Source organism: Trichosurus vulpecula, chromosome 3 (assembly GCF_011100635.1).
Source record: "Trichosurus vulpecula isolate mTriVul1 chromosome 3, mTriVul1.pri, whole genome shotgun sequence".
NCBI classification, from domain to species: Eukaryota; Metazoa; Chordata; class Mammalia; order Diprotodontia; family Phalangeridae; genus Trichosurus; species Trichosurus vulpecula.
Window position 1 is genome coordinate 283044053 of NC_050575.1, and position 144179 is coordinate 283188231.

The 144179-nt window shown below is 36.8% G+C and overlaps 3 protein-coding genes and 1 pseudogene across 6 annotated transcripts; 3 read left to right on the forward strand and 1 right to left on the reverse strand.

The window, feature by feature from the left end:
- The first annotated feature begins 11042 nt into the window (after window positions 1-11042).
- Window positions 11043-28434, forward strand: LOC118841118 (GDNF-inducible zinc finger protein 1-like). Its single transcript, XM_036748525.1, has 6 exons — window positions 11043-12328; window positions 20110-21024; window positions 22398-22492; window positions 24351-24518; window positions 25546-25703; window positions 27728-28434. The coding sequence occupies exons 1-6, from the start codon at window positions 11043-11045 to the stop codon at window positions 27968-27970; spliced, it is 2865 nt and encodes a 954-aa protein (XP_036604420.1). The 3' UTR covers window positions 27971-28434.
- Window positions 28435-30734: 2300 nt separating this feature from the next.
- On the forward strand, window positions 30735-51179 carry GZF1 (GDNF inducible zinc finger protein 1). 3 transcript variants are annotated; one of them, XM_036750907.1, is made up of 6 exons: window positions 30735-31044; window positions 32917-34283; window positions 36126-36220; window positions 41040-41207; window positions 46262-46419; window positions 49023-51179. In XM_036750907.1, exons 2-6 carry the CDS (start codon window positions 32935-32937, stop codon window positions 49371-49373), a joined length of 2121 nt encoding a protein of 706 aa, XP_036606802.1. In that variant the 5' UTR covers window positions 30735-31044; window positions 32917-32934; the 3' UTR covers window positions 49374-51179. The 3 variants fall into 3 exon arrangements, with proteins under 3 accessions (XP_036606802.1, XP_036606804.1, XP_036606803.1); XM_036750909.1 differs by having other exon boundaries at window positions 30763-30875; XM_036750908.1 differs by lacking the exon at window positions 30735-31044 and adding an exon at window positions 31385-31435.
- Window positions 51180-56077: 4898 nt separating this feature from the next.
- On the reverse strand, window positions 56078-107575 carry NAPB (NSF attachment protein beta). 2 transcript variants are annotated; one of them, XM_036750522.1, is made up of 11 exons: window positions 107326-107575; window positions 81346-81425; window positions 76961-77077; window positions 74863-74909; window positions 74625-74702; window positions 71552-71607; window positions 71285-71369; window positions 70735-70839; window positions 69557-69625; window positions 68593-68643; window positions 56078-61638 (listed from the first exon to the last, which is right to left on the reverse strand). In XM_036750522.1, the coding sequence occupies exons 1-11, from the start codon at window positions 107421-107423 to the stop codon at window positions 61528-61530; spliced, it is 897 nt and encodes a 298-aa protein (XP_036606417.1). In that variant the 5' UTR covers window positions 107424-107575; the 3' UTR covers window positions 56078-61527. The 2 variants fall into 2 exon arrangements, with proteins under 2 accessions (XP_036606417.1, XP_036606419.1); XM_036750524.1 differs by lacking the exons at window positions 74863-74909; window positions 81346-81425; window positions 107326-107575 and having other exon boundaries at window positions 60653-61638; window positions 76961-77070.
- Window positions 107576-121578: 14003 nt separating this feature from the next.
- On the forward strand, window positions 121579-121918 carry LOC118842488 (annotated as a pseudogene).
- Window positions 121919-144179: the final 22261 nt, after the last annotated feature.

The window sequence follows — 144179 nt, forward strand, 5'->3', positions numbered from 1 at the left end:
TGTTTCCTCTCTGAGTCAGTGAAGGGATTATTTCCCATTTCAAAGGGATCACCTGGTGTGGCTGCATCATTTATATTTAGTCTATCACTTCAATATTAGTACTTTTTTAAGTGTAAGTAGGTTCTGGATTTTTTTTTTCTCCCTTCTGTAATATATTTGCTGGCCCTAGCAAATCAGTCAGAGTATGCTGGGCATACTTAGTTCTTAATCCTAAATTCTGGATTATTTTCTGGTGACTACATGTCTAAATTACACGCAGGACATACGGCAGTACATGCTATGATAATGCATACACAGCACCTGCAAGTAAATATGCACAAAACGGAATGCAATAATAACAATCAATCTACACAATAACAACATGTATCAATAGTAATATCTGTGCAAAAAGATAAGTGTTTCTAAGGTAAAATAAATATACTATAAATACCGCATGTATCAATGAACATGTGTAATTGCACAAAAGGCACACTTTTCATAGGTATTCGTATTGTTTGACTACATGTGTAAGCACTTCACTGTTTTGCCCTATAATATCACAGATTAGTCTGACAGGTCAAATAGTTCTTGGTCTCCTGTGACCTGCTGATCTTTCTGTCCCTATTCTGGTAGTTGATGAAAATACTTACCAGAAATTTATAGTTGTGTATCCCTAAACCTGAATCTGTGGAGATTCCAGGATAGCTGGTCTCCACAGCTTATGTTCTAATCAGGAAAGATGCTACCTCTGGGGTTACCGCCTCCCCCCATTTTGACTGAAGATCGATTACAGTACTCCAAGTCTTCTTCACTTAAAATGTCTGCTTCTGAGCCGTTTTCTGGCTCACACAGTCTTTGAAAAACTGGAGATGGAGTAGTTTTCTGTTAATTCTGTGTCACAAGAACACCGGATTTCTTAATAAAACTCTTTTCTTGTTGAGGGTCTAGACAGTGAACTCAGATATCGTGCTGCCGTTTATTTCGGTCAGTACTATCGTGAGCTGAAGTTGGACTTAAGTGATGAGCTTTCTCAGATTCTGTCTAGGCTGAGAATAAGACTGGGTGTGAAGGTCTTCAGTCTTCCCATTCTCAGGGTCTCAGAAACACAAGCCAAGAAGAAGACATAATTCTTAACCAAACGTCATAGATATGGTGCAAATTCTGTGGTGTCATTCCTGATGTTCACTAGGTATGCCTCAGGTTGGCTCTACCAAGATTCTTGTTCTGGTGTTGGTGTTCTGAATGTGTTGTATAATTGAATTGTATAATTAAAATGCTAAGGGTGTGGGGCCTCTTGAAGGGTGGTAAGGTAAACTTTTAGATGTCTAGGCAGATAGGTGGGCATAGCACAATAATGGTTAGAATGCTAGGCTTTGAGTGATTTCAAATCCTGCCTCAGGACTCTTTCTTAGCCTCAGTTTTCTCATCTATGAAATGGGGAATATAACAGCACCTACTTCAAAAGGTTGTTGTGAGGATCAAATCTAGTGATATAATGAATTTAAAGTGATTTCTTTGCAAACCATAAAACATTATATACACATTAGCTGTTATATACATTAGTTATTATTATTGATAATAAAATCTATACAGAACACATATGCAATTTGTAATCACTGAGATCCAGTCTAACTGTACAGATGGGTACTAGAGTCAGAATTTTAGCATATAAAACTCCTAGATGGAGCAGCTAGGTGGTGCAGTGAGTAGAGCACTGGCTCTGGAGTCTGGAGGACCTGAGTTCAAATGCGGCCTCAGACACTTGACACATGCACTAGCTGTGTGACCTTGGGCAAGTCACTTAACCCCAATTGCCCTGCCCCCCCAAAACCCAAAACCTCCTGGAAATAATAGCACATGCAGCTTGAAGGAGATAAAGGATAAAGGAGATAAAAGTATGTCCCTCAGTAGAATGACTCTGCTCAAACAACTTCTCTCAAACTTTTTGGTCTCAGGAGCCTTTTAAACTCTTCAAACTTATTGAAGAATGCCCACAATGATTTTGTGGGTCATATCTATTGATACTTGCCATATTAGAAATTAAAATGCGCTAGTATTATTATTAAATAATTTTGACCTTGTAGACTCCCTGAAAGTTTCTCAGTGATCTCCAGGAGTCCCTGGACCACGTTTTGTAGACTGAGGTGCTAAATGGCAGGAAAGCTAAGTATATTTTGTTTAGCCCTGTAACTGTTAAGATTCTGTTGAAATCTTTGAGTTTTCAAGTTAAGGGCGTCACTTGGCAGGTACATTGGAGTGTATGGCTGTTCAGAGAAGACCAGCACCTCTGGTGTGAGGGCTGTTGAGCCCTTTTCACTTTTGGTGTCCACCCAACTCTTGGCACCCAACTCTTACTTGTGACTAAGAAGCTGTAGCATGCCCAGCAGCCACACCCTGGTAAACCGTTTACACAGACAAGCTAAACCAGGGTAAGGGTAACCGATGGTCCTCAGACCTGTCAGTGAGCTAGGGAGGTGTCCACTCCCAAGTGTGTGGAGACTTCCCCTGGCAGAATGTGTGGATGAGAACAATTTGTTCCAGTGGTCATGAAGGCAGCTGAAGCAAGCACTGTGGAGGGCTTAGAGCTTGGTTAGACATCGAAGATGCCATGGTCATCCATAGTATCCCTGAGCCATTTGCAGTCATCTTGACTTTCATATTGCCATTGGACTTTAATGACTGTGAAAGCCCAAGTGAGGCCTACGACTCTGGGCAACTCTGCTTCACTTAAATACAGTTTCTGCTCAAGTCCAAAGACATCACCCATACCATTTTACCATTTTTACCTAGATTATGGATTGATTCTTTGCTGCTTGTGCTAATTTTGGTCTGACAGTTAACTCCAAGAAAACAGAGGTTCTCCATCAGCCAGTACCACACGATCCATAGAACCATCAGTAACAGCCATTGGAGAAATTTTGAATGCTGTGGATAAGTTCACTTACCTTGCCAGTATACTTTTCAGGGGTGTACACGTAGATGATGAGTTTGATGCACACACAGCCACTGCTAGTTCAGTGTTTGGGAGGCTCTGAAATAAAGTGTGGAAGAGAAGAGGTATTATTAGGCTGCCTATCAGACTAAAGTTCTACAGAGACATTGTGCCAACCGCATTGTTGTATGCCTGTAAAACCTGGACAGTACACCAGCAACATTCCACGAAACCGAATCACTTCCATTTGAATTGTCTTAGGAAGATTCTGAAGATCACCTGGCAAGATAAGTTACAAGCTGAACTGCCAAGCATTCAAATTCTATGCAGAAAGCATAACTCCATTGGGCTGGATGTATTGTTCAAACGTTAAACATACAGTTGTCTAAAAGACTGTTTTATAGACATCTCACACAAGGTAAGCACTCACATGCAGGTCAGAAGAAGCTATCAAGGGACACTCTCAAGATCTCTCTGAATAAGTTTGGAATTGATTGTGAGATATGGGAAACACTGGCACAGGACCACCCAACATGGTATGCTTTCATCAAAGAAAGCACTGTGCTCTCTGAGCAAAGCAGAATTGAAGTACTCAAAGGAAACATGAAACATGCAAATTTAGAGACATCACTCAAATGTTCATATGAACTATTTGTGCTTGACCTGTGGTAGAGCCTTCCAAGCTTGTATTGGTCTGATCAGGCACAGTTGGACATACCATACCTTGACTCTGACACAGTGATATTGTTTTGGTCTTCTTTGAATATGAAAGACAACAACCATTGTTGAAGAGGGAATTATTTTCAGCTATGTGTTGAGATAGACTAGATGGTCAATGAGGTTCTTTTCAGTCACATTTCTTGATCTCTGTGCTGTTGTGGTTCAATAATGTCAAATTCATATAGAAAGTAAGGATCCCTATGGGCTGCATATTGACTTAGAAAACCACATACTAACATCTGTGTTCTAGTGTATTTTTATTTATTTTGTTAAATATTTCCCAATTACATTTTAATCTGGTTCTGCATGTTTGATACCTCAGCTATGGTTGTCACTTGGCAACATACCTGCCAAGTGACAAATGGTTTATTTTATCAATAAAACATGGGCTTAAAGAAAGGTAAATAGATCATAAGATAACTCTGTACTTATTATTATTAATATTACTGGCAATTTATCTGATTTATTCTCTTGACTACATCTAATGAAGCACGTGTATATAATTTGCTTAATTCACTTTGTCATATAGATCTGTTTTTAATGATACAGTAAATATACCTAGTAGCTGCTATTTAGAAGGAAAATTTTTGCCTGAAAAGATCTCTACTATATCTCTTGTAGATATCTACTAAAGCCTTTTACATTTTCCTAAAGAATGCTATGGTCACATTAGTCTGTATCAAGCAAATCTCAAGTAAAAACCAAATTGGCTGTCCATGGAAGAAAATAAAAGCACATTTATGTAACAGGTTGTATAATAGGTATACATACCCATATCAACCATGTGGCTAGCAGCTACTATGGCTGTGTAGAACCAACAACAACCAGCACACAGAAGGCCACTAACACAGGTTCTTTTGATCTGTTTTACTAAGGAAAGTAACTTCAAGGGGTTAACAATCCCATTTTAATCCAACATACAAATATCATTCACTTAGTTCAGGAGGAAAAGCCAGCAACCTGAACTTCAGAGCAAATACAAATTACACACATGCAGAACATAAACAGACCAAATCACAATTCATAGTTACAAGGAAAGCATCAACATCTGGTTTACAAGTTGCGGGTCTCTTAAAAATGGCTTGCCAGAGTCCCATGCCACTCTTCCAGTGATTGAGAGCCCCAAGGAAGAACACCAACCTCTTGAGTTTATCTATTTGGTTCAGGGTCAAAGGGCATCACAACATGCGACTCATCCACATGACCTAAAAGCATCACAAACATTCGACTCAAACCCATGTGGCCTAAAAGCCTCTGGTGTCAAAAACAAGTGACCCAAACCCATGCAAACCAGGCTTTCCCTTCAGGCAAGGAGGTCATCAAAGACTCCTGATCCAGTCAAAGAAACAAAGGCCAGACTCTTCAAGGGCACTTCATTAAATAACTGCTAAAAGAGAACACAGTAAAAGAAAGTCCCACCTTAATTACTGATACAATACTTTTCTTCCCAATTTCCCTATTTCTATTGAGGTCATCATTATCCTTCTAGTCATCCAGGTTTGCAACCTCAGAGTTACCCTTGACTCTTCCCTCTCCTTCATCCTCATAGCCAATCAGTTTCTAAGTGTTGTCTATTTCACCTTCAAACATTTCTCACATCCATCCTATTCTCTCTGTATACATAGTTATCACCCTAGGATATTTCTTTATCACCTCTTGTCTAAATCGCTGCAATAGCCTTCCATTTAATTTCTCTGCTTTGAGTTTCTCTTGTTTCTATGCAGATACAAAATATCAACTTGAACAAAATACGGAGTTGATGGTTCTATTTTTGTTTCCAGGATAAAATTAAAAATCCTCAATCTGGTATTTAAAAACCCCAGACCTTTCCAGTCACAATGGGAGTAAAATAAGACAAACAAAAAATCTAAGGTTGGTTTTGTTTTGTTTTATTGGTTGTGAGAGGAAAGAAAAGGAGGAAAATAGGAATACACTATTACCTCAATCAGTTTTAAAATCCTCTATTTGGCAGAATGTCTTGTATATATGTCCCCTTCTCTGTTCTGACATCACAACCATTCTGGTGCAGGCCCTTATCACCTCACACCAGGTCTGATGCTTTTTCATTGATTTTCCTGCCTCAAGTTTTTCTCCACTCTAGTCCATTCTCCACTTATCTGTCAAAGTGATTTCCTAAAATAAAGTGATTTTCCCAAAAATAAGAGCAAAATAAGAACAAGGCAATTCTAGTTTTTCTCAGTTCTGTTGTTTGTTTATGATGCCATCCACCATGAGCAAGTGTCCTTTACCTTTTTTTGATCCCTTCTTTTTCTCTGTATCACTAAAAAAAAAAAATCTGAACTCACCTTTTTTTTTGTTATTGTTTTTAGCTTTCTTTGTCAACCATAGCTCATTCTGAAGTGTAGGGCTCTTGATAGCATTCTCCCAGGACTTTGCTATACTTTTGTATCCATAGCATATTATTTGCCTTTCTATCTGTTTGCTATATGTGATTTTTAAAAACACAAGTTACTCAGCGAGTTCACTGTATTGGTCTCTTTATATAACTACTTTTCTTTCTTATTAGAATTTTCTGTTTGTGTTCTCCGAATTTCATTTATAAGAATTTCTTTTCCCTCTTGGGCTGACTTCCTCTGTAGAATTTTAGGCCATGAAATCCTACCTATCCTTTTTCTAAATTGTCAGAAACTGGTTCTCTACCAAACTAGAGTGTATATCAGACTCTACCTGGCTTTCTCCTACACAAATTATAAGATGGAGTGAACACTATCTCCCTAAGGTTTCTCTTATTTAGTCTTAATTACTGGGAAAATCAGATCTAGAATAGAAGTTCCACCTTTGGAAGATGAAATTATCATTAAGGCAAGTCAAGAATTCCATAAGCATTTTAATTCAACAAGCGTTAATAAAGCATCACTTAAATACCAGGAAATAGAAAGACAAAAATGAAACAATCCCTTCCTTCAAGAAGCTTACCCTTTGTGGGGTAGGGGAGAGCAATACACCTAACTAAATAAATTAACTCCTCTTTTTACTCCTCAGACTCTCAGTCTGCTCATCCTTCAAGCAATTAAACTACTAAATTCATCTGCTCACTTAAGATTGTCGCTCACTATTCACTCTTCATTTCAAGCAATCAGTTTGGAATTTCATGACATGATGGGGTTTGGTGAATCTTTGCTTGTTAAAGAACAACTTTATATGCATTTTCTAATTAGGTTTTCTACCTTAACTCTGTTAAGTTAGGAGCTCAGCAATACAGTTATTGTTATGCACATTTTTCAGGATGAGGAAAGTGAAGTTTGCAGAGATTAAATGATTTGCCCAAGGTCACATAATTAGTAAGTGACAGAAATAGGGCTTAAACCCAGGTCATTTTATTCCATATCCAGCACTCTTACTCAGGGTTATGTTCGGGTTAATATAACCATTGTGATCAGCAAATGGGTCCTAACAGCAGTAATTAGATGGTTTATAGATAATTCAGTCACAAAGGACAATCCCTTGATATTTATTCTAGATTCTAGCTAGAAATCAACCTTACGTAATAAATGTAATTGTTTGGCGTTTCCTCTGCCTGCCATAATATTACCTTTTTGGTAGAGATGTACAGAAAGCAACAGCCTCCCTTTTTAGTATAGGATCTTTTAAGATGAGCATGGAAAAATTGTTAGCCTTTCATTTTTGACAGGCCTTTGACTTCTTTCAAGTTGGCTTGTGTTTCTTTCATGTTTCTCTAAGAATTCTTTTTGCTAAGAGTATCACTTAAAAGCATAGCACGAGACTAAGAATATTACAAAGTGGCAGAGTAGAGGGCTGAGCCTGGATTTGGAAGACTGATCTTCCTGAGTTCAAATCCAGCCTCAAACACTTACTTGCCATTCTGAGACTGGGCAAGTCACTTAACCCTATTTGCCTCAAATAAGTTTCCTTATCTATAAAAAAAAATTAGCTGGAGAAGGAAATGGCAAACTACTTTAGTATCTTTGCCAAGAAAACCCTAGATGGGGTTACAAAGAATCAGACACAACTGAAATGACTGAAGAACATTACTAACTCAGACCTCTGTCATCCTTGCTATTTCTAAAATACCATAATACCTTTAATCTTCTTTTTCAATTTTCATCTAATAACTTCTGTATTTCTGATTGTAGTTAGCAATTCTGGGCCTATGGTTGGATTACTCAATTTTTGTTTCTTTTTTTCCCCCGTGTTTGTTTTTATTTTTAAACTTTGTTGATGATCCAAAGCTACAACCTAAACTTGGATTTTGATTACATATATATGTATAGATATGGATATATCTCTTCTATGCTACCCAACATAGAATTATATATCTAGAACTGGAACGAATGTTAGAAACTGTCAAGTCCAATTCTCACATATTATTGAGGAAACTAAAGTTCAAAGAGAAGATAAGTAATTTTTCCAGGGTCACACTACTGGTAATTGAGGCAAGATTCAAACTTGGGTCTTCCTAACTCCAAGTCCAGTGTTTTTTCCACTATATCACCTAATAGCCTTAATCTATCATGGAAGCCTCATTGGATTTCAGAAGAAGCTAAAGGTTAAAAAAAAGTAAAATTGCTTTCCAATCTATTTGATATAATGTTTGAATTTATTTCAGGTACAGTTAGCTTTGGACCAGTTACTAACATTAGTAACTCCTATGAGCTATTTTTAGCAACAATTTGTATGACAGAATGCTTTTATGTACTCCACTGAGCTAATATTAAGAACAGATAGAAGAATTTGTTGGCATGCCATAGTAAGAGATGGGGGTCACTTGTTTTTAGTGAAAATGTTTACCTTGGGAAGTAAAGAAGCTTTCTAAATGGAGGCTAAAATATAGATTCTCTACATTCACTTTTGGGTGCCTGGTTTTTGTTTTTCAGCAACACTTGTATGCATGGATCATAATGGATGCATTGGGCAGCACTTCTGAGTGTGAAAATACATAGAAAAATCAATTAAAAGAACATTATTTATGTGATAGTTTAGAAAAACAGATCTGTTATTAGAAAAGTTAGTTGTATGTGATTAAGCAGCTTATGACAATCCTGACTTTTTATAAAAGGATTATAAGACTTATTCTTAGCAAACACTGTTAAAGTATTTAATTATAATATGCTCTTTAAAATTAATTATACTATATTTAGGTATTTATTATGGTTTGATCATGGCTCTGGGTTCTCAAAAGGCAGTAACAGCAGAGCTTGAGGACTGATAGATACCACCAACCTGGAAGAGCTGAGTACTGGCCTGGTTGCAAACTATGCCAGTCATTGGCAGACCAGCCCAACTTTATTCAAACAGGTTCATTATCAAGTTGGGTAGAGAGTAATTAATTTTTTGGCCATGGCAACTTATGAAGATTGTATACTGAGTTGTATATTGCATTTAAGATATGTTAGTAGAGGGAGAAGATATATTGATGAAATCATAATTCCTTGAAGTGCTGAAATGATGTAATTGTATATAGGGCATTTCATTGAATAAGCTTTTAAAATAATGTTGCTGAGGGCAGCTAGGTGGTGCAGTGAGTAGAGCATTGGCCCTGGAGTCAGGAGGACCTGAGTTCAAATCCAGCCTCAGACACTTGACACGTACTAGCTGTGTGACCTTGGGCAAGTCACTTAATCCCAATTGCCCTGCCAAAAAGCCAAAAAAAATAAATAAAATAATGTTGCTTAGAAATTATGTGAATTAAAGGTGCAAAATTAATTTCTCTCTTTCCCTGGTTGGAAGTTGGAATGTTTTCTGCTAGTGTTTCTAAGTCCATTCTAGGATCACACAATTGAAAAACTGGAAATATGTACTTTTTATTATATACATGATGAATCTGAAAACAATTTGTATCATTATTATTGACTTATAAAACTTTTTTATCTTTATGCCTGATGATTGACAAATTTGCTAACTAAGGATATTATAATTCAAGAGTGTTGCTCAGCTTGATTGGGTACAATGGCACATGCTTATTCTACCCACTCTGGGAGAAAATATGCCCAGCAGTTGAAGCATCTCAGAGGATTCTAGAAGAGGCCGAAAGTAGGTAAACAAATTTTGGAAGAATCCAGACTGGGATATTTCAGGTCTACAGGGAAAGAGTCAGTTGATATTTTCCAATGTAAATCCATCCTATTGATATTGATATTCTTATCGATCATTCTGGAGAATTGCCAGGTTGTTTTTACTCAATAACCTAGAGGGAAAGAGGAAATAAGAGTATAAGAAAGGCAGACAACAAAATGTTGTTGTTTGCATAATAAAATAGCTTTTTCTTTTTTCAATATCTTTCACCTTTAGGTAAATAGTATAGGCTAGTTTAGAACTCTATCCCAAAGTGATCATGTTGCTTTCTCTTGTTTATCTGCTACTTTGGTTTGAAACAGATAGAATTATTTCCAAATTAACAAATTCAAGAGATGCTATGTGGTATATCAGTGAAAGAGCTAGCTTCTGAGTTAGGAAAACCTAGTGTGGAAATTGGAAGCGTTATATTGTTTGATGTTATAGTTATCATGATAGGACTCCAATATGAAGTCCCTCAGGCTAAGTGGTGCTAATGTTCATAGAAGCATAGAAGCAAAGACAGACAATTTGTACTTTTCCATTGTTAACTCTGTGTCAGGAAGATAAAGCACATGAGTTTTGGTTGGATGGTACTCTTAACCAGCTGCAGCAGTCTGAGCTAGTGCTCTCTTTGGCTTTGGAAGTCTTAGATGGTTAAATTAGATCCTCTCCTGTTTGTAGTCATATAAAGATACTGCATACTTGAGCTTCACTGAAGCCTGATATCAACAAAAAGTGGCCCCAAGAACTTCTTTACCACATCAGGGTCTGATGTGGAATACCTTCTCCCACATCTAGCACTGATTACCTATTTTCAACCAAGACTATTCTTAGGGTTTGTAATTTTGTCACATGAATCCCAGCATGAATGCCCTTTTCGCTGTCCAGCTGACTGAGTTTCTTGCATTCCTGGGGATGAACTTGTCTTTATATTGCTGTATAGTGTGAATATGCTTTTGTTTGCTTACTTGCTGTGTCACACAATAATAAAGCACTTGATTGTATTAGCTTGCTAAGTGCCAATTTTCTAGAAATTTCTGAACTTAGATTTTTGCTTTAGCCCTAGTGGCTAGGCCAAATAAAGCACCTAGGGTTCAAGGCCTGCCTCTGACCCATACTGACTTGAGATTCTGGACAGGTCCTACAGCTAACTGCTCAGTGCCCCCAAGTAACTACTTATTAACTTTGTATGGAAGACTTTAACTATAAGCTTCTAGTAAGATACTAAAGGCTTAGTGCTTATGAATATGCTTAACAATGGAAAAGTAAATCGTCTCAATTTCATGGGTCATCTAGACAGCCCCTAAAAAAGGATAGTAAACCAAATATTACTGTGGTAAATAGCTTCTAATTGTTTTCTCTTTTCCTTAACAGAATGGAGAAAAAGAAAATCTTGGTGAGATCCAAAGTGGCCGCTTCAAACCTTCTGAGTGCCTTGCATTCTCTCTATCAGTTTGGTCATTTCTGTGATGTAACTGTCCATACGGTACATCTTGGAATTCAGGAAGAGTTTTTGGTACACAAAGCAGTCTTGGCTGCTTCAAGCAACTACTTCAAAGGCCTTTTTCTAAGTGATGAGATGTCAGACATTAAGAGGTGTACTGTTGTTTTAGATGACATTTACACAGAGGAATTCACATCCTTTCTGGAATTCATTTATACTGCAAAAATTGAGATTGAACCGGAGAAATTGCATCGAATGAGAGAGGTTGCAGAGAGGCTTGAATGTAAGGACCTGCTTGACATTTGTGAGGAAATGAAGACAGGAAATAAAATGGATGGCTTGGATTTAAGTCTCCATTTGAAAACTCAGGTACGTGAAAATGGTGGGGCTTCATGGGTCTGTGATCAACATGCTCATCAGACCAAACTGAATGATTCTCCACCAATTGTAGTGACTCCTGTGAAGAGAAAACTCTGGGATATGCAGAAACACAGAACATTGTTAACAGGCAGTTCAGATCAAGCTTGTATGGTTGTAACTGATGTGAAAACGGGAATAGCCAAGATAGTGAAACCAAACAGAATAAAGCCCACCGAGAACTACACCACAGAGGTAATCAATTCAGAAGGGAAAAAAAGGCACCCTTCTTTGTGTGGATTGAAGGCCAAAGAAACCTGTCTAGTCATCAGGAGTGTATTATCTGAGCAAGATGAGGATGAGAATTCTCATATTTCCCAGCCTCTGAGCTCAAATGAATGCAGCAACACGCTGGAGGATTTGCCTCAGGTGTCTATGGAAGCCTATGAGTGTGAAAAATGTGAACAATCTTTCCCTTTCATCAAATCATATCAGTCACACATGGAGACTGAACATGGGATTAATGTTGTCATCAAGTACAGCTGTAATGTGTGTGACCAGCTCTTTTCCAATCGCCAGAACCTGAGGCAACACCGCCTCACAGTTCATAATGACGAGCGGCGCTTCCCTTGCACATTTTGTGACAAGAAGTTTAAACGTCAAAAGGATATAAAGTGTCATGTACGAAGAGTGCACGAAAAGAAAAGGAATCCTCAGGCTTGTCCCTACTGTGACAAGGTCATCAGCTCCAAGTGTGGGCTGACTGTTCACATTAGAACCCACACAGGAGAGAAACCTTATAAATGTGGCTATTGCCCTGCAAGTTTTGCCCAGAGGTCTGCTTACAATACTCATGTAAGGTACATTTTGTGTATGTATGTCTGGACACAAGTGCTGACAAGTGCACCCAAAATTATTTAGTGATCTCTGTTTTCAATTTATTGCATTATTTGGCTTGATCATGAGAGATTCGGGGTGGGAAAGATAATGAAAGATTTCAATGTCAGACATACTTTTTTTAAGAGTTAAGGGAAAAGCTTATATCTGTCCTTGGTATATATTCATTGTGATCTTAGGAAAATCTTTAAGTAAAGTAAGAGGTATGTTTAAACATAATATATCAAAATTAATAAATTTTATCTTGGGCCCTGCACATTGAAATATGTGAAATAATTTTATTAATTTATTAATAATTAATTGATTTAATTTATTAATAATATATTTATTAATTAATTATATGAAATATTTGATAGAGAATTCTCCAAGTAGTATAATTGTTATCCAGTATTGTTCATTTTTAAATATGGAGTCAGAATTCACAGAACCACAGAAAGGACTTCAGAGGCCATCTAGTTCCACCCAATAACAGAAGAATACTTTCTATAACGTATTCCATAATTGGTCATCTGACCTTCTTCTTGAACTAAAATAATGGGCAATCCACTACTTTTTGGATAACTTTTATTGTTAGAAAGACTAAATTTGCCTCTTTGTAACTGCTACCCATTGTTTCAAGTTCTTCAGGGCTTAAGTAAAACAATTCTAATCTCGTTTCCACCTGACAGCACTTCAGGAACTTGAATATTATGACCATGTCCTTGCTAAGCCATGATTTCAGGCCATACATCTTCAGTTCCTTCAGATCATCTTCAGATCTCCTGAACTCTAAGCCCTTTTCCTCTCTTACCTGACCTTGTATGTTTTAAAGCTTATTCGACATCTATTATAAAATGTGACACTCAGAGTTGAACATAGTACTGGAGATATAATCTAACCAGAGCAAAGTTCTGTGAACATATCACCACTAGACTTGGACACTAGGCCTTTCTTAAATGTAGGTTGCCATACATGCCACACTCTCAATTCATATTGAGTTTTAATCCATAAAATCCCTCAGATCTTTTTGAACAAACTATCTAAACACACCTCTCTAATTTTTTGAATCCAAGTGTTAGACTTTATGAGGATAGAAGAATGGCTTGGCATAGTCCATGAGGTCATGAAGAGTTGGATATGATTGAATGACTGAACAACAACTAGAAGTTAGATTTTACCCATATTCATCTTATCAGATTTGACCCAACGTTCTTTAGCCTTTTTCAAATATTTTTGAATCCTGATTTATCTAGCGTATTGGCTTTCCTTAATGGCTTTTTGTCATCTATAGATCTGAAAGACATGTTATCTGTGCCAGTTGGTTCTGAATCCATCTAACTGTATTATTAGTTATGACATAGCTGTCAAAAAAGGTAATGTGATGTTAAGTTGCACTAAAATATCTTTCAGTTAGGTGGCGCAGTGGATGAAATGCTGAGCCTAAAGTAAGGAAGACCTGAGTTCGAATTTTTCACTTTCTAGTTGTATGACCCTGCACAAGCCCTTAACCTCATTTGTGTCATCTGCAAAATGGAGATGATAATAACAGCACTTGCCTCCCAGGGTTTCTGTGAGGATCAAATGAGAAAATAATTGTAAAGTGTTTAGCATAGTGCCTGGCACATGGTAGGTATTATATAAATGCCAGCTACTACTATTATTTTAAAATTCACCTATTTTATTTTACTTAATAACAATGTGAGATTTGAATTATATAATTTAAATTATTATTTATATATGGCATTATTTAATGATATGATAGAATGTGATAAAAAGATCAGAGGTCAGAGGACATCTGGAGTACTATGTTAAGTTCAGAGGACTAAATTTTAAGAAGGACGTTAGTGAGCTAGGGATTATCCAGAAAGGGTGGCCAGGATGACCAAGAGCCTTGGAGTCTCAACGTCAGCTGATGGACGGGGATATCATATAAGGGAGCTCTTGGATACCAGTTAGACCACATCATCGCTGGGGTTCCTTCCAGTTCTAAGATTCTGTAATTGCTCATAAAACTTTTTACATAGCACAATAATACTGTGAGGAAGGTAGTATTATTCCCGTTTCACAAGTGAGGAAACAGGCTCAGAAAGGTTAAGTGCCTTGTCCAAGGTCACATGGCTTGTAAATATCAGTGCTGCAACTCAGAATCCTGTCATACAGCATGTTTCCACAATGCTATCTTTGTAATCTAACCATTCTATTAATGGATTTTGCTTTACTTTTTTATTTAATTTCTCATAAGAGTATTTTAACCCTTCCCTTATCTGAGTTGAATTAAGGGAAGGTGGGTTCAATGAACATCTGGCCAGAGAGTCTGGGAATTTTCATTCAGATTTAGGCTTCTAACCCCTAGAGAGAAAAACCCTGTACTCTTTAGAGTAATTATCTTCTTCATATGGGGTAATGATCACCATATTTGTAAATATATTTCAATTCAATAGATGATACCCTTAGCTTTTGGTACTTCAAAACTGTGTTGAGAGGAAGAATTTTGTTTTCCCTTGGGTACACATTACATCCTTCTTAGTTTCTGCCCTGATACCGCGTACTGAAGCAGTAGGGCTCAAGATTCCTCAAGATCCAAGTAGAGGGATGGGAAAAGGGTGGTAGTTCCTGGAGGAAGGTATATCATGGTTTAGGAGGGTCAGAGGTGTAGGATGAATTATGAGATAGACCAGGGAAACCACAGAGAATAAAAACTTTAAGGCTTAAAAAAATGATTTCCTTTTCTTTATCCCTTGTCATTTTCCCTTTTCTGGACACTTTAAGGGGGCTGCTATTGAACTGTCTGGTCATTGCTTCTCATTTTGATCTTGTCTTTTACATTCTAAGACACAGTGTTCAAATATGGTGATAATAAATAAATACTGAAACTGATAGATAACTAAACATCTTTGTTAAACAGAATGAATACTAATTGGCCCAGGACTTATAAACACATCTATCATTCAGGATTTTTTGTTTAGTAGAGTTTGTGATATGTACATCAATAAAATAACTACCTGCAATTGGTATCATAGAACTATAGTGATACTTGTTTTTAAAAATAGCATTCTACCTCCATATTTCCAACTGACACAATAGCAATGCTGGAAGGTAGGTGCTATCAATATCCACATTTTACAGGTGAGGAAAAAACAGAGATTTTAAGTAACTTGCCTAAGATCATACAGCTGGTAAGTGAGGCAAATACTAGTCTTTCTGACTCTAGATCCAACACTCGATCCACTGCACCACCTAGCTGCAAATGTGTAATAAATATAAAGACAAAATTCAAATAGTCCCTGACCTATAAGAGCTTACATTCTTCCAGAGAAATACAATATGTATATAAGGAATTAAATACAAAATATATGAGTAGTAGAGGGAGAGTTAGGCAATAACAGGCATAGGAAGAAGAAAAGCAAAGTCTTAGAGTAGGAGGTGGCACCAGAACTCTGCTTTGAAGGAAGCTAGGGATTTTAAGGATTGAAGATGAGGAGGAAGTGCATTCCAGACTTGGGCAAGCATTTTTGCAGAAGTATGGAGTTAGGAAACAGAAATGTTGTCTAGAAGGAACAACTCATAGGCCAATTTGAAATGAAAAGTTACATGAAATAAGCTTAGAAAGAATGGGAATCAGATTGTGGAAGGCTTTAAATGCCAGACTTGAGAAGTTTATATTTTATCCTAGAGTCAATTGGGACCTATGGAAGATTTTTTTTAGTAAAGAAGGTAACACTTTTATATCTCTTTTTTGGGGAATCTCAATTTGACAGCTACATGGAAGATTAAGGTAAAGTAGATTAAACAAAAAAATTAATTTCAGATTGCATTGTTTGTAATGGTAACAGTTTCTGGAATATAAATCTGAAGACATTTGAGTAGGTACCTCCAGTAGCTCTGATAAAAAAGTCTTCCTCCCACAAGGGCTTTCCAAATAAGCCATCTTATCGAATGGCTTGAAGGACTGCCGTTGTGTCAGTTAATTTCTCTTCTGTAGTTCAATGTATGCTTGCTTAAGAGTTGGGAAATTGAGGAATGACCTTGAACTATTTATTTACATGCCTTCTAAACTGGATCTCTCCCTATTTACTGACTTTACCCAACAGTTAACATAGCCCCACATTTTTTTTATTCTTCTCATCCCTTCTCCATCCCTAGTTGTCTGCTTCCTCAATTCCTACCAACCTTAATACTTCTTCACCAATATCTCACTCCAGATCAGTACCCCACCTGTGTTCTGGAATTCCTGGTCCCTAATTAACAAACTTCCTTTCATCTTAAACTTCTTCCTTTCTAACTCCCTCCATCTTCTGGAACTTACTGAGACTTGGCTCACTCCTGAAGACACTGCATCTCGCCACCCTTGCCAGTACTGGTGACGCTTTGTCTCATATCTCCCAACTCACTGGTTGCACTGGTGGAGTGGGAAATACCTGTTACTTCCAAATGCTGCCTCTAGACTTCTCTCTCTACTAACATCACTCAGCAACCTTTTCTCTTCTGAAGTTCTTTATCAAAATGTGTAACTAATTCAATCTCCTCCTTCTCCCTTCCCCAACCCACCCCCTGTTCTCTCTTCCTTCCTTAATGAGTTTATAAGTATCTGTCTCCACTCCATCTCCTGCTCTCATACCAAGGGACTTAAGCATACTGGTGCTCCCTTAAGACACCGACTTTCCATTCCCACAATCAATTCAATTTCTAATCATTACCTCAGATAATCATACTCTTGATCTCACCATCACCTATTCATAAGTGTTAGACTTACACATTCATGAACTCTGAAATTCCTTTATCTGATCATAATCTTTTATCATTCCATCTTTTCCTATACCTTACAAACCCTATCTCCATTCTTCATCCTCATGATCTCCATTCTCTGCAGCCTTCACTTCTTTCCCAGGCTATCACTTCTGCTTTGGCTACACTTTTCCTCCCTTTCCTATCTCACTCCTCTGTGAAACAGTTCAACTCCATACTATTATATACTCTCAACTGTCTAGCCCATTTGTCCAACTGCTAATCAAACACAGCCAAATCCCAGCCCTGGACTACTCTCACCATCCACCTCCTTTGCTCTATTTATGTGCTGCTGAATGGAAATAGAAAAAAATCACAAAACTGTGCTGATTGTGTCCATTAAAATTTTCTCAATCTAATTTCAATTAGCCCTTACTGAAGCAAGGCAATCATTCTGTTCCTCCCTTGATGATTACCTTTCTTTCTCTACAGTAGCTGTTCTCTTATCTCTTCTCAGGCCCCCCACTAGGCCCTCCTCTCATATCCTCTCAGCTGAGGAACTCACCTCATTCTTCACTAAAAAATTTGAGGCCCCTGAGGAAGAGTTCCCTTTTCTTCCTCCTTCATCTCCTATCATTCTGACATCTTCCTCCCCCTCCTCCTCCTCTCCTATTTTCCCTCTCCCTTCTCCCCTTCTCCTACTCCCCCTCCCCCTCCTCCCCTTCCTCCTCCTTTTCTTTACTACATTCTTTAAGAAAGCCATCTAAACTTGTTGCTCCACTTCCTCTCCTCTCTCTTTTCTAATTTCTCTGCTCTCCAGCTTCCAACATCATCATGTAATGAAAACTGTTGTCTCCAAAGTTACCAATGCTCTCTTAATTACTAAATCTAAAGACCTTTTCTCAATGCTCATCCCTTTTGACCTCTCTGTGATCTCTGACACTGTTGATCACCTCTACTCCTGTAGACTCATTATTCTCTAGGTTTTCATGACACTGCTCTCTCCTGGTTCTCCTCTCACCTCAGTCTCCTTTGCTGGATTTCATCCATGTCATGTCCCCCAACCATGGGTGGCTCCCAAACCTCTGATCTGTCCTTTTCTTTTTCAATGATACTATTTAATTTGATGGCTTCATCAGCTCTCATGGGTTCAGTTTCATCTTTATGCTGATGCTATCCACATTTCCACCCCAGTTTCTCTCCAGAGCTCCAATCCCAATTGGAGCTGTTCTATAGGCATATTAATTTTAACATGACTAAAACAGAACAGATTATCACTCCAAACATCCCTCTTCCTGACTCTCTCCCAAGGGGAAAAAATCTAGCAAGACCTATTAGTACATTGAAAATATCGGACATTATAGAAAATGTTCCACACCTGTGGTTACCTCATCTCTGCAAAGATTTATAGGGGGAAGGCATCATTTCATAACTCACCTCTGGGGCCAAACTCATTCTTTATACTTCCACAATATTATGTTTGGATTGCCTTGTGCTTGTTCTTTCCATTTGTGTTGTTTCAATCATTGTATACAGTCTTCCCTCAACGTTAAGGTTTCACCTTCGTGGTTTTGGTTATTCGTGGGTTGGCTACCTATAATTAAATGGTAATTTTTGGAGATTTGTGGAAAATCATAGACGACATGAGTATGTGAAGAAAACTAAAAAAAATTTAGGAAGTCATAAATTCATAAATACTCTGTATTAATGTTTGACATTTATTCCCACATGTAAACATACGTAAGTTTATTATAAACAGTTAAATTTTATTAAACATTTCAGTGCACTAAAGAATTATGGGACTATACACTTTCTTTGGGAATGCCTCCTCTCTGTCTCTACCATCTAGACTCAGTCGCTTTGGTTTTGTCCTGCAGTGATTGTTGTATCTTGTTCTTTTTATAGAAGGAAATTTGTGAAGCACTTGCTTCAGCTCCACTAGAACTCTGCATAGTGGGTGATATACTAAGCTGTCTTGAGACAATAGAAACTGCAATTTTTTAGTGGCTGCATTGTATTGTTTTACTTGATTTTGTGTTAAATAACTATGATAAGAATTATGAAAGGTAAAGGTTTGGGGTGGGACCTAAAGTTATTTGTGTTTTTTCACATTCACGGGAGTTCTGTGCCCCTAACCCCTGCAAATGTCGAAGGAAAACTCTATATTGTTTTCGTGTCTCTATATTGTTTTCGTGTCTCTTGCTTACTTTATTTTGCATCATAATATAAATTTTTGCATAAATCTCTTTGTTCATCATGTTAATTATTTCTTACAATACAATAATTTCCCATTACATTAATATACCACAATTTATTTCACCATTCCCCAGTTGATGGGCATGTACTTTGTTCCTTGTTCTGTGTGTTACAAAAAGTACTGTTATAAATACTTTGGTATGCAGCCCTATTTTTGTCAGTGACCTCCTTGGAGTATATGCTTAGCAGAGAAATCACTAGGTCAAAGGGTATAGATATTTTAGCCACTTAATTTGCATAATTCCTCATTGCTTTCCAGAATTATTGTATCAGTTGGCAACTCCATAAAGATGAGTCTTTCTGATTATAAGCCCTAAGTTCTATCCACTGTGCCGCCTAGCAAGATCATTAGGATTTGAACCCAGCTTGTCTGATCCTAAACCCAGCACTCTTTCTGCTGTATAGTTATCCAGGATCACACAGCTAATTAATAGCAGAGGCAGTATTTTAAAATCCGTGTCACCAGACTTCCAGTCCATACTTTCCACTAAACCACACTATTTTCTGAATCCAACAGATTTCTGTAGAGTAATTATTGTCATACTTGCTCAATGATCCCTGCTAGTTCTCTGAAGAGAACTGGTTTTCATACTACTCCATTATTATGGAGAAATGGAAGACCCTTAAGGCATGAGATACTCTCTTTAAGTTAGGGGGAAATGATATTAGCTTTGTAGGGGTCTATGCAAGGTTAGAATCAAAAAAGCTTTGAACAGTCTCTTTGACTTCACAGGATGTTCACTTAAATATAAGTTCTTACCTAAATTGCATTTTTCCCCCACAGAAAAATACATGAATCAAAACAAGATAGAAAAACTATGCCAGTATACTGGATGGTTGTTCCACCTACTAGCAGATCAGAGACAGCAGACTATGAAATAGATTTCACTAAAGAAACATGGGAACAGTCCTCAGATAACAGTTTACCGATGGGAACCAGTAGCAAAGACATCCTCAGCTATGAAGAAGATGCTGGCAACTCATCTAATGCAGTTGATTATAGTAATGAAGCAGAAGAAAAGGAAAATGAAAAAAATGATGACAAAGAAACTGAAGTGAGTAGAGCAGGAGATGAGGATGAAAAATCAAGTGTTAAAGGAGAAGAGGAAGGACATTATGATGCTGGTTTTTCTGAAGTAGAAATGAATGATAGCAAAGATAACGAAGTCTGCACAGATGATGACTTTTCAAATGAAAAAGATGCAGAAGACAATGAATCTGATGAAGAGTTTAAGATAAATAAAGTAAATAATATGACAGTAATGAAGAAATCAACTTATGTTATAACTTGTGATAAGTGTGATCAACAGTTTGTATCCCGGAAAAAATATGTAGATCACTGCAAAGATGTACATCAGTCCCTTCCTGGGAAGGTCTATCGGTGTGATATCTGTAACAAGTCCTTTGCTAGTTATAACAGCTGTAAAGAACATCGAGCTTGTGTGCATACAGAAGAGAGGCAGTTTGCCTGCACTCTCTGTAATGCTACTTTCAAACGAAAGCGAGATGTAAGAACTCATTACATGCGGAAGCATGAAGGAAGAGTAAAACGACCACTTTGTTCTGTGTGTGGAAAAATTTTGAGTTCTAGAACAGCACTGGTATTCCATATGAGAACCCATACAGGGGAGAAACCTTATGAATGTGGTGTCTGCCATGCTAAATTTGCTCAACCATCCCAACTTAAAATTCACACAAGGTTAGCTTTCACCAGCTCCTCTTGACTCTCTTTAGTCACATATTCCTGCCCCCATTTTTTCATGACTATCTTTCTTGAGTTAACTTTTATTATCAGTATAATGTTCCTATTAGTGCTGATGAATTAAAAATAATTCACTTTTAATTGTTTGCCAAATGTAACCTTAAAATTCTCTACTTTGTTAAGATGGGAAATTAATAAATGAACTGTTTTTAGCCCCAGAGTTAGAATTGAATCATCTAAAGCTTGTAATTTTAAATTGTTATTATAATCTTCTTAAGTATTCCATTTTATGATATAATCCTGAAAAGTTATGTTTAAAGGGATAACTTTAGGGATGTTTTCCATCCAATATCTGTTTGACTGCCTATGAACTTCAAGGGAACATTCTATGAAATGCAAAGATAGGAAACAATCAGTGTTAAGGTTGAATTAAATGTGGTGTAGCAGATTTAATTTGCTTCTTGGTTCTCGATTAAAATTTGACACTCATATTATCTGTCACTAGTTTTTAATTTCCAGTCATTTGAAAAGAAAGAGGTATGATTGTATGAAGAGAATTTTAAAAATAATTTGATTTTCTAATATAGACATGTTGGGGTTATGGTTATATTTCCTTTAACCCTTGCCCATATCTAAACATCTTCATTTGATTTGTCCTTGATTTTCTCAGTCTGCAAAATCAAATGTAGGACCCCCAAACCCTAAATTACTGGGGATAATGGAGGTGAACTTAATCATAGGATTTAGATCTGTAAGGAATCTTAGATGTCATCTAGTTTATCCCTTTCATTGTACACATGAGGAACTGAGGCCCAGAGAGATGAAGTACCTTGTCTAAGCAGGGACAAGTGATGATCAGCAGAACCAAGATTTCAACAAAGGTTCTCTAGTTTCAATTTAGTGCACTGGCAATTATATCATGCTACTTCCCCCAAGAATTGGGTTTAACAGCTGAAATTTGATATATACATTGTTACATAAATGTGATGGCCTGTGGATTGTTTTTCTTTTATTTGCTTTTACCTTTTATTAATATTTTCAGCTTTTACATCAGCATCATATCCAAATATGTAAATTCCTTCTTCTACGCAGGAAGCCATCATTTGTAAAGCTGAATTAACAAAAAAAAAGAAAAAAAAACAAATTAACAAAACTAATCATTATATTATCAACAAAATTTGACATGTGACATTCCACACAATAGTCATTTATAAATATCTACAAAGAAGGAAGGGTGGATAGAGATTATTTTTATAACTCCCTTATAAACTATTTCCACAAATAAAATAAGTTCAAGATCAAATAATCTATAGGTCATTTTTATACCACTATTGAATCTGCATGCTTTTTTCTTTTCTTCCTGGATATAGGTCTCATACTGGAGAAAAACCATATATTTGTGAGGACTGTGGAGCTAGCTTTGCAGATAAAGGAAAACTAAATGGCCACAAGAGGACTCACACGGGTTTGTATTTAACACTATAGGCTTGTAATATCTTCATGTATAGAATAAACCCTTATTTGATATTCAAAATTAACTCTCTATAAATTCAAGTGACTAGATTATAAATGATTTTTCCTTTATACAAATACAGATCGACATAGCAGAGTTTACCAAAAACAAGATGTTATTTACAACAAAAAATTCTGTCTTCTGAGGAGTTGAAAATACTTCATCAAAATTTATATACGATTTGGGGCTGGAAGCTAGATCATCAGGATTTTTTGACCCTACGTTCTAGAACTGAAACAAACAGTACTGAGTGCTTCCATATGCAAGAGATAGTACTGGGCACTCTGGAGAATAGAAAGAAGTGAAAGACATTATCGCAGTATACCTATGGCAACATAAGCTACTTGAAGGCAGGGACTGTCTCACTTTTGTATTTGTATACTTAGCACCTAAGCCTGATACATAATAGGATTTATTAAATGCTTCTTGGTTGATTAATTCAGGAATTTTATACCGAAATTGGTAGAATGTGGTAATTCTCTTAGGCTCTACATCCTTAGAGTTTTTAGATGGAGTTGAGAAGTGTAAAAAATTTAGAAAACTGAATAGAATCCATTCTAGATTAATCAAATATAAACCTTTTTTAAATAAAACACTTTGTAAAAGGCACACAAATATTTCAGTTATGCAAAGAAAAAGAAAAACAAAACTTTAGATGCAGGAAATCTTATTTTATAATATAAAGCAAGATTTTAGTCAGACCCTATCTGGATGAATCAAGTTCCATCTTGCCTTCAAAAAATTTCAAAACTCCTATAGTGACCTTAAAATTCTTCCAGAAACACAGACCTGTCTTCTTTATACCAATATTTTATTAGTGTTGTATAGCAGCAAGCCATGAAACAGTTCGATGACTTCACAACGAATATCACACAGAGGGCAACAGAGAGAAGGGCATGTTGGCTGTGAGCAGGGTACAACGTATAACACACGAACCCTAAAGAAAAACGAAGTAAAGAGTTTTATCGGAAAAATATCTGATGGAAAAAGAAGATAAATTAGTCATTACTAACAAGGATAATGGATGACATGTGAATAGCCTGAGTGCTCCACTGAGATCCTTTGTAGTATAGCCTTCCAGCACATTGGTGAATTCTCGTGGCGAATTTTTCAGGGGACACAGTTGAAAAATGGTAACATCTGTGATTTATCTACCTTTCTAGTTTCAGATATTGACTTTAGAACTTTTAAGCTGTTAACATGTGTCTCAATAATCCCTTCTTTAAGAAGAGGCCAAAAAATGTGCCATTTATCTCCCTTACACATTCACTGCAGTAAATACTTTATAATCACAAATAATGGCCTTGAGAAAGTGCTTTACCTAATAAAGGGTTAGTGGTTTATAATGGAAACAAGTCAAAAATTTTTATTGTGAATGAAAAGGTTGAGATTATGCCAAGAAGTGACCAGAATTCAATTTCAGTTTCTCAGAAAGTGGGTAGAAATCAATGTTTGCAGATGGCAAAATGACCAGTCAGCTAGCACTTATTAAATACTTGTTACGTGCCAGGAACTGTGCTAAGTATCTCCGTCTGAAAAAAATGACTTAGGAATGCATAAATAAAAGTCATTAGTTATCCTCATGACTGAATAAAGAATGATATAGAAAAACATGGACAAAATTGTAGTGTGGAAATTTAACAGTGAAGGAGACAGTGTTAACTTACAATTTAAATGCAAGAGAAATGTATATGAGATGTGAAGACTAAAGATATTCACAGCTCCAGCTCTCAAGTTATGATGAAAGCTGCAATGACAAAATTTGACATCAAGACATTCGCAAATCCTTGACTTTATCTTATGTTTTTAGGAGAACGGCTATTTAAGTGTGATGTCTGTGGAAAACATTTTGCCACCAATGAATACTTAAAATGCCACAAACGATGTCATATGGGAGCTAAGCCTTATAAATGCGATGTGTGTGGAAAAACATTTGGATTGAGAGCCTCATTAGCTCAACATAGCAATGTTCACGCAGGTAAAGATATCCTTAAAGAATTGAGCAAATAAGGCATTTCCTCTGGAAATCAACAGATTGATATTGATGAAAGTTTTGATATTCACTATAGCATTAACATATTTCTTATACAGGGTGTCCTAAGAGTTTTGTATAGTTTTAATTTTCAGTAATTTAAAACTGCACTAAGATACTTTTTTTAAAAAAAATAATAACTTAAATCTGCACTTAACTCTTGGAACATCTTGTTTATCTTCTGTAATAATCGCACACATTTTTACACATTTACGTATAATGTAAAGCGCTTCCAAATTCTTTTGTTTGAACTACTAGATTATAATCTACATTAGGGTAGGGACTGAGTCTCTAATCTTTTAAATACTTTTAAAATACTCCCACTACTTAGCCTGATACTTTCTACAAAGTTTGTACTTTTAAAAATTTGCTATATTGAATCATCATACTAGCTAGTACAACTATTATTATCCTCATCTTACAGGCTAGGAAACAGAAGCTTTGAAAGGTTCAGTGAGCTGCCCTAGTTCACAGTAGGACTCACAACCTAAACTTTCTCTCAACTCCCATGATCTTTCTACCACTATACTATAGTGTCTTGATATCTTTTGCTTCTATGTCATAGTCATTTCCCTGTCTACCCTTCCCCTTTCCTGAGGCTTCTCATGACCAGGAAAAACAGTTAAGCAAAGACAACAAATACAGAATTCCACAATGGGCACAACCTGTAGTCCCCCACCTCTCTAATGAAAACAGGGGTATGTTTCATTATCTGTTACAGGGACCATTCTGCATCAATTCTTAAGAGATTTCTCAGGTTTCAATTTCTCATATTTGTCATTTCTTACTGTGTTAACACTGATATATCAGTTTGGTTAGCCATTAGCCAAATGATGGGAACCTGTTTTGTTTTCAGTTGTTTTTCGTTTGTTTGTTTTGGCAATACTTAATTGTTTCTTTCATCTTCTAAAAATCTTGTTTTTAAAATTTTGTGTTACGTAATAACTCCACTGATTTTGACACTGGTTTCCAGAGACTCGTCCGTATTTCTGTGAGCAATGTGGGAAAACGTTCACTCAGCAAGGAGCCCTCAGACGCCATCAGCGCATTCACACAGGAGAAAAACCATACAAGTGTCGGGCTTGTGAGAGAACCTTCACAGACATGTCAACGCTGAGGAGGCATGTGTCGGTAGGTTGATTCTCTGTAGTTTGAATGCATATTCGTTCGCTTGAAATTAATATGAGCAACTGTAAAGAATTTTGTTTACCCAAATTCACAAATTTATTTTTCTTTTGCCCCAAATATTTTTGGCCCTTGTTCCTTTCTAAATATGAAGACAATAGTATTAGAGTAATATATTCTCTGGATTGTTTCTCCAGTTGTGGTCAATAGAGTTGTACTCCCTTGCCAGCATCCTTATGATGAACAGCATACATTTGTGAGATGGCTGGCTGAAAGGTAGCCCTTGTCAATGAAATAGAACAAAGTTACTGCTCCACTTGACAATCATACCTCATTAGCACACACTGAATAAGTAACAGTGGTAACTTGTCTCAGATTCTGGAAAAAACAGTAAATTCTTATCATATTTTTAGCTGGGTTTTTAGATAATAACTTTGTAAAAATCATTTTTTTCTGTCTTCTGGTAGTACTGGTTAAAGTAGAAGATGGCATAAATCAAGTATACTGTGCTAGAGGAGGGAAGTCAATAGACTTAGCTTACTTATCCAGCCTGTCAGATGATGTTGCCAGTTGCATAACTGTTCACTTTGGGTTTCCCTGTTTGCAAAATCAAGGTATTTGAAGAAAATGAAATCCTGTCCCCTGCATACCACACAGAGATATTTTGAGGAGAAAATAGAGGATATATGTGCAAACATTTTGGAAATAAAGGCTAATAATTGTAGCCAGCATTTACCTAGTATTTTATATACATTATCTCCGTGAACTTGACAATAACTATGTGAGGTAGATATTACAGGTATCATCCCGGTTTTATAGATAAAGAACTTGATGCTTAGAAAGAGGCTCAGTAATTTGCCCATGGTTATACAGCAAGTAAGCATGAGAAATATGTGATTAAAATCCAGGCCTTCCTGACTCCATGCTGATCACCTATCCATTGTTTCATGCTGCCCCTACATAAATTATTATTTTCCTACTTTACAGTCAATTATTTTTGATGTTTCATATGTTTTTATTAAATAGTAGGTACATTTTGCTATACCGACTAGTATTTCATTGACTTGCACTTCGGTGGTTCTTCCCTGACAAGGTTGAACATAAAAGGAATAAATATTTCTATTAGTCCAAAGCTAATTCTGTATTGCTGATTTTATAGAATGTAAAATTCTATAGATGGGTGCTAAATATTATATGCACAGGTATGTCCTAAGTCAGGGGTGGGGAACCTGCGGCCTCGAGGCCACATGTGGCTGTCTAGGTCCCCTTTGAATCCAAACTTATTCTGTGAAGTTTGGATTCAGTCAAAGGGCCACACTTGAGGACCTAGAGAGCCACATGTGGCCTCGAGGCTGCAGGTTCCCCACCCCTGTCTTAAGTTTTTTGTTTAAAAGCTATGAGCTATATCATGAAGAATACCACTTACCAAGTATTTTTGGATAAGTATTATTGCCAAATGGGCTAATGCCATTGTTTATAGAAGGCATTTGGCAATGTCATAACTTTGCTTATTATGATATGACCATAGAGACACTCGTTAAAGTATAAAAAAGAAGACAGATAATATAGTTCAATTCCATCATTTGATAGATGATGAAATTGTAGCCAATAAGAGTTAAATGATTTACCAAAATCATGGGGTTAATGTCAAAGATAGGACAAGGCCTCCTTACTTTTAGTCCAGTACATTGTAATAAAACCTAATTTAAATGACTTTTTAAAATATTCTAACTAAATTAACCAAATCATGAAGCTTTACTCAAACTATATTTAACACTTTTCAAAACTTAACATCGGAAGCAACTGAAATGGGCATCAGCTCAAGGGAGTCAGCAGTAGTAAACAGTGAAATCAGCCTTCTGTTTCATAGCATGGGCAGAATTTCAGTCAACATTTTGATGATACTAATAAGTTGCTGCTAATTAGAAATGTCCATTATCATGATTTAGCATACTTGTGATTTCTACACACTGGCTTTTCTCAAGAGCATTTTTAACAAGTATTCTTCTTTTTCCTCCCATTTCTATTAGATCCATGATCGAAATGCACATTGGAGAAGTTTCCTGATAGATCTTACTACTAAAAAAGACCACAACTGGTCAAAAATTGAGACCTTATCAGATGTGTGTATGGGTGAGGAGCCAACACCTGAAATTTGGTCAGTTGACCAAGGTAGACTGTATAAACCAGACAATGCAGTTATGAAAACTGCTAATGTCATAGCCACCAGTGTTACTACTAGTACCAATAACCATTCCTTGGTATATATGTAACAATAAGACCTGTATTGATAAAGCTACAATCACATAACAAAACATGATCAGGAATTTTAAAATCCTAATTCAACTGTAGATGTTTCATTTTGATGCCATAGTAAGTCATTTGGGTTTTTTTTAGAAGTGCTGTAAGACTCCCATCAGTAAAAACAAGTTTGTTTTAATAGCTGTTAGTTCTTGGAACTTTTATTCACATATTATAAATGTATTATACCACTAATGATCCTTTTATATTAAATTCCTCATGCCATTTGTATAAACTATTGCATTTATGTTTATATTTATATTAAGCTAATTCTAGGGGAAGCAATATGGTATTAGTTACTTAGTGACTAATTTATTCGTTTATACTTATAGAATGGTTTTTAGCAGCTTTCTGAGTATAAAAACATGAAATCAGTCATACAGTGATAGGATTTAGAGGTTTTTAGAAATGAATAAAAATGGAAAGTGAAATTTTACCTTTTGCTTGACTGATATTGATGTGGTTGTTTCACATTTTGTAAACACCTTACTTGAAACTTTAAAATAAGCAGTGTGGTTTAATTATGATGTATAGTAACAGACTAGCTCTTACAATGCAAACCAATATAATATAATAGCAAATTATTCATGGATTTATAGTTTTGTATAAATTTACCAGCAGTTAAGGAAATCACAAAGAACCGCAAATGAAAATACAATTTTAGTGTCATGTTTGTATTTTACCACTTCTTTAACATAACCTAGATGATATAGCATTAAGGTTCATCTGATTTCAACAGGAAAACTTCGGCTCAGAGCCTTGCCAAAGGTTGCAGAAATTTGAAACACATATGTAATCTACAAACATTGTGTTCTCAGTATTTGTCTATCATATTTGAAAGGAAGACTGTTAATGGTTCAGTAATTTTTGTGAAGTTATTGTGTTCTGATTGACTACCTGTTCTAGAGCTTTTAGAATGACCTTTCTTTTCTTTAATGAATAAGATGTTTTTCTTTAAAGCTACAAGCAAGTAGCATTCTTTGCATATAGTATGCCTTTAGGACAGCATGACAGCAGCAAATGCCTTCATTTTTTAGCTAGGTCATAAACATTTCTTGAAGATTTACTGCTAACTGCACTACCACTAGAGCCAAAGGATCAGACAAATGACAGTTACTGCTTGTGTCCAGAGCAAAGACTTTAAGCAAAATGAGTTTCATCCTTTTATACAGGTAAGACTAATTCACTGCTTAACTTTAAACAATAACTTTTCCAAGCTGTGAACAGAGTTAGCTATGGGAACCAGTGTTTAAAACAAATAAAACATCTAGGTAAGATGCAAAGCCATTGACAAAGTTTGTTGTTGAGTCATTTCAGTCCTGTGGACTCTTCATGACCCCATTTGGGGTTTTCTTGGCAAAGACACTGGAGTGGTTTGCCATTTCCTTCTCCAGCTCATTTTACAGATGAGGAAACTGAGGCATACAGGGTTAAATGATTTGCCCAGGGTCACACAGCTATTAAGTGTCTGAGGCCAGGTTTGAATTCAGGAAGATGAGTCTTCCTGACTCTATGCCTGTTTCTCTATCTACTGTGCCACTGAGCTGCTCCTATTGACAAAGACATAGGGCTAATTTATACAATTTTTTAGATTTAAAAAAATACCTGAATCATCACCACTTTAAATGCACATCTTATTGGCACTGAAATAACAAGGCATGTGATTAAATGGAAGCAGTATGGATTATGGTGCCTATCTCAAACTTGGATGGATCCATGATCTCAATTCATTGCTAGAGGTCAGGGCACTGTGTCATTTTTTCTTTTGTGTCCCAAGAATCTAGCACAGTGCCTTGCACACGCACTTGATGAATTGTCAGTGTTCTCTCCTTACTTCACTCTTGGGTTCTACTCTCATGGTCCTAGAGGCGTTTTAAAGAGACCTTTTTAAAAGGCCCCTTAAGCCTTTTAGCATTTTCTATTTACACTCGAGCTGTCCGTAATTTTGACTTATCTTTAAGGATTTTGGGTTGCCTTTGAATGAATGAATCTAAGATTCCCTCCGATTAGCGAACAGTCTTCACATGCGGAGAGGAACCTTTAAATGTCTAAGGCTAGATTTGAACGTAGGTCTTCCAAGCCAGCCAGCGCTCTCTCCACTTTCCAAGATGCCCCACACTTACACTGTGTGGGTGCTGACTAAATGTTGCATTAGGACAGGTATTAGTTGTAGGACATTCAGGAAGGTTTTCAATTTAGTCTGTAATCTACTCTGGAGACTGAGCACCCGTTTGCGTGTTTTGCGTCTCGGCAGGGGCAGGATTTGGTGGCTTGGAGATTCTGGGTGCAGTGAGCGGAGCTGACATTATCTTGAAAGCCCAGACTTCAGTTTAGGCCTAGGTTGTCACTCTGTGACTGGCGGCCCTGCCGGGCGTTGCAGGAATGAGGCTTAAAGTAGTGACACTTAGTAAGACCCTGGGTTTGCGCTCGGGAGAGCTGCCCGCAGCTGAGACGCGGTGCTGCGCCCGCCCCAGGATCGAGGTTTCGGTCCCGGCTGATGGGAGCTGTGTGGGAAGGGAAGCCCCTTGTACCTCATCAGTTAAAGGCGCCCTGCACCTGCCTCCGGGGCTGGCGGGAGGGAAGCGGTAATGGGGAGGGCCCACTGCGGAGCAGCAGCTGCTTGCACTTCACCCCAGGAGCCACCCGAGGCAGCAAGAGATCGGAAGCTATCGGCTCTGAAAGGCACCCATGACGTAATCATGAAGCGCACGTCCGCCACGTGACCTCAGCGTAGTTGTGCCATATGACCCAAGATGGCGTTCCCGAAGTCTCTCTGGTAGTTGCTGTGGGCGGGTGCCGTAGGAAAGGAACTGTAAAAGCGCGCCCCCCAACCCCCTCCTCCCAAAGGGGAGCGGGGAGAGGCAGGGGCAACGGCCGGTGAGGGAGAGGCGCGTGCTGTGGAGCGGGGGGAGGGAGCGCCCCTGCAGCCAATGAGCTGCGAGCAGAAGAGAGCCGAGCTGCCCCGGCGGCCGCCTCCTCCTTCCCCTTTGCCTTCTCCCCATATCCCTCCTCCCCGGACCTCGTCCAGGCGGATGTTCGGCGCCGGGTGAGTGTCCCGGACCTTCGAGTGGTGTCCCGGCCGGTTCCGAGCCCCTCGGTCCCCGCAGCTGCGGCTGCCCACTGGTCCTCCTTGGCCCTACTGTGTCGTGGGGGCGCCCCCGCGGGCCTAGGTGAAGGGGCACAGGGCTCGGGGGAGCCGACGAGGGACGCCGCCGGGCGGGGGCGGGAGGGGCCCTGGTAAGGACGCGTGGCCCGCAGTGTGGAGAAATTCCCGGGGTTGGGGCAGTGCCCTCCCTTCGCCCTGCTCCGCGGCTACCCCGCTCCCGGCCGGTCTGGGCTGGGCAGCCCCTGGGACCCATCCTCGGGCTTCATGCGGTCCGGGATCTGAGTCCGACGCCCGGCCCTCTTCTGTAGTGCAGGTGCAAACCTGTCTCTAGGTAAGGGAGCGGAACCAGGCCATCTGCACTCTTGCAACTTTATGAAAGCAGGGGCCCTTTTCCCCTGGGCCCCTAAGCCAAGGTGACAGGGCAGATCTCGAAGCCAGGAGGCAAGGTACATATGGGATGGATTTAGTATTCTTTTCGAAGTTCTTCTAATGACCCTGTGAAAAACCCTGAAGTCAGATGGCCCAGCCAAGCCAACTATGAGAATTCCATGCCATTTGTTGCGTTTCTCTTAGGTCCACCAGGTTTTCGTATTTAACATCAACAAATAACATTTATTTGAGTACCTACTATGTGCAAAATGATATGAAGACGGGTAAGATGAGGTCCCTGCCCTCAAGGAGCTTACAGTCCTATTGGGGAGATAGAACACGTAAATACATGTGTGTATGGATATAAATATACATAACAATAAAGTATCTTAAGCTAAGTGACTGGAGTGAGGGAATATTCCCTAAGGAGCAATCTGGGGATACATCCTTGAAGGTGTGAGATTTGAACTGGAGTTGAAATAATAGTTAACAGAGAACTGGGAAGGAATTAGGGGAGCATTCTAAGAAAGAGCAGAGAGGAATATTGTAGCCTGTTAGGGGAAATAGGCCGCCTTGGGTGGAGCAGAGTTTCTATTAGGGAAGTAATAGAAGATGAAGAAGGTAAATGTTGACATCCTATTTGTGAATTACTGAATTATGGATGACCATGAATGCCAGGTTAAGGATTTTAATTTTATTCACTAGTGTTAGGAAACCTGTGAAAGTTGTTTTAGGAAGGTTAATCCAACATTGTTTGAAAAAAGATTTGGGAGACTGTTGCAGTAGTCCAGGGTCAAGGATGAGGGCATGGAATAAAGTTGTAGGTAACTAGGAAAATGATTTTTTTTTAATAACCTGAAGGTAGAGATTAGTTTGGGGAGATGGAATATTATTTTCTTCATGGCATTTGAGTAAAAATGCTTAGCAAGCAGACAGAAATACATAACTGGAATTCAGGTTTGGTATCAGTGGTAGAGATGTAGCTAAAACATTTATTATCAAGTAGGGGGTTCCGATCCTTCTAGAAGTTCGCCTTATAATAGGGAAAGACAACACATAAACAAATGATAGAAAGCAGAGGGACAGATGCAGGAGTTATGGCATGCTCCAGAGATGGCCAGGGGAGTGAAGACCTGTATCAAGATGAAGCAGAAGCCCACCTCTCAGAGCCCAGCATAGTTCTAGGGGTGGGGATGAAGTTTTCACTGGGATTGAAGCCCATAGGAGTCATCCACACTTAGTTGATAATTGAAATCCTTAAGATGAACTTTCAGAGAGAATAGAAGTAAAGGGGACTAGTGATTAGGCTTTGAGTTATGCCTACACTTAAGGGTGCTGGGGGAGGAAGGACCCTTGAACCTTGTATATCCTCTATAAAATTAAAATGTTTTTAATATTTTAATGTCAATGATTGATCTGTATTTTAATTTTTTCTTTTCAAAGCTGTTTTCAGAAAGAAAGATGGAAAGTGGTGCAGTTCTGCTACAGTCCAAATCATCACCAATTAATCTTTTGAATGAAATGCATCAGTTACGTCTTCTTGGTCACTTGTGTGATGTGACTGTGAGTGTGGAATATCAAGGTGTACGAGAAGAATTTGTGGCTCATAAAGCTGTACTGGCAGCCACAAGCAAGTTTTTTAAGGAGATGTTCCTTAATGAGACAACTATGGATGGAACTAGGACAAATGTATATTTAAATGAAGTACAGGTTGTTGATTTTGCTTCTTTTCTTGAGTTTGTCTATACTGCAAAAGTCCAGGTGGAAGAAGACCGTGTGCAGAGAATGTTGGAAATGGCTGAAAAACTGAAGTGTTTAGACTTATCTGAAACTTGTTTTCAGTTAAAGAAACAGATGTTAGAATCAGTACTTTTAGAGCTTCAGAACTTTTCAGAGTCTCAGGAGCCAGGAGAGAATAATAACTCTCAGACAAATGATGTTCTACTTGATTCTAAGTCAAGTATCATGGTAGAAGTCCCTAATGCTGATAGCCTTTCAGATTCTTCAGATTACCCTGGAGAAAGAAATAGCAATGGTTTAATACCGCAGACACCACTAAGAAAGTCAAAGGACAAAGTAGATAAGAAAAAAGAAGTTATGAAACCTCCCTATCCTAAAATTAGAAGAGCTAGTGGAAGGTTGGCTGGTAGGAAGGTATTTGTTGAAATCCCTAAGAAAAAGTACACAAGGAGACTCAGAGAACAGCAAAAGCATGCTGCAAATGATATTGGGGAGAACAAATCTCCAGAAGACCAAAGCATACTTGATTTGGAGATGGTGACAGAGCCAGTGACAAAAAATGTGGAGCCAAAGAATGAGGAATGTGATGCCAGCTTTGAGTTAGAGGAAGCTTTGAAAAAAGCTGAGGAGGAAGATGACAAGAAAAAGAGCAACTTTAAGTGCACCACCTGTGAAAAAGAGTTTCTCTATGAGAAGAGTTTCCTGAAACATATCAAACATAATCATGGCATTGCTGCTGAAATAATTTATCGCTGTGATACCTGCAGCCAAACATTTGCAAACCGATGTAATTTGAAGAGCCATCAGCGCCACGTTCATAGCAGTGAGCGCCATTTCCCCTGTGAACTCTGCGGAAAAAAATTCAAAAGGAAGAAAGATGTTAAAAGACATATTCTTCAGGTTCACGAAGGTGGTGGAGAGCGCCATCAGTGCCAGCAGTGTGGCAAAGGGTTGAGCTCCAAAACAGCTCTGAGGCTTCATGAACGAACTCATACAGGGGACAAACCATATGGGTGCACAGAGTGTGAAGCTAAGTTTTCTCAGCCTTCTGCACTGAAAACACACATGAGGTATGAATAGTCTTCACTGTATTTCTGGAAAATGTTGGGGGAGGGGCGGACTCAGACATTTGTGACATCAGAAGGAAGCATCCTTATAAAGTGCAGTATTTTTTATTTCCAGACAGTGTTTTTATGCTTGAAGAAAGCAAGACTGAACTATGACTTAGGCCAGATTTTTTTTTTTTTGCCTATTTGAATTAAAGTCCTTTAAAGGCTGAAAGAATGGTTAATTTCTGTTTTTTGGATTTGAGAATCTATGGGAGGTTTGCCTTTTCTTTGCCTAGGAACTGCAGGAAGTAGCGTCATTTCCACAAGCTTAATGTAAAGCAGAATTTCTTAATCTAGGATCCATGAATTTTTTAATATTTTGATAAAACTTTCAATATAATTGGTTTCCTTAGTAATCTTGTACATTTTATCTTATGCATTAAAAAATATTCTGAGAAAGGGATCCATTGAGTTAACCAAACTGCCAAAATGGTTCATGACACAAATAAGGTTAAGAACTCCTGATATAACTGGTTAAATGTATACTATCTTCTCCCATCTGACCTGGAAAACTTAACGGTGTTGAGAGAGAGAGAGAGACTACAGGATATAGGAGAGGGCATGTATAGTTCTCAGAGCACTTGAACGTAACCCTACACTGCATAACTAGAAGATCCATAGTGTCTTAAATGGCCGTTCTCCTGATACGTGTTCTAAGGTGGGGTTGGAGTTTATTCTTGTTCTAATAATTATTCTGGAATCAAGTGTTAGAGACTGCATTAGGGCTCCTCAGCCACTAGGAGGCCCCAGTCAGGGTCCCTGAAAATGTGAGTATACCTTTGAATTTTAGTTCAAAGTGCCTGGCACTTAGAAAGCAATTAATAAAGACTTGTTGCTTGCTTAATTATGCAATCTCTAGAACTGGGAGGGAGAATGGGATAGATTTTTATTTTTTTGTTATCATCTAGTTGACCTTGGCTTAAAGGATTTTAATAAATTTCCATAATAGCCTCTTTAAGCATTTTTTTTAAAATGATCTGGATTTTTTTCTAATTCCTCATATCCAAAGGTAAGTCAGTGACAAACAAAACCCTTGTAATTACCCTGTATCCATGAATCTACCTCTGAGGCAGAAAGAATTGACTTTTAAAGTCCCTAGGATGGGAAATACTATCATCTTAGCCTTTTGAGGTGGGGAGGGTGGGCAGGAGGGAGAAGTTTGGTAGTCAGAATTTTGTAATGCATACATATTTGCTTTCTAATATTAGATGTATATATATCCTTTTAAGGTAATTTTCCCATTTTTGTTTGGTGCTATAACCCACAAAAACGAGCTACTATCATAAATTTCTTAAATGGTGGAAAATATGTGACAGTTTATCCAAAAATGGTTCCTTAGAAAATGAATGCTATCCTGATTTTTTTTTTGAGAATTAGAAATCTTGTGGTGATTAAAAAATGGTTCCTTATGAATTTATGGTTGATTATACTACATGGGGATTTTTAAGGAGTAACTTGAGATAGTGGTGATTGTTTTCCAGTTTATGAAAGTCTATTAGAACTTTGCTTAACTAGAAAATATGTGAAGATGTGGTCTCTTTACAGATGTCTTTTAAGATAAGTCAACAGATACAAATGAAAATTCATAATCATAAAATTATCAGATAATCATTGTAGTATGAGATTTTGTTTTGTGAAGATGATAGCTCCATTAATTGAACCTTTCTTTAGTCCGCTAAAGATGGCTTTAATCAAGATTAATTTATTTTAAGGAGATTAGAATGGGTGGCGCTTTAGCTGGAGAGAGGCATGAACTTTGAAGTAAAAAGCATTCTGAACTGTACTGGAATATTGTAATTTCAGAATTCATACTGGTGAAAAACCTTTTGTCTGTGATGAATGTGGTGCAAGATTCACTCAAAACCACATGCTGATATATCATAAGAGGTGTCATACAGGTAAGTGTTTGTGCTGTTGTCATATGTGTTAAGAGAAAAAGTCACAGAATCACTGAATGCTAGGACTGAAAAGGAATTTAGAAATGTGTAGCACATCCCTTAGGTTTACAGATAGCCAAACAGGGTCAAAAGAATTAAATGAATTGCCTAAAATTATAAAGATTAGAACCAAGATTCAAACCCAGGTCTTCTGATTTCAAGTATTCTTTCTGTTATACTAACAGCTGCCCCCACTTATTTAGGAGTTTACATCTTGCTGATTTAACACTATAGTTCCAAGTAATTCAGAACCTTTTCCAGGCAATTTGAAGTATACAAAATAGAGAATTTAAGAAACTAAAAAAATTACCCCAGTGATGGTCTGTGAAATTGTTCATTTCTTTGCTTGTAAAATTATCTCTATAATTATAGTCTTATATAAATCCAAGTAAAAATGAAATTAGAAGAAAGATAGCTGAGATGTCTATTGACATAATATTCAAAATTTGTAAAAACAAAGTAACTTGATTTTTCTATATGGTAATTTCACAGCAAGGTTCCCTAAAGTGTCAAAAGTTCAGTTAGACACAGCTTAGAGGTAGGGATTCAGGGCATGAAGAAAAGGTAGGTGGATAGCATTGTTTTGTCAGAGAGACTTAAATGCCAAGTGTACATGTTCAGATTTAATTTCTATTTTAATGACAATAATAACTTTAAAAAAACAGGTCTGCTTTGATAGACATTAATTTGGTATTGTTTTGGAATTTCATTTGCTTTATGATATCTCATCCTTTACTTGACTATAAAAACAATTTTAGTTGAAGGATAAACTCCTTGTTCTAAGTATTTTTTTTAATGTATAGTTCACTTTACTATGGAATTATATAATAAATTCAGCATGTTTGCTTATGCTTTCTTCTAGCCTTCTTCTGTTCCCAATAAATTCCCAAATATTTTAGGTATTCTGAAGTTATTTGTGATGAAATTTTTCTATCTTTTCCAGCTAGGTTTTGTTGGTAATATACAGAAAAGCAGATGCTTATGTTTTCTGTCCCTCTTTTTTTTTTTTTTTGAGGAATATGTGGAGGCAGTCCTATCTTTAGCTCTTCACTCCCTCTTGTCCCATCCCTATCCCCCAAATTGAGGAATAAAAGAAAAATTCCTTCTTTCTTCCTTCCTCCCCATCTCCACTTTTTCCTTCCTTCCTTCCTCCTTTCTTGTCTTTTAAAATTTATTACACTGTTGTTAACATAAAAACCAATATAAATATCTTAAACAAAAATAACTAACATACATAATTATATAGCAATAAATATAATAACAGCTAGCATTTGTATAGTGCATTGAGGTTTGCAAAGTGCTTTACGATTATTATGTCATTTGATCGTCACAGTAACCCTCTGAGATAAGTGCCATTAGGTCCTCCTCTTTTCAGAAGAGGAAACAACTTAAGTGGCTTGGTCAGTCACACCAACAGCAAGTTTCTGAAAGAGAATTTGAACTCAGGTCTTTCTGACTCCATGTCTATCCATTGTACCAGCTAGCTCCCTCATGATAATGTGTTGGTTGGGCCTTTTGTTGTTGTTAATTTTGAAGGTTTCTTAAAATATGGTGTCTTTGACACTGCTACTTACAGTTCTTTTAGAACCACGTTTTTTCTTCATGTGCCCCTACAATTGAGAAAGGTGGGGAACCCTCAATAGATACTTGCAAAACAAGTCTCCACATTTTCCATGTCTGAAAATGTATGCTTCTTTTTGCATTTTAAGTTCAGAATCTTTCTAGCAAAAGAATGGTGCTGTGTTTCTTCATTCTTTTGGACTTATGGTTTATCATTGTGCTAATCAGGGTTCTAAAAAAAAGTCTAATATACTTGTTTTATTGTATAATGTTTTGTATAGATTGTTTTCCTAGTTCTGCTTACTTTACTCTATATCAGTACATAGAAATATTTGTAGTTTCCTCTTGAACTGTACATTTCATCATTTCTTTTTACACAGTCATATTTTATTTTATTCATACATTACAGATAATTTTAGCCATTCCTAAATAGGACACTACCTTAGCTTCCAGTTTTGGGCTGCCAGAAAGCTTCTTTAAATATTTTTGTACGTGTAGGTCTTTTTTCCTTTTTGATTTCTTTGAAGTATAGGCATAGTAATGCTATTTCTGAGTCAAAGGGGTATGCATAGTATAGTAGAGTTATGGACATAGTTCCAAGTTACTTTCCAGAACAATTATACCATTTCATAGCTCCACCAACATCACCCTTCCAATGTTTTTCATTTTCCTATTTTGTCTTGTTATCTTTGCCAATCCACTAGGTTTAAGGTGGAACCTTAAAGTTGCTTTTAATTTGGATTTCTGTAATCATAGTGAGTTAGAGCACTTTGTTGATAGCTTGTATTTCTTTCTTTGAAAACTGCTTGTTTAACTATAACTGGTTCCTTGTATATGTTGAATATTTTATCAAATTTTATTTTAAAAAATTTACTTCAAGTAATTTTTCCTGGTTACCTGTTTGCCTTCTTTGGTTTTATTTGTGCAAAAAACATTTGTTATAATCAAAATTGGCCAACTTTTTTGATCCTTTTGCTTGGTTAGTCATGAACTCTCCCCTTATCCATAGATCTGAAAGGCAATTTCTTCCTTGCTCCTCTAATTTGTTGATGTTAGGACCTTTTTATATATCCACTTGAGATTTGGTACTGCTAGGCTCTCTTCCTTCCTACTTTTTAAAAATTATTATTTCTCTTAAGGTGTTTGACTTTTTGTTTCTTCAGATGAATTTTGTGATTTTCCCTAAGTCTGGTAATCCTCTGGTGGTTTGATTGACATAGCAAAATGAGTAATTTTGGCAGGTTTTTCATTTCTATTATATTGTTATGGCCAATCCAACAGCAATTAATAATACATCACCAATTATTTTCTTCGGAATATCATGTTCCATGGCCTTAAGTCTTTCAATGTAGAAGCTGCTAAAGCTTGTGTTAGACGGACTCTAGTATTTAAATTGTTTCTTTCTAATTGCTTGTAGTATTTTCTTCTTGACCTGGGAGCTTTGAAATATAGCTGTAATGTTCCTGTGAGTTTCCATTTTTTCTCTTTCAGGTGGTGCTAAGTGGATTTTCTTCAATTTCTGTTTTACCTTCTAGTTCTACAACTTCAGGGCAACTTTCCTTAATAATTTCTTGAAGTAGTGTTTAGACTCTTTTTTATTAAAACTTTCAAGTAGGCCAGCAGTCTTATATTGTCTTTCCTTGACCTGTTTTCCAGGTCAGTTGTTTTTCTAATGAGATATTTCACATTCTTTTCTATTTTTTCATTCTTTTGATTTTGTTTTATTTTTTCTTTGTATCTTGTGAAAGTCATTAGCTTCGCCTTGCCCAATTCTAAGTTTTAAGGAGTTACTTCCTTTGGTAAGTTTTTGGATCTCTTTTTCTAGTTGGTTGATTTTATTTTCTTGATTTTTTTGTGTTACCCTTTCTTTTTTTCTATTTTTTCTCAACCTTTCCTACTCGATTTTAAAAATCCTTTTTAAGCTCTTCCAAGAACACATTTTGGGCTTGTGACCATTTTGCATTTTTCTTTGTAGCTTTAGAAGTAGCTGTTTTGACTTCACTCTCTTTTTCTGCATTTGAACCCTGATCTTTATTGCCATTGTAGGTATCTATGGTTGGGCTTTCTCTTGCTTTTTCTTACCCTTTTCTTTTTAGTGGCTTACTTCTTGGCCCTTAACTTTATGTTAGAATCAGGCTCTAGTCTCAGGGTGTTATCTCAGGCTTCAGGTTTCTCACATTGTTTTTTTTTTTTTTGAGCTCTGTCTGGGTGCCTGACCTCAGGTGGTACTCTTCAGCTGTGACCCCCAGGGCCCCCAGCAAATGCTTTTACTTCTTACGGTCTCTCCAGGGACTGTAAGCTTCAGCTCACCCCTCGCCCCTCTACAGCCTCACTCAACAGCATGTACTTCTCCTTGCCCACAGCCACAGCCTGGAACCACGTCTGATCACCATGCTGTACCCTGAGGTCACTCCTGGCCCTCATTCTTTTCCCGTTATCAACCATCTGACCCACACACTGAGGCAAAAGTTGCTGAAGCTGCCACCCACATAACTGCACCCCCTTCCCTTCCTTGTTGTTTGTTGATTAGGGGTATCTGCACTTTAGTGAGGCCAGAACACCACTGCAGGAGGTCAGGTTTTTCCTAAATTCCTCCCAGGTTGTCTTAGACTTGACAGTTGTTCTACCTTAACTTTGGATTGTTTCTGCTACTCTGCTCTAAAGGTCACTTTGAGGAATTATTTTAAATTATTTGTAGGGGAATTTCCTGCCTTATTCTGCCGTCTTCCCAGAATCCTCTCTTATAATTCTTTTATTTGAAGGAATACCTAAAACAAAATGCAGAAACTAAAAGTATCTAGGCAGTACTTCTACCTCTAGTGCTGGAGTTCTTAACCCAAGGTCTACGAACTTTTTTTCTCTAATACTTGATAATTGAATTTCAGTATAATTGGTTTCCTTTGTCATTTAATATATTTTATTCATTTTGAAACATTTGGATAAGGAGCCCATAAGTCTTCAAACTGTTAAAGGAGTTCATGGCACACAAAAGGTTAAGAGCCCCTGCCTGTAGAATCTTGAATCAGGTGTGGGTAACTCTTCTACTCTAGCCTTCCCAAGCATCAGCTCAGTTACTTAGAGTTGTTAGTATTGAATGATATATGTTATTAACAATGACGACTTACAAAATACATGTTGGTATTGAGGCCGTTTATTTCTATCTCTGCTTTATATACGTTAGTAGAAGTTTTTGTTTAAATCTGTTTCATATTTCATTTAGGGGAAAGACCTTTTATGTGTGAAACATGTGGCAAAAGTTTTGCTTCTAAGGAGTATTTGAAACATCACAATCGGATTCACACGGGATCCAAACCCTTTAAATGTGAAGTTTGCTTCAGGACATTTGCACAGAGGAATTCACTTTACCAGCATATTAAAGTCCATACAGGTATGATCTGAACTATGTAGAGAAGGGAATGGTTTTGCCAGAAAAGTGTCCTTAGTTTTCATATAGATTATATCTCAAAATGTGCGCGTAAATCTTTTTCTTGTACCTTGGAACATTTTTTCCCTACAGAAAACAATGTTCTTTGTTGTGGTGTGGTTCTCAGTCCAGCTGCCAATCTACTTGTAAAGCACCAGAAGCATAGTACTATACTAAAATAAATACACCACCATGTGTGATCACTTTGGGATATGGGGCTGGAGAAATACATTTAGAACTCTGGGCTGCAAATACGCTTCTTTCCTTTCCTCTTCAGTAGGGGAAGACATTCCCTTTGCTTTAGCCCTTCTTATCTTCTTGAAGCAGCCCACGGTTCAGTCTAAGATTGTGGGAGGAGGGGCGGAGCCAAGATGGCGGCTGGTAAGCAGGGAATAATGTGAGCTCCGTACGGAGACCCTCCAAAAACTTATAAAAAATGGCTCTGAACCAATTATAGAATGGCTGAACCCACAAAACAGCAGAGGGAAGTAGGGTTCCAGCCCAGGACAGCCTGGATGGTCTCTGGGTGAGGTCTATCCCACACAGAGCTTGGAGCTGGGAACGGAGTGGAGCAGAGCCCAGCCTGAGCGGCGTGGACCATCCAGACCAGAAGCCGGGCGGAGGGGGCCCTAGCGCCCTGATTCAGTGAGCTGCGGCAGTTACGAGACTTCTCAACCCACAAACACCAAAGACTGTGGAGAAGGTTAGTGGGAAAAGCTGCGGGAGTGGAAGGAGTTCGCGGTTCCGCTTCCAGCCCCGGGGGCAGCAGAGGTGGGGCAGCTACAGCTGTTGTTACTTCCGGCTCCAGGCCCACCTGGTGGGAGGAATTAAGTGGCGAATCAGAGCAGGGGTGCACAGCCTGCTGAAGATCTAAGCCCAGTTCGGGTTGGGGGTTGGGGAAGGAGCAGTGCTGGTGTGGCAGAGCTGGCACCTCCCCCCCAAACGTGGAACATAGAACTCTGTAATCTACAAGCAGTCGTACCCCACTGAAAAACTCAAGGGTCAAGTTAGTTGGCTGGGAATATGGCCAGGCAGCGAAAACGCACCAAGATTCAGTCTCAGACTTTGCATAAAGTCAAAGAGCCTACAACAGAAACCTCCAAGAAAAACAGGAACTGGTCCCAGGCCATGGAAGAGCTCAAAAAGGAGTTGGAAAAGCAAGTTAGAGAAGTAGAGGAAAAATTGGGAAGAGAAATGAGAAGGATGCAAGAAAACCATGAAAAACAAGTCAATGACTTGCTAAAGGAGACCCAAAAAAATACTGAAAAATACACTGAAGAAAACAACACCTTAAAAAACAGACTAACTCAAATGGCAAAAGAGCTCCAAAAAGCCAATGAGGAGAAGAATGCCTTGAAAGGCAGAATTAGCCAAATGGAAAAGGAGGTCCAAAAGACCACTGAAGAAAATACTACTTTAAAAATTAGATTGGAGCAAGTGGAAGCTAGTGACTTGATGAGAAATCAGGATATTATAAAACAGAACCAAAGGAATGAAAAAATGGAAGACAATGTGAAATATCTCCTTGGAAAAACCACTGACCTGGAAAATAGATCCAGGAGAGATAATTTAAAAATTATTGGACTACCAGAAAGCCATGATCAAAAAAAGAGCCTAGATACCATCTTTCAAGAAATTATCAAGGAGAACTGCCCTGATATTCTAGAGCCACAGGGCAAAATAGAAATTGAAAGAATCCATCGATCGCCTCCTCAAATAGATCCCAAAAAGAAAACTCCTAGAAATATTGTCGCCAAATTCCATAGCTCCCAGATCAAGGAGAAAATACTACAAGCAGCCAGAAAGAAACAATTTGAGTATTGCGGAAATCCAATCAGAATAACCCAAGATCTGGCAGCTTCTACATTAAGAGATCGAAGGGCTTGGAATGCGATATTCCAGAGGTCAATGGAGCTAGGATTAAAACCTAGAATCACCTACCCAGCAAAACTGAGTATCATGTTCCAAGGCAAAATATGGATTTTCAATAGAATAGAGGACTTTCAAGCTTTCTTAATGAAAAGACCAGAACTGAATAGAAAATTTGACTTTGAAACACAAGAATCAAGAGAAGCATGAAAAGGTAATCAAGAAACGGAAATTGCAAGGGACTTACTAAAGTTGAACTGTTATGTTTACGTTCCTACATGGAAAGATGTTGTGTATGATTCATGAGACCTCAGTATTAGGGTAGTTGAAGGGAATATGCATATATATGTATGTATATGTTTATGTATATATACAAGTGAATGTGTATGATGTATATATCTATGTGTATGTATGTGTATATATATATAGATGTGTGTTTATATGTGTATATATATATATGTGTGTGTGTGTGTAAAAGAGAGAGAGCAGACACAGGGTGAAATTAAGGGATGAGAGAGCAACATACTGAGAGAGGGAGATAGGGAGAGAGAGAATGGGGTGGATTATCTCGCATAAAGGTGGCAAGAGGAAGCAGTTCTGTGGGAGGAGGGGAGAGGGCAGGTGAGGGGGGAATGAGTGAACCTTGCTCTCATCAGATTCGGCCTGAGGAGGGAATACCATACATACTCAGTTGGGTATCTTACCCCACAGGAAAGAAGAGGGAGGAAGATAAAAAAAAATAAAAGGGGGGGGGATGATGGAGGGGAGGGCAGATGGGGGTGGAGGTAATCAAAACAAACACTTTGGAAAGGGGACAGGGTCAAGGGAGAAAATTCAATAAAGCGGGATGGGTTGGGAAGGAGCAAAATGTAGTTAGCCTTCCACAACATGAGTATTGTGGAAGGGTTATACATAATGATACATGTGTGGCCTAGGTTGAATTGCTCAACTTCTTAGGGAGGGTGGGTGGGAAGGGAAGAGGGGAGAGAATTTGGAACTCAAAGTTTTAAAAACAGATGTTCAAAAACAAAAAAAACGTTTTTGCATGCAACTAAAAAATAAGATACACAAGCAATGGGGCATAGAAATTTATCTTGCCCTACAAGAAAGGAAGGGAAAAGGGGATGAGAGGGGAGGGGGGTGATAGAGGGGAGGGCTGACTGGGGAACAGGGCAACCAGAATATATGCCATCTTGGAGTGGGGGGGAGGGTAGAAATGGGGAGAAAATTTGTAATTCAAACTGTTGTGAAAATCATTGCTGAAAACCAGATATGTTAAATAAATAAATGAATGAATGAATGAATGAATGAATGAATGACATGAAAAAAAAAAGATTGTGGGAGGACAGGGAATGGTAAGTCCTCAAAGATTCTCCTTTCCCTTTTGCTACACTTGCTGCTACACCTCTTGCACTGGTTTCTTTTGACATTGTCACTAGAGCTGGGATAAGCTTTTGTTTAACCTAGGCAGAGTTGGAAAATTATGTCTCTTGGGTTTTACTGCCCTGTCAAAGGTTTTGATCCTTTACAATTGCAAAAGCAGTTTGGTTTATTGTAAAATAAGTAACTGTACATGAAGAGTGGAATTTTCTGGTGTTGGTGGTGGGAGACTAAATCCTAAACAACATTATCATCACTAGAAAAACAGGGAAGGAGGAGCAGGGTTCCTATGGCCATAGCCATGCTTGTCAGTCATACTGAATATTTACAAATCAGGTTTGTGTGAGTCCTTAGCTAATGGAATGGGCTGTCCAATTTGTGACCTGGAAAAAAAAGAAAAGCTGTACTGTTTCAGTGGGAATATTGATCGTGGTTTTCGTGTAGACCAGTGATTTCATCAATGTAAAGAATTCCCAGTGTGAAAGCTCCCTCCACCTACTGTAGAGCAGCAACTCATTGGAAACTGAAAGTTTTCCAATGTTACTTGAACACTGAGAGATTGTGGTTCTGGTCAGACTCACACAGCTAGTATGTCTCAGGGATAGGGCTTTAACCTATGTCTTCCCAACTCCAAAACTGGCTCTCTATTCACTAAGGATAAATGTCGTTTTTACATTTAATATTTTCTGGCTTCTGGTATGGCTGGAAATGGAAGAATCAATCAAAGTATTAATTTATTCAATCTGGAGAAATGAAGTTAGACTTCTCTTTTTCTAGGCATCATGATGAGAGACTTTTTAATCTTATGTGTTCAGTTTTTACCAAATATCAAAATCTATGGGAGTTTTTGACTAACCATAGGCATATGGACGGGAAAATGTTTAAGTTATGATTGGTGTTCAAGTTATACGTTTTTCTATTTATCATGTCTTCCTGTCTTTCCATCCATCCGTCTATCTAGGGTTTGGACCTGTGATTTTATCAGGCAACACCCTGATGAGTAACTTCCTCTACCAGTGCAGGCTGGCACAAAGTCCTAGGGTATTGCCTAGAGCTCTGAGAGGTTTAGTGACATCCCCAGAGTCACACAGCCAGTATGGGTGAGAGGGATGGGACTTAAATTTAAACATTAAATTAAAAAACTATCAAATAATTGGGTTTCTTTTGCTACAGGTATGAACATCCATGGTCTAGTGGAGAGCTGGCCTTGGACCCTACAATAGAGGTTCTTCTACTGCAAACTTTAACAGTAATTTGGTTGATAGAGCTAATGTTACCTGCAGCTGTGCCACCCCTCTGGCACTTGTAGCTTTGATTCAAGATGTTTGGTATAATTTTATTTAGAAATTAAATTGGATTGAAGAAAATCCTGTCTTTATTCATTCACTTCTGCAATCTCATAGTATCCTTTCACTCTGTTCATCTCCCTTTACCATTTTGTGTTTGCTGTAGGTTTAAAAGATACTTCCAATCTGGAAATTAAATGTAAATTCCTCCTTTCTCCCCCACATTGAACTGGAATGCAGGCTTTCTGAGGTCTAGCCTGAACTAACAACTTTCTGACCAAGATTTCTTGAACCCCCGAACTTGGAACTTTTGTGACTGAGGGGACAAACACAAATAGGTTGCTTCCACTTGCCCTTTCTCTCTCCTAGTAGTGTCCTAGAGAACATCATAGTTTGAAAATAGACTTTTAAGAGTGTGCTTAGTAAATTGTGTCTGTATTTGACAGTAGAGACCTCGACAATAAATAGTACTTCTTTTTTCAGGTGAACGTCCATATTGTTGTGATCAATGTGGTAAGCAGTTCACACAGCTTAATGCCTTGCAGCGTCATCATCGAATCCACACAGGAGAGAAGCCATTCATGTGCAATGCATGTGGACGGACATTCACAGACAAGTCCACTCTACGGCGACATACTTCAGTAAGGGGGCATATGTAATTACATAAAAGCACGTTAAAATATTGGCCTATTTGAGCTCTTGTTTTTCTGAAAGCATCTAAATGAGCTATTGCACTGAAATGTGGGGAACTCTAGAATAGTAAACATCAGAAATTGAATGAAATACTTAAAATCCTGAATTTAAAATAAAAGTAACTTAAAGAATTTTTAAGTTGCTCTAATATATGTAATGCACTTTCATGGGATGTGTAACAACCGTCAGATTCTTCTGTAAACATAGGGTAGCACACCCTTACCTGACAGTACTCTTCCCAAAGTAAGGTGAATTTTGATCACAGAAACCTTGCAAGGTGTCTTGGGGTATACAGACTAGATTTCTTTCTTAAGGACCGTGCCTTAAACCCAAATCACTCTGGCTTTCATTGATTGACCAACAGTAGGTCCCAGGCCAATCTCCACTTGGTCATTGTTTGGCCCTGATTGGTTCAGAGTAAATGTAAATAGCAGTTGTTTCTATTTTGGCCACAAACCCTGAGGGTCTTCACCCTCACAGATTGATTTTTTTTTTTTGACTAGGCAAAAAAAGGCCATTTCCTGCTTCATTTCTTACCTAACATTAATCACTGATTGGGAGTTGCCTCAGCCAAACTGAGACCTGTTAAAGACCTTAGCTTAAACAGGCCAAGGTCTCCTACCTCATCTAGGGCCACCTCTACTCATCTTGGTCTGTATCTTGCCACTGGACCCAGTCTGGAGATGAAAGTGAGGCTAGTGACTTTATACAAACTTCCTTCATTTAAATCCAGTTCACCTGCGTGTCATGGCGTTACCTCCCTGATGTCGTGATCCTCTTCAAGAACGAAGGATAAAGAGCATTCCTCTGTATTTTCCATTTATATTTCAAATGAGAACCTTAGCAACTAGCAAAAAAATGGCATTTTGAGGTTTTCTAAATTCTGTCACCTTCTACCCTATTTTGATTAAAGTTATACCTCAGGAACATTCTGTTCAGATTAAATGCAAGTTATTTCTCATCAAGCCAGGGGATGCTAGTGTCAAGAGCTTTTGGAAAGAAATATCTTGCCAGTTTTTCTCCCTCACTGATGGCCCCCGCATGTGAAAGCAATGAAGTAAACACATGGTGCTCTCTCCTGCTTTCCCCTCTCTTTCCCCTCCAAATCCTTTCTGCAATCCCATACCATTCTTTCATTCTGTTCATCTATTTTCACCATGTATTGGCTATTAGAAGATACTTCCGTTCTAGGAATTAATGCAAACTTCCCCTTTCTCTCCTCTCCCCAACATTGGACTGGAATGCAGGCTTTCTGAAGTCTAGCCTGAACTAACAACTTTCTGACCAAGGTTACTTGGACACCAGAACTTTTGAGGAGGCCAACATAAATAGGTCATTCTCACTTGCTCTTTGTCTCTCCTATCACCTCTGCCTGTCTCTGTCACCTCTTTGTGTGCTCTGTGACATTGAATTTCATTTCCCTACCTATACAGCTTCTGGCAGCGGCTTCAAGACCATCTATAAGTGGAAAAGGAACTACAGTTTATTTGGCTAGGAGTATTCCAGATGTCTCCTCCCATCATCCATCCCCAATTTTTTTCTTCTAATTTGAAGAACATAAGGGAAAGAGATTTTGTGGTCCTTGCAATGAGATCCCTATTAATTAGGGGCTTGGGTCTGAGATGTAGTTTATCACTGGGTGCATGCAAGCAGGAGTTGACTGCCTTCTCTATTTTGCCTCAGAAGCAACAGAATAAAGTTCCTCTAGTGTATGCTCAAGATTGTGAGGAAAAGAATAAAGCTTAAGTTGCATCTCTGACATTAACAGCTTTATTACAAGCTTTACTCAAGATTTTTTATCAGCTAGATTTGCAGGGCTGGGGCAAGGGAGGGAGTATTACCTATATTTGGACCAATAGAGTAGTTTTCCTTATACAGTATTAAGCAAAACATAATATGTGACTAGTCACTTAAAAGTTTTTTTTTTAATTAAATTTTACTTTTTTTCAAATGAGCATTTTTTTTTCTTTCCCTCTTACATCCCTACTAGGCAAAAAAAAAGAAAACAAAACCTCAAACAAAACAAATTCCCACATTGGCCAGGTCCAAAAAGTACGTATCATTCTGAACCTTTAGTCTCTTACCTCTCTGTCAGAAGGTTGGTAACATTCTTCATTGTTGGCCCACTTGACAGCTTTTTAATAAAGATGATAATAGGTTGATATAAATCTTAAATTTATACTTGTGGTTCTTGGCTTGTATTTTTAGGGTAATTTCATTTATCTATCCTAACCTCTACCCTCCTTTTTCTTAGGACAGATGAGTTTGGATAATTGGTTACATCTCAGTTCCTCTGTGGCCTGGAAGTAGTTTAGATTTGCCCAAACAAGTTAACTATTTTCTTTTAAGGATTCTTGAGCATTTACCAGTTATATTAATATACTAGGTCCAGTTTTGTAGAGATAAAAACTAAAGTGCACAGAACCCCAGTTTCAGCAGAAGATACACTACTAGTTTGAAAGAATAGACCCATAAAGAAAGAAATATCAAATTCAAAAGATTTTATTTGTATTATTCTTTGAATTAATGATGATGTTTGTTTTCTTTGCAGATACATGATAAGAATACACCGTGGAAATCTTTCCTTGTTATTGTAGAAGGTTCACCCAAGAATGAAGACAGCCATAAAACTGAACAAATGGATGAGGACTATCCATCACCCAAAATATCAGAAAAGCTGCTTTCATTTGCAGAAAATGGCCACTTTCAAAACTTGACTGCGGTCCAAGGAGCTCTGACTGCTTTACATGAAAACAGTCCTGCAGATCTAGACTGTAAATCAGATGATCCTGTAGTCCCCCAGGAAGCCCTCATAGCTACCACATTAAGTGATCTTACAGTACTCCATACACAGACAGACTCAATTCAACCATCACTTCATGCTTTGTCAAACATAGAGTGATTGCTTCAAATTGTTTGCTGAGAAAATCCAACATAGGAGAGACTTTGAATACACATTGCCTGTGCTCAAAACCATGCCAGTAGCATAGACATAGACTTTCCAGTGGGCACAAAGAAAAGATGCGTTTTTATGAATAACGTCCCCAGATTTTCCTGAAATCCCTGGTACTTGCACATCTTTATCATTTAAAATCTCACTTTCCAGACCCTGATCTGCATGATCTCAAATATACTTTCCTCAACAGTTCTGATTCTGCTTTGTTTGAGTAGATCTGCTGTATTTGTTCTAAGGCTTGATTATTTTTTTTTTCAGAAAGTTCAGATGAGCTCTTTTGAACCTAGTTTTTACCCTTTAATTATCACTTCAGTTTATTAATTTCTTGTGAGTAGGTCCCCCACAATCTTCTCATTGTCTAAATCCACCTTAATTTTCTGTGTGGATGTATTTATGTGATAATCTTAGGGTATCTTTCCAGTTAAATTGTTTCCTTGGTGAAATAATGTTGGGACCATATTTTGCCAAGTGTCTTCCCTGATAAATCAAGCCAAGTGATTGGAGCTTTGGGATCATTGCAATGCCACCCTTTTTCATATTGAAAAAGTGTATTGTTGAGCTCATTTTTAATATCACTTAGGCACAAAAAAGGACCAATTAAGAATTTTTAATAATAAACCTAATAATAATTTCTTCACTAGCTCTACAAATTAGAATGCAAACAACTTTGTCATTTCTGAAATTCCAAGTGTGTTACCAAAGAATCCAGCAGTAGAGCAGTTTTTTGTCACAAGGTGCTTAAAAATTATGCAAGAACTTGAGAATTTGTTAAGGGCTGAAGTAGCTTTATTCCTCTGGCAAAATGGTGGGATTATTTGGACTTCATTGTTGTCGCTTTTGCTTAGGTAAATTTTCCTGACTTTTGATTTGTTGCCATTTGTTGATAGACGCATAATTATCCAGACTTTATTCTTATGACATGCACCTCATACTACAGAATTCCAAATGTGCGTTTACTTGAGGTGTTCCAAATGGCCACAACTCAGAATTTTAGTATTAGGTTATAAATAATTAAAAGGTTTCAGCAAGTAGTTAAGACTCCTAGTATAATCATTTTGTTGCACTTGCTGCTGGTGCTCTTTTAACTAACAAAGCAAAGATGTACCTTACCAAGTTTGAGCTCTACAGTACTAATATGAGTGTTCCAGTTTTTGAATTGGCTATATTTTGGTGAAGTACCTGGGTTCAGATGTGGTCCTTGGTGTAAATCTATATGTTCGTGTCAAGACTTTTACAGAACCACAAAATATTTTAGCCCATTATTTGTGTTTCCTTTAAGTTTTATTTTGCTGAATTTTCTATGAACAAAAATTGTGTGGGGTACTTGTATTTTCTTTTGTTTTCATGAAACCACTGGCAAGTGCTTTAACCATGTAGGTTTCTCTGGAGAAAGTCTGTTTTACTCTGTTTGCAGTAATTTGACCATTTCCTATATTGGTGTCACACATTTAAGCTATTTTTAGTAAAATACTCAGTGACTTAAGAATTTTACCACCACAACTACAATTTTAAAAAACTGCATTCTAGATCTGTATTAAAATTTTGCAGGCTGTTTTTCCGCCCTTGGAGGGAGGGGAAAACATACATTAACTTGCTTTTTCTTGAAAAAAAAAGTCACTCAGAAGGAATTTGGATACTAGATTTTTATTTAATGATAGTTTGATAGTTTGGTGGTCTTAAATTTTTGTAACTTTTCAAAGAACAATAAAATTTTACCTGTTCAGTCTTTTGATGAATAAATGTTTAAGTTCACTGTGCTGTAGCTATTAAGTTCTTTATATCCAGTACTTAATGAAATCTAGACTCAGATAAAACTTAGTTATTGTGACTAAAGCACAATCAACTATCTTTAATTGTGCAAACAAATTTTAAAAGCAAGAGTCTAAGCTATTTTATGGTATACTGTTAAAATACTTTTAAAATACACATTAAAATGTTAAAATAGTGGTTTTATAACTTTGGATTCCTCAGTTATCTGTAAATTTTTAATCCTATGTAAGGACAGTGTAGAGAAATTTTTTTGAACCTTGTAGAAATAATTTGTACATCTTAATTCTGCTATGTAAAAGCTAGATATACTGCAGTGTCTTCAATGCAACATTAAAGTTAGAACATTTTATCATGATAGTACATCTAATATTGAGTCCTATAGAAATCTTGCTGGTTATAACCATCATAAGTATGGAAAATGTCAGATTTGTAGAATTAACACCTTCACCGCATTAGTAAGTTAACTGAAGTTCATAGCAATTGTATAGAAAAACCAGGGAAAGTTACTGTATGTGCTTATGTTGTGGTTTGACATTCTAATAGCGAATTCTCTTCTGTGGGGATATAGTTAAGAGAATTGAGAAATCTTTAGTGTCCTATGGGCATCTCAAACTTAGGATTTCCAAAAGAGATATCATCACTTTCGCTCACCTCCAACATTACTGCCATTTTTCATCAGGGTACCCACCCACCATCTTCGACTTGCCCAAGTGCAAAACCTTGGTATAATCATTGGATGTGATGAGAGCGAAAAGGAAGACAGTTGTTAATTCCCCTTAACTTTCACATCTCTTGCATTTTTATACTGCCACTACTCATCTGGACTATCATAATAATTTCGATTTTGTTTCCTCATTCTAGCTTTTCTATTTTGTCTTTCCCTTCATGAGTCCATCTTAATACAACAGCCAAAATCTTCCAGCTACATCATGACTCAAAGGAAAAAAAATTTTCCATGGCTTAGTAAGAGAAAACACATGCACCTTGTTCTTTAAGGTCCTCCAGGATCTACCTGCAACCTAACTTCAAGCCTCATTTCACATTATTCAATGTATGTTCTATTTAAATGACTTTCATGCATTCTCAAGCTAGCCCCCTTACCTGGAATGGACTCCTTCAACTCTTTCCTTTCAAATTTTCCTGGTCTTAACCCACCGTCCCAGATCAGTCTATTCCCTACAGCTGGTTGTGTTCTTACTCAAAATCTTTGCAACAATTTGGATCTCTTTTGCTACCTTATATTATGCTTATTTGTGTATGTGCCATATAATCCCCACCCCACCCCCGCTACTCCCCGCTACTCCTATCCCTACAGAATGAAAGCTCTAGATTTTGTATTTGTAGTAGATGCTTAATAAGTGTTTACTAGTTTGTCCTGTACCACTGATTATTTGAGATGTTTCCAAAATAGCCTCCTGTGTTGATTTTAAAAGATTTTGACTGAACTTTGGGGAAGAGAGCTTAAGTGCTAAATTCCTTTTAGAGAACAGAATCTTAAGCAGTCAAACAACAGTTATGGGCATGCTAACTTTAGGAAGGCCTTTGAGACTGTGTGATATAACTATCACTGAAGAAACAGGATGTTTAGCCCACAGATGAGAGGATAGGAACAGTTAGGGCATTATATTTACATTCAAGTACTTCAAAAAGACTATCGCTGAAGCATTAGACTGAATCAATTAGAACTATCCAAAAGGGATTCTGGGCTGCCTTGAGAAAGGTAGTAGCTGTGCCTTTCATTAGTTTTCCAAGCAAAGGCTGTTGAGTATGTTGCTTGTTCAAGCATGGTTTGGACCAAACGGCCAGGGGTAGCTCTTCCAGCTGGGGCAACTAGGTGGCGCAGGGGATAGATCGCTGGGCCTGGAGTCAGAAAGACCAAAGTTCAAATTTGACAATCTTAATTACCTCAGTTTCCTCACCTGTAAAATGAGCTGGAAATGACAATTCCAGTATCTTTGCCAAGAAAATCCAAAATGGTCACAAAGAGTTGGACACAACAAAACCTTTTCAACTGAGCTCATGAAAATGTACAGGAGCTCTTTCAGGTAACCCAAACTCCAAACGAAAACCTTTATACCAGACTCCCATATGGAAAGGATACAACCACACTATTATAATTGAAAGTGAGGCAGGCAGAAGGGTAAGTGCCTTGCCCAGGGCCACATTTGAACTCAGAGGACTTCCTGATTCCAGGCCCAGTGCTTTATCCACTGTGCCACTTCGCTGCCATGGAATGACTAAAAAACATTTTGTTAAGTAATCTTTAATATTGCTTTATTGAATTTTGTTTGAATTAATACTAGGACTTGGCACATCAATTGATGACATTTGGAGGAGGCACTTGAAAACAGCTTAGGTATTTCTATTTCATACTTTATGAATACTTTTCTATATTTGTTATTAACATTTCCTTAGCATTCTAAAGACTTCAAATAAAACATGTGCATAGTACCGATAAGGACCAGATGCATCAAATTGTGCCTATGATTAAATGCTTCAGACTTTTGTTGTAAAAAAGAACTGATCCTACATTTATTTTTATTGGGTCATATCTTTGCCTATATTAGTCTTTTCCACTTGGAGCATCCGAAGAATTCATCAAACTTTGATAGAACCTTGTGAAAAATGTATTTACAGAGTAAAATAAAATTTTATTTTTGCATGTAGTTTCCACCATTTTACTTTTATTTTTATGATTTTTTCAAATTTCCATAATTTATACTTTAGTTGTCATAATATGGCTTTGCTTACATCCTTACCGATAAAATATCCAAGATATTCTCTGATGAACAGATTTTAGACCCAATAGGAAATATCCCATCCAAACCATCTGATGTTAAATTTGCAGATAGTGAATTCAGATGTAAATGTTACACTACAATGTGTGAGGCAGAGAAAACATATTCCTCATCTGATTCCAGAATGATAAATTCATCTGTGGAGTTACTTTTTTAAACGACAATCTGAAAGGTACTGGGCAGTTTGGGTCTTAGGACCAAAGTTCACAACAAAACGGATGAAGACCCACAATGTGTCTGAAAGGTAAAGATGGTTCTTGGCAGTGGGCTGAAGCTTCAAAAGCAGTGCAAGAACACTTGCAACAGCTAAATATTCCACTTCAGTCTGGCCTTACTACATACTCTACTACCCATGTCATCAAGAAAAGTCCCATTTTTTTCAATATTTTTAGGCAAAAAAATGTTTAGGAACATTAAGAAATGCATAGATACTGAGGGCAACAATGTAACAAGCAATGCTGTAACTGGTCCATTATATTAGATGAATTAGCAAAGTTCATTGATGTAATTTTTGCAAATGGTGGAATCCATGGAAGAAATCTATCCTTAAAAAGCATGTGGAATAGTTCCCAGGGGTAGAAGGAAGAGCCATCCTTTCTTCAACAAAACCATGTCATGTAATCAGTTCCCAGATGTGAGATACCTTTACTTTGACCTGAAAACTGAGAGGAAGCAAAATCTCAGGATGAATTCTGTCCAGTATTCTCACTGGGGAATCCTTTCATTGAAAATTGTCAGAAGACATTCATTCCTGAAGTTGGTTGGTGAGTAATTGCTACCTTGCAAGGAACACTGCAAATTTATTCAATGTATGTCAAACTGATCCATTTGGCCTAAAATTTGGGTTGATAAAGCATACTGAAAACAAATACTAGGAAGCAATGACGCCGGTTAGCTTTGTGGTAACATTTTGTGACTTGTAGTATCCTACGTGTCCACAAGTATCTAGAAGGAATAAGGTACCTCCATAACTACCTGCCTTGAATTACAGCTTTCAAAAAGGCCAGACTCTCCCCTGCACTAATAGGCCATCACAGATCTCTGGTGGAATATGTCCGAAGGAAATGAAAACCTGTTTTGCAACTTGAAAACTTGGATGCCTAAACCAATGGGGAATTGGGTGTCAAAATCTATCCATAGTACTTGAGTTTACTTCATAGCCCTCCTGTGTCAGTGAAAAAAGGATACAACTTAATAGTAAAGACAAATGTCACCTTAGATATGTATTAGGTCTAGTGGGACATTAGATATCTAAGTGACTACAGTATCTCTAAAAGTTATCTCATTTGTAAAATGGTAAAATTTGTACTATGTACCTCAGTTTGGTGGAGAAAGTGCTTTGTAAGCCCTAAAGCCCTATGAAATCATGAGTTATAAACCAGAAAATGATATAAAAATGAACTAATTCACACAAGTATTACTTCTCTCCCTGATTCAAGCTAAAATCATTTCCTCAGAAGTTGATCAGTTCAGGGTTATTTTTAAAAATAATGTTCATAATATAAGTATAAAACAGTATACTCTAAAACTTCAGTAAAACTTGGATGTGGCACATTTATTTTGAAGGGGGAAGGAAAATGACTAATGCTCCTAGGCTAAATGAGCAAAATGATAGTAAACTACAACTAATCTAGAAGTTAAAAGGCAGAATATTTGAGCTCATGGAATAGAAAACAAGAAATTAGAGTTATCCCAAAATAAAATGATCTGTGAAGGTTTCAGATATCAAATGTGTGAAACTACAAATGATAAACTGGGGAAAAGCAGGGAGTTACTCCTGTACTTTCTTAAACCTTTTTTAAAAATAGTTTTTGTTTCTTATGATTTCCTAAACAGGGAAAATTTTTAGGAAGATTCCGGAGACACATGTTTGTGTAAACCCTCAGTTAACCAATTAAATAAGTTACAGCATTTTAGACAATAGAAATTTCACTATGTTAAATCACCACGGAAAGCTTAGTAATCTAACTACTTGGCACCTTAACTTATAATTTCAGGTTTTCAACTTAATGGGGAGATTATGTTTGGTAAAGAAGCTCTCTCTCTCTCTTGTAAACAACAGTTAGTAAGAATTACTAATCATAACATTAATCATAATTTTGACTTTATTACTATACAAGTTCACACAAAACATACACAATCTGTTCCTGCTAAGGCAGAGTTGTTATTAAATAGTTTTCATGATAAGTTTTCTGACCTAGAAAGTGATAGGAGGAATATCAGCAGTTTTATTCTCTGTACTTTACATGATACGAAAACTGCCGTTGTCACCATTTATAACACAGGCTAATTACATTATAGTTGACATGCTAGACTGCCAAATCTACAAAAATCACAGTATTTTACATTTAGACAAATATGGGCACAATAGCAGAGAAAACACACTATTAAACACCACAAAAGCTAGTGCATAGAGTTGGCTATACTATTAGAGATTATTTATGCATATCACAATTGTGCAAAAATACTGTTTTCATATCATTGGATAAATAAAAAAGTAACCACAAAAAAGGAAATCAAGAGACAAGTTGTAAAAACATTTCCACAAAAGCAATGCTTTTCTGTAAGAAATTTTACCTGTGACTATCATCTTTGACCACGAATAACCAAGTGTAAGCTTTCTCAAATAACTTGGTTGATCCATGGAAAAATATTTACGATAAATGAGAGTCAGACTTGCTAAAATACAAAAACTTTAACATAATTCCATAATTATTACTATTATTTGCAAAGAAAATCTTATGAGTCTTGAAAACCCAACTCCTTAGCTTGTTGAAAGAAATATGGCACTATTCCATTATGCTGGGACAGCAATTCAACGCAATTAAATTTACATTCACTCTATTCTACTTTGGGGTTTTGTTTTTTGGGGTTACCATATATACAGGCAAATATATCCTCTGCCTAGTTTGTTTCATCAATAAGAACTGCTATTTTGAGATGCTTCTGGGCTACAAATAGCTATTAGTTCTTAACGAGCCCTGATATTGTGTTGAAACAATTTTTGTTGCAACACAGACTGTAATAGTGACCATTTAACACACCTGAATCCTTAAAACAAAGTGTCATGTCACTTAATTAGTCTGTGGTGAACTGAGAGTGTAGGGTGTTGATAAAGGAAAATAAACAGAGCTCACTTAAAAGAAAAAAATCAATGATTAAAATTATCTTTATCGTATCTTGCAGAACAGAAGCTTGGAGAAAATGCACATGTTAGCAAGCAAAGGGAATGGAAGCACAGTCCCTTTAATAAAGTTCTCTAAGTAAGGAAAAGAAAGGCAACTACACAGGCAAATGAATAACAGCCCTCCAATCCTGATAAATTCTATCAGATCATCACATAAATGTGTCTGTGTATATCTGACCTTAAGAAGACATTTTTCTGCACAACTGAGTATCACAAGAACCTGACTTTCTTCTTTGGTTATCTTGCTTTTCTAGCCCAATGCAGTTCAAGGAAAGACCATTTTTTTAAAGTTGCTCCAGAGGAAAGCTACAGTAGCTTCTCGAAATATTGTCTTGTGCTCCATTTCAATTTCTAATTTATAGTACACTGTTCTAAAAAATAATTTCTGGTTTCATAGAACAAGTGAGTAAAAGTCTACCTTCCTCAGACCTCACAAGGCATTTTATTTTGCAACTTCAGTGTACTTATCATGTAATATTGCATATTATACTTATCTGCCATAACTCCAGCATCTACTACAATGTTCTTCCCACAGCGAAAGTGCGTAGTAAATGTTGATTTGAGATTTAACTGATAATTATATTTTGTAGAATTTTAGAGTTGGAAGTTTCCTTCAAAGTTCATTAGTGCAGAGAAGTTGTGACTTCTTCCTTCCTACATTGTCCTATTTCAATATCTGTATTACCTGCCTAGATTACTCCAACAGCCTCCTAATAGGTATCCCTGACTCTAGTCTCTTAATCTTCCACTTCTACAGGCCACTGCCAAATACTAAAATATTACTACTTTCAACATTATTCATTCCTAAGTTCAAAAACTTTTCATAGCTCCCCACTGCCCATTGAGTACAGTGTAAATGTCTCTGGTATTTAGGGAGCTCTATAGTGTGACCCCATTCTACCTCTTCAACCTTCTCTCCTTATCCTCCTATATGTACTCTACAATCCAACCCAAATGGATTATTTACCACTTCTTGAACATGACGTACTTTGCCCTATCATTGCTCATTATGTGTCCTTTACTTCTTCCTTTCTTTCCATTATCATCAGCGAACATCATATCCATCCTTCAACTTCCAGCTCAAATACCACATTCTCCAAGCATTTTTCTATCATCACTTTAGCCCAAGAGAATCTTGCCAATATCTGAACTTTGACTCACTCTCATGGCACTACAACATTTTTCCTTATATTGAATGTAAACACAAACAAATTTTATCTCCCCCAACACATTTTTATTTACCTTGAGGGAAAAAGCAGAGTCCTACAGAACAATGGCTACCACAATGTATTACATAGGGAAGGTGCTCCATGATCATTTCTTGGATTAATGAGCCAAAGCAAAACCCAAGCCTCTTCCTCAATTCTCAGTCTAATACTTTTTTTAAAAAAAGTTTTTGATATATTTTTAACACCATGAATTTCCTAGCACTACTTCACCAAAACAGAATCCTCTCTTACAGCAAAAAAGATACAATTAACTTAAGCAAAGTGGCACACCTAATGATCTTTTTCACTTTACCACACTCTCTACTATACCTAAAGATGTCAAGGACAATTCAGTATTTCTCACTAACCTGAGAAGCTATGAAAGGGACAAAACTGTCATTCTCTACATTTATCACAATCAATAAATACATTTGCAGAAGAGAAGCAGGCAGATGAAGTCAGCGTATAAATTTAGTGAGAAGTGTTTCTTTCCAAAATTAGAAATGGTATTAAACCAAATTCTCACAATAACCTGTAAATAAATCTCTTGATGCCTCTGGGCATGTGATTTCAACAATCATTACATAGATATTTCATGATGACATTTTATAGTTTTCTAAAAACTAAAAAAAGAACTGCCAAAATAATATGTGAAAAACTGCCAAATCAGGGTTTATTTTTCTCGTTTTCTCTTCTCCAGTGTATTTTGGAAAGGACAATCCACTGGACTTTCTGGCTATGGTTTCCCTGTGATACATACCAATTATAGGTGGGGACTAAAGGTTTACACATACCAGAATGAAAAATCCCAGAAATGGCATACAATTGTGTAAAGCTAGAATTGTGGCAAAATCAACCAATCTTATTTTTTACTTAATTACCACACAGCTAGAAAATAGGCAGGAAAAAGTATACAAAGCAAAAACACTCAGTATTGCTATATGTAGAGGAGTTACCTGTTCACCACCAAGATTTATAACCAATTCCATTTGCTCTTATATTTCCAAACAACATCCATTTTTTGTCTTTCTGAGGTTATTATACTACTCTAACATACACCATTATTTTAGCCCAAGGAAAATAATTCTATTAACTTTTGAGGAAAAAAAACAGCAATTATAAAGAGATCTTTTAAATTGGGAATGTCCACAAAACAACAAGCCATACATTCAAATTCCACATTACCATTAGTACTTCTGATTGCTCCACTGTCACCCAAAATATTTATGTCTTTAGTAGGGCAAAATAGTTTAAAACAAACTATGGGATACTTCTTTACGTTAGTCTTAGTATCTAAAAAATATCAACATGGCCACTTCAGCCTAAGAAATATTATCAGCAGCACAGTGATAGGCTAGAAACATTACTATGTCTACAAACAGCATCTGTTCAGTAACCTAACAGCTAGGATTGTTTTTTATAAGACTGAAAATAAAGACAGCCCAAAATAGCTTCAAACATTAAATCATTTCAAATATACAATCATCTGCTGAGAGATTCTTAATGGTCCCCTAGTAAATTTATTTGACTTCCTAACCAGAAGAATAAATATGTGGAAAAAAAGAGCAACGCTGAAATCACTAATTAAACCAAATGAATTGCATATAACTCATTGCCAACAATCCTAAAAGCCTACCTTTCTCTGACATACCACAAGTGTATAGAAAAGAGCACAACATCTTAGCAGAGTTAAGTGGCATTAAAAAAGTAAGAAAAATATGTTTCCTGATCAAACCAATTTTTCTGTGATTCTGGAGATGGAAATAAAATTACCATAAATCAAAAATGAGAAAAATTTTCTAATGAAACAACTATTTCATATAGAATACACATATACTTTATGTGTACACACAGTGAGGCAATGGAAATCTTACTATACTATCTACACATAGTAATTTGTACAACAAATAACAGCTAGGAATGTGAAATTTTTCCTGTGTCTATATATACAGACATTTGTTTAGAGATTAGTGGTACACAGCAATTACTATCACATGATAACTATGGTGCACTAACTTTTTTTATTACTTGAAAAAATTCTAACATTTCAAACCAGAAAAAAGAAAAAAAATACTGTAACAAAAATATTTGTAACAACATTATAGTTGCATGGGCATAATAATAATAACTGATATTTAAATAGTAATTAAAAGTTTGCAAAATAATTCACATACATTATCTCATTTAAGTCCTCACAACAACAGTGTGAGGTAGGTACCACAGGTAGTATCACCATTTTACAGGGAAGGAAACAAGCTCAAAGATATTAAGTGACCTGCCCGTAGTCACACAGCTAATAGGTGTCAGAAATTGGGTTTGAACTGAAATTTTTCTGACTTTTAAATTTAGCATTCTAGCCATGACGCCAAGGTCTCTAAAATCTCTGCATGGACCAACTTCATGTTCTGTTCCTCATGAGTTTTTCAGCAATACATGTGTATGTGATGATGACTGAATTTGATTTTTAATTTCCTGGCATGAGAAAAATAATCTGTTAGCTATCCCTATACTCATGACAAGTAATACCAACAGACCCAGATCACTACATAGCCTTTTTTATGCCCATAAACAGGGTATAAAAGCAAAGGAGCTAATCACTAGCACCAGTAAGATAGTTTTGTAATAACTAAAAAAACTCCTAAATTCATTTCCAACAAAACAAAAAGATAAACTCATCCCCGACAACTGCCCATTGCATACACATGTTTAAAGCTAATATAGATTAAAATGCTAATATGTGTATTCCATGTGCATAAAGCACATATTTACATGATTAAATTGGTGCTAAAGTCTAAGGCACCATACAGAAACATCAAGCAAAAATAAAACCTGGGTTCTTTAAACACTGAAAAGGAATGAAAAATATATTATTTCATGAAATATTTTTTTCCAGAGATCTTAGAAATCTGACAAATATATACTATTTCCAAAGCACATACAAACAACATTAGAGGACCCTTATTCATCCATTTCATCATAACATAGACACAGGGATCTTAAACAATATGCAGTCATCTGGTTTATATGCAACAAAAATGAAGCCATTAATGGGAAATGGGGTATCCCGTAATGGTCACTGGCCATTAACATATACATAAATAGGAGTTAGGCTGCATGCCACAAAAATTATAGGCAATTCACTTCAGGTCACCATCCACTTCTCCATCCCCTTGAATTGACTTTTTGATACGAAGTAACATAGTAGTAAGCCACTGATCCAAGCGAGATATCGAGTCAAATTCTTTCACCTAGTTTAGGAGAGGTAAAAAAAAATTAGATTGGTGCAAATAAAAATGAAGACATAAGATATACATTCTATAAAGCATTTTAATACATAGTGTACTTAATCTATCCATTTAGAGAAGTGTCCACAAAGAGTGCATCTGCACAAAGAACCAGACAGACAAGGTTCTCAAATGCCATGTTAACAGAGTGCCATCTCTGTCAGGTTCTACCATGCTAGAAAGTTTCAGGTACGGTCCTAATGAAAAAGCATATCACCAGAGGCTACCCATTAAGTGATGAACTCTCTGAAAAGACCATCCATGAAATAAGGAGCAAAAAATAAATGTCAGTCTTGTTTGGCTCCTTCCACTTCTGTAATGATGGTAGCAAAGTCTTCTAAATTGGTGCAGGAGGTTCTAATTTATTTATTTATCTAGTGGGTGCTACTATTTTTAGATTGTCTATAAACATCAACTTAAATATTGATATTCTAAATGTGAGATATAATGTCTAATGATCAATAAGTGGACATGCTATCAGAGGAACCAAAACATATCAATAATGACATTCTTAATATCAATGAGACCAAAAGCAAAGAAATACATGGTTTCTTAAATTTTAATAGCTTAAAACTGAACTAAGACTTTTGGGACACCTTGTATATGATTGGAAAAGAAAGTGGTCCTATCAAATAGTGGGAACAAGGGCTCACAGATGCAAAACTGTATGTTCCATTAATACCCACCCAACAGCAACAGATCTAGGAGAAGGCCTTTAGTACAATGCGCAGACTTCCAGTGAAGTATATGAGGGAAAATCACACAAAATGAATAGGTATTTTTGGACTGGGATCATAAACCCTTCTAAGTATGGGTCCAATAAGTTACAAAATGCATTCTGCCATTAAAAGGGGAAAGGGGGTACATCTCTGACAATAACTGGTCTTGGCTTCATAAAAAGTCATTCTTATTCCCATTCTTCCTCGTAACATGAAGGTGGCTCTGAGTTGTTGAAGACTATGACAACATAAAGCATATTCCAGTAGATCACACTAAACTGGAAAAGCTTTTGTGTATGGATCTGAGCAGACTATTCCTACAAACTGAAGACCAGCCTACTAATTTTAGAGAGGCTAATCATAACTGTTGGCCACAGAAACCATTTACCAAAGCAAGGAAAGCTTGCAATTTTTGGTGAAGCAATCACTCAAGAGATAAAATTAAGGACACTTGAACTACTGAAATATAGAAGTACATGCTAATTATCTGGGGAGTAATCAGAGTACTACAATACACTCCAATATTTGATGGAATCCAGGGGTGGAGCCAAGATGGCAGCTGGAAAGCAGAGACTTGCTTAAGCTCTCCCCCAAATCCCTCCAAACACCTGTAAAAAATAAATGGCTCTGAACGAATTCTAGAGCTGTGGAACCCACGAAAGAGCACAGGGAAGCAGGTCTCCAGCACAGGACAATGGGAAAGGTCTGTCTCATGGTGCTGGGAGTGGAGCGCAGCCCAGCCTGAGCCACACCAGGATCAACCAGACTGGGAGTCAGTCGGAGGAGCAGGCTTGAGGGCCATGAATCATTGAGCTGTGGCAGTTACCAGACTTCTCAATCCACAAACGCCAAAGACCATGGAGCAGGTTAGTGGGAAAACTGCTAGATAGGGGTGAGAGTGGTCCGGCCCCATCTCTGCAGGTGGCAGAGGTGGCACAGTGGTGGCAGCGGCAGCAGCAGGAAGCTCTTGCAGCTGCTTCCAGAGTCCCTGGCTCACACAGTGGGAGGAATCAAGCAGCTGATCAGAGCAGAAGTGCATGGAGCGCTTTGCTGACACAGATACAGCTTCTCATGCTATGCCCTCCTTGGATCTGGGTCACAGTCCTGGTTGGCAGTTTTTGGGGGAGGAGGAGCCCTGCTGTGGCAGAGCTTGCGGTGAGTGGAGTAGAAGTAGCTTTGAAAACAGCAGGGCTTGGACCCTAAAGCTTGGGACAAAGTACTCTCTTCAAGCAGTCATACCCTGACAAAAAGCTCAAAGATCAAGTAGTGGGCTGGGACCATGAACAGGCAGAGAAAAAAGGACTCAGATTCAGAGTACAGAATCTTTTTTTTTTTTTTTTGGTGACGAAGATTAAAACATACAGTCTGAAGAAGTCAACAAAGTCAAAGAGCCCACATCCAAACCTCCAAGAAAAAAATGAATTGGTCTCAGGCCATGGAAGAGCTCAAAAAGGATTTGGAAAAGCAAGTAAGAGAAGCAGAGGAAAAATTGGGAAGAGAAATGAGAAGGATGCAAGAAAACCATGAAAAACAAGTCAATGACTTGCTAAAGGAGACCCAAAAAATACTGAAGAAAATAACACCTTAAGAAATAGACTAACCCAAATGGCAAAAGAGCTCCAAAAAGCCAATGAGGAGAAGAATGCCTTGAAAGGCAGAATTAGCCAAATGGAAAAGGAGGTCCAAAATACCACTGAAGAAAATACTACCTTAAAAATTAGATTGGAGCAAGTGGAAGCTAGTGACTTTATGAGAAATCAAGATATTATAAAACAGAACCAAAAGAATGAAAAAATGGAAGGCAATGTGAAATATCTCATTGGAAAAACAACTGACCTGGAGAATAGATCCAGGAGATAATTTAAAAATTATTGGACTACCTGAAAGCCATGATCAAAAAAAAGAGCCTAGACATCATCTTTCAAGAAATTATCAAGAAAAACTGCCCTGATTTTCTAGAACCATAGGGTAAAACAGAAATTGAAAGAATCTACCAATCGCCTCTTGAAAAAGATCCCCCCAAAATATTTGATGAAATCCATGTTTTCTAGCTTAATAGACTACTTGATGAATCCATAATATAATCAATAGGAGCATATCAAATGATGTTGATTACAATCAATGATACTTCACAGCTCTTGACTACTACCTTTCTTTGAAGATAAGAGAAGTATGTCTCACCATCAGCCCATGAACCAAGATTGGGCATTATATTTACTCTGAATTCTGATATTATTCTCCTAATTTCGGTTTCTTTTCTTTCCCTCAGTTCATACACATCTCCTCATGGGTTTTTTATATTCCTAACATCCATACATTAAGACAAAATAACATTTCACTGCATATTCACATGACATAATTTGGTCAGCTACTCTACATTTCAAGAGCACTCTCTTCCTTGAGTTTATTTTACTACAATATCTGGATGTATATGGGTCTTTTATTTCAAACAAAAACCATTTATTCTACACCCACTATAGGCCAGTTATTTTCTGTCATTAACCTCCTTAGTCTTGGTATTGTTGGGTCAAAGGACATGAACCATTTAATAGTTTTCCCCACAAAATCCCAAATTATTTTCTAAATTAACTCCAACAATAGTGTATTAGAATGCCTAACTTTCCAGAGACAGTCAAGACAATAACCATTTCTGCCTTAATGTCTTTGTCAATTTGTTAAAAATGTGGAAAAAACTCAAGAGTTGCTCTCATTTGGAATCCATTTTTTGTATTTTTTTTTTAAAAAAATTCTTTTTAAGCCCACTTCTACAAGAAGCCTTTTCTGATTTTCTTATTGCTAGCACGAGAATTCCACCAAATTTATCCTGTATTTATTTTGTATGGCGAGATAGCTCTAACATAACGGACAGAAAGCTGGGCTCTGAGTCAGGAAGACCTGGTTTAAAGTTCCACCTCTGACAAATATGCTGGTTGTAAGACCCAAAATACGTCATTAAATCTCAATTTTCTATGCAACTCTAAGACTCTAAGTTAGAGAATGCTGACTTGCATTAGTACAGGGGAGCTTACTCGTCCAAGAGCTCCTTACACAAAGAAATTACAGGTTGGGTCCCTATCTAACGGCCTGTATTTTCATATATTTTTAATACATTTATGCATGTCTTATTTCTCCCATAGAGAGCTCCTTTGGAAGCACTGTTTTGTTTTTGTCTTTGTAACCCCAAAACTCAGTATACACAATAAATGTTTCCTGATTGATATATCTGCATTTCTTTTTATCTTTAGTGATTTGGATCATTTTTAAAATGGCTATCAATAATTTATACCAAAGCAATGGGGCTTTGTTACTGATACATGTAGAATAAAAGCAGAAATTGTTAAAGCTCCCAATGCTGCTTCAGTTTCCTTATCTCTAAAATGAGTGGGCTAGACTAGGGGATTAAGATCCTTTTCAGTTCTAGATTTATGATCTGGTAATCTATGATGTTATAAATGAAAGTTAGGTAATAGAGAATAATGGCCCTACCTTTTTGGCTTACTTTTTGCTTTGGCTCACATTTATTTGCATGTGAAAAGAGAAAGTCTTCTAACCCTAGGTCAGATCTTTAATTCTGAAGACTGAAATATCTACCTAGACATAGGGTTGAAAAGACAATCTTAAGGTGGCAGTCTGCCTGGCCTTCAATCCTAGGAGGCTAGAGCTGAGATGGTAGGTGGGTGGCCCTGAAGAGATGCGCTCAGACATCAGCTACAGGGAAGAAAAAATACCCCAAAATTATGTGACAGTAATTATCAGTCACCAAAACAGGTTAGAAAAGAATGGAACAAGAGATGGCAAAGACTGCTCAACTACGCGGCCAACATAAGACCAAGGAAACAAAGGCACAGGACTAGTGCGGACCTATAGATATCACCAGGAGACATCGGTGATCCATCTGCCCCTTTCTATAGGTGTGTCTGTGTAATAGCTGTACATGTCTACTCTTCCACTTTATTGTGTGCAATCATGGGATATGCCCTAGTAGAGGATGAGAGTGAAGAATGTGATATTGCAACTTTTCTTACTATTATTTTATTAAATGTCCCTGCTTCTAACTAATTGTATTTATTAAGTAGAGAAAAACAATTTTTAAAAATTTTTAGTTATTTTATTTATTATTTTCACTTCTTGGTGAACAAGTCAGGGTTAACTTAGGTGAACTTAGGTTAACTAGGTGAACTTAGTGGGGGTTCAAGAACTGTTTTGGAGGACCCAGATGTACGTTAAACCTGGAGTTAACTATTCAAGGGGCCCTGCATGTATGGGGGGAATACTACATATTTTTATTCTCATTGTATTTATTTTGTTTATGCAAAAGGATTTTAGTTTTACATAATCGAAACTCTTTATTTCACCTTTTGTTTTCCATCCTTTGATTGGTTATGAATTCTCCTCTTGGCCACAGTTATAAAAGGCACCTCCTTCCATTCTTCTTTAATTCTGTAATGTGACTATTTTCTTATTCATTTGACACTTACTTTGGTATATGGTATAACTTGCTGGTCTAAAGCTATTTTATGCCAAACTGCTTTCTAGTTTCCCCAATAATTCTTGTCACACAGGAAGTCCTTTTCCTATTAGTTTCTCTTAGGTTTACTGAACACTAAAATACTGTGTTCAACTGTTTCCAGATTTTTCTTATCTAGTCTCTTCCACTAACTTAGTGCTCTATTTTTTGACCAGTACCGTATAGTTCTGGTGACCCTTTGCTTTAAATTATAGTTTGAGATTTAGTAATGTTAGATCTTCTTCATTCTTAGTGTTTAAAAAATTATTTTTTATCTTTTGTTCTTCCACATGAGTTTAATTATTATTTTGTCTAGACCCATAAAGTAACATTTGGTATAGTCTGTTATACCACTAAAGTTATAAATTAATTTAGCATCATTTTTATTATAATGACATGATTCAATTATAAAAAATTAATATCTCCACAACGACTTAACTCTTCCCTTACTTCAGAAGATTGTTTTGTATTTGTATTTATATGGCATTAGTGTGTCTTCATTAATTAAACCCTAGATATGCTATCAATTTTGTAGCTATTTTGAATGAGATTTTTCTATTCATTTCCTCCTTTTAAAAATTAATAGTATTCAGGAATATTGATGATTTTTGTGCCAGCTCTCCTTTTGATGAAGGTATTCATGATAAATGGATGTAAGGCTTCTTAAACTTCAAGTAATATCTTTCACCCTAATTTTCATTGTTCTCCCTTCTGTACACCCTTGCATTGAAGACATCAAGGGTTAAAGAATATGTGGATTTAATATGGGTGGTTTTATCAAGCTTTTCATGGAATTTCTCTACATCTTCATTCTCTCCAGTAGATGGCATATAAGGTAATTATCATTACGGTGGTTTTTTTGCTCCTCATTATAAGCACTTGAATGAAAGATGAACAAATGTCAAATAAAATCTTTTCTGGTCCTTTTAGAAACACAGTAAAAACCAATGGTATCAATTTCTTTAATTGCCTTGTTAAGAAATGTGAGACATTCTTCCATTTAGCTGCAACTTCCTTATATCTCTTGATTTCATTTACAGAAAGAATATCAGTATTGACATGATTCAATTCCTTTAACAGTACATTCACTTGCTAGTTACTGGGTAAGAATCATTAATTTAGGAAAAAAAAAGAATCATAATTTAGAGTAGCAATACTCAGAGGTTAATATTTACAAATATAATAAAAACCATATTTTTCTTAGCATTCTTTGCCACTCTGTCCCTTTTACTGCAGAAAGAGAAAGGGGTTGAAAAAGACTGAGTACGATATTTTTGAAAATTTTCATGGGTTGTCATGGTCAAAGAATTCATCACCTAAAAGTTACCCTAGTGGTAAAGAGTCTCTTCTAAGTTAGGCTGTCCTCAAAAAGCAGACCTAGTCTGTCACCAAGATTGTATTTTAAGCCTTTCTAGCTTGATAGAACGTTGATAAAACCACATTGTTAACACTCTGTTGGCATCACCCTAAAGAAACATGGGTCACTTCCATGCCATAAATATGATATTTATGCAACCTAAATGGATATTTCTACTAATATCACATTTGACGCAATACACATAAACTTTGAGAATGCTGTTTGGGAAAACATGGACACACTGACAACCTGAAAACATGAAAAAAATACTGCAAGTCAAATCTTCAAAAACTCTTTTACAGTTATATAAGTATAAAAAGCCATGTGCTGCTTACCGCTTCAGTATAAGCTTCACTGTTCTGTTCCTCATGAGCTTCTAGTAGTTTCTGACAATATAAAAATATGGACAAAAAGTATTGTTATTCCAAAGTAGAAAAGCAGGAGGATCGGGGTTCTAGGTTCGTGCTTGCCAATAACCTTGGGCAACCTTTCTGGAGCTCAGTTCTTTCATCTATGAAATGAAAGGACAAAACTAAGTAATCTTAGAGGCTGCTTCTTGGAGATTCTATATATGCCAACATTCTACGTATGGCAGCCTAAAACTCCTGTCTTTGTGATCAAATCATAAAGATACAGTTTTGTTTCTTGGAGTATCTAAATTACTTAATGTTGCTTGCCATTTCTGAAACACTCTCGGAAAATGTCAACATCTCCATAAATCTGAAAATAGTTCTTCAGTAAATCTGCAAAAACAACATTTGGGTCAACATTCAACTATAATCTTGTTCCTAGTATTTTCATTTTCTAATGTCTTAGGAGTCCATGATGTTTTTGTTTCACTACATTATGGTCAGCAAAAATGACTGTGAAAGTAACAAAGTACCAGGTCTCAAAAGCCCAGTGAATTCCACAATCTATAAATTAGAGCTATCTGACACTAAAGAATCAATGTATGTGCTATCTCAAAAAGACAATGTATATCTTCTAAAGTATGCGTCATACCCATAAATATCTTATTTACTTGGCAAGGATGTACTATAGTAAAGAGAATTCTAAACTCACACTTAGACAAAACCTGAGTTCAAATCTCAGCCTCAACAAATTGCAAACTGTAATTCTGGGCAAATCACTTAATCCCCTTGAGTCTGATACCTCATTTGTAAAAGAATAATACACATTAAGTATTATAGGGTTGTTTTGCAGATCAAATGGAATAAAGTGGTTTGAATGCCTTAAAGTGATATATGATATATGAGGCCAGCTATTATTGTTGTTGTTAATAGTACCAATTTTACTTACTTTTAATAATTTGCATTCTCTTGAATCAGTAAATGCTGGAAACATTTCTTCATATTTCTCAAGAGCAAGCTAAAATAGAAAGAACATTTTATGCTTCAGTCATGAAAATTTTCCTTTATTGTGAAATTTAATATCATTAATAACATTTTCTACTCTTTACATAAACATTTAAGAAACATCACAAAACCTAATACTTAACAGATGAGATCTTATTTTGTTTTTTATAATACAACCCCTTGGGGAAAAATATGAAACAATATAAAAATGAGAAGTCCTGCAAGAAGGATGAGATGTGAGCTAATACAAAGTTAATTTGAAGGTTCTCAAGCTAAGTCGTTTTTGTTCTCCTTTCTCAGACACACAAAACTGAGGGGGGGCTGCCTCGCTGCAAGATTTGTCCTTCTCTACTCTTTTGGCTTTGACTGAAAAGAGAAAACATAAAAGCTTCTTTATCACAGTACAATAGTGGCATCACACTCAAATAAAAGCAGAAACCTGTGGGCTTCATGTTGACTTAGAAAATCACAAATTAACACTATTGATGGGTATATTGTATTATTACAATGTTATATCATTATTTTTATTTATTTTGTGAAACCTTTCCCAATTACATTTTAATCTAGTTCTTGTTCCACTTTAGAGTGTACCTCTGCAGTACAGGATCAAAATGAACTTAATTTAGGGTGGTATTTGAGTTTAGAAGACAGGGATACTTCTCATGTAGCTTATTTACTTTTGCTTCCCAAATCTGAGCTGGTACAAACTTATCTAAAATTGTTCTGATATTCTGTTCTCAACCAATTCCTTCTATTTCTTATTGATTCTCCTCTTCAACTTTCCCCCAATTTTCATTCTCTACCAAATTCAAACATTATGATTAAGCAGTTATGGATCCTGATCAGGATTCATGAGGTAGGGATCTATTCTGGTTCCTTCTTGTTCTCTACTAAAGTCCTGGTTTAGACATAATAAAACCTTGCTTTATTTTTTAACAGTCAAGACTAGAAAGGAGTAACTTATGAAATTCAATTTTAGTAGCTTTTTATTTATAATTTGTTCACAGGCATAGAAATTATCTATGCTAATAACAATAATGACATTAGCACGGTTGAGGGTTGGAAAAAGTTTATTTTGGTTGTTATAACATATTAGAAAAATGTCTCTTTAAAACTACCAACCTTAGCATTCAATTCATCAACTATGAAGTGACAAAGGGCTGCTTTAAAGAAATAATCTTTCGCACTGTATTTCAACAAAGGATTGTCCATAGTGTTTGCCCCAACCTAGTAACAGAAATTACTGAGTTAGTAATGTTAATAATACCATAATCCATGCAAGTGAAAAAATATGTCTATCTTTTTACATTAACAAATATACAATATTCATAGGATCATAGCTCTACAGCAGGAAGGGACTTCAGAAGTCAATTCATTGAACAGATGAGGAAACTGAAGCCCATAAAGATTAAGTGACTTGCCCAAAGTCACACAGGTCCTCTTACTCTAGTGGCGATGGCCTACTAAGTTTTGAAAACTCTCCATCCAGGTAATCTAAACATAGACACCAATTATCATTGATTTATAGCAAATTACACATGTAATTACAGAAAACAATGGATGAAATTTCATGTAGTTCAATAAGCATTCTCTAGATGTAAAAATCTATAATTAATTTTAAAATAATCCAGAAAGGCTTATAGTGTAAAGTAATGCCTATAAATGGACTAACCTGCTCATAGATTTCAATTGCTTTCTGGTACTGTTCCAGTTGAGCAGCATACGCTGCCACCTTAAGAAGACACTTGTTGGCTGAACTGAAAATCAAGAATCATAGTTAAAAATAGATAACATTCCAAAAAGAAAAAGGGATAAGCTGAAGTGATTTTTCCTAAGAAAATGTTTTATCTCAACTTATAAAACTGACCAAAACCTGAACATCTGTCAATTTTGGTACATGCATAAATAACAAATTACTAATTTTTAAAAGAAAACTTGCCTGTTTGATTCTTCTCCTTTATAATAGTCAGCTGATTGTTCATAATGTGCAATAGCCTGAAAACAAAACAAATAAACTTTCCTCTTAAAGATCAATGTTTAATCGTGACATTTTCACTTAACATTCTACATTCCCCTAGTTTACTTTTCATAACCTTAAGATTTCTTCAATTAACTTGCAATACCATTAGTGAATAAGTAATATATTCTGGTCCCATTAAAAGAAACAAAAGTATATGTTATGTTAACACTACATTTTCCAAAAAGGAATATATGTTTTATTAACATTTTTTAAAATGCTATATTGCTGCTTTTTGCTTTAATATCTCTATTATTTCTTAATGATTATTCCCTCAGCACCCCCATAAACAATCCTTTTATCCGGGGGCAGGTAGGTGGTGCAGTGAGTACAGCACTTTGCTTTGGAGTCAGGAGGACCTGAGTTCAAATCCAGCCTCAGACAGTTGACACACTTACTAGCTGTGTGACCTTGGGCAAATCACTTAACCCCAATTGCCCTGCCTTCCCCCCTCCAAAAGAAAAAATTAAAAAAAAAACAATCCTTTTATCCAAGCAAAACAGTTAAGCAAAAGAAATACAGAATATATGCAAAATTCTCTACTACGATGCTAAAAGTGTTTCATTGTAGGCCTCTGGAACCAGGAAGAATCATTATATTTCATCTGAATTTAAGTGTTGTTTTCAAATACAACATTATGGTTACTGTGAATATTATTCTTTTAGTTCTGCTTTCTTCATAAGCATCTGTTCAAATAAGTATATCCAGCTTGTGTTAGAGCCAGTTCTACTAAGTGTACATGGCTTGCTAGTCTGTCTCACAGATACTTAAGAAACCATCATATATGAAGTACTCAAAAAAAAAGGACTTGATTGGATTAACTTCTTTCCTGTACATACATACATATGTGTATGTGTGTGTGTGTGTGTGTGTGTGTGCTCGCGCTATGTAAAACAGTACAAAAAAAAAAGAATAAATGGATTTGAGAATCATCAGCATAGAGATGATAATGAAATTCAGAGAAGCTAATGGGACCGCCATGTAAAACAGTACAAAGGGAAAAGAGAATAGAGGCCAGGACAGCCAGTTAGCAGATGTGACCTGGATAAAAATACAGCAAAGGAAACAGAAGCAAAAATGGTCCGACAGGTAGGAGAAGCAGATATTTAAGGAACACCATGAGCAAAGTAGTTATCTAGATCAAGACATGTGGAAGGATGAGTCATACTTTTTAATAAACGCATACATTTAATGTCGAAAAATTTCAACTTCCAAGGTACGAAAGTATCTTGTGATAAGTAAATTTGGTTAGACTAATTCTGGTTCTGGTGAACCAGAACACAATTTTCAAAACTTGCTTAGGGCATGCAAATATTTGGTTCTTCGGTCAGTGGCTCATCACACAGGTTTTGTGTTAGTTCTATTGTGATCCTACGGTCCACTTCTAAGAACGGACCTCTTGCCTTATTCTTAATAAGTGAATCCCTATCTTGTACTCAAGTTTCAAAAGTTCATCACTGTCTGATGTTCCAGTACCTGAGTTCAGTACTCCAGTTCCTTTGAGACCTGAGTATTTCTAGTAGTTGCTGTACCTCTACACAAGCTAATGCCAACTGCCTCTCTAGACCTCTGCATGTGAATAAATCCTCCTGACCCCATGACCTTTTCCCCATCCAGGATATCTGCCTTTTTCCTACTACTATACTGTCTTGATGCCATTTGTCTGTGCTGTTTCCTCCTGACGGCATTTGGAATATCTCCTGACTCCATTCCATGACCCTACAGATACGATTTCTAGGATCTTGCCCATTCTGTAGCAGTCTATGCCACTGCTGACAGTGAATATTCAAGATCAACAGTTCTACCATCATTCTTAATTTACTCTTCTATTAAGGTAGTCAAAAACTGAATTAGCTTTTTTGAAGACATCAAAATGTTGATTCATATTGAGCTGGTAATCAATTAAGACCTTGTGGTGTTGATGTGATCAAGATAGCTCCTAGTAATAATGACTTTGAGAATGCTCACAAAACACATTTTATAATCTGTTCTAGAATTTCATTTATTTTTAGTTTTTGCAATCTACTACCTCTTCCACATCAAACTCAGAAACAATATCTACCCGTTTCTAGTGTTCTGGCACCTTTCTAATTCACTATGATTTCTCAAAGAGAATGATTCTTTATGTAACCTTCAAATTTTTATACATGAAAATGTGTAAACATCAGATATGAATTATCTAGACCTGAAAAATAGAAAAAAATTTTCAACAGCTTAGTATTCTCTACATATTTCAATTTCCTCTTAACCATATTCTTTCTATAACCTTCCAATGTGAAGATCATGTTGCTTAATAGAGAAGACAGAAGTAAAATGAAGTGGTTTTCTCTTTGGTTAGCTCTGAAGGTTATGAGCCCCAATACTGGTCTCATTCAAACGGCTACCTAGGCTAAAATGGCATTTTCAAGGAGAGCTAGAATGGAGCTCATAACCTAGCTATCCTTGAAAGCACCACCTGCTAGCTCCCACAACACTGCTTTCCCATGTTTATAGAACCTTTGATGAAGTAGTTAATTCCAAGTCTGAATGCTCCATCATCAAGCGCCTCTTGGAAACATGGTTTTGTGCTACCTCCTTGAAGAAAGACTGACAGAAGTTAATAAAATAAAAAAAGTTCTTTCCTCCTGGGGTTTACTATCAAAAACAGATACATTGATAATATAGTCAGGATTCTTTTGCGACATTTTCATTTTCACTGATAAAATGAGTTGCAAGAGATTATTGGCAGGCTACAGGATTAAATCAACAAATTATCACTTAGATGACCTAATATTAAAAGATAAAGGGGATAGTTGTAGCAATGTAGCAGTGATCAGTGAAAGACCTAATTTAGAACAAATAATTAGTTACCACCAAAATGTAAGTCGGCTTCAAGAATGCTGGCTTCCTTTAGTAAAATTTAACTGGCTAGTAAAATGCTCTCTTTAAAAAAAGATTAATTTTATCTATCATTCTTTAGATCAAAATTTTGCAAGAAAAGCTATTGCAAACTTACCTTTTCAATATCTACCAGCTCGGTTTCGTATATCTCAGCAATAGTAATGTGATGCTTGGCTGCAATTGTAAATCTTCCCTGGGAACAAAAGAAACAAAAACAACAAAAGCTGAAGTTCACCTACTATATTCATTTGTTTTCTACCAAATCAGTTTGGGAAAAAGTGAAAAAAAGAATAATACTCCAAGACATCTCATTGATTCCACCCCACAGCCACACAAGCAATGCAATTTCTTACCATGTCTGTGTAAATATCGATGGCTGCATTTAAGCAGTTGATAGCCTCTGAAGCGTAGGCATTTAAGAAAAACAATGAGAAATCCATTCAGTCAAATAAGGTTAAAGTGAAATTTTCTTCATGGCTCTTATTAGAATATTAATTAGGTATAATTTGGGGATGGAAGGTAGACAGGTAAGTTAGGAAAAAGTGAACACATTCATGCAAAAGTCCAGTTGTAATGAGAGCTTGGCTTTGTTCCCAGCTGCTACAACATAAATTAGGGAATTACAGCTTGTGCTAGCAGTATTTAGCTTATTTACTTATAACCTTTAAATGAGGATTCCATCCAGATGAAAGACTGCATCACAAAGAAAACAAAAGCATGGGTTCATTAATATTAACTTGGGTCAGTTATAATTTAAAACCATAAGCAGAGTAGAAAGAAAGGCTGTCCTCTTTTGGTCTCATGAGTCATAACTAGAAGACATTCATCATCCCTGCCACTGAGACACAAGAAAGCCCAGCGCTACAAGTTCTATTTCTTCTTGCAGCTCAACTCAAAAAAGATTTTGATGAAATTCCTTAGGCAAGTCAAGCCAACATTTTCTAGCATGCTCAAGAAAGGGCATGACTATTATTCTATTAAACATATCTACATAAATAAGCTATGGAAATTTGCTTGAAAATATACAACTTCACCAATAAAGTTTATCAAAAACTCTACTGTGACATAAAAATAGTTCAGCACCATAAAATACACTAAGAGTAAAAAGTTAACTCTATTCTAGGCTCTTATTTTAGTAATCTAAAAGTGAATATTTCTGAGTGAAACACTAGATAATTTCCCAAACTAGTTTAGCAATGACATGTTTTTCACTTGAAGTATATTGATGGGATACATAAATGCTGGTCTAGAGGGCATAATGGGAGACATTCTATACAAGAGGAAAAAGTGGAATCAGAGAACTTTTAAAGAAAAATGGAGGAAATTAAGCATATACTAAATTTCAGAAATTGCCATGTAAAACAGATATCTTTCATTACATAGTGCATGCATATATACATGCATTTGTATGGTACTCATATTTATACATGTACATATATGTAGGTATGCATATGAATTATATGTGTGTTATTAAAATTTTTGGGATACCCCGTACATATTCTTTCTTATTTAATATTTTAGAGGAGGAAACTACAGCTAGCATTAAAAATATTCTCATTAAATCTCTAGTTACTTCATGTGGAAAACAGTTTGGAAAGCAATGCTCTAGAGAAGTAAAAGAAATTACATCCATTAAAAGCATCATGAAAACTTTAAAGCATCTTATAAGTGAAAGTTATTAGTATTATTACATGTTAAGAGGACAATGAGAGTAATAGTAATTAATACTTCTGTTTGCCAAGTGCATTTATGTAAAGACATTAATAACTTTTACAAAGGCCTTTCTCATTTTAGAAGCATATTCATTTTTAAAAATTTTTCACCATGTACACAAAATAGAAAAATCAAAATACCCTGAAAAATCCTTTTCAAAACTAGTATATAATAACTATGTTTATATTCTTCCAAGTCTCTACCATGCCAATTCACAACCTCATTCTATAACTGGGAGGTTTTCTATAAGAGTTACAAATGAATTTTAAAACACTTTTCAATCTTATATAAAATGTAATCCTCTAGAAGAGAGGAAAATTTTAAGATGGAATTAAAGCCCCAAACCAGCTACCTAGATACTCAAAATGTAAACAGACTAAAGTTTCTATAAAAGGATAATAAGAACATATAAATCATGTGTACAATCAATATCATCAATAAATATGGATAGTTGTAGCAACTATGTCCACAACCACACAGTCAAAATCATTTACTCTTTGTCCATATATTACTTCCAAATACTTGTATAAGTAAATAAGGGTCCTCTCTAAACCCAAACTCTGAAAAACAAAGCAAACAATCTGAATTATAGTAGCTCCTTTTTGTTAAGAGGATCAAAATAAAATATTCTAGTAGTCTATAAAAGACTTTGCTAATGTTCTACCTAAAATCTGAAAATATGCAAACATTTACAGAGTTAAGCAGATACTGCTGAGTACATAGCATTCTGGATCTTACCTTGTGGATCGGCCTTTTTGTAAGCATTTCCAGCATCTACAAAACTTGTAGCAGAATCATGTTTGCTCTGTAGCTGCATATGCAACTTGGCAGCCTGACAAAAAGCATTTCCTGCAGCTAGAAAAGAAAAAGAAAATTGTGTTTCTCTAGGTCTCCTAAATACCTGGAGATCTAGAGTTGCATCAGCAGCCTGATCTATTTTTTTTAAATCAGGATTTCACTGAAACATAGCATTCCAAGTCAGAAACAAATAGATTCAAGAATAAATATAACCCTGCCAAAACTACCTGATTCCCCAAACATAAGAATGTTAAGTGAAACAAAAATAATGTTTTAGTGGGGCAGTTAGTTCTATAGAACACTGCTAGCTGGAGTAGAGGCTTATGTTCTTATGGTGGGGAAAGGGAAGAAATGACTAAAAGGGAAAGCCAAGATGTCTCCATGTCTCAGGAGGTGATATTCTGGGCCACAGGCTGCCCTCTAATGTGGCCCTTTGACTGAATCCAAACTTCACAGAACAAATCCCCTCAATAAAAGGATTTGTTCAGTAAAACTTGGACTCAGTCAAAAAGCCACACCCAAGGATCTAGAAGGCCAGGTTCCCACCACCGTTCTGGGGTGTAAAAGAAATCATGGGGTAGGGGAATCAGATCAGAAGGAAGTGAAAGTGGTCTTAGAAGAAACATCTACCTATAATGAATGTTATAGTGGGGCTTGTTTACAAATAACTTCACATAGCTATTGTAAGGATCAAGCAACAAATTGAAATATAATACAGGTAAAGTATGTTATTAACTTGAAAATACTATAAGAAGTTTAGTTATTTGGTATGGTGGAAAGAGCACTGAATTTGGAGACAGAGATCATGGGTTTGAATCCTTGCTTGACATTTACTTACTACCTGTATAAACAGAGGCAAGTAACCTTCTCTGTTCTCATGTTCATTGTCTGTAAAAGGAAGAGGTTGCCTAAAAAAAAGAAAAAGTGGGACGGAGGAGGTAGGCAGACTTCCAAGGTTTCTTCCAATTCTGCATCTATAATGTTATGATTACTGTAAGACCTAAAGGCATTACTGTAAAACATTTTTATTATTTGGTGTCATGCCATACAGGGTAATTTTTACAGTTTTAAAGGCACTGTCCCTTTAAGTATGGCAGCTTACAAGTAACAACCTTCAATTAAAAAAAATTAGCACCCAATTGTATGTAAGGAAGATTTCGTCATCCTTTTGAGAGTTTAGTTTCTCAGGCTCCATGGCCACGGCAATCTCTAGTTTCCAAGTGATAGATAATAACTCCCAGAATAGCCCCAAAGATCCTATATAATAATTCTTAGAATTATACTGACAGGCAGTCCTTCTGAGACTGTGCAGTGAAATGATATAATGTAATATTTACTATACTTGCGCTGAATGATGATATTGCTAAAGTTAACCTGTGAGCTTAATGTTGGCAAGATGCCTTCTTTGTCTGTTGCCCTATAAAGCAAGAGGGCAGGGGTCAGCGAGGCAGGGAACCCATTTGGGATTTGGGTAATGCATAGAGGAATGCGTGTACCTGCCTCAACTGGCCCCCACTGAGGCTTGAGGGGATTTAGGGGAGTGTACAAGCTGTGCCTGTCTCAACTGACCCCATCAAGACTTAGGGGCAGTTGCCCTTTCTTCACACCAGCCTCTGTGACAAGGGTTGTTAGAGAATGCTGCAGGAGTTGGTGCTCCCATTATAATCAACCCATTGAGAAGACTAAACTAGAATAAAGTAAGATTATCAACCTCTCCGAAGCTGTTTTCCTGTCCTTCCTGTCTGACCAGATCAAGAGTGAATCTATTAGAGGCTGGAGTGAAAAAACTCCAGTGCTCACTGTATGTTATTTGTGAAACACCAATAAAGCTCAACTCCCTTGAATTCAACTTATTTAAGAAAAAATAATGGAGTATTAGAGAGCCCAGGTACTAGGGAGGATACAAAAGTAGTGCAACATATTTATAATTGCTGTCCTCAAAAGGTATTTTTTAGATTACTTTATGACTACAGCAGATGTGATAGCACTCAATACATGATAATACTCAAGAAGAAAACAAGTAAGGACATATTTATGTGCCCCAATATGTAATAGAAATACCACACAGATGCTATGAGACACCAGGAAGGGCAGGTTTCAGTTCAGTACACACAGAAATTGCTAGGAAACAATCAGGGAAAAGGTGGGATTTGAGATTGGATTGGGAAGATGAGTAAGATTTATATATACAAGAAGAGTTAAGAAAGGCACTTCCTTTAGGGGGCAGAAAATATCACAAAGGTGTGCAGATTGAAAAAAAAAAACTGACCTAGTCAAGAAACAATGAGAAGAGTACCTGGATTGTATATGTATGAATTATATGGGAATGCAAAGGAAGATACCTGCTTTTTTCAAGATACTTGTATTTTAAACCTTATATTTCTTTATGTAGTTATTTAACACTTGGCCACCCAATTTATATCTAAAATAGGCTCTCTCACGCAGCATAACAAAGAAAAACATTCAAAATAAAAGAACTTACACAATTAAAAGCACTAATAACAAACACCTACAGAATGTTCTCAAACTCTGAGTAATATATTCAATTATAGATGTCTGAATACAGCCCAACATCTGGGATTTTTCCATCTTTCTCGGTTTCTCCAAAAACCAATAATATATTGACTCTAAATTCTGCATATTTGCCTACCTTTAAAAAAAGATTTACTAAATTTTGTTTATTATTTGTAATCATTGCTATATAATGCCAAGAGAAATCTATCTAAAATTCTGAAGACTCAGAGGCACATATGGAAATCACAGTTAATCAGCTTATCTAGTTTCTTTAAATATAAATAAACATAGGCTTTAAAACAACTGAATTTTATTTTCCTTCAACACAGTATGATCTTTTCAGGTTCGTGACGCATCACTCTTATGAAATGAGCAATACATAATATGTAATACTTTTATTATCTCAAAATGTCTATCTCTTCTTGGAGGCAGTAGTCCAAAAAAGTATCAAGAGTTGGATAAATCGACTCTGCAATCACCAAAATATGGAATGTAGGTCTAATGTTAGTAATTTAATTTTTAAAAATTTAAGTTAAATAATTTTAAGGTTTCAGATTTAGAAAATAATATTAATTTTGTGGACAAATAAAATTAAATATCTTGCTTTCACATAAGTCCATATGTTTTGACAGTAAAGGAAAATAAGGTACACAGAATATGTGGACTGAATCTAAAAGCCTTCTTAAATCCAAAATCTGATACCATGATATGATTTAGGATAAACTATGTTTAAGAAAAAGTCACAGCAGTATCTTGCTCAAAAACAGTAACCATTTTGTTTCTACTTTAAAAAAAAACCCCTAACACCTACCTCCCCTTAATATGAATACACTAAAACCTGCTGCAAGAGGGAAAAATTAGGGCTCCTTACCACTATTTCTCTCTAAAACTAGCTTAGAAAAATAGTCATTTACTCAGAAAGAATAACTCATTTTTTGCAAATGAAAGTTGATTTTATTAACTTTACTATTTTTGAAACTCTATCACTGAAGGATTGGTTTAAGAAAAAAAAATGAGAGTTGATGCTTAGTCAACTTTACCACTATTATAATTTCCAAAGAAATATTTGTCCTAATGGGAATTGATAGTGATCAGAGACCACTGCCATCTGGTTCACATAAAGTAATTAGACATTCATTTAACTGTAAGATAAATGTTTAAATTTCTTTAAAAGTATTTCAAAATACATTTGACTAACCCATCCCGCTTTATTGAATTTTCTCCCTTGACCCTGTCCCCTTTCCAAAGTGTTTGTTTTGATTACCTCCACCCCCATCTGCCCTCCCCTCCATCATCCCCCCACCTTTTTTTTTTATCTTCCTCCCTCTTCTTCCCTGTGGGGTAAGATACCCATGAAAATCAATGCTGAAAACCAAATATGTTAAATAAATAAATTGCATTTAAAAAAAAATACATTTGACTATCTCTGTTCTTGTCCTCTTCTGATACAATGTGAATGCAACTGTCATGGTTATTCTTTCTTAATCTTAAGTTAATTTTTACTATTATAATCATCAGTTAACATTTACTGAATGCTCACTGCATTAAATGGTTTGGAGAAAATAAAGGAGTTGCAGTTTCCAGGTCTTAAAAAATAAACTAGGTTACTTTTTTGCTTATGTTTATTACTTCATTAGGACAGGTATTTGGTTGTCGTACTTGTAAATGACAATTTACCATCTATGTACTTTCATGGTGCTTACAATGCAGGATTTAGGTGGGCATAGCCCTCTCCTCTAAACAGAACTTAAGGCAGTGTATCATTTCTTGCTTTGAAAATACTGATCTTTTAAAAAAAAATCAATACATACCACTCCAATTTTTGGCCATCTTGAACATGTTTGCAGCTCTCGTATACATCTCACAAGCCTCTTCTATTCTTGTATTTCCTCTAAGAAAATTAATAAAAAAAAGACAAGGTCACTTTTGCCACTGCAATTAAAACTGTCATTCTTGCATAGGTAAGTCTTTCCTGACACTTCCCTTCCTCCCTACTCTGTCTCTAACATACTTTTCATTTTGAAGTACTCAGGCTGAGAAAGACTGAGTACTAGAGGATGAGTAGGCATGGATGGGTATGGCATTACATTATCTTTTTTTATTCCTAAACCACCCTTTCTTTCAAATTGCCCTAATTCTGCTGAGGACACCACTGACCATCCAGTCTCTTCGGTTCACTGTATTACCCTTGATTCCTCACTCAACTGAAAAGCCTCTCCTTCAAAGTTACTCACAATCAATTTGTTGACACTTCAGATGGCCTTTTCTCAATTTTCATCCTTTTTAAGCATCCTGCAGAATTTTGTACCACTTATTACTCTATTTCCCTAAATAATTATTCTCTCCTGACTTGTGAGACTGTTCTCTTGTTTCTTCTACCTCTATGACCATTCCTTCTTAGCTCCTTTATCTGGATTATCATCTACATCATGCTCTATAACTATGAGTATACACAAAAAGCTCTGTCCTAAGACCTCGTCTCTTCCCTCTGAACACTCTTTCACTTGGTATCAGCTCCTAGGGGTTTGATAATCATCTCTTTGCAAAGACAACTCCCAAATCTACATATCCAGCCCCAATCTCTTCCCTGATCTCTAGTCCAACATCACTAACTACCTATAAGACATTCTAAATACCATGTCCCATAAACATGTCAAACTTAACATTTCCAAAAGAAAACTCATTATCTTTCTCCCAAACTCATTCCTCTTTTGAACTTTCCTATTTCCATTAAGAGTACCACCATTCTTCTAGTCATCCAGGTTAATGACTTTGGCATTATAACCTTGACACCTCATTTTCCCTCATATCACATGTATGATCAGGTGCCAAATCTTGTCATTTCTAACCACAATGTATTTCTCCTATTTATTCCTTCCTCTCTACTTACACTAGTTAAGGCCATTATTATCTCTCGGATTGTTGCAACAGCTTCCTTATTAGTCTCCCTGACTCTCCCTCTCTAATTCATTCTACACAAAATTGTCAAAATGATTTTTCTAAAGTGTAGGGTTTGTTTTTGTAAACCATGTCACTTCCCTACTCAAACACCATTACCATTAACTTTCAGGTCAAATATTATCTCATCTTTATCTCATCCTCTAATTTCTATTTTAACATCATCTTACAGTATATGTAATTATTAGTACAGTAGTATAATTGAATAATTTATAAACAAGTAAAACTCCCTACATTGGAAGTGCAAACTAATTTTTTAAAGTTATGGGGTATACATTGGATTTTAAAGTTATGGGGTACACATTGGACAGCCAATCCACCATGTTGAGAACAAGCACAGCAGACAGACAATGAGGTGGGTCTATAATTGAACAAGAAGAAGAGCGTGGGCTAGATATCATTTGGGAAATTGCACAGTGTTTTCAATGGTTCCAAGTTGCTCCTTGGCACACAAAAAATATCCTACTCAAACATTAATGTTCTATGACTGATGTATGGCTTCAAATCTCAGAATGTCACAATCTTTGAAGAATCAAAGTTATAAATGATTGAGTGGCAAAGGAGAGTTGTAGTAGGTACATATAATTATAACATATATCCAATGATGACCTATCTATGCAAAGTAGTATAAGATATATATGTGTGTATATATATCACTAGGTAAGTTATAATCAGAGAAACAGATAAGGTAGTGAGAAACTACAAAATGAAAATAAAAATGAAAAAATAATAAGAAATAAAAAAACTTAAAAATCATGAATAGAACTAGGTCAGAAATCAGAGACTTTGGTATAGAACTGAAAACCACAATAACAGCAGACTATCAAACCGTTATCTAGAGAAGCAGTGACCCCGAGAAAGTAAAAACAAAAACTGATTGGAAATGCAAAAATACAGAATCAGAAGAAAAATTGGTAGCAGAAAAGCAAAAAGAAATATTAAAAGAATACAGTATTCCTACACAACAATCCAACAAGCCAAAATGACTAACCTTGAGGAAAGCATGCACAGAGTTTGCTGAAGGAACATAGGCCTCTCAGAAGAACAAAACAAATAAAAAATCTGAAAACAATACTGTAGGAAATAAATAGAAGAGAGCTGTGCAGAACTTTTGAATAAAGATAACAAAGCACTGATGTATCAAATCCACAGATCATCACCAGAAAAGAAATCCAAGTTATACTGTAGCTAAAATTTCCAATTTCAATTAAAAAAAATAAAATTTGCAAGCAGCCCAGAGAAACATGAATGAATTACAACTCAAATAACCCAGATATGGGTTAATGTCATGCAGATATGAAACTGGAGAAAAGAATGGAATAACAGTATAATCTAAAAAACAAAGGAAGTTAAAACAAAACCCAAAATTGTAATCCTACAAAAATAAACCTAATAATTGATGAAAATGACATTCAAGAAAACAGAGGCAAACTTTGAGATATTTCTCTCACCTCATCAACACAAGATGAACAGAATATCTGACTTACAAATACCCCAAAACAAGAAACACTCAAAAAAGTGGAAAATAAACACAATTATCAAGAAAATACCAAGGGAATTAATTCCTTCATGTTTTTAGCAAGTCAAGACATCACTCTAGTGAGGTCATTGGTCCTCTTTGAGAACAAAGGACCACCACTACCACCAAGGTTATTGTTACCAAAAAACAACAAGGCAGGTAGGTGGCAGAGTGGACAGAGTGCTGGGCCTGGAGTAAGGCTCATCTTCCTGAGTTCAAATCTGGCCTCAGACACTTATTTGCTGTGGGACCCTGAACAAGTCACTTAACTCTGTTTGCCCTCAGTTTCCTCATCTATAAAATGAGATGGAGAAGAAATGGCAAACCATTCTAGTACGTTTGCCAAGAAAACCCTAAATGGGGTCACCAAGACTCAGACATAATTGAAAACAATTGAACAACAACAAACCAAAAGAAAAAAAAGAACTGGGGTAAAAGAATAATAAAGAATCATCATCAATGCAGAAAAAGGTTTAAGAGACTAAAGATTTAAGGAGAAATTCAAAGAATCTGAAGAAGCGAAGAACTGAATTAATGGATTAAATCCTATGACCTCCTATGAGTGAATCAATATTTTTTTGTGTGTGTGTGTAAAGGAAAACAAAGCAGGAAGTCAGGTGAAAAGGGAGAGAAAAAGTAAGAAACGGGGCAGCTAGGTGGTGCAGTGAGTAGAGCACCAGCCCTGGAGTCAGGAGGACCTGAGTTCAAATATGACCTCAGACACTTGATACATGTACTAGCTGTGTGACCTTGGGCAAGTCACTTAACCCCAACTGCCCTGCCCCAAAAAAAATGCTTTAAAAAAAAAGGAAAAGTAAGAAACAAAGTAGAGCTAGAGACATATCCCCAAATTCATAAAGGAAGAGTAAGGAGAAAAACTTGGTACTTCTAAAGGTCTACCCTCAGGAGAATATCTCAACTACGACTGCTATGATTCATTTCATAATCTTTCATTTCAGTTACTATGATCCTTATGAATTACATAAGGATATGTTTGCTGTAGCTCCAACTGTCACCCTTCCTCTGGAAATATAAATGAATTGATATTGCTTCCTAATGAATATTTACATACATACACAAATTATATATTGCTATATTAATAACAAGAGGCATTTTCCCCATACTAAGATCTGTGGTAGGAGTGGCATCTGTACTGTGTAGGTGAAGCTAGTTTTCCTTCAAGCGAGGCAAGGAGACTGTCCAAAAGAACTTGGTTGGTTGGTCGTGACCCCATATGGGGTCTTAACCCCACAGTTTAAGAAGTGCTGAAGGGGTCACGAGTGGAAAAAGTTTAAGAAGCCCTGATCTAGAGGGCTATGATTTGAACCATTGGTGTGGCTTTCTGACTTAACATTGCTACCCTAGTAAAGGTGGAGGTGATGATGAAGAAAGGACTGGCATCAATTTTAGTTAGTAACTATATCCTTTTAAACTGCTTACTCTAAGAAAATTTATTTTTATTGAATTTTATGGTCCACAAATGTTTCACTATGTCCAATCTCAAGTCTGAATTCCTGAACTGGCCTGAGCTATGCCTAGGATGCTATATTGATGAAGGTTGACTGGGCTGGACAGGGCCATGGGGACAGAGGTCCTAAAGGAAATAGTAATTTATACGAGGGACAAAAGGTAGAAGACAAACCTAAGAAAATCCAGGGTCCAACGTGCTCAGTTAAGTTTTAATGAGCATGCTAGATGGGGAAAATTCAGATGATTCCACATATAGTACATATTAAGCTACCAACTCTTGAGTCTCCACAATCTAAAAAGGAGACTCAGAAGTTTAATGGACTCTGAGTTCTAGAGAGCCCGTATTCATCACCTAGGTATCCTGATAGTAAGTCACATGAAAGTCCTCCTCTTTTGAGATAGGCCTAGGATAGGGTTGAGCTCTGGAAGAGGTATAGTAATAATAGGACTGGACCATCAAAAGCATCTCCTTTTGGGGACAATGAATTTGGTTAATGCCTTCTACCATATACAGTTATCTATGGGGCATATTAGTGGACATCAAAAACATCATTTGCCATCTACTGAACTCAGGTGGACACCCCTGAAGAAGAGAAACGATTTAGGAATTGGGTCCATCAGTCTGAACACAGAGGCTGTCATGCTATATTGCAATGACTGGTCGTATAATCCCTTTAACTAAGGATGAAGCAGCTACTTCTATTCAAGAATGTTTCTTGTGTCAGAGCATTAGGATGGCATGATTCTGCATAGTTCTTAACTTGCCTCTAAGTAGTGAATTGATTATAATGGCCCTTTTCCTCTATCTCCAGATGTGACTCACTGCAGCTGATACTTAATCAGAATATGGCACTGCAATGCCAATCAAATCTGCTACCACAACAGCCACTGTCAAAGATCTTAATATATTAAAAATTAAAATAGTAATATATTATCAAAGATCTTAATATATTTCTTTTTTATGGGCAGTCCCCCTGCACCAATGCCTCTGACCAGTGAACTCATTTTACTACAACTAAAGGGTGTAATAGATAAAGTGCTGGGCCTGGACTCAGGAAAACAATAGGAAGGAAGTAAATAGGTATTTTTATTAAATACCTCTTATGTGCCAGATACTGTGCTAAGCACTTTACAATATTATGTCATTTGATCCTCACAATAACCCTAAAGAGTCCTCAGATACTTAGTAGCTATGTGACCATGGGCAAGTTACTTAACCTCTGTCTGTCTCAGTTTCTTCAAGTGTAAAATAGGGATAATAATAGCACCTGCCTCTCAGGATTGTTATGAGGATCAAATGAGATAATATTTGTAACGCACTTAGTACAGTGCCTAGTACATAGCAACTTCGTAAGCACAGCCCTGATTATCAGTTTTAGATGCCCTCCCCACTAGGAGCTGAGTCTACGAGGAATTGGCATTATCCCAGGAGGAGGAAGGCTCCTCTGAGCCAGGCAGTAGTTCCTTGGATTTAGCTTCCAGAAAGTCTTTGCTGATAAGGGCACACTACTTTTATATCTAGTTCCATTGTTAAATAGAATTAGCATATTCAGGACTGAGTTTACTTGGGTGCCCTTGAAAAAATGGTTGTTACTTTGCCAGAGGCTAAGATCTCTAGTCTTAACCCCCTTGTTAAGCCTCTTCCGTTAATCTAGTGGATCTCTGCCTATAAAAAGTCAGCCTTGTAAGAACCATAGTTTTGCCTGGTTCAATGATGACTGCCTGCTATGAGAGAGGAATGCATATCAACTTCTGTGGTCATTTATTAATCCAGTAACAGAATATCCTGAGAGATGGGAGTCCTGACAAATCTTCCCAGTGGGATAAACTGTGAACCACATAAGTAATGTATAAAAGTCTTAAAAGACAGGGCAGATAAAATCTTATCTATATTGAATACTGGGCAGCCATGTCCCTTGCAGTCATTCCTTATTTTGTTCCCTGTAGTAAGTTACACATGCCTTGCAATTATTTGTCAGCTCACAAGGTTCTATACGTTCTAAGGAAATGCTTTAGGTCCTCATTAATTAGCAGGACTCCTTTCCCCAAAATGGTTTAGAAAGCCCCTTCCCAAAAGCAGCCTGGGGAACCAATGAGTGGTACTTTTGGGAAGTGTATTACTTCCGAATGCCATGGGAACCTTGGGGTGAAACTGTTTTTACATAATTACCTGAAATGTGAATTTGCTTGGAAGAAAGGCAATCCCTTAGCTGATCTGGTAGGAATCCAGGGTTGAAGGTTAAACTTAAGGGTAAGTCTTTATTCAAGGAAAATACAAGAATGGGAAGCCGTTCCTAACCCTAAAAATCAATCTGCTCATCATTTCTTACACAACGGTAGTATTCCATTACAATCATATTATTCAGCCATTATCCAATTGATTGGCATTCCTTGAATTTCTAGTTCCTTGCCACCACAAAGAGAACTGCTACAAATATTTCTATATATATATATATATATATATAGATTCTTCTCCTTTTTCTCTGATCACCTTGGGAAACAGATCTAATAGTGGTATTTCTGGATCAAAGGGTATAGACAGTTTTATAACTCTTTGGTCATAATTTCAAATTGTTCTCCAAAATGGCTGGATCAGTTTACAGTCCACCAGTGTATGCATGTCCCAATTTTCCTACATTCCCTCCAACATTTGTCATTTCCCCCTTCTATCATTTTAGCCAATCTGATAGGTGTAAGATGGTATCTCAAAGTTGTTTTAATTTGCATTTCTCTAATCAATAATTATTATTTTTTTATATGACTATATATATTTCTAATTTCTTCCTCCAAAAACTGCCTGTTCATATATTTTGAGTATTTATCAATTGATGATGACTGATATTCTTACGAATTTGACAAAGTTCTCTATGTATATGAGATATGAAACCTTTATCCAGGGAATTGTCTATAAAAATGTTTTCCACAATTTCCTGCTTTCTAATCTTGGCTACATTGGTTTTATTTGTATAAAATCTTTTTATTTAATGTAATCAAAATTATTCATTTTATGTTCTCACAATGTTCTCTATCTCTCATTTATTCATAAATTCTTTTATCCATAAATCTAATGGGTAATATGTTCCATGTTCTTTTGATTTACTTATGATGTCTCTCTTTATGTCTAGGTCATGTATCAATTTTCACTTTATCTTGGAAAACAGTATAAGGTATTGGTCTATACCTAGTTTCTGCCAGGCTACTTTCCATTTTTCCCAACAATTTTTACCAATGAATTCTTATCCCCAAAGCTTTAATCTTTACATTTATGAAACACGAGGTTACTATAATCACTCACTACAGTCTATTGTATATCTACTCTATTCCACTAATTTAATCTACCATTCTATTCCTTAGTTAGTACCTGGTAGTTTTGATAATTACTGACATAATACAGTTTAAGATCTGGCACTGTGAGATCTCCTTCCTTTACATTTTTTTTCATTAATTCCTTTGATATTCTTGACCTTTTGTTCTTCCAAATGACTTCTGTTATTATTTTTTCTACATCAATAAAATAATCGTTTGGCAATTTAATTGGGATAGCACTGAATAAGTAGATTAATTTAGGTAGAATTGTCTTTTTTATTATATTGGCTTTGCTCACCCATGAACAACTGATATTTTTCTAATTATGTAAATCTGACTTTATTTGTATAAAAGGTGCTTTATAATTATGCTCATATACTTCCTGAATTTATTCTTGGCAGTTATGCTCCCAGGTATTTTATACTGTCTCTACGGTTATTTTAAATGAACTATCTCTTACTATCTCTTCTTACAGGGCTTTGTTGGTGATATATAGAAATGCTGATGATTTATATCAGTTTATTTTATATTCTGCTACTTTGCTAAAAATTATTGTTCCAACTTGCTTTTTAGTTCAATATCCAGAATTTTCCTAGTATACCACCACACCATCTGCAAAAAGAGAGTTTTATCACCTTGTTGCCTATTTTGATTTCTTCAACTTCTTTTTCTTCTCTTATTGCTATTGCTAGCATTTCTAATACAATATTGAACAATATAGGTGATAATAGGCATCTTTGTTCCACTCCTGATCTTATTCTAGCTTACCTCTGTTACAGATGATGCTCGCTGATGGTTTTAGGTAGATACTTCTTATCATTTTTAAGGAAAAATCCATTTATAGCCTATGCTTTCAAGTGTTTTTTAATAGGAATGAGTCTTGTATTTTGTCAAAAGCTTTTTATGCATCTATTGATATAATCATGTGATTTTTGTAACTTTTGTTATTAATCAATTATGTCAATAGTTTTCCTTATCTTGAACCAGGCCTGCATTTCTGGGGCATGTGTGTGTGTGTATTTCCCCTCTCCCCCTGCCCCTGGTCATAACGTATAATCTTTCTGACATAACTAGCTAGTATTTGATTTACGGTTTTTGTATCAATATTCATTAGTGAAACTGGTCTGTAATTTTCTTTCTCTGTTTTTGCTCTTCCTGGTTTAGTTATCAGCACCATATTTGTTTCATAAAAAGCCTCCTTCTTTGCCTATTATTCCAAATAATTTATTTAATATTGGAATTAGTTGATCTTTAAATGTTTGGCAGAATTCACTTAAGTCCATCTGGTTCTGAAGCATTTTTCTTAGGAAACTCATTTATGGCCTGTTCAATTTCTTTTTCTAAAATAGGCTTGTTTAGATATTCTATTTCCTCTTCTATCTGGGCAGTTTATGTCTTTGTCACTCAAATTGCTAAGTTTATTGGCATATAATTGGGCAAAATAACTCCTAATAGCTGCTTTAATTTTATCTTCATTAATGGTATATCGACCTTTTTAATTTTTTTTCTCTCTCTTTTTATAATCATATTAACCAATAGTTTATCTATTTTATTGTTTGTTTTTTATGAAACCAATTCCTAGTTTTATTTATTAATTTAGTGGTTTTCTTACATTCAGAAAAAGAGCCTAGACCCTACACATTCCAGATCAGCTGTTTTTCTAATGAGATATTTCACATTCTATTCTATTTTTCATTCTTTTGATTTTGTTTTATTATTTCTTGATGTTTTATGAAGTTATTAGTTTCTCCTTGCCCAATTCCAAGTTTTAAGGAAGTATATTTTTTGGTAAGTTTTTGTATTTCTTTTTCCAATTGGTTGACTTTCTTTTCATAATTTCTTGCTTTTCTTGCATTACTCATTTCTTTTCTCAATTTTTCCTCAACCTCTCTTATTTGCTTTTAAAGTCTTTTTAAAACTCTTCCAAGAACTCTTTTTGGGCTTGTGACCATTTTACATTCCTCTCTGAAGCTTTATAGGAAGCTGTTTTATCTTCTTCTGAGTTGGAAACCTGATCATCTCTATCACCATAGTAGCTATGAGTTCTTTCTCTGTTTTTTACTCATTTTTTTAAACTGCCTATATCTTGCCTGTTGCTGTTAAGTTTATGAGTGGGGCTCTGATCCCAGCATGTGAGGGATAGAGCTCTATCTGGGGGGCCTTTGACTTCTGATTCTTCCAATGTTCTATAATCCAAGGCCAGGTGTGGTCACTGTTTCTCTGATTCATACCTTGGTCTCTAAGTGACTTCAGGCACTTCTCTCCACCCCATGCCATGACCAGGGCTGCTGCCACAACACATATTCTTGCTTCCTGAGGTTCCTCAGGCAGCTTTAAGCATCAGCTGGCCCCTTTTGCCTGGAACCAAAACCAGGGACTCTACTTTCCTGCCAGTGACCACAATCAGCAGAGCCCCCATCCCTCTGCAACTACAATCACCAGCATGTGCTCACTCTTCGTTGGAAGCAACCATAGTCTGGGACCACAGTGCCATACCAGCAGAGGCTCCTTTAATCTTTCTATGACCAGCTGCCAAACCCCAATACCATCAGTGATGTGAAAGCTTCCCAAGGTAAGGCTGCCACCTGCACAGTTGCCCCCAGAGCTTGCTGTTTGTTGACTGGGCCTGCTGGAGGTAACTGCACTTCAGTTGAGAAGATCATGACCCTGGGAGATTAAATCTTTCCTAACACCCTTCCAAGCTGTCTGAGGTTGGACAACTGCTTTATCCCAACTTTTAATTATTTCTGCTGCTCTAAAATTTACTTTAAGGCATTATTTTAAGTTATTTGTGGGGAAATTTGGGAGAGCCACATAGCTTCCTGCCTTAAAATTTACCATCTTCCCACAATTCCCTCTGTCCTCACTTTTCTATGACCACTTTATTATACATTATTTGACATCACATTCATAAGACCTTGACACATTCTTTAATTCTTCATTATGAAATGATACTTTCATCAACCAGAGCATCCCTGATGAATACTCCATTTCCCCAAGACTAGCCTTGCTTATTCAATGCAATTTAAATCAGGTGAGCACCTAGACCATTAAAGCATTTTTATCTCTATCACTTGCACACAATTCTTAAACCTTCATATTGTGTAGCAATACTGCAATGTCATGCTGCAGTATTCATTTGTGAATTTAATTCCAAAACAATTTTGCTTCTCAGTATATCAACATATTAATCAGTGTTCAACATTTCCTGATGAGAGCAAGACCAGCAGACCTACTAGAAGTGAAAATTCCCAAAAGATTTTTTTAGGAAGATGTTTTACAATCCAATAAATATGGCCAAATCTTAAAAGGTTTACTCGGATTTCTTCTGACAACAGTTTTGGTATACCTCCAATGAAAAAGTGAGTTTTCATCAGTAAAGATTATCTATGTTTAGTCTTCACTATTCCAGTCTTTGGACTATCTTGCCAATAGCAAGAATATTTTTATTCCTAGCTGTGGTCAGCAGCTTTTTTTTTAAACTAACCTTGTCCTTTCAACTTCAAAAAGCCAATGTAGAGGAACCGTAATAATCCCTCCAGCTCCTTGGTCCCTTTGAAGGGTTTTCGTACTTTTCTGAGGATTAATCTGGCTATTATGCAGAAGTAGTTTGCTGCTGGTGTTTTTGTTTTCAACTGCACTTCCATCTGCTTTTTGATGTGACTGATCCTATTTCATTATAAGTATGAATGATCCTTAAAATGCCTGCCTGTACCACAACATCTCTACCTTGAAATATCTCTAACAGTAATTCAAGTGTGCTCTTTAAGAGCTATAATTTTTGCACTTTCCTTGGAATATTGTCCATTTCTAAAAACTCAAAATTAAAAGCACAACAAAAGACACTAATAAAATGTGCACATGACACAAAATTCAGCATTCAGATGACAAACAACTAACTAAAGATGGAGAAAGCAGCTCAATTTGGTTGTGTATTATTAAGATCAATATTCTGGAATTAGCCTATTGATGGTGGAAATATGCACGTATGAACCAAAATAAAAATATCAAAAGTATTGCTTGTTCCAAGTAATTCACATAGCCCTATAATTTGTAAATAAATCATTTTAAATCTTTTCTTACAAGCAAACTTTTTTTTTTTTTTACTGAATTTGATGGTCCACAAGTATGTCCTTGTGTTCCAATACTGAGCTTGAATCACTGTACTGGCCTGAACTAGGCCTGGCTCAGAAGAGAACTCTTATTTATTCCCTCCCTAAGAGAATCAGAGTTAGCATTCAAATCTAAAATCCCAAGGAAAAAGCTGTAAGAACATTTAAAAAAAGATATTTATCCTTTCAACTGAGAAAACCAGTGGAGCACAATCTCTTGGCAACATGTCAAGGAATTAAGAAATGTATGCCATCCTGAGAATACTCAATTCAACAATAATTGTTTATTGATTTGTATATGTTGCTTTACTTCTTGCTATTTTTTTGATTATATTTCTAACCCCCACCAATGAAAATCTGTGTCCCCACAATACCTTAATGGAAATACGCCCATCTGCCCCCAAAGGGTATCATTATGGTACCTGAGATTATAGGCAATACTTTCTCATTTCTTTTGCCCAATTACACGATCTTACATATAGATGTAAGAACAGTTAACACCTTGATTCCTTATCAATCACTGCTTTAAAGCCACTCAAAAGCAAAGGACTATCCCAAACATATGTCGGAAATGGAACTTTTCTTGTACAAAAGGAGAAAGCTAAGAAGGCATATTTGGACCTGACTTATTATCACCTCAATCTAGACAAAAACTTGGAAGATCACAGCATCTTTGCTACCTCCAGCTGGCTATAAAGGGTATCTAATTTGGACATTCAAGTTTTATGAATGGGTTTTCTTCTTTCCCCCTTCCTACTGAGAATATTGATTTAAAACATAATTACTCTTTGGAGAGCCCTGTACCACTAAATACAGGCATTCAAATAAGCGGAAAAAACTGATGAAGCCCATTTTAAAACACAGAATTCACAGAAATATTTCTCATTCAAATTGCTGCAGGAAGTGGTCTTAAGAGGGACATAGAGAAGGGACAAGTATATGCATGTAGCCCATGAACTGGAGGGTGGAATTCAAATTAGACTAGAAGGGAAGAGAAATAATAAGGACAAAAGAAAAGAAAATTTGGAGAAGGGTACAGCCAAAGAATATTACTTAATAAAAGGTGAGGTTTGAGTAGAAAAGAATTTGGACCACATGCTTATGTGGGTAGTCAAAAACAAATGTCAAAAGAGAGGGACATGGGGGCAGCTAGGTGGGGCAGTGAGGAGAGCACTGGCCCTGGGGTCAGGAGTACCTGAGTTCAAATCTGGCCTCAGACACTTGACACATTTACTAGCTGTGTGACCTTGGGCAAGTCACTTAACCCCAATTGCCCTGCCTTCCCCCCTGCAAAGGAAAAAAAAAAGAGAGTGGGACAAAAAGATAAGTAAATAAAAAGAATGAAAGAGAAACGAACAATTTAAGTAAATTCAAAGTACTTAAAATAGGGTAGGCAATTCTGAACATGAGGTGAGTCTTGAAAATAGACTGACATAAGAGTAGTATATAAGGAAAACTGAACACAGAAAAAAAACCCACTGTCTTTAAAGGGAAAGGGTATAGAAATCAATATAAAAGAAACAAATCTAGTAAAAAAGAAGCCTAGCTTTCATAACTTTAAATGTGAATATATTAAACAATGAAATGACAGTTCCAGAATGAATAAACCACCTGCTGTTTTTAAAAAATATAGCTTAAAAATAAAAATACATAAAAAAATAAATAAAAATACATTCAAAATGAAAATCAGACACTGGAATAAATTTTACAACTATGCATAAGGTACAAAAAAATCAGAAGTTGCAATCAAATAAAATAAAAATTCACAATTATCAAGAGAGATAAACAAGGAAAGTACACTATGCTTAAATTAAGAAGATGGAGACCATAACAATACTAATCACATATGTACCAAAATTAATATAGCATCAAAACAGGAAGGGCTAACTGAACTATAAAAAATATTTTACCAGGAACAGAATAAGATTTTAATTTTAATGTTCCTCTCTCAATGCTGGAAAACTCTAATATAATGATAAACAAAAAGGAAAAAAAGCAAACAAAGTGAAGTTAAATCTTTAAGACATGGTATTTGATAAACAGGAACATTAAAGAACATACACATTTTTCCGCACCACATAGTTTACAAAAGTAGACCATAAGCTAGAGAACGCAGAAATAATAAATGTACAAAAGCAGAAATTTCAAACATCCTTTACAAACAATAATTTGATGAAAACAGAAATTAAGACAGGGAACACAAACAAAAGATAAAGACCTAAATGGAGTCGTTAATAATCATATCATGGAAAATGACAAGAGAAAAAAAAAAGAAAGAATTGAAAACAATGTGAAAGAAAATGCCAATGATAGCATAATATTCCACACAGCATATAAAAGACATGAAAATCCAGTCAAAATAACTATGAAATATTTACAATACCTGAGATTCAATCTATCAAGATATACCTAATATATTAGATATTATATTACTCTTTAAAAAATTAAAGAAGAGGCAGCATATGGCATAATGTCTATGAGACAAGAAGTCTTGGGATCAAGCCCTACCTCTGCAACTTATGGCTATATGACTCTGGGCAAGTCACTAAACCTCTCAGTGCTCTCAAGTAACTTTTTAAAACTGATTCAGAAAAGGTGACAATCTGTATGTATAAGAGGCAGTTCATCACAGAAACCCCCTACATCACTGAAATCACAGATGTGGTTTCTGAAAAGTCCTTAAAAAAACAAACAACTTAAGTAATTGGAGGGATAGTCATTGCTGTTAGCCATGTTGGGCCATGCCAAAAAATCCCACCCAAAACTAGCATTATCTAAAATTGACTTACAAATTTAGTGCTTTGGCAATCAAACTATCATGGGGGAACTTTATATAGGGCTAGAAAAAAAATAATAATTCCTTATTTGGAGGAACAAAAATCTTAGAATCTCAGGAGTAATAATAAAAACAAGATAAAACAGATAACTTCTACAATAGGGAATTAATACTTTGGCACAAAAATCAATGCTGGTAAGATAACAAGGTGAAATGTCAAATGATTTTAAAAAAATCTTTGTACCAAATATCTGTGAAAAGGATCCAATGTCCATAACAGAAATATAGGACCTAGAGCTATTCCTCGATGAGTAAGTGGTCAAAGGATATGAAGAAAGAGTTCTCAGAAAAAATAAATACAAACCATTAACAACTGAGATTAAATTCTTTATCATTTTTTTATTGATCCTATTTACAATTAATTGATTTTGTCTTGTAACTGCTTAATTCATGGTTCTCTGTCCCTGAATTTAGTTCAACACCAGGTAAGCTGCCAGACCTCCTCTACCCTCCAGCAGCGCCAGCCACTCCCTACCATGCACCCTTAACACAGCACCAGACACAAAGATCCCCTGTGGGGGTCTCAGGGCAACATCAGCAAAGCAGGGTTTGCAGCCACTGGCACAAGAAGCTCGAAACAGAGCCCCAACCACCCTGGAAGCAGAGACCAAATTTAAAAGAAAGGAAGAAGGCCAAAAAAAACCACAACAAAAAAGAAAATGACCATAGAAAGTTATTATGATGACAGGGAAAACCAAAACACAAACTCAGAAGAGGATAACAATGTCAAAACACCTATGGGCAAAACCCCAAAGAAAAACAGAGTCATTACTAGCCCAGAAAGAACTCATGGAAGAGCTGAAAAGGAACATGAAAATCATATGGTGGGGGGGGTAGAAGAAAAATGAGGAAAAGAAATGCGAATGATGCAAGAGAATTATGAAAAAAGACTCAACAGCTTGGAAAACTGCTTAAAAAGTAAAACTGACAAAACGGAAAAGGAGATACAAAAATTCACGGAAGAAAACAACTCCTCAAAGAGTACAATTGGCCAAATGGAAAAGAAAGTACAAAAGCTAACTGAGAAAAACAACACCTTAAAAGTTAGAATAGAAGCTAATGACTCTGACACATCATGAATCAATCAAATTCAAAAGAATGAAAAAAATGGAAGAAAATGTAACATACCTCATGTGAAAGAAAAATGATCTGGAAAATAGATCCAGGAGAGACAATATCAGAATCATTTGGACTACCTGAAAGCCATAATCAAAAGGAGGACCTGGACAGCATCTTTCAGGAAATGATTAAGGGAATCTTCCCTGATGTCCTGGAACCAGAGGGCAAAAAAGGCATTGAAAGAATCCACTGATCACTTCAGGAAAGAGATCCTAAAATAAAACCCCAAGGAACATTATACCCAAATTTCAGAACTATCAGGTCACGGAAAAAATACTACAAATGGCCATAAAGAAACAACTCAAATATCAGAGAGTCACAATCAGGATCACACAGGACTTGGAGCTGCAACACTAAAGGATTAGAGGTCATGGAACATGATATTCTGGAAGGCAAAGGTGCTAGGACTACCACCAAGAATTACTTATCTCGCAAAATTAAGCATAATACCTCAGGGGGAAAAACAGTCATTCAATAAAACAGAAAGATTTTAAGCATTCCTAAGAACAGAACTAAATCAAAAATTTAACCTCCAATATCAAGACCCAAGAGAAGCACCAACAGGTAAAATGGGGAAAGAAAACATAAGGGATTCAATAGAGCTGAACTGTTTACATTCCTACACAGGAAGGTGATACTTGTAACTCATAAAAATTATATCATTAACAGTACAGATAGAAGGAATATACATAGACAGAGGATACAGATATAAGGTGTATTTGAGGGAATGACATAAAAAAATTAAGGGATGAGAAAGAGAAGTACAATGGGTACAGAAGGAAGGGAGAGGTAGAATGGGGTAAATTATCTCACATGAAGAGGCAAGAAAGATCTATTACAATGTAGGGGAAGATGGGGGGGGGGGCGGTGATAGGCATTGTTTGAACCTTACTCTCATCAGTATTGGCTCAAAGAGGGAATAATATACACAATCAAATGAATATAGAAATCTATCTTACCCAACAGGGAAGTTGGAGGGCAGATTAAGTAATGGGTTGGGGGGAAACTGACACAAGGCAGTGCAGATGAGGAGAAGTGGTAGACAAAAGCAAAACGCTAGTGAGGTGGGAAAGGGTGAAGGGAGAAAGAGGACAAACAGGAGGAAGTATAAGATGGAGGGACATACAAAGATATTAATTATAACTGTGAATATGAATGGGATGAACTCTCCCATAAAACAGAAGGAGATAGCAGAATGGATCAAAAACCAGAATCCCACAATATATTGCTTACAAGAAACACACCTGAAGCAGAGACACACACAGAGAACAGAGTAAAGGTAAGAGGCTGGGGCAGAATCTATTATGCTTCAGCTGAAGTACAAAAAAAAGGCAGGGGGGGGAGGGGTAGCAAACCTGATCTTAGACAAAAGGAAAAACAAAAATAGACCTAAGAGATAAGGAAGAAAACTACATCTTACTAAAAGGTACCATAGACAATGAAGCAATAAAGTTAGAAGAGCAAGAAATAGTCTACTTGTCAGATCTACAAGGAGAGGAAGAACTCATGACCAAACAACAGATAGAGAGCATTAGAAAATATAGAATAAATAATTTTGATCATATTAAATTGAAAGGCTTTTGTAAAAACTAAACCAATGCAACCAAGATTAGAAGGAAAGCAGAAAGATGGGAATCAATCTTTACAGCAAGTATGTCTGATAAAGGCCTCATTTCTCAAATATATAGAGAACTGAGTCAAATTTATGGGAATACAAGCCATTCCCCAATTGAAAAATGGTCAAAGGATATGAACAGGCAGTTTTCAGATGAAGAAATCAAAGCCAGGTATAGGAAGAAGTGCTCTTTTGAGTAGAGAAATGCAAATTAAAACAACTCTGAAATACCACCTCACACCAATCAGATCAGCTAACATGATAAAAAAGGAAAATGATAAATGTTGAAAAGGATGTGGGAAAATTAGGACACTAATGCATTGTTGGTGGAGTTGAGAACTGATCCAATCCCTCTGGAGAGCAACTTGGAACTATGCCCAAGGGGCAACCAAACTATGCATACATACTCTTTGATCCAGCAGGACCACCACCAGGTCTGTATCCCAAAGAGATCATAAAAAAGGGAAAAGGATCTACATGTGCAAAAACATTTATAGCATCCCTATGCATAGCGGCAAAATATTAGAAATTGAGGGGATGCCCATCAATTGGGGAATGGCTAACAAGCTGCGGTATAAGAATGTAAGGGAATACTTTATGGACTGTTACTATCAGCATAAAACTGAATTCCATCTGCCTTCTTACTGAGCCAAGAATCCTGCATCTCTCTTAGTTTTGTTTGTACTTTACTTCCTTTGTTTTTTTTTTTTTTTTGCAGGGGGGAAGGCAGGGCAATTGGGGTTAAGTGACTTGCCCAGGGTCACACAGCTAGTAAGTGTGTCAAGTGTCTGAGGCCGGATTTGAACTCAGGTCCTCCTGACTCCAGGGCTGGTGCTCTATTCACTGTGCCACCTAGCTGCCCCTGTACTTGATGGAATTAAATGCTGTCTTCTTAGAGATGGAGGAACTATCCTGCTGGTAAACCCCGTAGAGTTCTAGTTTTCCATTTAGCAGCTTCTGAATTTTCCCTTTGTTTTCATCAAACCAGTCTTGGTGTTTGCAAGTGTTCTGACCCAGATGAGCAAATGCAGTGCTATACATCAAATCTCTGAAAGCTGCTGACTCCTTTTCTGCTCCACTGTTGCCAACTGTATGTTGTCTCAACTTTCCCTCCAAGTTAGCAATGAACTGTTCCTGCTCAGAGAATAGCTCTAATCTGTTGACATTAATTGTTCTATCTTGCAAAACATATTGTTCAATAAGAAAGGATGAACAGGCACATTTCAGGAAAACCTGGAGAGACTTGTACAAACTGATGCAAAGTGAAATGAGAGGAACCAGGAAAACACTTTTCACAGTATAAGCAACATCATGTGATGATCAACTATGAATGACTCATCTTTTCTCAGCAACACAATGATCTAAGACAAATACAAAGGACTCAGGAAGGAAAAGGCTTCCATATGCAGATAAAAAAACTGATGGACTCTGAATGCATATCGAAGCATATTTTTTCCACTTCATCCTTTGGGGGTCTTTTCCATTTAATCTGTTTTTTCTTCCATAACCATGATGAATATGGAAATATGTTTTACATGATAGTATATGTATAAACTATATCAAACTGCCTACCATTTTCAGAAGAGGGGAGGGGAGGGAAGGAGGGAGAAAAATATAGAACTCAAAATCTTATAAAATGAATGCTAAAAATTTTCTTAATATGCAATTGTGGGAAAAAATAATACTTAAAGCAAAATGTATAAAAGAAAGGAATAGGAGAAGCAGAGATGACATAACTACTGATATGAGAAAGATGTAAGAGTTCAGCATAATTATATTGAAGTCAATAGACCTTTGTTCAACAGTCTTTTAACATTTCCAAATAAAAAAAGATACTAAATACATCCCCCCAAATCAGAAAAAGAGATGTGATTATAAGGGTAAAAATCCATATAGTCTGAATTTACAAATATTATCAATTAATGTATAACTAGTACTTGGAAGGTATAGTTGGAACTTAGCAAATACTCTTAAATACAATTCTCGATGTTCTGAATTAATGTTTCAGAAACTTGTTTTCTAAGTCACGAAGTATTACAGAAACACTTTGTTTTTCATGACTATACATTTTTATCATTAAAACTCTTAAACTGATTAGAAAACAGTTTTGTAGAAAAAGATAGTTTCTCAAAGATTTGTTAATATGTCATTATCATTTGTTTTAATGAACTAATATCCCTTGAAACATGTCAATGTTTCTCTAATAAATAAGAATAGGTGTGTTGGAACATAGAAAGGTACTCATGGGGAAGAAGCCTAACTTAAATTGAAGTCCTTTGGATAAATCTGCAATTTCATGGATATAAGATATACTCGGGTTATATGCAATTCCACTCTACAGTTACTGTTACCATGGTGAATACCTGTACAAACCCTCCAAATTCTCAAGGCTCCTAGAGGTTCCTGTGAGTAAAAGAAACTGAGTCCAACTGTTAAAGATGGAAACTGAGTTCAACTGCTAAAGATGGTAACGGAGAATAAAATGGAGAAGGGATTTGTATTTGTTCCTTATAGGCTGGTACCTGGCACATATCTCCTCTCTCCATTTCTTCTCTCAAGTGGGAGTGTAATAAAATGTTAAAAGAATGGACTAATCTAGAGAAGGTAAACTAGAACAAACTAGAACAGTCTGGATTGGGAAGATGAAGATGAACCACTATAGATTAAGGTTTATAACCTCTCAAAGAAGTCCTAACCAGCTATCTCTCTAAAAATGGAATCAGAAAGATGATTTTTCAAAGGACAGAAATTGCCTCCAGGCTCCAGATAAAATTTCACAATTGGTTCTTCCTTATCTCGGTTCATTTTCTCTGCTCCTCCTCCACCCTATTCAGTCAGAACCAAGCTCCAAAATTATCCTTTCTTCCCATACCTCCTCCTTCAACTTCATTCACTAGAGGTTATCTCAGATACTTACTGATCTGATTAAAGCAAATGACATTAAGGTATGAATGACCAATAAGTTATTAATACTCTCAAGGAATAATTGTGTCCCCAGAAAAGAAATTATTAATGGCAGAAGGTGGAGCACCTCCTAGATTAAATATTCAAATACAAAAGTTAATAACTAATATGTAATTCCTTTTAGAAGGCATATCTAAGTAATAACTAATTTTCCATAGTACTTTATATAGCATTATATCATTTGCCATAACTCTAAGGTAGGTGCTGCAAGAAATCACTCTCACTCAGATTAAGTAAGTTTCCCAAGGTCACAGGGATAGTACCAGAGATAGAAGAACCCGTATCTTCTTGACTCCAAGCTCAGGGCACTATTCACATTACACATTGCACCTGTTTTTCACACAGATTTTCACTGATACCTTTTTTATATTTTCTGCATTTCCCAATGTACTCCCTCTTCCCAATGGTTTATCCGTATAAGAAGAAGGAAAAAAAAACAATGGTTCAGCAAAACTAACCAACACAAGTCTTATGTTATAGGTGTAGTGTTCCACACCCTGCAGTCATGCTTCTTCACAATTTTGCAACAGTCACTTCTGATTTTTTTTGTGTGTTTTTCTTTCCATTTACATTGTCATAGTCATTATGCATATGGTTTTCTTGGCTCTGTTTACTTCAGTCTGTTATCAGCTCTCATAGCTCTTACTATGTTTCTTTGTATTCATCAAATCCATCATTTCTTATAGTATAGTAATATTCCATTACATTCATGTACCATAATAGGTTTGGCCATTACCCAATCAACAGAAATCTACTGTACTTCCAATTCTTTGTTGTCACCAAAAAACCCCAGCATTTGGCTTTGTTTTACGGTTGTTGCTATTTCTTAGTAATCACTGTATACCTTCTTTTCCTGATTTTTCTTTAGTTCATGTAAGTCTTCCCATGCTTTTCTATATTTATCATATCTGCATAATGTACTGCAATATTCCATTAATTCATGTATCAAAACTTGTTTAACAGTTCCGTATCTATGGGCACCTACTTTGTTTCAAGTTCTGTGCTGTTATAAATATTTTCGCATCTACATAGGCCTGTATTTTTTATCATTGACCTTGGAGTATAAATACCTAGCAATGGAATCTCTGGGTCAACAGGTTCAGTTCCATAAGACTATGCTGTCTTACTACAAATTTATTAAGGTTTAGGATACCAAAGTTCTGAACAAGGAAACACAAAGCACACGTCAAGATAGAAAAAGTCAAGCCAGCTTTATTGAAGGGACATACAATAAGGAAGGGCAGTCAGGGAGCATATAAATAGATCAGGTCTACTGGGCCTGGTGAAAATGGGTACAACATTGGAGCCCTGGGCACCAAACTCAGCACCAAAACCAGGAAAGACTGGTGGGTTTTTATAGACTTCTTATCTGAATCAAGCAAAACCTGGCACTGGGGGAAGGAAATAAGGATCTGGATCTGGGGGCTGGTGCTGAGTGATGCTAGTTGGGGGAGTGAAAAGAAAGAAGACTCCTAGGGAATTGGCAGCCTAGTTAATATTCAAAATCCACACTGGTCTTTGTTCTTATATACTTCTATTAGTGGACTATATATATATATATATATATGTCCTGGATTCAGACCCTTTTTGTAGATATTTGATACAAAGATTTTTTTTCCCAAATGACTAAGTCTCTTTTTATCTTAGTTGCATTTATTTTACTTGTGCAAAAGCTTTTCAATTTTATAAAATCAAAATGATCTATTTTATCTTTTAAAACCTCCTTTACCTTTTATTAATTAAGAACTCACTCCTTGTCATAGTTGTGAAAGGTACGTGGTCTGGTTGTTTCATAATTTTTTCAGAAAGAAAGACAGGGAAGGAAAGAAAAGAAAAATTAATAACATATTAGCTATTTGGGATCATTTAGAATAATCTTCCAAGATTTTAGTCACCTAGATGCTCACCAATCTGAATCTCTTGATTAAAAAAAAAAACCTAATTTAGTAAATTCCTTAGCATTTCTGGATCTAGTTTTCTCATTTCTAGCTCAAAAATTTTATGTCTTATGTAAATATTTCTTTGGTCCCAGAAAATGAAAATGCTTTGCCAAACAGATGCAAAAATGTTTATTAATTTTTCTGAAGAAAAAAAAAAAGACCAGCTGGCTCAAATGTTCACATGAAAGATTTTTGGGAGGGAGCCATACCTGTGCTTTCTTCAGTGTAGAGAATTCCCTCCAGTACTACAATTCAGTGACTAGTTCATGACTTATACTTTATTGTTTGCCTGGGCCACTAAAAAGTGACTACTCGCTCATGGTCAGACACCTAGTGTACTTCAGTCCCAAGAGCTGAGTCTTGGGAGTATTCTGACTCCAAGACAAGCCACCATATTATGCTATCTCCTCTGGTCAATATAATTTCTTTTGAACTAGCTACAATATTTGAAATATTAGATATGGTCACAAAGAGCTGACAAACTACAAATTAATAATTTGCTGTTGATAGTTTTATTGTTCCTATGTTGAAACTGCCACGTTTATTGCTTTTCTAGGCTTAGAGAGCCTACAAAACAGCACAGGGATGCTTTTAACTATCAAGAACGTTATTATTTCATTGTAATTTTTAAAGAGCAACTTACTTAGGGTGTATTGTGTTTGTACAAAATGCAGTTGTGGTATCTTAGCAACGTGACAGAATAGCTATGGAGAGAAACCTAGATGGCTCAAAATCTACTATAATGAAGAGAGCCTACATATAAGTCAAACTTGCTGACTTTAAAAGGGAATTTTAAAAACACATTCGAAAGTTACCTTTAACAATCTAAATGCACTTTAAATGCACTTCTCACACACACATGGATATGTATTATAATTGTGATATAGTCAAGAAGTGTAACTTATTGTAAAAATTCCACAATTAAATCAGTAATGTAACTGTTTCCACTGGAAGTCAGTCTAAGAAACACTACAATAATAGCAATGATTTAATATAAATCCAATCCAACAAGTATTTATTAAACATCTATTTCATGCAAGGCACAAAGAGCTGGGAATAAAATATGATGACAAAATGAAGAACTGTCCCTGCCCTCCAGTAGGTTACATCCTTCTGGTACAGTATTTGTAAATATGTCAATATAGTCTTCATTATTTGAAAAAGAAGATAGCAATAGTATGTACACAGAAGGTGGCACGAGCTGAACCTTCAAGTTAAAAACAGATTCTATGAGGCAGAATGAGGAGAGGATTCCATTCCAGCCATGAACGACAGTCTGTGGAAAGACACAGAAGCTAGAAACAGGAATACCAAGTTTGGGAACAGTAATTAAGTCAGTTGGGCTGTAATAGAGTATGTGGACTTCATTTACTTCATCTGTAAAATAGCTATCTTATTTGCCTGAAGGAATGGTATCAGACTCTAGGGACTCTTGAGATTTCTTTCAACTCAGATATATGATCCTAATGTTTACTGACAGGGAACTTTAGGAAGATTGATAGTTGTTTTGTTTTGTTTTTTTTTCCCTAGTGAGGTTTATGGTCTTCTAAAGCGGTGAATTAAGTAGGGTCAATAGAATATGATAAAAAGAAAAAAATGTTAACCTATTCTTTCCTTAAAACAAAAGGAACCCCTCTATTTTGGGACAGAGATATTGAGAAAGATATGAATAAAAATATATTTAACCATAAACAAGAAAGATATCCAAAATTTCTTTTAGGACTATGTTTTATATATTGCTCAATAGTTAGCCTAGTTCTTTTTGGAAAAAAATATTTTAAAAACAACAACATAATAATAACATTGAATACTTTCCTCGAACAGAATCCTTTTGACTTTAAAAGCAGAGAGATACAAATTTAATATATTGTAAAAATGATTCCTCCTATATAGGGTGATATATGTAATTGAAAATGATCTTAGTATTTCTTTTGAATAAATTTGATTACATTAATTAAATAAAATTAATCCGGGGATCTGAAAAATGGGCTGATAACAGCATAAAAGAATAATTATAGATTACAAGGTTCTCTATAGTTATAAAGTATTTGTATGCATATTTTATGCAAATATACATTTGTATACATTGTATATTATATATGTAAATCTCACAAGGCCTGCTTGAAAATATCATCTTCATTTTATAGGTGAGGAAAACTGCTTTAAAGTTCTTCTAGCTCTGCTCTAATACTGCTTCTATTACACTATGCTGCTTTTCAAGTATGCTATTAGTGTTTGCTAAATATCAACATTTAAAAGAAAATTTCAAAGGGAATTTCAAATTCTCTATCAAAAGTAATAGCGAATATTTAACATTAACTAAAGAGAAAAAATGATGGTAAATGATAAATCCACTACCAAAGGGTAAACTCCCAGAAGCAAAAGTAGGGTCTAAGTCAATTTGGTTTCTTCCAAACTCACACTCTCCTAGAATGATCAATTAAAGAAAATAAAAAGTTGGCTCAACCTGTTACATGTATTTTTCTTTGCTAAGATTCCAAACTAAAACTACAGAAAGAAAAGAAAACTGCATAACAATAGAGTGCTATAAAATACACCCTTACAGAAAGCAGAATTGTGAAAAGGATTTGCTACAATTAAAAGACACTGAGGTCTTCCCTTCTTGATGAAAGCGAGGTGAGTTTTCACCTTTAAGGGGAGGGAGGAAAAATCACTGTTTTTCCATTTTAAATAGCTGAATCATTCAAAAGCAGTTGAATCCAGGAAGCAGCAAATATTGCTGTTCTTCTAGCTCTTCTTTATGAAGTGTGCCAAATTAAATTTCACACCAGAAGCTACTGAAAATATATTAAGAGATTAGCTGAATTTCTGATACTGGTTTTAAATACTTACTATTAAAGAAATGAGTTACTTTTGGCTATAGAACAGATTTTTGACAAAAGAAATGAACCCATTTAAGCAATTTATTCATTCATCAAAATTGAGTGCCTTCAAATGGCTCGGTGTTATGCAGTAACTCTGTATAACAGGCACCAAGCAAATGTCTAAAATCCAGGAGGAATTCTTACGGGGCCCAATGTCTGCTGGCAGAAACAGAAAAACCCAGAAGGAGAATTCATACATTCCTCCTGCATAAATCTCTAGTGATAATATGGCCACAAGCCAGAGCCAAAGGATTAACAATAGCTAAATCTCTGCATCACATTCATACTGGATTACATTATTAAAAACTCCTACCGTTTTCCTCAGACATTCGAAGACGAGTTAACTCGTTTTTAATCTGGGTTGCCAAATGGCTATTTAAAGACTTCTTTAATTCAAAACAAAAGTCAAAATGGTACTCAAATTAACATCCACCCAGGTGCTTCCAATTAACCAAGAAACAAACTCAGGCATAGGTGTTCAGCAGTTAACATTTGGCAGGTGGGGAAATGACAATCTGTTGCTTGTCTGTAGGCACCTGTGTGTTTGGGGAGGGGGGTGGAGCTTGAGTCCTTCAGTACGGTGGCTAGGGCCCCCCTAACCTCGTTCCCTAAATAGTAAATGCTAGATTCACAGTAGGCTTGGTGGGTGGATAGATGGATGGATGCGCGGGTGGGTGGATGGCTTAGTAGATGGGAAGACGGATGAGGGGGTGGACGAGTTATTTGTCCTTATCCACCCCACAGAGGTGACAGTCACCTGGAAGCCCAGGGATTCCTCTCGAGGAATCTGAGCGCCTCCCGCGGGGCCTACAGCTTCCTCCCCGAGGGAGGTTGAGATGCTGTGGGAGGCAGGAAGCCTCCCCATCCCCACCGCCCAGCCTCCACCTCAGGCCCGTGGGGAGGTGAAGGCTGGGGTGCGTGCTATCCCTCCCGCCCCCCAATGCGGGGCGCCAGGCCCACTCCGAGACCGCGGAGATATAGGAGAGAGAGGGGGCGGACGGTGGATCCCTCGGAGGAGCGCGATAGGGGGCGGGAGGAAGGAGCTACCCCGCAGGGCTGGCACTCACCCAAACAGCCCTCTCAAGAACGAGTGGGAGGACTTCACGCGCTTCTCGGCCTCCGCCATCAGCTGCACCGCCTCCCGTTCTTTGCCCGCGTTGTCCATGTCTGTCGCCTTTACACTCTTCGGATTCGGGGTGGAGAATAACGGAGTAACGGCGACGGAGCAGGACTCAGCCTACCGGAACCCCCAGCTGCTGGCTGGGTAACGCGCCTCTAGAGTTTCTCCACAGCGGAGGGGCGGAGGGAGTGAAGGGAGGCGAAGCCCAGGCTGGATCACAAAGCATTTCGGGATTCGTAGTCCATCCTCCCCTTTTCGGTCTCAGAGTCCGAAGAGGAGGAAACTACATTTCCCAGAAGAGAACCAGACCGGTGCAGTGGGCGGACTCGCTCCCTTCTGCCCCCTGGTGTGTTTAACCTGTAAGCCAAAGATGCTGCATTTGGGGGGGTGTGACCCGACGTAGGAGGGGTTGGGAGGAGGCGAGTTAAGGAATTGCCAGAGCCTGGGAAGTACCAGCTCATATTATGATTAGCGATTTAGTGCGTTCACCAAACCGTTATTAAGGGCTCACTTTCATAGGGAGCTCTGTAACTAAGGCATCGGACAAAATAATAAATTTTAAATTAGGTGGTGTCCCCCAGGAAGCTGGAAGTCTAAAGGCAGGGTGTGTGTGTGTGGGGGGGGGGGTGAAGAACAAGGCACATACGCAGATAATAGGACACAATATACATCCCTGGGTCCCCAAACACCAGGCTTTATTTTCTCTTCATAGTCCCGGAATGTTTCTAAGGTTTTCACGAAATCGCGGGATTCTGTTAGTAATTGTCATTGACAGGTCATTAATCACAGGTTGGGGTGGGGATGGCTGCAAGGTGCAAAAGAGAAAGTCCTGCAGTCAGGGGACTGGAGGTGTCAAATCCTCAGTCTCACACTAGCGTTGGGACCCTACGCAGCTCAGCGTTGACAGCACTAAGACAGAAGTGGAACTTGACTCACCTGAGTGATCTCAATTAGCCCCCCTAGGGCCTCGGTTTCCTCAACTGTAAAAATGAGACAGTTGAACTGAATGACCCCTAAAGTCCCTTCTAGCTCTAGATTTATAACCTGGTTTCCATATCTGCAAATAGAGATCCCGGTTCTAGGTCCTGATTCCATACAGACTTTTCTCCCACCGCGTCACAGCCTTTTCATCTTGGAAGTTCACCTTCATCCTATCTGAACCCCTGCTTTTCAGTTCCTTTTTATGGGTCTTCCTCCAATTAATATGTATGCTCCTTGAGGGCAGGAACTGTCCCCTTTTTGGCTTATTTATATTCCCAGCATTTAGCACAGTGCTTGGCATATAACACGAGCTTAATAAATGCTTGTTGACTTCATTTGACTTGACTTGGTACTGCCTCACAGGGTCCTTGTGAGGCTATCACTTTATAAATCTCAATGCACTATATAAATGTGACTATATAAGATGTTCCACAAGTCTTAGTGCAGTTTTATGCTATTAAGACCTAAGACTGCACTACTGCTTTTGGAGCACTTTATATGTAGACTACAAATACACATACTATCTGATTCAACATCACTCATATATACACACGCACACACATATGTTTGTGTATTTATATTATAATTGCAGCAGGGCATTTGGCAATACCAAGGCCCCAACTGGAAATCTCTTTGTTCACCCCCCAACACCTTAACCAGTTATTTAAATGGTGATTAGAGAAACAATATTCATATGTCTGCCCTTGGTGTCCCCCCCCCCCCAAGTATTGCCACAGACTTTTCTAATTATGTTGGATCAGGGAGAAGACCAGCCAAAGGTCATCTAGCATTCCTACTACTATATCTCTGGCTACCAGCTGCTTATCAGTATTAGTGCAGTCATCACGGTACATGTTAAACAATTAACCACTCTTGACTGCCGGATTGATACTAAATGACAATGTGATTGGGTAAAAGAGGAGAGAGTGGTCTCCTGGACAGACAGCGTTAGTATGTTTCATTGGTATAAAAATCCCTGCATGCAACCTTAGGGTCAAAATATCTAATAACGTCAGTGCAATGGAGAGGCAGTGGGTAGCATATCTGGAATCTCAACATGGCAGCAGATAAACTAAAAGTGTATCTGATTTCTAGTCTCACCATCTCTTCCAAATCATCATTTGATATCCACCCACCCTTCAAAGGAAAAGAAAAAATAACTAAAAAGTTATTTAAATTGTTATTTCTTAAGAGTGATATAATTTGATGGAATATGGGGAATGAATCACCATTCCTAAGCAAAGATCTCAAAGGTTATGTTTACCCACCTTAATCTTACTTTCCATACTCCTTTAACTTTTTGTTTTTATTTTCTCTTGTTAATACATATAAATAAATCATTACTCAATAACTCTAGTCTTTTTTATGGATTATTTTATGTTTCATTCACAAAGTTGCCATGTACTATATTGTATCTTTCACCAAATGGATGAATCTTTTATGGCGCTTCAGCTTTAAGCTTTCTGCCAGGGGAAATCTGATTTGTCTGAATGAGGTATCCAAAAGTCTATTGTTCCTCATTTCAGGGCATTTCCAGGCCCATTTTTACAGGGAGTTATTTTTGAATGCTGACTAAGGACTACTTCCACTTGGCAATGCTAAAGTCCAGTTGGTGAAGCAAATATTTAAATCAATGTCAAAAGACAATGTTCAACGACTATTAATATTCCTGAGGTGCTGGCACACATACTCAGCTCCATAGATTATGAAAATAAGGCCTTTCTTTAGAATTTGGTATAAGAGTGGACAAACTCCTTGAAATAAATTGGTCAGGAAGGTAACAGGTAGAACTTAGCAGCTGAATTGTTGTTGACATACTGAACTTTCTGTTCACTAGATGCATTAATATATACATATATATTGTTTCATATGATCTGCACAATAGCACTGTGAGGTATGTTATGTGTGAAGATTTCCATTTTGTAAGTGAAAAACCTAAGACTCAGGAAAGTGAAGTGATTTGTGAGGGGGAGGACTGGCAATTATAGCAGGATGGATGGTAAAAATCCCAAGATACCCAAGGTGTAATAAAAAATGCAAATTAAAAAAAATTCTGAGGTTATATCATCCTTTCTTTCTTACTTTTCCAGTTGTCTTACCCTATTCCCCACCCTGTACCCCACCACACAACAGGACTCTGTTCCAGTGACCTTTGCCTCCTGGCCTCCTAGCTATTCCAAGAAAAAAACACTCCCTCTCTCAGTTTTGGGCATTTCCTCTGGTTGTCCACAAAATCTGGAATGTTTTTCCTCCTCATTTCTGCCTCCTAGCTTTCCTGGATTCCTTTAAGTCCCAATTAAAATTTCATCTTCTAAAGCAGACCTGCACAACTTGGCAGTAGGTAGAGGTCAAAATTAAAATAGGCTAAACTTCTTTGGGCCGCAGACAGGTTTTTAGCGGCCCACTTTCCAAGTAAAGGTATAATTAATGATTAAATTATTTTGCAAATAAATCATATTTTAAAAAAGAAATTTCAATTAATATTAATTACACTTATTACTTAAGATTTTTATTTACCATTAAATCACAGTAATGTAAAAAAAATTACTTTGCTAAGTGGTACAAGTTTTAATATATTTTTCAGGTTTTCTTGCTGTTTACATTTAATAACAACCGAAAACACAGCGAAAAATTGCACCTCTCACTCCTCTCAGACTAGAGACAGACTGACGATGGTTGGTTGCCATGGGTCATGTGACAAACAGGAGAGGGAGGAGAGAGTGTGCTGTGGTAACCCACCTGCAAAGTTCCATAATGGGCATAATAGTGACTAGTAGAAGGCAGGTTAAGCTAGGCATGGACAAAGCACTCTTTACATTTTTAATTTTTTTGACATCCTCTATATTTTTTTTTCGGGCTTTGATGGCCCTCAGACTGTATGTTATACAGGCCTGTTCTACAAGAAGCCTTTCCTAATCCTCTCTTTTCATTATTTTGCATTTATCATAAATAGCTAAAGATAGCTATACATCTCTATCTTGTTCATACATATTTGTTTGTTTGTTGCCTCTTCTATTAGACTGTGAACTCCTTGAGGGCAAGGAGCCTAGCACAGTGCCCAACAGAGTAGGCACTTAATAAATGTTTATTGACTGAATATTATCACACTCTCTAGATTGGCAAAAATTTTAATGGAAATAGTGAGTGTTGGAGGTGTCATGGAAAGAGTACTAATACATCATAGGGAGAGCTAGGAATTGGTCCATCCATTCTGGATAACAATTTATATTTAAGCAAGAAAAGTGACTAAACCATCCAAATCCTTTGGTTCAGTGATCCTATTACGGGGCATATGCCTTCCAAGGAAAGCAAAATGCCAAAACAAAGGTCTAATATGTAGCAAATTGTTAATGGCATTTCTTATTGTGAAGAACTGAAAAAAAAGTTGGTGTCCATCAACTGGGGAATGGCTAAATAAACTACGGTGCCTGGATGTAATGGGATGTTATAATTGTTCAGGAAAAAAGTGGCAAATGTGAGGAACATGGAAAGACATATGGACTGATGTAGAGTGAAATAACTTGAATCATGAAAACAATATACACAATTAATACAACGATTAAAATGATAAAAACAATAAAAAGTAATTTGAACCCTGAGCAATTAAAAGATGATAATTATTCTGGAGAACAGATAATGGAATATATTTCCCTCTTTTCAGAGTAGACAGGGAACAATTTCAGCACAATACTGTGTGCTTTATCAGACACAGTCATTGTAGGAGGTCTTTTTGCTTGGCGTGGGGGGAGATTCCCAGAAATCACTGTGATATAGAAATAATAGACATCATCAAAACTTATTTTTTTAAAAAAAATATGGAGAAATCAGAATGGCACTTTGCCAGATCAGTCTAGAACTTTTAGGAACAGAGACAGAGCCCCATACTCAGGTAATTAAACTATATATGTGGTTTCCTGATAATGTACAAACTGATCTGAGGGATAAAGAACCTATCAAGAGGCTCTTGATATCCTCTTTCTTCTGCCCCACCGCATAGCCAGTGTCATCATCCCAGTGTCTACAGTCCCAAAGAGGGATATTTTTGTGGGGCATCTCCCCACACCAACCTCTCCATGAGATGGATGCCATCCTCTGTATTTCCTATATGCATGCCAGTCACAAACTATCCATGCCTTCTCATCCTTTCCAATTCTTGACCATGCACTCTCTTAAGTCCTATATACAGTATCTACTCAGTCTAGTAGAAGCCTTCCTCCATTTTGTAGCATTTTTAATTATGAATATCACACCTATCTATTTCGCCTTATTTATATTATGTGACCAGCCCACTGCATCCTTTATTCATTTATTGGAGAATATCTTTTAAAAAAAGACAATAACATTTCATTTAGTAAGATGAGCCTGATACTTAGCACTCAAACCTGGGAATTTATGTTGACCAGGGAAGAAAGACATCTTCCTTCCTGAGGTTTAAAGATCATAATACCTCTCTCCCGCTCACTCTTTTCTTTCCTTAAAGTTAAATGGATGCCCTTAGTTATTATAGATACTTTCCCCTATTTCTACTCCCACCTTTCCCTTGTAAGACCAACAATAGCAGTAGTATCAACAACAGAAAGAAAAGAGTAGGAAATAAGCATTTATATAGCACCTACTATGTGCCAGGCCTTTTTTTTTTAACAACTATGATCTCATTGGATATTCACAAAACCCTGGGAGGTGTTACTGTTATCCCCATTTGGTAGCTGAAGCAAACAGAAGTTAAGTGATTTGTCCAGGGTCACCCAGCTAGTAAGTGTCTAAGATAGGATACAGTAATAATAATAATAGTAATATAATAATAGTAATAATAATAATAACTAACATTTATATAGTACTTACTATGTGCCAGGCACTGTGCAAAGTGCTTTATAATTATTATCTCATATGATCCTCACAATAACCCTGCTATTATTATCTCCATTTTACAAATGAGGAAACTGAGGCAAACCAAAGTTAAGTGACTTGTCCAGGGTCACAGAGCTACTGTCACATTTGAAGTGACCCCAGGCATAGTGTTCTATCAATTGTATCATCAACTGCTTCAAAAACAGTTCAGCAAAGTCAACTATCACGTGGGACATTTCCAGGGAAGCACCAGCTTTGAGAGCTGCTTTGTGAGTAACTCTAAGTTCAAGACTTCCTGATTTTGAGAGTTTGGGAACTGGATCTTCTAGAGAGTTGTGATTTCTTGGTACATCCTGTGCCTTGGAGAAGGAAGAAGAGAGTACACATGGATCCTACACAGTCTCCTAATTGGAGAACAAAGTCATTGAGTGACTTGGACAGAAGACATCGGATCAGAAGGGGATCGGCTTGTACAGCAAACTCCAAAATATGTTTGCTTTTTGAGGAATTCTAAATCACAGAGTGGTATTTCAAATCTTTATGGGTGGGATTAGGAAGAGGAATTCACTGTCATAATGAAAGGCAACCCTGATAGCAACCAAGTTCCATTCTCCTATGGAAGATGTGAGAGGCTGATAGGCTATTCCAGTACTTTTTAGTTATTTGTTTGTGGATTTCTTTGAGTTCTTAGAGTTCTATGCTTTTTTGTGAGGTGAAATACAGGCTGTCTCATACTAAGGAAGTGTTGTATATTGAATCCCAGTGCAGGATTTTGGGGACCCTGGGCTATTGTTTTTAAACCTAATTTCTAATTCTAATTTCTAATTTAACACTAATGTGTGAGGTAAATAAAATGTGAAGACTTCACAGGGAAGATATGTATAAATATATATCTATATCTATATTAAGAAATGTTTAAAAATCAAGAAATAGGAAAAAAATTCTGAGGCCGTGAGAGTCTGATGGCTCAGCCTCTGGGAAAATTTACCCTGAAACTTTTGTTCTTTCTTCTGGTTCTGGTTTAAAGATTTGCTTAGTAAGAACAGGGTCATAATGACCTGTTTTTCTCTACTGTAAAGAATGGAGAGGGTTCCCCCTCCCCTTATTCTATTCTCCTTTCTCAGATTTATAGATATCACCCCACCTGTAATCATTAACAAAGGGAATGGGAATTGGAGTTTCTGTGCCTTGATTTCCCGGTTCTTTGTCTAGCTTTCATGCTCAGATTGTAAGCCCACCTCCCAGCCAATGGTGAGAAGGGTCAGAGGTGGGTGGGAATTCTCTTGTGTTAGGTATAATTATGGGTGCCTTGTGCCTTGTAAAGCGCTTCCCTTGCTGGATTCATTCTAGCGGGGGATGCCCAATTCTCGAGAATTGAATAAAGTTTATTTCTGTTCCCATTCTGAGATGGCTCCTTATTAACTTTTAATTGGTGAGGGTCTTTCATCCCACACACTAATTAACACTAATTTCTCTTTGTTTGTTCCCAGTCTCTTAGTTTGTCATCCATAATGTATAAGCGTGCATAGCTTTAAAAAATTAAGGTGAACATTACCCCAGAGTAAAATCTTTTATTTATCTTTTAAATAAAACCTTTCAAATTGAAAGGACTCATGAAGCAATATAGTATATTGGAAAGCATCTAAAGACCGAAGTTTTATATTGTCTTGTCACTAGCTCAATGTGTGGCTTTCATCATGCCAATAGTCATGCATATCAGTTTTGTCATCTGTAAAATGTGGATGACTTCTTGAATTAGATTATATAGATGTTTTTAAAAGGTAAAATGATATGAGTGAGAGTCTTTAAACATGTAACCACCCTAAGGAAATACAAGATTTTGTAATGAATTTTGTTATGTACTCAAACATACCAATATTTCAGCCTATTAAACCATTACAACCTAGAAAAAGGGTGTGTTTGAGGGTCATTCCAAAGCAGAACTCTGTTTATTTTTTCATTCAGTGTCACTGATGCTGAACAGCTCTCTTGAGCCAAAAAAGGCACCTCATCTCAAGGTCAGCCAAGCTGTTCTCTTGCAGCAGCCAGGATGTGAAATCACAGGATGATTACATTGGCATTCTCTTCTGCAGTCTGGCCTATGTCTGGGAGACTACCCAAAGGGGAAACAGGCTTATAGGTTGTTGATTGCAGCTTCCTAGGGAAGGATAGATTGCAGAATACAATACATTGAAACCTTGCAGCAAGATAGTTTTAAATAGATTTGATTCCTTTCACAGATAAGTCTAGATCAGCAGAAAGTTTAGAGCCATTTGATTTAGGGAAAAACAATATATGATTAGCACAAAAAGCAAGGAGTACTAAAGGAAACAGAGTTCTAAATTGGTTTAAAATAGGGGTATTTCCCGCTCAGTGGAGAAAGTCCAATATCTAATATTGTGCTCTGCACTCAGTAAATACTTAATACAGGTTTGTTGAGTAAATGAATGAATTTTTGTACCATACAAGGCAGGGCTATCATCATATAAGAAGTAGCCTGGTACAATAGAGGGAGAGCTAGACTTGGGGTCAGAAACCTTGTGTTTGAATACTGCCTCGACCACATTTTAAATGTATGACCTTTGGAAAGTCTCAGGACCATTGGTTTAAATCTCAGAACTTATCTCATCTAACCTCTTATTTTACAGAAGAGGAAACTGAGTCCCCTTTTAGCCAATAGAGCATCATTTTCTTATCCATAAAATGGGGAAGGTACTTATATTACCTACCTCCTAGGGTTGTTGTGAGCACATTTCATAAAACCTAAAGTGTTATATAGATATAATCTCTGGCTCAGAATATGGTGTCATAAGACTCTTCTCATTGGTGGAAACTGATTAGAATGCTCCAAAAATGCTCCAAACCTGCACAAATATCAGAGTTGGCAAGAGCTTGGGAGAAGAGAGATCCTGGTCTTTTCTGGCTTCCAACTTCAAAAGAGAAGACATATGGTTCCAAATTCTCTTTTAAAGAGAGGTCCTTAAAGGAAAAGAAAGAGTGGGAAGAAGCCAGCATGTAAAGGAGCCAGCACCTGGATAGTGTCCCTATCTTCAGCTTACTATATTAAAAAATTCAAGGAATTTCTCCCTGGGGACCCTCTCCCTCTCTCTCTCTCTCTCTCTCTCTCTCTCTCTCTCTCTCTCTCTCTCTCTCCCATCTCTTACCCCCTCTCCATCTCTCGGTCTCTCTTTGTGTGTGCGTGTGTGTGTGCGCGCGCTTCACCTCCCCATTCCCTAACATTATTATGTGGGTAAGATCTTGTTAGAAAGAATCAGCATTCCATACTGAATAAAAGGCCAACTTTGGATTTCAGGAAGACCTGAGTTTGAATCTTGAATCTATCCAGGGGCAAGTCAGACACACATATACACACACAACACACACACACACACACACACATGCACTCACACACAGAATTCATGTTCAGAAATTTGGCTGTTGACATGCACATGTGTGTATACACATACATTATATATGTATCTATATACATACATATTTGTTTCATGTATACATTATATGTATATGTGTATTGCATGTGTACACACACACACATATACAAAACATGCATATGTATATGCAGTTGCAATGGTCAGGTCAAGGTTAGTCATGAAAAGAAAAAGAAGACATATAAAGTCACAAAGGGGAATGAAGGGAATATAGGGAAGAGTCAGTACCATCCTCTTTGACTTTGACAGGGACTTACGGATAGATTAACATCTACTTCACTGGGTTGTTGTAGGATCAATTAGATAATGTATCTAAAGTGCTTTATAAACATTAGAGTGTTCTATTTGATTCTACCCAATCAAAATCCTGATAGCCATTGTCTACAGACCTCCAAGACATTTTCTCCAAGACAATCTTTGTCTTCTCCCTAACTCCTGACTATATACTAGGGGACTTCAAGATACATATCGATGCTCCCTCAAACACCTTAGCCCTTTGGTTTCTCAGCCTACTCTCTTCCCATGACAAACTCCTCTGCCTCACCTCAATTACACACAAAGACAGTCAAACCCTTGATCTCTTCATCACCCAAAAAAGCCCTCCCTTCATGTTCAAGAACTCTGAAATCATTTTATCTGACCACAATCTATCACATTTCCACCACTCCCTCTGCCTTTGCATACCAAACTTTACTCTATTCACACCACATTCTCCAATCTCTCTACCTCTCATTTCTCTCTCAGGCTATCACCCCTGAACTACATACTCTCTCAATTTTTCCCCCATATTGACCCTCTAGTGAATCAGTTCAGCTTTCCACTATTCTGTTCTCTTGAGTCCTTTATCATATTTTTGACTGTGCCCTGCCAAGCCTCGGCCTTGGATCACTTCCACCTTCTGCTGGCTTCACTCCTATAATTATACTACTGAGCAAAGGTTGAGAAAAATCGTGCAACTATTCTGGGTGTGTGTAGTGAACTGGATCCACTACAAATTAATCTTGCACAACCTAAACTAGGCCCTCGCTGCTGCTAGACAATCCTTCTACACCTCCCTTATCAATTCATTATTCATTGGCTTCTCCAAACCTTTTCATCCTTCCTCAAATTTTCCATGCTCATCCTTTTCCTAACCTCTTAGTTGTGAAACTTGCCTGATATTTTACAGAAAAAAGAGGCTATTCTCAGAGCTATCTCTTTTCCCCCCTTTCTCAGCTCATACTACTTTACTTTCTTTCCTCTCATTCTCTTCTTAACTCCCTACAATCTTGCTTCTAATCTCATCATTCCAAAAAAATCTGCTCTCTCCTAAGTTGCCAATGATCTCGTAACTGCCAAATCCAATGACCTTTTCTCACTCCTCATTCTTCTTGACTTCTTTGCAGACTTTGACATTGTTGATTGCCCACTTTGGCTTGATACACTCTTCTTTCTAAGTTCTTGGGACACCACTCTCTTCATGATTTTTTTAGTACCTATCTGACCTCTCCTCAGTCTCTTTCACTGGATCCTCATCCAGGTCATGCCTACTAACCATGGATATGCTATCAGATTGTGTCCTAGGCCCTTTTCTCTTCTTCTATATTGCTTCACTTGGTGATCTCATCTGTTCCCACGGATTTAGTAGTAATTGCTATACTGATGATTCTCAAATCTATTTATCTTGTCTTAACCTCTCTGCTGACTTCTGAACTCATATTTTGAACTACCTTTCAGATATCAGACTTGATGTCCAGTAGACATCTCCATGTCTAAACTGAACTTGCTATTGCCTCCACCCCAACTCTCTGTGCTTCCAAACTTCTCTGTAACTGTTGAGAATGCCACTGTTCCCCCAGTCACACAGGCTCTCAATCTAGTTGTTATCCTCAACTCCTCACTGACTCTTGCCATCCCCCACATCCAATCTATTGCCATGGCCTATCAATTTTACCTTTGCAGCATCCCCTCAATATGCCTCTCTTTCTCCTTTGATTCTGCCACCATCCTCATGCAGAATCTCATCACCTCATGCTTGGATTATTGTAATAGCCTGTTGTTTGATCTGCAGGCCACAAATCTCTTCCCACTTCAGTTCATCCTCCATTCAATAACCAAAGTGATTTTTCTAAACTGTAGGTCTGATCACATCACCCACATACTTAATAAACTTCCTATCACTTACAGGATCAAATACAAAATCTCCTGTTTGGTGTTCAAAGCCCCACACCCCCTACCTTTCCAGTCTTCTTGCATCTTACATCCTTCCATTCCCTCAATGTACTCTTTGATCAAGTGATACTGGCCTTCTTGGTATTCCATGAATAAGACCTCCATCTCTCAACTCTGGGCATTTTCTCCAGCTGTCTGTCCCCCATGTCTAGAATGCTTTCCCTCCTCATCTCTAGCTCCTGAGTTCCCTGCCTTTTTTCAGGTCCTAACTAAAATCTCACCTTCTACAGGAAGTCTTTTCTAATTGCTCTTAATTGTATTGTCTTCCCTCAATTCATTGTTTCCTATTTATTCACTATGTAGCCTGTTTATACAAATTTGCGTGTTTGTTGTCTTCTCCAATAGACTGTGAAGTCCTTGAGGTCAGGGACTGTCTTTTGCCTATCTTTGTATCCCTAAAATTTAACACAGTGCTTGACACATAGTATGCATTTAATAAATGTTTATTGATTGACTGACAATGAATGTTAGCTATGATTATTATTGTATATGAATACCTCTGGTATTTCTCACACCAGATGGAGAATCTATCTCCTTCACCACTTTTTCCTTATGTGATGCCTTCCTGAATCGTTCTACAGTAGCCAAGGCGCTCTGATGTAGGATCCATATTTTTCATGCTCTAGGGCCATCTGAAAATATATACCCCTCACTCCCTCCCTGCCAAATTGTAATCACGAAATATATTTCCTATGATTCAGATGTAAAGAATAGAAGTGCTAAAACAATACTCCAATTGTTCAATCAACAAGCATTTATATTAAACTCCTGTTTCACCTTGTTTCACAATACTAGGTTTGGGGAATACAAAAACAAAAATGACATAGTCTCTGCCCTCAAGGAACTTGAATTCTATCAGGTATTTGACTTGGGAAAATTGTGAAATACAATCCAATCCTTTCACTGTAGGAAGACTCCTGACCTTAATTAAATCCTATTTAGTTTTTTAGGAAGAAAGGCTACATGTTTAATGGAAGGGGGAAATTCTTCTTTTTAAAGTTATAAAATGGTCTTTCAGAAAGTATACATTATTTAATTAGACAAGAGTATGGGGGGAAAGGGCTTTATTTCTCTCTAAAAATAGTGTGATATGAAAGCAGGATTTAGCTATCACTAGGACTGGAATTAGAGTTAATAAAGGGTTGCTAAGTATGAAGAATCAAATGCAAAATAATCAATGGTGTTATTTCCTGAGCAGATGAATGAGTCATCCCTAATGCCAAAAGCCCAAGCAGATCTAGAATTTCAATGCTAATGTGATATGACATAGGCAGCTTTCTGGTTATGAAACAGCGCTCTGAGAGTGAAATGTTTATTCTCTTTTCTGATTTAACTGCACCTATTTTTTTTTCTGCTTTGGCACTTTCCAGGAAAATTTAAATGTATATTAGAATTTAAACTCTAATCCTTTATTTCTGTAGGATTGAGAAACCTGAAACATAGACATAGAATTTTAAATTGAGGGCAGAGAAGAAGGGAATAGGAAGATGGCAGAGAGTATCAGATCTGCTATTTTGAGAGAGAAAGACCCTCAGAAGATAGAAGACAGGAAAAGCTTGCTATTCTGGAAATAAAGATCACATTGGGAAATATCATTCAAGGCTAAATCTTCTTGATGCTTCAGATTGTCCTCTATTTTTTTAAAAAAGCAATCACTTCTAGCTTAGTAGCTTTGTCTCAACAGAACTGGGACTCAATTCAAAATAACTCTCCATATTGCACATCAGGATTGCACATAAGCAGCTGTTCATAATCCCATACTTTAATGTCAGATATGTTGATATTAAACTAAAAAATCATTCGGAAATATGCCTGTATTATGTTTCTGGAATGACAAATAAGATTTGCTCATAATTATTCTTTTTATACATATATGAAAAGCATGAAAATGGAGATAAAAATGACAATATGATATAAAGTAGAATAAAAATATATAAAATAGCATAAGAAAACAAAGGGGAAAATGGTTAAAAAAAATCAACCAGGAAACCAGAAGTCAGTCACTAAGCATTTATTTAGCACTTACTATGTTCAAAGAACTGTACTAAGTGCTAGAGACAAAAATAAAAGCCAAAAGATGGTCTCTGCCCTCAAGGAGCTCATATTCTAATAGAGAAGGCAACAAACAACTCTATACATACAAGATTTATCAGAGTAAATGATAGGTAATCTCAGAGGGACAGAGCCGGGGTAGAAAAAGGAACCAGGAAAGTCTTCTTGCAGAAGGTAAGATGTGGACTAAGTCTTGAAGGAAGCCAGCAGGAGGAGGTAGAAATGAGGAGGGGGAGAGTTCTAGGCATGGGGGGACGATCAGTGAAAAGGCACAGAGTTATGTGTGAGGAACCACCAAAAAGGCCTGTGTAGCTGGATCATAGTGTAGGTGGAGGGGACTGAAGTGAAAGAAGACCCAAAAGGCAGGGACAAGAGATTTTGAAAGAAGAAAAAAAATGTTTCTTATATCTATCCATTTCTCTTCAGTCCTAATAACTCTATCCCAGTGCTTTTCATAGATGCTTAAATTAGTGTAAGAATTCTCTGATTTGAGAGACGGCGGAGGGCTGCTGGTGCCGCGGGGGGAGGGAGCGGGGAGCGACCGCCCTGGGAGAAAGGGCTGTGGCGGTGAGTGGGGACAGAGCTGTGGCCGCTGCGGAACTGACAAGAAGGTGTTTTGTTAAAATTCCTGTGGAAACAAAATATAATTTCATAAGGAGATAATGGATGGAAAAGAGAAAACATATGGCGGGTGTAAGGGCCCAGATGCTATGCATGTGAAATTGCTATCTTCCGATGGTCATGAATTTATTGTAAAAAGGGAGCATCCTTTAACGTCAGAAACAATAAAAGCCATGTTAAAGTGGCTCGGGTCAGTATGCTGAAAATGAAACCAATGAAGTTAATTTTAGAGAAATTCCATCACACGTGCTATCAAAAGTATGCATGTATTTTACCTACAAGGTTCGCTACGCTAACCGCACTACAGAGATTCCTGAATTCCCAATAGCACCTGAAATTGCGCTGGAATTGCTGATGGCTGCGAACTTCCTAGATTTTTAAATAAAATAAATTATGATAAACTGTTAACTTTTTCAGTATTTAATGTCTGTAGTTCAGTTAGTAACATTTTTCATATAGCATGTTGTGTGTGTGGCGGGGGTGAGGGTGGTGGGCTTGGAGTGGGGGGGTGGTTGAGAATTGTAGAGTTCATTGCAAAGCAGATACTTTCAATCCTTTTGCATAGCAATCAGAGTTGAAATTTGTTTTGCAATTTAAATAAAATAAAGACTTACTAAATGAGAAATAAACAAATATGCCAATTAGTAGATAGCTATGCCATATCCTTTAGATGTGGCTTTAAATATTAGAACAACGATTATAGCAAGTACTAAAATTTCGGCAAATAGTACAGGTTTATACTGGCTAAGTATTTTTAGGTTTTTTTTTTTTGTTATTTTTGGACAGGTGGGGTTAACTTGAACCTACCATATCATAGCTGTCTAGCATTATTAGTTATGCAACTATTTTGCATTGTCAACTTGTGTTTATAAATATGGCTTGGCCAAAATATTAATTTTTAATTACTCTTGAATACATAAGAATGATCTTACATGTCTTTTGATAAATTGCAATTGTCTTAGCATATCAGTGTATCTGCATATTTGGTTTTGTCATGCAACTTAAATGATACTTTTCTTTTAAACTGTTACGGAAGATTGATAGGAATAGCTTTTGGGGTGGTGAATTTTTAAGAACTTTAGCCAAACTGTCAATAAGTAACCACAGTAATAGATAGCTTTGGCTCTGGAAACTTAGGGATGGTCATACAATATACTTTTTGAACAATCCAAAGTACTGTACTTAATCATTAGCTAAAAAAGCTTCTTTTGCAATTTGCTTTTCATTTACTACATTAATAAATCATTATTTAAATGTATTAAAATAAGGTCATGACAAAATTTATCTACCATCCCCCCACTCCTGCCCCCCAAAACTAGAATTGAATAAAGAAAGCAATCTAAATACTCTTTATGGGACTTAATAAGTGGAATTCATGGTAAGAGCTTGGCATACAGCATCTTAATGGTTTGTGGGTTCAGTTTTATTGATGGTCAGATCATGTCTTCTTTGTATGTAGTGGCTATATAGAAAATTGCTGATATTAAGAAATAAAGCCTATATATAACAGAAGTAATGACCACACCAGTGTGATAAGGCTTTTACTTAGTGAAAATGAACATTACTTTAACCTTTTAGGATTATGAAAGACAAATAAAAACTTCAGTCAGAGTATCTTTTTCCTAGGTAAGGAGTCAAGAACCTGAAGGTTGAGTTTTAGTTTCCTACTTTTCAAATAGTGGAGAATAAGTTATGCAAATGTAAATTTAAATACTGGTGACTAGGTTCTTTTCATTCATTCCATAAATTACCAAGAAAAAAATTAATCAGCAAACCTAATCACTTTGTTCTTAATCTTGAGTGAAAACAGTTGTTACATCTGTTTCAGTAATTCATTAAGACGAACTCTGGTGACAGTACTGAAGTATTTACTAATATTTGCTTATCAAGTGCAGAGACTTTTAATGCTAGATGGTGACAAAAATAACAATTATGCACAGATATAATGATCTTATATGTCAAGATGGTAGTAGAAACTACATTTCTAATGGGCTCTGTCATAGTAGATTATCTTTTTAACTCATGGCTACATTTGAACACATCATAAAATACTAAAATTGATGTCCATAGTTTAGTATGGCTAGAATTCAGATAAGGGGAGATTATATATTTCAAAAGTGGTACTGCATGATAAGTGAGAAAATATTTACTAAGGAATATGAAATATTATGTATTGTATATGTAGTCTTGGCCTTATTTTCAAAAGCATTAAATTCCTCAGTTCATGGTTTTTATTTTTACATTAGGCATTTTCAATCATTGTATTCTTGTATACCCAGAATGATTATGTATCACTGATTTGATTTAATTTAAGAGATTTTAATAGTGTATATCATTCAAATCTATAATTTTTTCTGAAATTGGTATTAGCTTATTTTTTAAATTCCATTTAAAACTGTACCCGTCTTTTTTTCTACATTGTAGCATTTGTAGCACATAGGATTCTATTATAAATAAAATCCTTTACAGCAACATCTGCTTATATTTCATTGTCCCTTGAATAAATTATCTTAAGTATTAAAAAAAGAATCCTCTGATTTCAATGCCTTACCCTATCCTATCACTGCCAGTTTATGTTCAAATATTCAAATAGATCCTTGAACTCATCAATTTGAATATTCCCCATAACAATGCCAATCTCATGCCTGCCGACCTACCTTTTGCTACTCTTATCTATGTCTTTATAAATTTGGGGGGAGGAGTTGTGAAGAAAGAGAGGAGGGGTCTTCCCAACTTACTGGGAGACATTCTTATTTTCTCTTGTCATCATAAGGATACCAGTGGAGCACTCAGGCAGTCCTTTTGTTATTTCTAGCCCTCACCACATGATCATCTCTTTTTTGATCATCAATTCCCTGATGTCTTCTTTACTCTAGTTCTTCAAAGTTCCTTATTTATTATGATGCAGCCTGCTCAAACACACCATAAATCTCATCATTGACCTTTGAATGGTGTTATTTTCCCATTCTTTGAGACTGTTGCAGCCACATAACTGCCAAATTATTTTTCTGTAATACCACTTTCACCGTCACTGCTCTGACAAGAATCTATAATAGCACTCTATTGTCTAAATTTTCCTTTCTGACTTTCAATTATTTCTATAATTTACTTTCACTCTACCTACCAAACTTTATTTTTGTATCCTTACTTAAGATAAACTCTCTACTCTAACATGATGGGGAGTTGGTGAGCAGGAGTGCTTAGCTTCCAGAAAGATATGCTGATATGTAGTTGAAGTGCCTTGGAGAAATTTAGAGTAACCACATTCTAAGATGAGGAGACTCTTTGATGGGGTGGCTATGGAATAGGAATTAGGGTGCATTAAAAAAAGACACTAGTTAGCCAGAGCCCGTTTTCTTTGTGAAGGCTCTTTCATACTTTGTGGTATTGCATAAGAAGGATGAGCTGCTAAAAGTCTCCAGGTAGGGGAGAGTCCTTGTGCCCTCAAAACCAATATGAAGATGAGAATTCATGGCTCTGCTGGCGTTTCTGTCTCTGCTGTGTCCATTCTTTCTTTTAGATGAAGGAGATTGGAGATTGTAATGATCTTGGCAGCTTTTATATTGTCTAGGAAGCAAACTACCAAGAAGATCAGAAATGGAGTCCATGATGGGTTTACTGGCTAGCCTGTCCAGCATCAATGCCCCAAAGAATGATTAAGTATTCTCTTTCCTCTTCTGTTAATCTAGATAATATGTATGTATATACATATTTAAATATTCTATTTTACTTAGATTGTCAGATTTATTGACATATAGTTGGGAAAAAATACCTTCTAAGAAGTGCTTTAATTTCCTCTTCATTTGTGGCAAATTCACCCATTTCATTTTTTGATACTGGTAATTTGGTTTTCTTTTTTAAACATCAAATTAATTAATGGTTATCTTTTGTTCATAAAACCAGCTTTTAGTTTTAAATATTACTTCAATTGTTTTCTTTCAATTTTATTAATCTCTCCTTTCATTTTCAGGATTTCCAATTTGGTATTTAATTGGGGATTTATTTGTTCTTTTTTTAGATTTTTTTTTGTTGCATGCCAAATTCATTGATCTGCTCTTTCTCTATTTTATTGATGTAAGCATTTAGAGATACACATTTTCACTTAAGGACTGCTTTGGTTATATCCCATAAATTTTGGCATATTGTCCCATTGTTGTTATTTTCTTTAACTAAATTATTGATTGTTTCTATGATTTGATCTTTGGACTTAGATTATTTAGATTAGATTTAGATTATTTAGTTTAGATTTAGATTATTTAGTTTCCAATTAATTTTTAATTTATAGTTCAGACCATAATGCAATAATTGTCTAAAAAGGGCGCATTTAATATTTCTGCTTTTCTGCATTTGTTCATGAGATTTTTGATGACCTGATATGTGGTCAGTTTTTTTTGAAGGTGCCATGTACAGTTGAGAAAAATGTATATACCTTTCTATTTCCATTCCGTTTTCTCCAGAGGTCTATCATATCTAACTTTTCTAAAAAATTATCTTTTAATATCTTTATTGTTTCTGGTTCTGAGAAGGGGAGGTTGAGGTCCTCCACTAATATAGTTTTACTGTCTATTTCCTCCATTAACTCATTTGACATTTTCTTTAAGAATTTGGATCCTATGCTATTTGGTGCATATATGTTTAATATTGGTATTACTTCATTGTCTAAGGTATCTATTAGCAAAATATTGTTTCCCTGCTTATCTCTTCTAATTAGGTTTACTTTTGCTTTTGCTCTGTCTGAGGTCATGATTACTACCCCAATGTTTTTCTAGCCTTAGCTGAAACATAATAGCATCTGGTCCAGCCTTTTATTTTTACTCTGTGTGTATCTCTCCATTTCAAGTGTGTTTCTTGTAACAACATATTGTTAGATTTTGGTTTCTAATAAATTCTGCTATCCACTTCCATTTTAGGGGTGAATTCATCCCATTCACATTCACATTTATGATTACTAACTGTGTATTTCCTTCCATCCTATTGTCTTCTGCTGATCCTTCTCACTTTTTATCCTGTTCCTCCTCTAAAATCTATTTTTCTTCTGATCACTGCCTTCTTTTATCTGCTCTCCCTTTTATCACCTCCTCCCCCTTCTTTTATCTCCTTTCCCTCTTACTTCCCTGTTGGGTAAGTATGTATGTATATATGTATGTAAATATACACATACACACACTCACATGTGTGTGTGTGTATTTTTTTCTCTCTTTGAACCAATTTAGATGTGAGTGAGGCTCAAGCCTTACCTCCACACATTTCCCACCCCTATTTTCTCCTCCGCTGCAAAGTTCTTCTTTGCACACCTCTTTATACGAAATAATTTTCCCCATTCTTCCTCTCCCTTTGCCCTTCTCCCAGGACATCCCTCTTTCTCACCTATCCATTTAAAAAAATCATTCCAACATAATCAACTAATTTCTGCACCCTCTTTCTATGTAAAATCCTTCTAACTGCCCTATCAATGAGTTCTTAGAAAATACATGTATCATCTTAAGTATATTAAAAGGTAAACAGTTTACACCTTTTGAGCCCCTTATGATTTCTCTTTCATGTTTACCTTTTTATGCTTCTTTTGAATCTTGTATTGTAAAGTCGATTTTTTATTCAGCTTCAGGCTTTTTTGCACTGCTATTTTTAGAGCTAGTTCTAGTGGTTCAGAACTTTTCAGGGCTTCTAAGGTGGTGTAATTCGGGGAAAGGTGTGGTCACTACTTTCTTGGTCTGCACTCTGGTTCTTACCTAAGAAGGGCCCCTGGTCATTTGGGATTACAATTGATACTGCTCCTCAGGGCGTCTCATTCCTAGAGACTGATATTGCCCCTCAGAATTTCCACTCCCTCTTGACTGAAAATGCTTCTCTCTGCCCTTGAACTATGGTGCAGGAATGGACATAGGCAATGGAGTTACCCACAGAGTCTGGTTCTCTGTCCAGTGCTAACCTCAAGGTATTCTGTACTCTCTTTTTGACAAGTTGCCAGGTCCCCTTACAGTCTCTGGCTTGAGAGCTCCTGAAGCTACTGCTGCTGCTGCTGCTTTTGTAAACACCACTTATTCCCACCACCATGTGGGCTCTTGGTCAGCCCTCTCCCAAACTCCTCCACCACCACAGATCTCTCTTTCTGACATCCTATGTTGTCTTAGGCTGGAAGAATGTCTCACTCTGACCTTCTGTTGGTTCTGCCACTCCAGAGTTTGAATCGAAGTGTTATTTTAAAGTTGTTTGGAGGAGAATGTCGGGAGAATCTTGCTTATTCATGTTTCAGTCATGCCCAACTCTTGTGACCCCTTTTACAATTTTAGATACTAGAGTGGTTTTCTATTTCCCTTTCCAGTTCATTTTACAAGTGAGGGAACTGAGGCAAACAAGGTTAAATGACTTACCCTGGGTCACATAGCTAGTAAGGGTCTGAGACTGGATTTGAATTCTTCAGGAGTCTTCCTGATTGCAGGGCAACTACTTTATCCACTGTGCCAGCTGGAAGAGCTCAGTTGAGTTCTTTCTCTACTCTGCCATCTTGGCTCTGTTCCTAAAAGTCGAGAATCATTGTTCTAGGAAGGACAGTTTACTTATTGCTCCCCACACATTGCAAAGTTATGTCTATCTCTGGGCCTTTACTCATGCTGACACCTTTTGCCTGAAATATTACCCCCTACCCCCCATATCTCTTTTTCCTGTCTAAATCCTTTGTAGCCTTTGAAGTCTACATAATCTAGTTTCACCCTACCTATCCAACTTTATTTTGCATTCTTCCTTAATATAAATCCTTTACTCTAGTGTAATGGGAAGACTGGCTAGCAGAGTACTGGACTTCCAGAAAGGCATAATGATGTGTAATGGAAGGCAGATTAAGGAAGGGTGAAGTGTTAATTGTTTTATTCCTTTTGTGGTCCTTTCAGTGTTTTGCTCTTCAGAGATTCCTGTAGTTCCATACTGCAGTAATTTCTGGAAAGGAACTAAACCAGAACAGCTTTGTTGTGATAAAAGACTATTAAATAAAGTTCTATTCATAACCTGTTTTCTGTTCTTGAACACAAGAATCTGTTCCTGCAAATCATTCAGGGAAGGTGTCTGGTTGCCAAAATGCAGTTCAATTACACTGTCCTGGTGCAAATGCCCTGGAGAACAGAAAAACACAGAATTTTCATTTTTTGGAAAGGACAAGTTCATCTATATAGACATGACTGTATTTAGCTTGACCAGGCTACTAGGTCAAATGGATGGACTCGCCCAAAGCATGTAGAAGTATTCTCTCTCTCTCTCTCTCTCTCACTCTCTCTCTCTCTCTCTCTCTCTCTCTCTCTCTCACACACACACACACACACACACACTGGCTATAGGCAAATGATATTGATTGTTGAACATATTGCGTCCAGGTTCACATTCAGTTTCATACACTTGGAAATTGCATAGATCGTGTAAGTATCCATCAGCTTAAGAGCTGCATGAGTCTTGCCAAAAGGGATTAAATGAAATCCTGCTTTCTTTAGGGTGCTCTGTTGCTTACAAAATTAGATATACTTCAGATAAGTGAACCAGTGAGGGTTTGGGTGGAGGACAAATGCAGAAAACACAGGATGACCTTTGATAGAATGAACTGACGGAAACTTGCTTTTGTACCTCAGACTTTCTATTTTGGGGCCACTTTCTCTGAACCATCTGTCTTTTACTTGTAAGTGACCTTGAATTGTGAAGGGAATGACTAGACCATGTTCTGCTTCCATTCAGGGTTATAGACTGACCATGGCATACTTAGGAAAATTCAGGGTCTAGATGAGCTCAAAATGAAAGCAGCTCTATAAAACCTGGTAGGGTATTTTCAATCTGTGGCAACACCCTTCAATAAATTTTAACAGCGTGCTTCAGGATTTTCCCAGTCATTTTGTGGTTGCCTAGCTAGAGAGCATCTTGAGCTCATCCATGAAATTGGCAGAGCATACTCATCAGGTCTGTTTAATCCTCAAATGCTTCTGAGAACACTGCCTCTATATAAAATTAGACAATTGTATATTTGGCTGAGAAGAACCTGAATTTTTCAGCTATATTATATCTCCTTTCATATACTAAAGATGGGACCCCAAGGGAACTGCTACTTCTGAATGTGTGTTATGACCTACCAATGTCCAAATAGTACTCAGATTCCTATACATTGTAAACTTTTAATGGTGAATCAACCAAGGGTTCTATACCTTCTCACCCATCATTACACACACATATTATATATATAATATATATGTATATAATATGCGTGTATGTGTATGTTTGTGTGTATATATACAAACACATATATGAGCATACATACATATATACATATGTATGCATATATATACACACACATATACACATACATATACATATAGACACACACATATTTAAAATGCCCATTTCCAAAGGACGTTGTTGGCCTGCACTGCTTTTGAAGAATTGCAAGTCACTCTCACCACCACAAAAAGAGCTGCTGTAAATATTTTACAACATATAGGTTCTTTTCCTTTTTCCCTAATTACCTTTGGAAATAGACCTTGTAGTGATTCAACAAAAATGTTAGTGTTCCTTGACAGTTTTTCTGCTTTTTGCCTTATGGCTTTCACTCGTATGCATCTTAGTACCTACTTTATTTATAGACTCCCATTTTCTAGATTACCTCAATTTGCTCTACAGAGTCCCATCCCATTCTTACCTTGTGGGCTATACAAATACAGATGATATTTAGCCAATGGACTGCAGTTTGCTGTACTCTGATTACCGACTCTGTATATATCATTCATGTATCTATTTATTACTTTAACCTTTCTTTTCATCGTCTGCACTTAGCTGTGTGCCTTCAAAATTATAAGTGCCAAATAAATGACTTATTGACTGACTTAGCCAGCCAACTGATATCCCAAGTATACCCAGGAGCTCAGGGATCTGCTTAAATGAAGACAGGAACATTGTCCCTAGAGCCTTGGTGGAAGGGATTGCAAGTACTCCCAGGGTACCTAGTAAGTGCTTTTTTGTTGGGAAAGCAGTATTATAGATTAATCAGATGTTATATAATTGTCCTGTATAGCATGATAGGGATAAATCAGAGTTCATAAGTAATAAGACAAATGGGTCTATTATATTCCTTTCATTTTTGATATTTTTTCCCTTGTGTATTAAAATATTTGTGTTTATTGATGATTAAGTTCATAATTTTTAAACAAAGAATTTTTAAAAATATTTTTATTCATTTTAACTTAAATACAAAAAGACAAAAAAAATTTCCATGTACATAGCACAATACAAAAAGAAGATTCAATGTGAAACCATGAATCTCCATTTCTTTTTACATTTTTAAAAAAAACTATGTAATAAATAATACACATCATTTTCAAAGCTACCCTGCTTTTCTGTGGGTACTTCTGAGTTGTTTTTTTATTGTTGTTGTTCTCCGCTGTGAGCTTTTTCTTCTCCCTCCCTCTCCACCTTGCACTAAGGAAGGCTACCATTAGATACAGATGTGTGCGTGTACATATATACATACATACTATACATACTTCTATTTATCTGTTTTTCTCTGGAGTTTCCTTCATAGGTCCTTTGTAGTTGATTTGAGTATTTCTCAAAATAACTTAGTTGTTCACAGCTATTCTTTGAAGAATTTTGTTATTATTGTATACATCTTTCTTTTGGTTCTGCCCATTTCACTCTTCATTATTTCATGCAAATCTTTCCATGTTTTTCTAAAATCAACTAGCTCATAATATTTTATAGCACAGTATTATTTCATCACAATCATATATCACAACTTGTTTAGCCCTTCCCCAATTGATGGGCATCCCCTTGATTTCTAATTCTTTGCCACCATAAAAATATTGCTATAAATATTTTAGAACATAGTGGTTCTTTTCTTTTTTCCCTGCTCACCTTGGGAAACAGACCTAATAGTGGTCAGAGTATACACAATTTTATAATTCTTTGGGCACAACTCCAAATTGTTCTACAGAATGGTTGGATCAGTTTACGGTTCTATCAACTGTGTATTAATGTCCCACATTATTGATCTTTTGCTAAGGAGCCAGTGCTACTGGGAGAGCAAATATGTGTGGAAGCCCATGTGAGAATCATTGCAATTAGTTTTCAGGAAGTTATACTGGTTGTACTGGTTTAATCAAGGAATAGTAGACACTTCAAAGGAGCGCAGGATCAGGAGTTGGAAGGGAAAAGAACAATCAGTGTGTGGAGGAGGAGAGAGAGAGAGGAGTGGGGGAGAGAGAGAGAAAACAACAACTACTCTTTAGCACATATTAAGATGAGACCATGATCCAAGGTTGTCATTGCCAAGTTTTGCTGTAGTGACCTTCCTCTCTGGAGGTCTGATTCACCCATTAATTAGTGGTAGCCTTTGCAAATTACCACCCACTTCAACCAATCTCGGTAATTTGGGGGTTTTACTTTTATTTTCTTAAAAGGAATCCACCCAGGAATTGTTTCAGCTGTGTGACATGGAGATAGCAGCTCTAAATTCTGCCTGCCAGAGATTGCTACCTGCAGCAGAGCTGAAGTTTGGGAGGGTGAGAGCAGCTGCACTACAGGGCTTTTAACCTCTTCCTCCCAGCGTAGTTTCTCTTCAGATTGGAGCCAGTTATAATTGCACATCGAGGTACTTTGCTGCATGTGGTATCTCTGTCCTCAACTCTCTTTCCTCTTATAATCTCTGCACTGAGAGTACAGAGACACTCTACTGGACTCCCCAAAACAATAAGGGGGATGATCTGATGCTGTTGAACACATCCATCTGAGGCCAGAATTGCAGCTCCTCAGCAGATGAGTATAAAGTCTTCCCTTAAAAAATGGGTGTATGAAGTGAGTGGGAGGAAGGGAGGGGAGAATGTGGGAGAAGAGGAAAGTAAACGTCTCCCCAGAGCCCTTCAGAAAGAGAGAGAAACAAAGGACAGGCTTCTCCAGCCCCCACTTTGTGACTCTATGTCTGCTTAAAAGCAGCCCTTTTCTCCCTCTGATGGAAACAGTATCTTAAAATCATTTAGCATTATGTCAGGTAAATTTCCAATTTGAGAATAGGGTAGTGTACACTAACAATATAGCTTTTCATGGTCAAAAAGCCAAAAGAAACCATCCATTTAAAAAAATCCCTTTAATGTGGTTTCAGTCACATACCATTTCCTCTTTGACTTTTCTTGGAGGGGAACTTCTCAAGGTCAATAACATGCATTTTGCAAATGGTAACACCAATCTTGAGAGTAATAAAACAATATAAGCTACTCATAATCTGTTAATGAGAAATTATAAAATTAGATTAAAAATAAAAGGATCCTTTTGTAGCTTTATGTCAAGTCAAGGTCTTTAGACATACTTCATAATGCAAAAGCTAAATATACCAAATTAAGTCCTATGGGGGAAACATTGGTGGGGTATATGTCTCATGGGTGCCCAATGAGACCATTTCTACAAAATTTACACTGAAAACAGTCTCCTTCATAACTTTTTCAACTAAACCAAGGTTTCACTAATGTTAGTTTAACATGTGCCTTGTGCAAACAGAGCAAAGCTAAACCTTTTTTTTAATAGAAGGGATGATAGAGTAGTGGTGTGTATAAAAAATTGTAAGAAACTCATGACTATGAAACTGGGAGTATGAGGAAAAGAATTTGAGTGAAGATAAAAAGAGAGAGAAATAGAAATATTAATGCACTGTGTTGAGGTGGGAAAAGCACTAGATATGATGCAATAGAGTCTACACTAAATTCTATCTCTGCAACTTACTAGTTATATGATCTCAGGCAAGACACTAGACATTTTTAGAACTTAGTTTTCTCATCTATAAAATGAGAGTCTTGGACTAGATGGCCTGTAATGTCCATTTCATCTCTAGATCTATGGGGTGCCAGTATTATACCAACTTCTCTGCCAGACAGAGAATATGGATGATGCTTTTTCCTACACATTTAAAAGCTGTTTTAAAAAAAGTAAGATATAGTCATGGTATGGGAAGGCAAAAGGAGAGGTTTCAACTCTATAGATAAGTGCTGTTAAGTCAAATTTTAAAAGCAAAATATCTGATAAATTCTTGACCTGCCTTTTAGACAGCTGCATTTCTTAGGAGGGAGGGGGAGATTGAAGGAAACAGTGATGCTTTACTTAATTCTAACCAAGAAGAATAGTTAGTAATAAGCCTGGGGTAAAGAGTTCATGTCAACTGAAAAGCTAACATTCATAATAGCTGAAGAAGGAAATGCTGGACAAAGTAGGTCCTACCCTAGACTTTAGGAAAAAAGATTTCAAAAAGGTCATATGATGATAAGCATCATTCCAGGCCCGCAGACTCTCAGAAGAAATGTAGCCCCAGGGAGAGGATTCTGGGAGTAGGTCAGAAAATTCCAAGCTCTCAAGATTTTCCCCCACAAAACAGCTAAAATAGCACCTTAGGGAGAACAAAGTGTGGCTGAAGACAAAGAAGAATAGGGGCATAACCCAGGTCTTCTTGGGACAAATTGAGAAGATCGGAAGAAAAATCCCAGGACAAGGTTTGGTCCCTGGGAGGAGTAAACACCTCTAGGCTAGGTTCAACAACAAGTGGCAAGCTAGCAAGCTGCTTAAATAACTGCAAGGCTGCAAGTCCTGGGGTTAGTTGGTTTGAGAGGCTGCCTCAGTGCCAGCCGCAGGAACTTTTCACCCCGCCATAGTGAGGGGAGTTGGGCATTTGAGCCCAGGAAGATTGAGGGAAATTCTTCGGATGAGGAATGCCAGACCCAGCTGTGCTGTGAAGAGTGGGGGGGGCGGCGAGAGGGAACCAGCACACACCTGGTGAGTGCAGAAGCAGTGGAGCAGAAAGCCCCTGGCTGTGGGCACTTATAGGAGGTTGGAGGTTTGGCTTTGGTTCCAGGCTAGAGGGGAGAACTGAAGATCTGGGGCAAGAGGCACCATTTCCCATACCCCAAGGCTAGAGGTTATTACAAAAACCAAGCTATTACCACAAAAAAAATGCACAGGCAAAGGAGAAAGAATCCAACCATAGAAAGCTATTACAGGAATAGAGATGACCAGGGTTCATCTTCAGAAGAGGATATTGAAGTAAAGAAACCCCCCAAAGAGTAACATCAAATGATCACCTAACCAAAAAGAATTTATAGAAGATCTTAAAAAAGACTTTAAAAATCAAATGACAGAAATGGAGGAAAAACTAAAAAAAATCCAAGAAAAACAAGAAGGTTATGAAAGGAAAGTCAACCAATTAGAAAAGGAGATACAGAATCTTAAGGAGAAAATGACACCTTGAAAATTAGAATTGGGCAAAGTGAAGCCAGCAAAATTATAAGAGATCAAGAAATAATTAAACAAAATATGAATAATGAAAAAATAGAAGAGAAAGTGAAACATCTTATAAGAAAAACAACAGATCTGGAGAATAGATCAAGAAAAGAAAATATAAAAATAATCAGACTAACTGAAAGTTATGAGCAAGGAAAGAATCTGGATACAATAATACAAGAAATAATTAAAGAAAATTGTTCTGGAGCATTAGAACAAGGTGGGGAAGTAGAAACAGAAAAAAAATCCATTAATCACCACTTAAAAGAGATCCTATGAGGAAAACTCATAGGAATATCATAGTCAAATTCTGAAACCCCCAGCTCAAGGATAAAATATTAAAAATATCAAGGTTAAAACAATTCAAATATGATGTTGCCACAGTTAGAATTACACAAGACCTAGCAGCAGAGACATTAAAGAACCACAGGTCTTAGAACACAACATATGGAAGAGCAAAAGAACTGGGGCTGCAGCTGAAAATGTCGTGCCCTGCAAAGTTAAGTATTATCCTGAATGAAAAAAAATGGATATTTGATAAACTCCCAGACTTTCAAGACTTTGTTTAAAAAAAATCCTGAACTTAATAGAAGATTCAACATACAAGAACCAAGAGAAATATAAGGTACATACAAAAGACTGATTATAAGGGATTTATACTGACAGACTTTACCTTTTATATGTGTAAAATGTAAAATATATGTCTAAGATTCTTATTAATATTTGGCAAGCTCATAAGAAATATTGGGGTAACCCTATTATATGAATTTAAAAAGTAAAAACATTTAGGAACAGCTAAAAGAGTAATTATTTTATACAAATGAGGTACAAGAGGAAGAATGGATATAAAGGAATTAGATGGGGGAGGAGGGCTGGTAGTTCTGGTAACTTACTTTCATTGGGAATGGGTTTAAGAGGGAACAATACATATGTATTTAGAAGAAAATAAAAGTCTTCTATATTTAGAAGAAATAACATGGTAGGGGCAAAGGGAGGGGGTGAGGACAAGGGAGGAATTTTTAGAGGAGAGAATGAGGGAATAGGTAAAAGGGGGTTTAGAAGGTAGATTTATGGGAATGGGAGGATAGGGGAGGGATCCTTGGAGGGGGGTAGGCAAGTAATAGGAGGACAAGGTAGTGAGTAGAAGTAAAGTAGAGGAGTCGGGAGGGATAGAAAACAAGAGATATGCACAAAGATCAAGAGTAGAGTATGTTTGAGAAAGTATATGTCTATATATGTATGTGTATGTATATATCTATAGGTATAGAGAAACATATCTAAACTTTATTGCAGCCTTTGGAGAGGTGTGGGGGAAGGGAAAAAAGAATAAAGTTGAAAAGTACACCACAGAAAACAAAAGAAAACTCACAAGGAAGTAAAGAATACATGGACAATTCTCAACACAATGTATTATTTATCATAAGGCTTTCTTGAAATGAAAATTTATTTTTATATATTTTGAATCCTCTCATGTTCTGCTGTGCACACAACATGCTTTGTTTTCTTTCTAAATTTGTATTTCAGTCTCAATATTTAAGTTTATGATATGTCTTGTTTCTTTTCTCTATTCCGTATTTGTGTTCAGGCCCTTGAATCTAAAATAAAATTTAAAAAAAAGAAAGAAAAAGAAATGTAGCCCACAAGGATAGGAGGTTTTTATTTTTTTCTTTAATTTAGTATTTTATTCCCCCCAATTACATGTAAAAACAATTTTTAACATTAGTTTTTAAAACTTTGTGTTCCAAATTCTCTCCTTTCCTCCCTTCCTACCCCTACCACCATTGAGAAAGCAAGCAATTTGATACAGGTTTTTACATATGTTGTCATGCAAAACATATTTCCATATTAATCATGTTGTAAAAGAAAACACAGACCAAAAAAAACCCTCCAGAAAAATAAAGTTTAAAAAAAGCATTCTTCTATATTCAGACACCATCAGTTCTTTCTTTGGGGATGGATGGCATTTTTCATCATAAGTCCTTCAGAGTTGTCTTGGATCATTGTATCGCTGAGAGTGGCTAAGTCATTCACAGCTGATCATCTTACAATATTGTTGGTACTTTGTACACAATACAGTTCACTTTGTATCCTCTCATGTAAGTCTTCACAGGTTTTTCTGAGCGCATCCTCCTCATCATTTCTTATAGCACAATAGTATTCTATCATAATCACGTAGCACAATTTGTTCAGCCATTACCCAATTGATGAGTATCCCCCCAATTCCCAACTTCCTGCCACCAGAAAAGAGCTGCTACAAATATTTCCATACATATAGGTCCTTTTTCCTTTGGGGGTATCTTTTTTTGGATACAGACCTAGTAGAGGCACTGCTAGGTCAAAGGGTATATACATGGTTTTATAGCCCTTTGGTCATGGTTCCTAATTACTCTTTAGAATGGTTGAATCAGTTCACAACATCACCAACAATGCATTAATGTCTCATTTTCCCCACATCCCCTCCAATATTTCTCATTCTTCTTTTCTGTCCTATTAGCCAATCTAATAGGTATGAGGTAGTACCTCAGAATTGCTTCAATTTGCATTCCTCCAATAAATAGCAATTTAGGCACTTTCTCATATGGTTATAGCTGGCTTTGATTACTTCATCTGAAGACCGTTTATATCCCTCGATCATTTATCAATTGGGGAATGGCTCCTATTTTTTTTATAAATTTGACTCAGTTTTCTATATATTTGAGAAATGAGGCCTTTATCAGAGAATCTTGCTTCAAAATTTTTTCACAGTTACTATGCTAAGTGTATTTCCATCCATCCTATTCCCTTCCCCCATTTATTCTATTCTCTCTCTTTTTTTACCCTGTCCCTCCTCAAAAGTGTTTTGCTTCTGTCTACCATCTTCCCCAATCTTCCCTCCCTTCTATGACCCCTTCCCCTTCTCTTCCCCTCCTACTTTCCAGTAGGGGAAGATAGATTTCTTTACCCAATTGAGTGTGTATGTTACTTCCTCTTGGAGCCAATTCTGATGAGAGTAATGTTCACTTACTTCCCCTGACCTCCTCCATCTTCCCCTCCACTGTAAAAGCTTTTTCTTGCCTCTTTTATGTGAGATAATTTATCCAATTATATCCATCCCTTTCTCTTCCTCCCAGTGCATTCCTCTTTCTTACTCCTTAATTTTTTTTAGATATTATCCGTTCATATTCAACTCACACCTGTGCCCTCTGTCTATACATACTGCTAACTGTCCTAATAATGAGAAAGTTTTTATGAGTTACACATTTCATCTACCCATGTAGGAATGTAAACAGTTTAACCTTACTAAGCCCCTTATGATTTCCCTTTCCTGTTTACCTTTTTATGCTTCTCTTGATTCTTGTATTAGAAAGTCAGATTTTTCTATTCAGCTCTGGTCTTTTCATCAAGAATTCTTGAAAACCCTCTATTTCATTGAATATATATTTCCCCTCCCCTCACCCCAAATGATTATATTCAGTTTTTCTGGGTAGGTGATTTTGGTTGTAATCCTAACTCCTTGGCTTTCTGAAATATCATAGTCCAAGTCCTCCCATTCTTTATGTTAACCTGACTGTGACTCTACAATACTTGAATTTTTTCTTTCTGGCTGCTAGCAATATTTTCTCTTTCACCTAGAAGCTCCTGAATTTGACTATAATATTCCTGGGAATTTTCATTTTGGGATCTCTTTAAGGAGGTGAGTGGTGCATTCTTTCAATTTTAATTTTACCCTCTGATTTTAGGATATCAGGGCAGTTTTCTTTGATAATTTATTGAACAATGGTGTATCTGGACTCTTTTTTATTATGGTTTTCGGGTAATCCAGTACTTTTAAAATTGTCGCTCTTGGATCTGTTTTCCAGGTCAGTTGTTTTTCCAATGAAATATTTTGCATTGTCTTCTATTTTTTTATTCTTTGTTTTGTTTTATTATTTCTTGACTTCTCATAAAGTCATTAGCTTCCATTTGCTCAATTCTAATTTTTAAGGAATTATCTTATTCAGTGAGCTTTTGTGCCTTCTTTCTAATTTGGCCAATTCTGCTTTTTAAGGCATTCTTCTCCTCATTGGCTTTTTGTACCTCTTTTACCATTTGGACTATTATGGTTTTTAACGTGTTACTTTCTTCAGTATTATGTGTGTGTGTGAAAACTGATGACTCTTCTTTCATGATTTTCTTGTATCACTCTCATTTCTCTTCCCAATTTTTCCTCTACCTCACTTACTTGATTTTCAAAATCCTTTTTGAGCTCTTCCATGACCTGAGACCCATTTATATTTTTCTTGGAGGTTTGGGATGTTCGAGCATTGACTTTGTTAACTTTTTCTGAGTGTGTGTTTTGATTTTCCTTGTTACCATAGTAATTTCTATGGTCAGAATTTTTTCTGTTTACTCATTTTTCCAGTATGTTTCTTGAACTCTTCATTAAAATGGGGCTCTGCTTGTATGGTAGAGAGTACATTATCCTAAGCTTCAGGAGTTTTGTGCAGCTGTTTTCAGAGCTGCTTCTAGGGATCTGTAAGTTTTCAGTTCTTCCAAGGTGGTATGATCTAAGGAGAGGTGATTACTACCCTCCTGGCCCATGTTCTGGTCTGTGAGTTACCACTAGCACTCTTTTCTGCCCTGGAGCTGTGACAAGGGTCCCTACTCCACTGTGGCCACAAGCTCTGGTGTGCTAGTGCTCCTCTTTGTGCTGGGACTGCCACCTAGGACTGTGACCCAGATCTGAGTATGGGCAAAGCAACAGGGTCCTTCCCCCAGTGCCAGCAAAAAGGCCCCTATAATCTCTTTCTAATCACTTGTTCAGCCCTGTTACTGTCTGTGGGCTAGAGCTACAGAAGCAGCTGCTGCCGCTGCTCATCCAGTGCTTCACATTGCCTCCTCCTCATTTTCTAGGGGCTAGTGAGTGCTGGCATGGCCTAGTACTGAACTGTGCTCCACTCTCACTCAGGTGTAACAGACCTTTCCTGCCTTTCTTCTAGGTTGTCTTTGCCTGGAAAATTATTTCACTCCATCCTTTTGTGGATTCTGCTGCTCCAGGAATTGTTTAATGGCATTATTTAAAGGTGTTTCAGAGGGGTTTGGGGGAGAGCTGAGGAGAATCACTATATTTTCTCCTGTATCTTGGCTTTGCCACCAATGGAAGGTTTTTAAAAGTTAAATTTTAACAAAACAATTTTGAATCATGGCAGTAAGGAGAAAACAAAGGGAGGGATCTAAAAAAATTAGTATAGATCCACGTAGAGCTGTTTGATTTTAGTAGCTGACCAAGAAAAAAATGGAACTATTTAACACCTAATTTTCAGCTATCTTCTATATCAAGGAGTACTGTCTTTAAAACTGTAACAATAATAGAAATAAGGATGGTTAAGAGGGATAGGGCAACTAGGTGGTACACTGGATAGAGTATTGAGCCTGGAGTCAGGAAGACATCTTCCTGAGTTCAAATCTAGCCTCAGACACTGCCTTGTGACCCTGGGCAAATCACTTAACCCTGCTTGCCTCAGTTTCCTCATCTGTAAAATGACTTGGTAAAGGAAATGGCAAACTGCTTCAGTATATCTGTCAAGAAAACCCCGAATGGAGTCAGAAAGGGTCAGATATGATTGAATAGTAAGAGGATCAGGGACTGGACGTAGGACTGCATTGATTGTAGGGAACTTTCCAATGGAAAAAACACTCTATGGTGCAGGTCAACGCCTTTAAATCTTAGAGTTGCCTAGAGTTTAAGTGATTTGCCCAGGGTCACATAGACCGGTCATCATAGATAGGACTTGAATTCAACTTTTCCCAACTTTGAGGTCAGTTCTCTCTATCCATTATGCCAAGCTGCTTCTCATAAACTTGTTTAGCATGGAATTTAAACCCAAGACAGGTGATAAGATTGTAAGGGAGAACCTGCCCTTAAAAGAGTTCAAGTCTCTTGGCACAGGCAAATTTCATATCTAGGTATTTAAAGAAACTTCAAGTGTAATTATCAGACCACTGTCATGGATATGTCAACTATAAAAAGTGGGAGAAATGCTGAAAGGCTTGAGACAGGCAAATATCTAAGTTTTCAAAGAAGAGGGGAAAAAACATCTAGAGAAAGAACTGATGAAGTCTGAATTCAGATTGAAGCATATTATTTTCACTTTATTTTTTAATAATTTTCACAACATGACTAATATGGAAATGAGTTTTTATGTGACTGCACATATATAACCTGTATCAAATTGCTTACTGTCTTAGGAAGGGGTGAGTGAAACGATGGAAGGAAAAAAATTGGAATTCAAAATTTCATTAAAAAATGAATGCTAAAAATTGTCTTTACATGTAATTAAAACTACTATTTAAAAGAAAGAGGGGGGAGTTGAATTTTAGAAACAATAGATTAATGAAGTTGATATTTTCAGGAACAAATTTCCAAATTGATTACTTAATATATCATCTTGAGCACTCAGGAAGGGAAGTTATGTTTCTTTTCTGGTCTACTACCCTGTTACAAAGAGTTTAGACGACTTTAGAAGGTGCTAGCTGAGTTGGGATAGGAAGTACAAACCAAATGAAGTGCATTTATCATCCAATACCCATGTTGAAGCCAATAATCATGTTAGTCTTAAATAGAGCTCACTTTAGGGTACTCTGCTTGACGCCCCTTGGAGAGAAGTGTAAAGCTCTTCATTCTGGCAGATCTCCCCAGTAGGGTTTCAGCACCTTTCATCTTGTATTTTTTTCACCTTTCACCCCTCCTAGTGAGCAAATTTCAAGGGAACTTGAGGGTATGTGCTCAAAGTGAAAGAAAGTGATGAGTTTGGTGTCACAGGAGAAGAGTAAATCAATGGGTATTTATTCTTATGTGCCAGGAATTAAGATATAAGACAAAAATGAACAGTTCTCACCCTCAAGGAGCTTACATTCTATAGGGGGAAATAATGTATACATATGTGTCTACAAAATATATGTAAATTTATAGCACTTAGCTCAAAGGGCCAATTGTATGGGACTTTTCCTCATTGATAGAGATTGATTACTCAATGCTCTGAGCCTGTATAGAGAACATGCAGAGTTGGTGAGGGCAGAAAGAGACAGAGATCCAAGCCCTTCTGGCTTTTAGCATCAAGAGAGATGTGCCTTTCCAACCTTTCTTCAGCAGTCTGGAGGGAGAAACATTGGGAAGAAACCAATATGTAAAGGAGCTGGTAATTTTTATCCCAGGCATACTATATTAAAGACCTGGGGGTATTTCCCCTTGGGTGAGATGTGAAACTGTCTCTTGGTTAAGCAAAATTATCTTGCTCCCAATGAAAGAACTCATTTACTCTGTATTATTGTGAAGAAATTTGAATGCCAAACAGAGGAATTTGTATTTGATCCTTGAGTCAAGAGTGATCCACCTGAAGGGCTAGTTTAGGGTTACTCTACTGCTTCCTGCTATCTCTCTACAACTTCTTTGAAATAAAAATGCATCTTATTGACACACTTCATAGTTGCATTACAGTTTCCTTATAGTTTCAAAAGTAGAAACACATAAAGAAGTGTTTCATTTTTGCCTTTCTATCCTTGGTACTTAGCACAGTGACTGGCATAGGTATTTAACAAATGACTGTTGATTGAATGGTTTTAGAGACAGCAAGGAAATGGTACATCTGGAAACGGATACTTCTTTTCATAAGGAATGTGCATAGAAAATAATTTGAGAAGGAAAGGAAAGAAGTGTAAATGGACTAAGGGAAATGGTAGATCCAAGCTCTGAGGCTCTTGGAAGAAACGTGGGCTAAGGAATCTAGTCAAGAAGTGTCTCTAAGGGAGCCTGTATAGTCCCATAACTTCTCTTTAGTAAAAGAGTAGGGACCGTCCCCACTAGGGACAGATCTAACCTGACCCTCAGGTTGATTTCTTTTGCTAGTTCTTAATTTAAAAATCAAATAAACTGAACTTTATATTTTTATTCTCAAGCCAAGTCCATTAAGTTTCTTTGCATTTGAATAAAATTCTCAATTGATTTGTTGAGTGTATTGGAGACTGTTGGGGATGAGGGAGTGGGGAGGGTCAATGATCATGAATAGAAAAAGGTTCCTCTCATCTTTACTTTGGTAACAGAAATGAACGTGGAGGAGGGAATTGTAGATGGACCTTCTCCTGAGCTTTTATGACTTTGACCACCATGAAGAGGTTTTCATGGTTATTTGCCTGGTTATATTTATTCATGGCAAAATTTAGTGCCTGTGGCACATAGTTCTTTGTCTTTAAGATTTCCCGGTAATTTGTCAAGAGATTCTTGGCTTTTGCTGCATTTGCCACTGTGGCCAGAAACAGTGCTATCTGCCAGAATTTCATAGTCCTACAGCCAAAAGAAACACAGAACTAGAGCTTGGCTCCTCTTCTGGGACTTGGCCAAAGAGAGGATATTGCAAGTGGCATAAGGTACTAAGGAGATGGCTGGCTGCTGCCGACCCAGTCTCTGTATATCTCTTACCAACTTCCCTGAATGCTAGTTCCAGACATAGTAAAAGAGCTCTCCTACTTTGGAATCATTTAAACTCCTCCAACTCCTCTTCTTTCTTCTCCAAAACACAGTCAAATCAAGGGGAAAGAAAAGTCAGAATCATTTTAATTAGGGTTGAGTACCAAATCCTACCCACCTCAAAGTATTTCAAACACAAGCAGTCTGCCAACCTCAGACGCCTCACTAGTAGAGATCAATCAATCAACATTAAGCACCTACTATGTGCCAGGTATTACACTGTATTGGAATTACCAAAATTGGGAAAGACAGTCCCTGACCTCAAGGAGCTTACCTTCTAATAGGGGAGACAACATACAAATAAATACATACAAATCAAGTTTTATATAGGATAAATAGGGAATAATCAACAAGGGAGGGCAATAGAATTAAGAGGGGTTGAGAAATGCTTCCTGCAAAAGATGGGTTTTAGTTGGGACTTAAAGCCAGGGAAGTCAGTAAAAGTAGAGTTGAGGGAGAATGTTCCAGGAAGGTTTTACATTCCTGGGCCACCAGACCCAGCCTTGGTGAAGACTTTAATCATATTTTGAGCTCTCATTGAGTCTGCGATAGAGAAGGACAAGAAAAAATAAAAGAAATGTTGACCAAGGAAGATATTGAGATTATGGGGGAAATGAAAAATGAGAGCAAATCTGCATATGTGTTGATTATTGGCCAGGGTGTCAGGACTGGGCTCAACCACTTCAATCCCAGAGAGGAGTAGAAATCTGAGTGAGCTTTCTCCTTCCTCTATAGGTAGTTTTCCTGTGGGATCTCATCCTTATAGAGCTACAACTGATACCTAGAGACCTGATTATGCTGAACAGCTAGAGAACAGAAGTAACTTTGGTAAGCACAGTATTTTATCAGAAAATATTGGGAAAGGAGATCTTCAGGTTA

Bases quoted from the DNA above. Each gene is read 5' to 3' on its own strand.
- LOC118841118 (XM_036748525.1), top strand. From the start codon at position 11,043: ATGGAGAAAAAGAAAATCTTGGTGAGATCCAAAGTGGCCGCTTCAAAC. The intron at 22,493-24,350 runs GTTTGTATTTAA...TTATGTTTTTAG, and splicing joins CCACAAGAGGACTCACACGG to GAGAACGGCTATTTAAGTGT. The intron at 25,704-27,727 runs GTAGGTTGATTC...CATTTCTATTAG, and splicing joins CGCTGAGGAGGCATGTGTCG to ATCCATGATCGAAATGCACA.
- GZF1 (XM_036750907.1), top strand. From the start codon at position 32,935: ATGGAAAGTGGTGCAGTTCTGCTACAGTCCAAATCATCACCAATTAAT. The intron at 41,208-46,261 runs GTATGATCTGAA...TTCTTTTTTCAG, and splicing joins GCATATTAAAGTCCATACAG to GTGAACGTCCATATTGTTGT. The intron at 46,420-49,022 runs GTAAGGGGGCAT...TTTTCTTTGCAG, and splicing joins CTCTACGGCGACATACTTCA to ATACATGATAAGAATACACC.
- NAPB (XM_036750522.1), bottom strand. From the start codon at position 107,423: ATGGACAACGCGGGCAAAGAACGGGAGGCGGTGCAGCTGATGGCGGAG. The intron at 74,703-74,862 runs GTAAGAAATTGC...TTTTGTTCCCAG, and splicing joins TCGATATTTACACAGACATG to GGAAGATTTACAATTGCAGC. The intron at 69,626-70,734 runs GTTGGTAGTTTT...TTTCTATTTTAG, and splicing joins TTGATGAATTGAATGCTAAG to CTTGCTCTTGAGAAATATGA.